This window comes from Triticum aestivum, chromosome 5A, assembly GCF_018294505.1.
Source record: "Triticum aestivum cultivar Chinese Spring chromosome 5A, IWGSC CS RefSeq v2.1, whole genome shotgun sequence".
Lineage (NCBI taxonomy): Eukaryota > Viridiplantae > Streptophyta > Magnoliopsida > Poales > Poaceae > Triticum > Triticum aestivum.
Genome location: NC_057806.1, coordinates 409,978,758 through 410,122,936, shown reverse-complemented (window position 1 = coordinate 410,122,936; position 144,179 = coordinate 409,978,758).

Here is a 144,179-nt window from a genome sequence, read left to right as displayed (position 1 = left end):
GCGGACACGTCCGGTGGCGGCGGGAGGAGGATTTTAGGGTTTCGGGACTCGAATTTGAGGGGGGTGCACATATTTATAGCTAGGAGGAGGTAGGAGTGTCCAAATGAAGTGTAGTTTTCGCCCACACGATTGTGATCTGACGACGGAGGACATGGGGGTGGTTTGGATGGGTTATTGGGCTGTTTTGGAGGGGTGTTGGGCTGCAACACACCAGAGGCCTTCGTGATTACCCGGTTAACCGTTGGAGTATCAAACAGACTCCAAATGGGACGAAATTTGACAGGTGGTCTACCGATGGTGTACCAAGGCCACTTGGCAAATCTCGGTCCATTACGAGAATGTGTAACACCCGCTCATGAAAAGAGACAAAAGGGGTACGCCGGTGCATGTAGGAGTGTCGGATTGCAAAATGGACAATGGGGAAAATGCTTGGATGCATGAGACGAACATGTATGCAAATGCGGTGCACATGATGACATGATAAGAAATGCATGACATGAAAAAATGCAAAACAAAGACAAAAAACCCCACCACGAAGGAAAACTCATAACTTAGAGCCGAAAATGGCAAGAGTCGGAGTTACAAATATGGAAAGTTATATCGGGGTGTTACAGCCGGCCCCTCATAGGATGCGCCCCATGGGGGGAATCCTACTCCTACTAGGAGTAGGTTCCCCCTTTCCTAGTCCAACTAGGAGGGGAAGGAAAGAGGAGGAGGGGAGAAGGAAAGAGGGGGCCGGCCCCCAAAGCCCAAAACCAATTCAGTTTGGGCCTAGGGGAGGCGCACCCCACACTTTGTTGCTGCCCTCTCTTTCCACTAAGGCCCATGAAGGCCCATTGACCCCTCCGGAGAATTCTGGTAACTTTCTGGTACTCCAAAAAATACCTGAATCACTCGGAACCTTGTGATCGGTATGTTACTTGCCCGAGACTCGATCGTTGGTATCATCATACCTAGTTCAATCTCGTTACGGGCAAGTCTCTATACTCGTTCCATAATGCACCATCCTACAACTAACTCATTAGTCACATTGCTTGCAAGGCTTATAGTGATGTGCATTACCGAGAGGGCCCAGAGATACCTCTTTGATACTCGGAGTGATAAATCCTAATCTCGATCTATGGCAACCCAACAAACACCTTCGGAGACACCTGTAGAGCATCTTTATAATCACCCAGTTACGTTGTGACGTTTGATAGCACACAAGGTGTTAGTCCAGTATTTGGGAGTTGCATAATCTCATAGTCATGGGAACATGTATAAGTTATGGAGAAAGCAATAACAACAAACTAAACGATTATCGTGCTAAGCTAACGGGTGGGTCAAGTCATTCACATCATTCTCTAATGATGTGATCCCATTAATCAAATGACAACTCATGTCTATGGTTAGGAAACATAACCATCATTGATTCAACGAGCTAGTCAAGTAGAGGCATACTAGTGACACTCTGTTTGTCTATGTATTCACACATGTACTAAGTTTCCGGTTAATACAATTCTAGCATGAATAATAAAGATTTATCATGATATAAGGAAATATAAATAACAACTTTATTATTGCCTCTAGGGCATATTTCCTTCATTATCAAGCATCTTGATCTATCTTTATAGATATTGATGCCCAATATGTAAGTAGCTTCACCGAGGTCTTTCTTTGAAAAACTCATTCCAAACACTCCTTTATACTTTCCAGAAAATTCTACGTCATTTCTGATCAACAATATGTCATTCACATATACCTATCCGAAAGGTTGTAGTGCTCCCACTCACTTTCTTGTAAATATAGGCTTCACCGCAAGTTTGTATAAAACTATATGCTTTGATCAACTCATCAAAGCGTATATTCCAACTCTGAGATGCTTGCACCAGTCCATAGATGGATCGCTGGAGCTTGCACACTTTGTTAGCACCTTTAGGATTGAGAAAACCTTCTAGTTGCATCATATACAACTCTTCTTTAATAAATCCATTAAGGAAAGCGGTTTTGACATCCATTTGCCAAATTGCATAATCATATAATGGGGCAATTGCTAACATGATTCGGATAGACTTAATCATCACTACAGGAGAGACAGTCTCATCATAGTCAACTCCTTGAACTTGTCAAAAACCTTTCTCAACAAGTCGAGCTTTATAGACAGTAACATTACCGTTGGCGTCAGTCTTCTTCTTGAAGATCCATATATTCTCTATGGCTTGCCGATCATCAAGCAAGTCAACCAAAGTCCACACTTTGTTCTCATACATGGATCCCATCTCAGATTTCATGGCCTCAAGCCATTTCGCGGAATCTGGGCTCATCATCGCTTCCTCATAGTTCGTAGGTTCATCATGGTCTAGTAATATGACTTCCAGAATAGGATTACCGTACCACTCTGGTGCGGAACGTACTGTAGTTGACCTATGAGGTTCGGTAGTAACTTGATCTGAAGTTTCATGATCGTCACCATTAACTTCCTAACTAATTGGTGTAGGCATCACTGGAACTAATTTCTGTGATGATCTACTGTCCAATTCAGGAGAAGGTACGATTACCTCATCAAGTTCTACTTTCCTCCCACTCACTTCTTTTGAGAGAAACTCCTTCTCTAGAAAGGATCCATTCTTAGCAACGAATATCTTGCCTTCAGATCTGTGATAGAAGGTGTACCCAACAGTTTCCTTTGGATATCCTATGAAGACGCATTTCTCCGATATGGATTGGAGCTTATCAGGTGGAAGCTTTTTCACATAAGCATCGCAGCCCCAAACTTTAAGAAACGACAGCTTAGGTTTCTTGCCAAACCACAGTTCATATGGAGTCGTCTCAACGGGTTTAGATGGTCCCTATTTAATGTGAATGCAGCCATCTCTAAAGCATAGCCCCAAAACGATAGTGGTAGATTGATAAGATACATCATAGATTGCACCATATCTAATAAAGTACGGTTACGATGTTTGGACACACCATTACGCTGTGGTGTTCCAGGTGACGTGAGTTGCGAAACTATTCCACATTGTTTCAAATGAAGACCAAACTCATAACTCAAATATTCGCCTCCGCGATCAGATTGTAGAAACTTCACTTTCTTGTTACGATGATTTTCCACTTCACTCGGAAATTCTTTGAACTTTAAAAATGTTTCAGACTTATGTTTCATTAACTAGATATACCCATATCTGCTCAAATCATCTGTGAAGGTCAGAAAATAACGATACCCGCCACGAGCCTCAACACTCATCGGACCGCATACATCAGTATGTATTATTTCCAATACTCATCGGACCGCATACTTGGAAATCAAGAAGGAGCATCAAGTGTTGATGGTCAACAAGACCACCAGTTTCAAGAAAAAGGGTAAAGGGAAGAAGAAAGGGAACTTCAAGAAGAACAGCAAACAAGTTGCTGCTCAAGAGAAGAAACCCAAGTCTGGACCTAAGCCTGAGACTGAGTGCTTCTACTGCAAAGGGACTGGTCACTGGAAGTGGAACTGCCCCAAGTAATTGGAGGATAAGAAGGATGGCAAGGTGAACAAAGGTATATGTGATATACATGTTATTGATGTGTACCTTACTAGAGCTTGCAGTAGCACCTGGGTATTTGATACTGGTTTTGTTGCTAATATTTGCAACTCGAAACAGGGACTACGGATTAAGCGAAGACTGGCTAAGGACGAGGTGACGATGCGCGTGGGAAATGGTTCCAAAGTTGATGTGATCGCCGTCGGCACGCTACCTCTACATCTACCTTCGAGATTAGTTTTAGACCTGAATAATTGTAATTTGGTGCCAGCGTTAAGCATGAGCATTATATCTGGATCTTGTTTGATGTGAGACGGTTATTCATTTAAATCTGAGAATAATGGTTGTTCTATTTATATGAGTAATATCTTTTATGGTCATGCACCCTTGAAGAGCGTTCTATTTGTGTTGAATCTCAATAGTAGTGATACACATATTCATAATGTTGAAGCCAAAAGATGCAGAGTTGATAATGATAGTGCAACTTATTTGTGGCACTGCCGTTTGGGTCATATTGGTGTAAAGCGCATGAAGAAACTCCATACTGATGGACTTCTGGAATCACTTGATTATGAATCACTTGGTACTTGCAAACCATGCCTCATGGGCAAGATGACTGAAACGCCGTTCTCCAGAACAATGGAGCGAGCAACAGATTTGTTGGAAATCATACATACTGATGTATGTGGTCCGATGAATGTTGAGGATCGCGGCGGGTATCGTTATTTTCTCACCTTCACAAATGATTTCAGCAGATATGGGTATATCTACTTAATGAAACATAAGTCTGAAACATTTGAAAAGTTCAAAGAATTTCAGAGTGAAGTGGAAAATCATCGTAACAAGAAAATAAAGTTTCTACGACCTGATCGTGGAGGAGAATATTTGAGTTACGAGTTTGGTTTACATTTGAAACAATGTGGAATAGTTTCGCAACTCACGCCACCCGGAACACCACAGCGTAATGGTGTGTCCGAACGTCGTAATCGTAATTTACTGGATATGGTGCGATCTATGATGTCTCTTACTGATTTACCGCTATCGTTTTGGGGTTATGCTTTAGAGACAGCTGCATTCATGTTAAATAGGGCACCATCGAAATCCGTTGAGACAACGCCTTATGAACTGTGGTTTGGCAAGAAACCAAAGTTGTTGTTTCTCAAAGTTTGGGCATGTGATGCTTATGTGAAAAAGCTTCAACCTGTTAAGCTCGAACCCAAATCGGACAAATGTGTCTTCATAGGATATCCAAAGGAAACTATTGGGTACACCTTCTATCACAGATCCGAAGGCAAGACATTCATTGCGAAGAATGGATCCTTTCTATAGAAGGAGGTTCTCTTAAAAGAAGTGTGTGGGAGGAAATTAGAACTTGATGAGGTAACTGTACTTGCTCCCTTATTGGAGAGTAGTTCATCATAGAAACCGGTTCCTATGACACCTACACCAATTAGTGAGGAAGATAATGATGATGATCATGAAACTTCAGATCAAGTTACTACTGAACCTCGTAGGTCAACCAGAGTAAGATCTGCACCAGAGTGGTATGGTAATCCTGTTCTAGAGGTCATGTTACTTGACCGTGACGAACCTACGAACTATGAGGAAGCGATGATGAGCCCAGATTCCGCAAAATGGCTTGAAGCCATGAAATCTGAGGTGGGATCCATGTATGATAACAAAGTGTGGACTTTGGTTGACTTGCCCGATGATCAGCAAGCCATCGAGAATAGATGGATCTTCAAGAAGAAGACTAACACTGATGGTAATGTTACTGTCTACAAAGCTCGACTTGTTGCAAAAGGTTTTCGACAAGTTCAAGGAGTTGATTACAATGAGACCTTCTCAACCGTAGCGATGCTTAAGTCCGTCCAAATCATGTTAGCAATTGCCGCATTTTATGATTATGAAATTTGGCAAATGGATGTAAAGACTGCATTCCTGAATGGATTTCTGGAAGAAGAGTTGTATATGATGCAAACTGAAGGTTTTATCGATCCAAAGGGTACTAACAAAGTGTGCAAGCTCCAACGATCCATTTATGGAGTGGTTCAAGCCTCTCGGAGTTGGAATAAACATTTTGATAGTGTGTTAAAAGCATATGGTTTTATACAGAATTTTGCAGAAGCTTGTATTTACAAGAAAGTGAGTGGGAGCTCTGTAGCATTTCTAATATTATATGTGGATGGCATATTATTGATTGGAAATGATATAGAATTTCTGGATAGCATCAAAGGATATTTGAATAAGAGGTTTTCAATGAAAGACCTCGGTGAAGCTGCTTATATATTGGGCATCAAGATCTATAGAGATAGATCAAGACGCTTAATTGGACTTTCACAAAGCACATACCTTGATAAAGTTTTGAAGAAGTTCAAAATGGATCAAGCTAAGAAAGGGTTTTTGCCTGTGTTACAAGGTGTGAAATTGAGTAAGACTCAATGCACGACCACTTCAGAAGATAGAGAGAAAATGAAAAGTGTTCCCTATGCTTCAGCCATAGGCTCTATCATGTATGCAATGTTGTGTACCAGACCTGATGTGTGCCTTGCTATTAGTTTAGCAGGGAGGTACCAAAGTATTCCAGGAGTGGATCACTGGACAGCGGTCAAGAACATCCTGAAATACCTGAAAAGGACTAAGGATATGTTTCTCATTTATGGAGGTGACAAAGAGCTCGTCGTAAATGGTTACGTCGATGCAAGCTTTGACACTGATCCGGATGATTCTAAATCGCAAACCAGATATGTGTTTATATTGAACGGTGGAGCTGTCAGTTGGAGCAGTTCTAAACAAAGCGTCGTGGCGGGATCTACGTGTGAAGCGGAGTACATAGCTGCTTCGGAAGCAGCAAATGAAGGAGTCTGGATGAAGGACTTCATATCCGATCTAGGTGTCATACCTAGTGCATCGGGTCCAATGAAAATCTTTTGTGACAATACTGGTGCAATTCCCTTGGCAAAGGAATCCAGATTTCACAAGAGAACCAAGCACATCAAGAGACGCTTCAATTCCATCCGGGATCAAGTCCAGGTGGGAGACATAGAGTATGCAAGATACATACGGATCTGAATGTTGCAGACCCGCTGACTAAGCCTCTTCCACGAGCAAAACATGATCAGCACCAAGACTCCATGGGTGTTAGAATCATTACTGTGTAATCTAGATTATTGACTCTAGTGCAAGTGGGAGACTGAAGGAAATATGCGCTAGAGGTAATAATAATGTTATTATTTATTTCCTTATTTCATGATAAATGTTTATTATTCATGCTAGAATTGTATTAACCGAAAACATAATACATGTGTGAATACATAGAGAAACATAGTCTCACTAGTATGCATCTACTTGACTAGCTCATTGATCAAAGATGGTTAAGTTTCCAAGCCATAGACATGAGTTGTTATTTGATCAACGGGATCACATTATTAGGAGAATGATGTGATTGACTTGACCCATTTCGTTAGCTTAGCACTTGATCATTTATGTTTACTGCTATTGCTTTCTTCCTGACTTATATATGTTCAAATGACTATGAGATTATGCAACTCCCAAATACCAGAGGAACACTTTGTGTGCTACCAAACGTCCGATGTCTTCGATGGTGCTCGTGGAGTTGGCATAGATCAAGAATAGGATTTGTCACTCCAATTGTCGGAGAGGTATCTCTGGGCCCTCTCGGTAATGCACATCACTATAAGCCTTGCTAGCAATGCGACTAATGAGTTAGTTGTGGGATGTTGAGTTAAGTAAAGAGACTTGCCGGTAACGAGGTTGAGCTAGGTATTGGGATACCGACGATCAAATCTCGGGCAAGTAACATACCGATGACAAAGGGAACAACATATATTGTTATACAGTTTGACCGATAAAGATCTTCGTAGAATATGTAGGAACCAATATGAGCATCCAGGTTCCGCTATTGGTTATTGACCGGAGACATGTCTCGGTCATGTCTACATAGTTCTTGAACCCGTAGGGTCTGCACGCTTAAAGTTCTATGACGATCGGTATTACGAGTTTATATGTTTTGATGTACCGAAGGTAGTTCGTAGTCCCGGATATGATCACAGACATGACGAGGAGTCTCGAAATGGTTGAGACATAAAGATTGACATATTGGAAGCCTATATTTGGACACCAGAAGAGTTTCGGGTGAAATCGGGATTTTATCGGAGTGCCGGAGGGGTTACCCCCCCCCCCCCCCCCGGGGGGGGGGGTTAATGGGCCTTATTGGGCCCTAGTGGAGAGAGAGGGGACGGCCAGGGAAGGCCTTGTGCCCCCTCCCCCTCTGGTCTGAATTGGACTAGGAGAGGGGGGGCTCCCCCCTTTCCTTCTCCTTCTCCCCCTTCCTTTCCCCCTCCTAGTAGGAGTAGGAAAGAGGGGGATCCTACTCCTACTAGGAGGAGGATTCCTCCTCCTGGCACGCCCTCCCCCTTGCTCCTTTATATACGGGGGCAGGGGGCACCTCTAGACACACAAGTTGATCATTGATCTCTCGCAGCCGTGTGCGGTGCCCCCCTCCACCATAATCCACCTCAGTCATACTGTAGCGGTGCTTAGGCGAAGCCCTGCAACGGTAGCTTCATCAACATCGTCACTACGCTGTCGTGCTGACGAAACTCTTCCCCGAGCTCTACTGGATCGTGAGTTTGCGGGACGTCACCGAGCTAAGCGTGTGCTGAACGCGGAGGTGCCGTACGTTCGGTACTGAGGATCGGTTGATCGTGAAGACGTACGACTACATCAACCGTGTTGTCATAACGCTTCCGCTTAACGGTCTATGAGGGTACGTGCATGACACTCTCCCCTCTCGTTGCTATGCATCACCATGATCTTGCGTGTGTGTAGGAATTTTTTTAAAATTACTATGTTCCCCAAGACTTGTTAACCATCAACACTTGATGCTCCTTGTTGATTTCTACCTACGCAGCCTTTAGCATTGTGAAGACCTCGGGAATTGTCTTTTCCATCCCTTGCATGTTATAGTTCATCACAAAGCCTTCATAGCTTGGTGGCAGTGATTGAAGAACTCTGCCAATGACACTATCATCAGGAAGATTAACTCCCAGCTGAATCAAATGGTTTTGGTACCCAGACATTCTTAGTATGTGTTCACTGGCAGAACTGTTCTCCTCCATCTTGTAGCTATAGAACTTGTTGGAGACTTCATATCTCTCAACTCAAGCATTTGCTTGAAATATTAACTTCAACTTGTGGAACATCTCGTATGCTCCGTGACGTTCAAAACGTCTTTGAAGTCCCGATTCTAAGGTGTAAATCATGGCACACTGAACTATAGAGTAGTCACCAGCTTCAGTCTGCCAGACGTTCATAACGTTCGGAGTTGCTCCTGCAGCGGTTCTTGCACCTAACGGCGCTTCCAGGACGTAATTCTTCTGTGCAGCAATGAGGATAATCCTCAAGTTACGAACCTAGTCCATGTAGTTGCTACCATCATCTTTCAACTTAGCTTTCTCTAGGAATGCATTAAAATTCAAGGGAACGGTAACACGGGCCATTGATCTACAACAACATAGATATGCAAAAATTATCAGGACTAAGTTCATGATAAATTTAAGTTGAATTAATCATATTACTAAAGAACTCCCACTTTGATAGACATCCCTCTAGTCATCTAAATGATCATGTGATCCATATCAACTAAACCATGTCCGATCATCATGTGAGATGGAGTAGTTTTCAATGGTGAACATCTCTATGTTCATCATATCTACTATATGATTCACGTTCGACCTTTCGGTCTTAGTGTTCCGAGGCCATATCTGCATATGCTAAGCTCGTCAAGTTTAACCCGAGTATTCTACATATGAAAAACTGGCTTGCACCCATTGTATGTGAACGTAGAGCTTATCACACTCGATCATCACATGGTGTCTCGCCATGACGAACTGTCGCAATGGTGCATACTCACGGAGAACACTTGTACCTTGAAATTTAGTGAGGGATCATCTTATAATGCTACTGCCATACTAAGCAAAATAAGATGCATAAAAGATAAACATCACATGCAATCAAAATCTGTGACATGATATGGCCATCATCATCTTGTGCCTTTGATCTCCATCTCCAAAGCACTGTCATGATCTCCATCATCACCGGCTTTGACACCTTGATCTCCATCATAGCGTCGTTGTCGTCTCACCAACTATTGCTTATACAACTATCGCTACCGCATAGTGATAAAGTAAAGCAATTACATGACAATTGCATTTCATAAAATAAAGCAACAACCATAAGGCTCCCTCCAGTTGTCGATAACTTTTACAAAACATGATCATCTCATCAAATAACTTATATCACATCATGTCTTGACCATATCACATCACAATATGCCCTGCAAAAACAAGTTAGACGTCCTCTACTTTGTTGTTGCATGTTTTACGTGGCTGCTACGGGCTTCTAGCAAGAACCGTTCTTACCTATGCATCAAAACGACAATGATTTTTCGTCAAATGTGTTGTTTTAACCTTCAACAAGGACCGGCCGTAGTCAAATTCGATTCAACTAAAGTTGGAGAAACAGACACCCACCAGCCACCTTTATGTAAAACAAGTTGCATGTATGTCGGTGGAACCGGTCTCATGAACGTGGGCATGTAAGGTAGGTCTGGGCCGCTTCATCCAACAATACCGCTGAATCAAAATAAGACGTTGGTGGTAAGCAGTATGACTATTATCGCCCACAACTCTTTATGTTCTACTCGTGCATATCATCTATGCATAGACCTGGCTTGGATGTCACTGTTGGGGAACGTAGCATGTAATTTTAAAAAAATCCTACGATCACGCAAGATCTATCTAGGAGATGCATAGCAATGAGCGGGGGAAAGTGTGTCCACATACCCTCATAGACCGAAAGCGGAAGCGTTAGGTTAACGCGGTTGATCACTACAAAAAAAGAGACACATTCGTGACATTTTGGGCCGAACGAAATTTTTTTCTGTCATACATATGACACTTCTATGATGATAATTGTGACAAAACCCGGTATCATCATAGATGTGGTGGGCTCCTACTTCTATGACAAAAAATCATGACAGAAAATGGGCTTTTCGTCCTGGGTGGGCAAGAGAGTCAGCTGCATGACATTCTTTGGGCCGTCAATGACGGAAAAAACCGTGGTAGAAGCGAGGGCGAGGAAAATTTCAGGGAGTTCCCGGTTACGGTGGGAGGTCGGGGGCCGAGCGATGCGCGTTTCTCTCGTACACATATGCGCGTGTGTGCGAGGTGTTGGCTCTAACTGAACCCGGGCGAGGCATTGGGCTCTAACTGCACCCGAGCGATTACACTGCAGGCTACGCGTTACTGAACCCGAGCGATCGATCGATGGCTGTTAACTGAACTCGATCAAGCGATTCCTTCGCTACTCCTGCTAACTGAAGCTGATCGATGCTGCCTCTGGGATGAACAATAAGCGTTGCGGGGGGTGGGGTGGGGTTGGATGAACAGTGAGCGGTGGCGTTGCCTCTGGATGAACAGGACCCCATGGTGTGGTGGAGGGCTGGATGAACAGTAGACGGTGGAGGGGTGCCCGTGGAGGGGTGGTTGAACAGGACCCCGTGGTGTTGAGGGTGGATGAACAGTAGACGGTGCAGGGGTGGTTGAACAGTAGCCGGTGGAGTAGCGCGCGGTGGAGGCTGGATGAACAGGAGCCCGTGGAGGCTGGAGGAGGTCGACGGTAGCCCGTGGAGGCTGGAAGAGGTCGACGGTGGAGACGAACAGTATCCCGTGGAGTCCCGTTTTGCGGTATGCCACACCCCTCCCGATGAACAGGACCCCCGTTTCGACCATAGGAGGTCCGTTTCGTCCGTTTTGCGGTACGCCACACCCCTCCCGATCAACAGGACCCCCGTTTCGACAGTAGAAGGTCTGTTTCCTCCATTTTGCGGTACGCCACACCCTCCCGATCAACATGACCCCCGTTTCGACTATAGGAGGTCCGTTTCCTCCGTTCTGCGGTACGCTAGGCCTCGTTTCCATCGCCTGTTCCATCCAAGCCCTCCTGATGAACACGACCACACATTCCGTTTTGACCCAGCCGGTTGGCACCCACGTGTTCCGTTGCCTCCCGATAAACATGACGCATTTCGTTGCCTCCCCATGAACACGACGCATTCCGTTGCCTCCCCATGAACACGACAACGACGTTGTTTCTCCGTTCTGACCCAGCCATGTACATGAGCCCTCGCCGTACGTATGCGCGAGTAGGTGTTCGAGACCCCGTCCGTATGTATACATACGTGGCCATATTTTCTTTCTTGCACCCTGGCCATTGTACCTACGTGTACATGCTACGTGCGCGCCTCTACTACGACACATGCGCGCCTCTACATCCACCAGTATATATGTACGTACACGTCCGCGACCAGAATGACAATGCTACATACGCTTCGACCAGGTGGGTCCCGACTGTCAGGCACTTCCTTGCGTGCGAAGATGTAGCTGGTGGGTCCCAGCAGTCAGGGGGGCAAATCGGTTTTTTTTGCCCGGACGCACTTTCTTGCGTGCGAAGATGTGGTTGGTGGGTCCCAGCAGTCAGGGGGAAACGTTTTTTTCGCTAAATACAGTGGTCCATCTGGTGGGTCCCCGCTGTCAGGTGGAGGAATCATTATTTTGCGCGTAATAAGGAGGCACTTCCTTGCTGCGGCAGTGGACCCAGCTGTCAGCCTCTCCACGTACAGTCCACGTCCGATGGAAGTCGTTCGTTGACCACGTTGACCACGCCGCGCCGAGAGCACCACGGCAGTGGACGACGGCGAGGACTAGGAAGGGGACGAATTAGAGCCGGGGAAGACGCAGCAGTGGATGCCCACGCGAAGAGGAGTACGAGGGTTCACTGCTTCGGCTGTGGTGTGAGGCTGCTGTCACCGCAGAATAAAAGGGGGTGTGGGTGAGTAGAGGGATGGCCTGGCCAGCGGTGGGAGTAGTAGCGGGCGGTGAGGCCTCCACGGCATCACAGCCGGCCATGGGAGGCAGGAGCACGCGGCACGACCGGCGCTGGTTTGGGCGGCTGGAGCAAGAAGACCAGAGGTTAAAGAAGCACTATGATCGTTGGATGAACATCGTACGGTAACAGGAGCTAGAATTGTTCATATTGACTAAGTTGACAAAGCCCTCCATCCCCGTCAACTTGGTAGGCCCACAAGTCAGCCTCCCACTATGCTGGGTTCTAGCTGGCAGGGGGAATATTCATTTTTTGTTCGTAATAAGGAGGCACTTCCTTGCGTGTAAAGATAGTTGGTGGGTCCGACATGTCAGCAGGGGGCACATTATTTTCACGAAATACAGAGGCCCTTCCGGTGGGTCCTAGATGTCAGGTGGAGGAATCATTATTTTGCGCGTAATAGGGAGGCATTTCCTTGTGTGCGGCCGTGGACCCAGCTGTCAGCCTCTCCACGCACAGTCTACTTCCTATGGTGTCGTTTGTTGACCATGTTGACCACGCCGTGCCGAGCGCATCCAAGGTGGTGGATGACGGCGAGGCCTCGGACAGCAACGAGCCGGAGATGGGAAGACGCGGGAGTATAGTCGCAGACGGAGAGGTGTACGAGGGTTAACTGGTTCTAGTGCGGTGTGGTTCGGCAGTCAGTGGAGAAGAAAAGGAGGTGTGGAGGGGTGGAGGGATGGCCTGGCCAACGGTCGAGTAGTGCTTCATAGCGAAGCGTGCTAAGTAGAGCTGCTAGCAGCAGGAGGCGGGAGGTGGTCCCGGCGGCGCTGGAGGAAGAAGACGAGAGATTGAAGATGGATGCCGGTCGTTGGATGTAAATCCAATGGCTAACATGTCAGAATCATTTGTTGACTAAATTGACAACGACTTGTGTTGGCTTCGACCTATTGGCCCACATTTCAGCCTCCAAAAATGTGGCACGTATTCAACCCATTTTTTCAGAATTTACAGTCTTTTTTTTGTGCGGTAGAATTTATAGTCAATTTGATCTCTTCTTTTTGAATTACAGCCATTAGCTGGGCTGGGTGAACAACTAATGTAGCATCCATGCGGCCCATTTATTCTATTTCCTAAAAAATTATAGGCCATTTGCGCTTTCTCGAAATACACGATTTTGCTGGGCTGATTCTATTTATAACGTTGGGTTGGGCCAGCAATGTTATCAAAAAATAAAAAGGGGCTGAGCATTTTGTTATAAATATATTTAAATAATAAGTGATATTATTACATTCATCCTTAAATCTTACCAAGCTTTTGTACACAATCACTAGGATTTTCGTGCCAAAACAATCCAGGATTTTATTTGTTAAGAAATTACTTTTATAAGTTAATAAGATGTGGGATATTGTTTTCTTACATTTGTAAGTATCTGTTAAATATATGATGACAATAAAAATAATATATAATAACATATAAAATAATTTAAATATATATAATATAGTTAGAAGGGAAACATAAGTTGGACATGGCGTTCCTATTCTTATATAGAAAAATAGAACAGACCTCTGCGTTTTCTTCAAAAAAATACATAAATTAGGCTGCCAAAAATAAAACCTCGGATGGGAGGTCCATAGGCCGGTCGATACATGACGGCCCTAAGAAAATACAAACAGGCATATGGACCTCCCATCCGAGGTCGTGGGTTGCGCATGTTAAAAATGAAAGCCTGGACGGGGCAGCCCAAAACCACGTCCAACACTTAGCAAAACTTCGTCCCTCGTTTTCTCTGTGTTTCGCACACTCGACATTGTGTGGGCATTTTGACTATGCATCATATGAAGATGTGCTATGCATGAATGTTGATCAGCATGATCTTAACTGGCTAGTAGTTCCATTTTCGACCATGAATAAAACTTCCAACATGATGTTAACCCTATTTGAAAAAGCCGTGCTAATATAAATGCTCTGCCTCTGAAAGTTGCAGTTTCTTATTTGAAACGGAACTTGCAGTTTCTTATCTGAAACTAAAACTTGTAGTTTCTTCTCTAAGAATCACATTGTCTGCACTTTTATACTCCTATGAAACTACATTTTTTAATTGCTAAAAATAGATCTCTAGAATTCATAAAATACTTCATATGCTCAATACTGCAAATCTGAAATTCAAAAGACATTCATATCTGAAAATACTCTCAAAATACACAACACAAAACACAATTCACAACCTGCAAATACTGACAACCCTAATCTCCTCCTGACAATTCACAACCTGCCCAACTATTGGGCTAGGGGTGGGGGGGGCAGCCCCCTCCTATTCCTCGGCGGCAGACAGCTGCCCCGTGAGATGATGTGAACGGCGAGGGAGACGATGGCGGGGAAGCGTCGTCGTGCCAACTATTTTTCTCCTCTTGTAGTTGGGTTCGGTCGACGAAGACTCCACCGGCTCGCTCTGGCAGGACACCCTCACAAACGGCACCCTGTAGATGCTCGATCCTTCAATCTCTGGTGGATGCTCCATCTAGGATCGATACTCCCACCACCGCTCCCTCACGATCGGATTCGGTGAATCTGTTTGCTCCATGGCCCAGAGGAGCAGCTCTATGTACTCCGGCGCGACTCCCTACGGGAGTATCACTGCCTTTTCGCTCTGTTGCAGATATTTTGCCATGGATGTGTAGCGACCTGACCCAAAATGGATCGAAGTCTCTGTGCTTAAGTGCCATCCCTGGATCGGTATGCTGACACACACAGTACTCGAGGAATTATAACAGGGTTCAGTCACACATTTTATTACATCGAGATCCTCAAAAGAGTATTTATTACAATAATATGGCCAAAGGCCATCTCAATAAAAATAAATGTGGAAGCATTGAAGGTAAATGAGTCCATCCAACTCCACGGCAAACTGAGTGTAGAACAATGACCTATCGCACCTTTAATCTTCGTCGGAAAAGTCTGCAACATGAGACGTTGCAACCGTGTAGGTCAGCACATGGAATATGCTGGCAATTTCACACTGTAGAATAATAATGCAAAAAACTATCTCTATATGCAAATTTAGCTGGTGGAGGCTCTAAGTTTAATTTTTGTATAAAGCAAATTTTACCCTACAACAAAGGAATAATTTTTTTATTACTACTAAGTTAAAATGCCATTACTAAGAAGGTTCCTCCAACTCAATCCCAAAATTCCCAAGTTATTAGTAACCCAATAATTTCATTTAATAGAGTGATGAGATCAACCAATACTTCACTTCTAGATACTCAAGATGTTCGTAACCGGGGACATGGCTAATCATGATTAGTTTGTACACTCTGTAGAGGTTTGCGCACTTTTCCCCACAAGACTCGACCACCTCCATGATCGGAAGACCGAGATAGCCTTTCTAAAGTATTTCCTCCAAACCCTAGGTAGACCATTACACCTACTTTCCCCTACATCAGCTAGTCTACCACGGAAAGAGGTCACACAACTTACTCAACTATGCCAGAGCCCATAATGGCTTGTGGCTGCACATGGAAGTTTCTAGGCATGAAATATCTTATGATTCCTTTGAGCGTGGGTGGCGGACCTAGGATAATCACACGGGTACTCCGGGATTCCCCTTGGGCAAGCACTGGTTTCTCTCGGTTCCCCAAACAATCCACCCAGATGTGTGTTAAAGTTGCCACCTTAGGTTATCCCAAATTTATTAACTCTCGCAACTTGCATGGATCACACATACCAATCCCCGTCTATGAGCATGGCTAAGCAATATATGATATAACGAGTATTCCCGAGGTGATCAAAGGTCATAGGTTCCTACCACATGAACTACATAGCATAACCACATGTTCCCAATCCTACTCATGCAATCTTTGAGGGTGAAACTAATGCATAGTAAAAATTGGGTATTGAAAAATATGATCAAAGTCTGAACTTGCCTTGCTGACGAATGTTGAACTCTAAAGATTCGTAGTAGCAAGCCTCGCACTCCGGATGATCTAGCGTAAGCAAGCAATAACATACATAAGCATACAAGCAAAGATCCAAAAACAAAACAAATGAAAGACTTCGGAAAAACTCCCAAAACAACCAAAAAAAAGTTTCTGTACATAACATAATTTTACAGTAGCAAAAATATGTGTGTTTGGGTCTAACAGAAAGTACACGTTACGAGCTTCGATTTGCAAAAAGAATCACCTAAAACGGAGTTACGAAACTCGAGTTACGGCCTAACGAAGTTTGAATTCAGATCTGTTTGAATTCAAATTTTAAAATTTTCGAAAATATTTTTCGTTTGATTCTCTGGATATATGGGATTTCTATGAACTAGTAGGAAAAAGAATCAACAAAAACGGATCTATAGATTAAAAGATATGAATCTATGAAGATTGGGCATTTTTCTAAAAATCAATTACGGGATTCAATATAAGCTGCCACGTGGCGTGCTGTGATTGGCTGCGCATGTTTGCTGCCAGCGGACGGCCGATCCATAGATAAACTGATCGTGGTGGCTAAAAAAACAGTAGCCGGTTTGTTCTAAGCCGTAGAAAACCAATCTAACCGATCTAATTTAGAAAAACCAAAACGTTTTTTTTCTAACTGAAGCGAACGGATGCTCATTCAACTTACAGAGATGAACCAGAGGTTTGGGGGAGGCTCTCGCATGGTGATGGCGGTGGCTACGGTGATCGTGGGCGGCGGCGGAGGTGTCTACGAGATGCAGCGGAGAGTGGCTCGTCCGGTGGTGGAGTTTGTGATGATCAGAGGAGATGAACGGCGACGGAACGAAGCGGCAAAACTCGGTGCTTCGGGTGCTCTGGTGAAGACAACATGGTCGAGGGTGGCCTCTGTAGAAGTAAAGGGATCACAAGACCTTGTCAAAAAGATTGTGGAGATCGAGAGAAGTCGGAACCCAAAAGGATAAGGCTCGGGACGGCTCAACGGCGTCGGAAACATGCGATGAACTGCAGCTTCTGAGGCGAGATTGGAACGTCGAGTGCGTCGTCTGGAGGTAGTTTTGGCGAGATATTTTTGACTGAATCGGTCGAGGAGAGTCGTGACTATTTATAGGACATCTCCCTTGGTCGTGAGGTTGGCTGGAGTTAGGATTTCCAAGAATTTGAAACGAAAAGGCGTCGGGAGTAATGTACGCGTACATTTCTGTTGTCCGTTCGTGGGAGGAAGAAGAAGAGGTGGGGTGCCCAAGCGCTAGAGAAAAAAACAAGAGAGGAAGGAAGAGAGAACGAGCGATGGAAACGTGCGTGGGGAGCTCGGGCGCACGTGAGGTGAGCGAGAGGTGGAGCGATCGACCTTTTTTTTAACTGCTGCTAGCGCTAGCCTGGCTGGGCTGACTGTGGCCTCGCTACTGGGCTGGGTCAGTTGGCCTGGCCTGGCGGCTCTTTTTTTTAAACGTTTTTTATAGAAGCAATGAAAAACTAAAAATACAAATAAAAGTTAGCCTAAAAATCTTAGAAAATTCACATGGTTATATGGTCTTATATATGACCTAGTGAACTTTTATCTGTCCTAAAATGCAAGTTTAAAAAAATAAACATTTTTGCTAAACTAATAAAATAAAGTGCAAATAAAACCCAACAAATAAATTTTGATTCCAAATTCAATTTTCAATATTTCTTTTCTATTTTTGAAGAAGTCCTTTTATCTTCTCTCTTTATTTATTTTTGAAATAATGAATATGAATTTTGGTAAGACCAAATTTGATCCAAACTCCTAACTTCGATTTTTTTTCAAAATTGGCTTTTAGGGAAACTTCCAACTCTCTCTTTTGGTCCTTGAGTTGCTCAAAGTTCCTTGGATCAAAAATCAAATAGAACAAATGGGGCAAAAATGCATAAATCATGGATGCATATGAATGATCTATTGTAAACATCGAAATTGAAAATTAGGATGTTACAAACCTACCCCCCTTAAGATGAATCTCGCCCTCGAGATTCGGGTTGGCTAGCAAAAAGGTGTGGGTGGTCCTGTCGGAGGTCTTCTTCTCGTTCCCAGGTGGCTTTTTCCTCAGTATGATGACTCCACTGAACCTTGCAAAACTTGATGACCTTGCTGCGGGTAACCCTGCTTGCAGTCTCAAGAATCTTGATGGGCTTCTCCTCATATGTCAGATCACTATTCTACTGTATGGCATCCAGTGGCACTGTATCTCTCAAAGGAATATCGGCCATCTCCGCATGGCACTTCTTCAACTGGGAAATGTGAAACACATCATGAACTCCTGACAAGGCTTCTGGTAATTCCAACTTGTAGGCAACTTGACCCATGCGTTCTAAAACTCTGTACGGCCCCACAAACTGTGGTGCTAACTTTCCTTTGACTCCAAATCGTTTAACTCCTCGAAGTGGCGACACACACAGGTATGCTCTATCTCCGACTTCATAGGTTACCTCCTTGCGTTTAGTATCGGCATAACTCTTCTGTCTGGATTGGGCTACCTTGAGTCCGTCGCGGATCAGCTTAACTTTCTCCTCTGAATCTCTAATTAAATTTGGTCCGAATAATTTACGGTCTCCAACTTCATCCCACATCAATGGTGTCCTGCACCTCCTTCCGTACAAAGCTTCAAAAGGGGCCATTTTCGAACTAGCTTGATAGCTGTTGTTATATGAGAATTTTGCGTAAGGCAAATTATCATCCCAACTAGATCCATAATCTAGCGCACAAGCTCTCAACATGTCCTCCAGAATCTGATTGACTCTCTCGGTCTACCCATTTGTCTGAGGATGAAAAGTTGTACTGAACACCAGCCTAGTACCCAAAGTTTCATGTAACTGATGCCAAAACTTTGAGGTAAATTGTGTTCCTCTATATGATACGATGGTCCTCGGAACTCCATGCAGACATACGATCCTGGTCATGTATATCTTGGCTAACCTAGCACTTGTATATGTGGTTTTCACAGGGATGAAGTGATCTACCTTAGTCAAGCGATTAACCACTACCCAAATAGAATCATAGCCTGATCGGGTCCTGGGTAATCCTGTAATGAAGTCCATGCCAAGCTTGTCCCACTTCCAATCTGGTATCGGCAAAGGCTGAAGTAATCCTGCTAGTTTCTGGTGCTCTGCCTTAACCCTCTAACATACGTCAGATACTGCGACATACTTGGCAATATCCTTCTTCATACCTGTCCACCAGAAACTTTCCTTCAAGTCCAAATACATCTTGGTGTTGCCCGGATGTATTGCATAAGGCGAATCATGAGCCTCCTGAAGAATCAATTTCCTGATCTCTGGGTCATTTGGCATGTAAATACGCTGTTCAAACCATAAGGTTCCATGTTCATCCTCACGAAATCCTTCTGCCTTTCCTTGGTTTATCCTTCCCTTTATCTCCGCAATACCTTTGTCTAACTTCTGGGCTTCTCGGATCTTTCCCAACAAAGTGGATTGAATTTCCATTGCGGCAACAAAACCTCGTGGTACTATCTCCAATCGAAGATCTTTGAGATCATCAATTAACTCCTGAGGTAATCCTCCTGTTGTGAGGGTATTAACATAGCTCTTGTGGCTCAATGCATCTGCCACAACATTGGCCTTTCCTGGGTGATAGTGCAATTTCATGTCATAATCCTTTATGAGCTCCAACCATCTTCTCTGCCTGAGGTTCAACTCCTTCTGCGTGAAGATGTCTTTCAAACTCTTATGATCCGTGTAAACATCACAATGATTTCCGATAAGAAAATGTCTCCAGGTCTTGAGTGCGTGCACTACGGCTGCTAACTCCAAATCATGTGTGGCATAATTCTTCTCATGAGGTCGAAGCTGACGTGAGGCATATGAAACAACTCTTCTTTCTTGCATAAGAACACCTCCAAGTCCCTGACGAGAAGCGTCGGAATATACTTGGAAATCCTTGTGTATATTCGGAAGAATTAGCACTGGGGTTGTGACCAAACGTTTCTTTAACTCCTGGAAACTGGCCTCACATTCGTCGGTCCAAACAAACTTAGTGTCTTTCTTTAATAACTCTGTCATGGGCTTCGCGATCTTGGAGAAATTCTTAGTAAACCTCTGATAATATCCTTCGAGTCCAAGAAAACTACGAATCTCTCCGACTGAGGTGGCTGCCTTCCATTCGGTGACGGCTTCAACCTTGGAGGGGTCTACTGCTATTCCTTCTCCTGATATAACATGTCCAAGAAATCCGACTTCCTTCAACCAGAATTCGCATTTGCTAAACTTTGTGTATAATTGATGTTCCCTAAGATTCTCAAGAACCAAGCGCAAATGTTCCTTGTGTTCTTCTTCATTCTTCGAGTAAATCAATATGTCATCAATGAATACCACAACAAACTTATCCAAGAACTCCATGAATACCTTATTCATCATACTCATAAAATAGGAAGGGGCATTTGTCAAACCAAAAGACATGACCGTGTACTCATAAAGCCCATATCTCGTGGTAAAGGCTGTCTTGGGTATATCCTGTTCTCGAATCTTCAGCTGATGATATCCTGATCGAAGATCGATCTTAGAGAAAACTTTTGCTCCTTGTAGCTGGTCAAACAAATCATTGATCATTGGCAGAGGGTACTTGTTCTTGATCGTCACCTCGTTCAGCGCATGATAATCTACAACCATTCTCAAGGATCCATGCTTCTTCTCAACTAGAAGCACTGGGGCTCCCCAAGGTGATGAACTCGGTCGAATATAACCTTTCTCCAATAATTCCTTAATCTGCTTCTTAATTTCCTCCAGATCATTTGCAGGCATCCGGTACGGTCTCTTGGATATCGGTCCTGTGTCTGGCAATAGCTCAATCAAAAACTCAATGTCTCGATCCGGTGGCATGCCGGGCAATTCCTCTGGGAAAACATTAGGATAATCCTTCACAACGGGTACTTCCTCCTGAACAACTCCCGAAAGAGAATTCACTTGAGTCCTCCTTGGCGTATGCCTCGACACATACTTGATCCGTTTCCCCTCTGGGGTGGTGAGAAGAATCGACTTACGGGCACAATCAATATTCCCTTCATACTTGGATAGCCAGTCCATGCCTAGAATTACGTCCAATCCTTGTGATTCTAGGATGATGAGGTCTGTGGGGAAAACGTGTCTGCCTATGGTCGATGGCAACTGAAAACATCCCCGACTAGCCATAGACTCTACTCCTGGGGGACTCACTAACATTGGTGTTTTAAGGGCTAAGGTCGGCAACTTAAACTTATCCACAAATCCCCTTGATATGAATGAATGTGATGCACCAGTGTCAAAAAAACAAGGGTTGTAAATGAATTAACCAAGAACTTACCAATAACGATGTCAGGCTGGTCATAAACTTCCTCCACATTGACATGGTTCACCTGACCTCTGGTGAAGGGATTGGGCTTCTTACCTCCAGAGCTTCCATTTCCGTTCCCGTTCTTGGCCTCCGGGCAATCGGTGGCATAGTGTCCAGTTTTCCCGCACTTGAAACAGGTAATGTGGCTCAGATCCTTCTTTGTCGGTGTAGCAGGGTTGGACTGATGCTGATTGTTGTTTCCTCCATTCCCATTGCCATTCCTATGGCCATTATGGTTATGTCCATTTCGTCCATGTTTATGGTGAGTGTGTCCACTATACTTGCCAGATCCTGGTCCATTATTCCCCGAGTACGGGGTATAGGGGGGCTTCTGCTGAACACCAGAGTTGTACTTTCTCTGTCTGTACTTCCTCTTGCTATTATCCTCCTGCTGCTGCTTGCCTTCCAGAATGAGAGTCTTGTCGACCAACTCTTGATAATTGTTAAAGGTAGCCACAGTCAACTGAAGTCCCAGATCATCGTTTAGCCCCTCCAGAAATTTCTCCTGCTTAGCGGCATCATCAGCCACGTCTCCGGGAGCATACCTGGATAACTTGCTGAATTCCTTCACATAATCACCAATAGAACGATTTCCCTGGCGTAAGTTGCGGAACTCACGCTTCTTCAAACTCATAGCTCCGGCTGAAACATGTGTGGTATGGAACTCCTGCTGGAACTGATCCCAAGTCACATTGGCTATGGGGAATGTAGTGGTGTAATTCTCCCACCATGATGCTGCTGGTCCATCCAGTTGATGTGCGGCAAAGCGCACCTTCTCACCTTCAGTGCATCCTGCGGTGGCCAGCTCCCTTCCGATCTTGCGAAGCCAGTCATCTGCAACGATCGGCTTTGTGCTACTAGAGAACAATGGTGGTTTCAACCTCAAGAAATGGGTAAGGTTGTCGACCGAGGGTGGTGGCGGTGGATTGTTGTTGTTCTGGTTCTGATTCTGGTTGAGTAGCTGCATGAGGGCATTCTGGTTCTGGATCAACTGGGTAAGTTCTGGTGGGAATTCTGGGTCACATCTTGGAGGCATCTGTTATGTTTAGAGTGGATGAGAAATTAGAATAGAATAAGGGCCTAATGAGACAAATCACTACCCATATGCTTATGATAGCAAGAAAATTTCAAATCAAGAAATTCACACAGATCACACCACACAAGCAAAAACCTACAGGTAAGGTCATATCCACAAGAGATATGATCTCTTCATACTACCGCAACCATTCGTTGGACTCAACTTGGTAGTGGTGGTCTGAACTAAATCTCCTCAAATCAATGTCAACTCTAGCTTCTTCTTCTTCGTCAATGATGCCTTCATAGGTCATGGTCTCATCGGGCTGAGCAACTTGGTGATGGGGTTCAACAAATATTTTATTGAAGTGGAGAAGAGATAGAAATGAATAGAGAAGAGTATAGATCAACGGATATTTAAGGAAGTCGTAAAATAAAGTTGTCTTCCTATGTCTTTCCATTTCCTAGTGGTCGCGTCCTACAGTCAGCGTGTGCTCTGATACCATCTTGTAGCGACCCGACCCAAAATGGATCGAAGTCTCTGTGCTTAAGTGCCATCCCTGGATTGGTATGCTGACACACACAGTACTCGAGGAATCCTATATATTTAAGAAGTTCACCCCCACTACTTGATTTATCTCAACATGCAACATAGACACGTCAGCATCCATCCACATCTAGCAACATCACACCTCATGCAGTCCCCACTCAGGCCCACCTCCTCAGGTTTGACCTAATATTTTCATCTTTTTTGGTTGGACTTGCGGAGTTTGCATGGACTGGGCTGGACGTTGGCAGCCCGTATCCATCAGGGTTCCCGCATCTTATCGCTTTCCTTCTGCAGTGCCTCCTCTGTGTCATTTCTTCTACACGGCTGCTCCTCTTCCTCTTCCTCTTCACCTTCTCTAATGTCTATTAATGGAGAGGATGCATCGAAACTTTAATTTGGCTCCTCCTCTCCCTAGTGTGCGTGATATACCATGTCTTCTCACCTTAATACCCTTCCCAACCTCCCACCCCAGCCCTTGCACACCCACCGCTTCGCTTACCCGTGCCACCAGATCCGTCCTCTTCTTCTCCTTTGCTATAGAATTCCGCGTCCTTCTCTCCCACGTGCTACCATCTCCATCCACTAAGTCGACCACCACACCCTGCAGCCAGCAGTAGCAGCAAACCGGCGGAAGCCTTGGCCTGGTCGGGAGGAGGAAAGCTATTGTGTAAAGGTTTTCTGAGACAACTTCACCATGATATGCCGACAAGAAGATATACTGCCAGTCAAGAGTATATCAAGGTACACCCAAGATCCAAAAATGATAACTTCCAAGTTGCAGATTTCCTATTTACTGTTTTGATTTTCTCTAGCAGATTGTGACAATCATGTTACTATATCCCTCTAAAGAAGATGATCAATGCTACTATCCACTGAAGGTAACTCCTGTACCTCTCCTGTACCTCCATTTCGTTAGCAGGATTGCATTAGTTTTGCAGAGATTGTATTGTTTGTGCATTGCTAAAGAAGACATCTAGAGAAACTACCTTGCACAGATCTTCTTTGATGGTATGACTTCCATAATCTTCTTTTTCATTCAACACATATTCTATTTGGAAATATAGTTGTATGCTGAATGTATATATCTCCGTAAAATTGAACTAGCTTCCATGTCTATGCATCTCCTTCTGTATTGTTCAACAATTATAGTCGGACATTGTTTTAGTTTTGCCCATGATTGATACTATGTGATGGTTGAATATGATAGAGAATGGTGGCTGGGTCAGCCATATATATATGGGTGTCGTTGTTTCCGAGGTCGAGAGGTCAGATCAAAGTCTACGTAATTCAATATGCTTCCTTTGGCTATTTAATCCATTGGTGTATGTTTTTCCAGTCTGTATAGATAGTTATGGTTCTGGTGAGACAAATTCAAGCTTAAGTTGCTGAACCAAATCAGTTTGGTGTGTAATCCATCTTGATATCATGTAATGTAACTAAACTTAGGAAAATGTGTTGCCCTAAAATGAATTTTTATTATCGAAAACATTTTACCAACATAAGCATGAAATTATCTACTCCCAAGGACATAAGTTATGTCGCCATTATGGGAACATACCATATGATTCATGTGCCTACGTTGATATGTTGGAAGATGTCACATCATTTTCTAAACTCTACTCCATAGTTGTACATCTATATTTTTTAGTTATCTACATTCTTTTCTTATCTTCTTCCTTGGCAAGCATAGTAATCTATATTTGTGTACTTGGATGAGACAAAAAGTTATGACCTTCTCCTAGCATGCCGAGATGCATTTTGGTCGTCTTGATATGTTCCAAGAGGTACCATGTCTTGATCAAATTATATATTTGATATGCTATCTATTTACGGTTACTTTGAAAGGCATATAAACAAATGATGTCATCTTCCTATCCATGTCATCATACTCACATGATAATAAGATTCTTCATTTGGTTGAGTTTTTTTGTCATAACCTTTGCTGATTCGAGTAATTTATTCCATGGTGTGATTCTCAGGTGGTTCTCAGTACAATGCATGAGTGTGCAGGTTAGTTGGTCAGCGAAGTGAAGGATCCAGAACGACCATTGGTCTATTCTTCCTCGGTTTAAAGATCAGAACAAGGACGGCTCCTTACTAAGCAATTACATTATCTGCTTTGCATTTTGTGTTTTCTAATGTACATTTTTAGAAGGAAAAGGGATAGTATTTCTATTTTTCTAGCCAGTCGTGCATTGTTCAATTCACTCTAATCAAATTGTTTTACTTTAGCCAAGTGACCACATGGTTAACAAGTATATCAAATTATTTATAATCCATTTGTCTAATCTATCAAATTTTCCTTACTACAATTCTCACATCAACGCGTGGGGTATCATCTAGTTATAACAGAGTTCAATCACACATTTTATTACATTGGGATCCTCAAAAGAGTATTTATTACAATAATATGTCCAAAGGCCATCTCAATAAAAATAACTACGGAAGCATTGAAGGTAAATGAGTCCATCCAACTCCACGGCAAACTGAGTGTAGAACAACGACCTATCGCACCTTTAATCTTTGTCAGAAAAGTCTGCAACATGAGACGTTGCAACCATGTAGGTCACCACATGAAATAGGCTAGCAATTTCACACTTTAGAATAATAATGGAATAAAAACTATCTCTATATGCAAATTTAGCTGGTGGAGGCTCTAAGTTTAATTTTTGCATAAAGCAAATTTTACCCTACAACAAAGGAATAATTTTTTATTACTACTAAGTTAAAATGCCATTACTAAGAAGGTTCCTCCAACTCAATCCCAAAATTCCCAAGTTATTAGTAACCCAATAATTTCATTAAATAGAGTGATGAGATCAACCAATAATTCACTTGTAGACACTCAAGATGTCCGTAACCGGGGACACGGCTAATCATGATTAGTTTGTACACTCTGCAGAGGTTTGCGCACTTTTCCCCACAAGACTCGACCACCTCCATGATCGGAAGATCGAGACATAGCCTTTCTGAAGTATTTCCTTCAAACCCTGGGTAGACCGGTACACCTACTTTCCCCTACATCAGCTAGTCTACCACGGAAAGAGGTCACACAACTTACTCAACTATGCCAGAGCCCATAATGGCTTGTGGCTGCACATGGAAGTTTCTAGGCATGAAATATCTTATGATTCCTTTGAGCCTAGGTGGCGGACCTAGGGTAATCACACGGGTACTCCGGGATTCCCCTTGGGCAAGCACTGGCTTCTCCAGGTGCCCCAAACAATCCACCCAGATGTGTATTAAAGTTGCCACCTTAGGTTATCCCAAATTTATTAACTCTCGCAACTTGCATGGATCACACATACCAATCCCCGTCTACGAGCATGGCTAAGCAATATATGATATAACGAATATTCCCGGGGTGATCAAAGGTCATAGGTTCCTACCACATGAACTACATAGCATAACCATATGTTCCCAATCCTACTCATGCAATCTTTGAGGGTGAAACTAATGCATAGTAAAAACTGGGTATTGAAAAATATGATCAAAGTGTGAACTTGCCTTGCTAACGAATGTTGAACTCTAAAGATTCGTAGTAGCAAGCCTTGCACTCCGGATGATCGAGCGTAACCAAGCAATAACATACATAAGCATACAAGCAAAGATCCAAAAAGAAAACAAATGAAATACTTCGAAAAAACTCCAAAAACAACCAAAAAAAAGTTTCTGTACATAACATAATTTTTACAGTACCAAAAATATGTATGTTTGGGTCTAACAGAAAGTACACGTTACGAGCTTCGATTTGCAAAAATAATCACCTAAAACGGAGTTACGAAACTCGAGTTACGGCCTAACGAAGTTTGAATTCAAATTTTAAAATTTTCAAAAATGTTTTTCGTTTGGTTCTCTGGATAGATGAGATTTCCATGAACTATTGGGAAAAAGAATCAACTAAAACGGATCTATAGATTAAAAGATATGAATTTCTGAAGATTGGGCATTTTTCTAAAAATCAATTACAGGATTCCATATGAGCTACCACGTGGCGTGCTGTGATTGGCTGCGCATGTTTGCTGCCAGCGGACGGCCGATCCATAGATAAACTGATCGTGGTGGCTAAAAAAATACTAGCCGGTTTGATCTAAGCCGCAGAAAACCGATCTAACCGATCTAATTTAGAAAAACTGAAACGTTTTTTTTTTCTACCTAAGCGAACGGATGCTCGTTCAACTTACAGAGAAGAACCAGAGGTTTGGGGGAGGCTCTCGCGTGGTGATGGAGGTGGATCCGGTGATCGTGGGCGGCGGCAGAGGTGTCTATGAGATGCAGCGAAGAGTGGCTCGTCCGGTGGTGGAGTCTGTGATGATCAGAGGGGATAAACGGCGACGGAACGAAGCGGAAAAACTCGGTGCTCCGGGTGCTCCGGGTGCTCTGGGTGCTCTCGAGGGTGGCCTCTGTATAAGTAAAGGGATCACAAGACCTTGTCAAAAAGATTGTGGAGATCGAGAGAAGTCGGAACCCAAAAGGATAAGGCTCAGGACGGCTCACCAGCGTCGGAAACATGCGATGAACTGCAGCTTCTGAGGCGAGATTGGAACATCGAGTGTGTCGTCTAGAGGTAGTTTTGGTGAGAGATTTTCGACTGAATCGGTCGAGGAGAGTCGTAGTTATTTATAGGACATCTTCCTTGGTCGTGAGGTTGTCTGGAGTTAGGATTTCCAAGAATTTGAAACGAAGAGGCGTCGGGAGTAATGTACGCATATGTTTCTGTTGTCCGTTCATGGGAGGAAGAAGAAGAGGTGGGGTGCCCAAGCGCCAGAGAAAAAAAACAAGAGAGGAAGGAAGAGTGAACGAGCGATGGAAACGTGCGTGGGGAGCTTGGGCGCACGTGAGGTGAGCAAGAGGTGGAGCGATCGACCTTTTTTTAACTGCTGCTAGCGCTAGCCTGGCTGGGCTGGTTGTGGCCTCGCTGCTGGGCTGGGTCAGTTGGCCTAGCCTGGCGGCTCTTTTTTTTAAACGTTTTTTTACAGAAGCAATGAAAAACTAAAAATACAAATAAAAGTTAGCATAAAAATCTCAGAAAATTCACATAGTTATATGGTCTTATATATGACCTAGTGAACTTTTATCTGTCCTAAAATGCAAGTTTTAAAAAATAAACATTTTTGCTAAACTAATAAAATAAAGTGCAAATAAAACCCAACAAATAAATTTTGATTCCAAATTCAATTTCCAATATTTCTTTTCTGTTTTTGAAGAAGTCCTTTTATCTTCTCTCTTTATTTATTTTTGAAATAGTGGAAATGAATTTTGGTGAAACCAAATTTGATCCAAACTCCCAACTTCGATTTTTTTTTCAAGATTGGCTTTTAGGGAAACTTCCAACTCTCTCTTTTGGTCCTTGAGTTGCTCAAACTTCCTTGGATCAAAAATCAAATAAAACAAATGGGGCAAAAATGCATAAATCATGGATGCATATGAATGATCTATTGTAAACATCCAAATTGAAAATTGGGATGTTACTGGATGTCGTCGTCGCCGCTAGTTGGTCCTTGTTGTCAAACCAAGACTGTATCTCCAACATCCTACCTAGCTTCACAGGGTCGCCGTCTGCGATCCTCACGTATCGGTTGTACTCCTCCATCGATCAACTTCTCCACAACACCTTCACTCGCCGGCATTGGTTTTTGAATGGAAGAGGAGAGGAGCAGCGCTGGTTTTGGATTAGAACGGGAGAGGAGCGACGCTGGTTTTGGACTGGAACATGGGAGGAGGGGAGGTGGTTTTGAAATGGAAGAGGAGAGGAGCGACGCTGCATTTAGATTGGAACAGGAGAGGAGCGGCGGTGGTTTAAGAGGAGAAGAGCGGAAGAGCGGCGCAGGTCTTGGAAGTATTTTTTGTTGTTTTGCGTATTTTGGGTCAAAGTTTGACCACGTACTGTATTTGACAAGCAAAATGTGAATGCATGTCACCAAAAATTGTGTCGTTTGGTTCGTATCTGAATGTACTTTCAAATTATATTATTTTTGCAACGTATAACATATATTTTATATGCGAAAATCATGGTCAATTATGACCCAGAATAAAAAAGGGAGACTAGTTAATGTGGGGTCGCTTTCTTAATTGTAAAGGTAAATATATTTTGATTTTGATCCAGTCACAGCGTGCCGGCCCTCTCGTCCAATCCTAAATCGCTGCCGCACGCTCCTCTCCCTCTTCTCCATTGCAAAACCACCTCCTCTCCTCTACATCATCTCTATTCCAAAACCACCGTCTCGCCTCTCCCTCTTCTGATCTTCTCCATTGCAAAACCACCTCGCGCTCTGCATATATGCTGGTTCCATACGTACATTTGTGCAGTTCCAGCAAAATGCAGCTGAATAACCCTGTTTGCACAGATAATGAAAAGGCGTGATTACATTATAGTGGCACTAGTTGATGAAACAGACAAAATAAATAGAAGAAAATATTGTGATAGTATCATAGTATGCCATGCTGTGAGGGCGAGATTGGCCCTGCGACGCCTCATACGGTACGCCTCATACTGGACATCGTCCCAAGTCTCCCAAATACACCTTCTGCCAGTGATGAACATCAGTGTACAGCGGTAGTACAAGGAGGCGCCTTGAGACATTCAAATCTCTATTTTTGTACATATCAACTAAAATTAAGCACCCCAGTTTGTAGAAACGCTTAAACATTAACAATGGGACTAGTTGATGAAACATACATTAACAAAGAGAATCACTTTCTTTATCTACACTGGAAATGAAATGATAGAGATGACACTCCCTCTATTTTAACTGTATTATTACTTCATTTTATCAGTGACACTAGGGTCGAGCAGGTGGCAAACGAGGTGTACCATACGTCGCAAGGATGGAGACCGGGGCTGCTTAGACTGGGATGCTGAAGCTAGCTCTTTCAGTCACCAACATGGATGATTCAATTCATGGGACCTTTTGGTGCAGTTCACCTAAAATGAAGCAATGTCCTGTGAGCTAGCAGCTTCTTCTTCAATTTTTTTTAAGAAAAGGGCTCTAGCCCCGGTTCCATTTCCATTCGAAAACGAAACCCACGGAGCTTCTTCTTCATTAGTTGCAATAAAATTGAGCAACATCAAGGTTGGTTGTGAAGCTCCTGGAATGCTCAACTATAATTTGGATATCCTTTGTGTAGTTCAACTAAGATCGAGCGTGAAATGTATATCTCTGTTTGCACAAAAAAGGTGGAAAGGAGGGTGACTAACAAGTGATGAAACATGCATCAAATGAAAAGAAGCATGTTCCTTATCTGAATGGCAATCCTACAAGGACAGCAGCAATTTCTAAAGCACTGGCATTGCTAGATATTAGTGTGGGCATTATGATTAACTATGACAACCATTAAATACAACATTACTTTGGGCACGGGAGAGTAGGCGGACCAGGACAGTTGCATTTCTAACGAAAAGAACCAACTTATCTTAATGGGAAATTTTAGCAGGACATGTAAAGAAGTGCCATTGATTCATATTACTGGAGGCATTACATTGAAAACAACATTGGTTTAACGTGTCCTTACTTTTAACAGTGCGACTGCTACATTTTACCAGTGGCATTACATAAGAGTGGCTCGGGGCAACAAACATCAGAACAGGATATCTGGGTTGGTCCCATTTTTGTTCGGTATAGCCACCTTATACTGTGTGAGGCTAGCAAATCTAGTGCTGGACTTACTCTGTTGACTTGTCCCCCAGTCCCCACTTTCTTTCCTTTTTCAACCAATAGATTGGGTTTATATTGAGTTTGTACTGCGTTTCCCTTTATTTCCCTATTAGACCTAGAGACCAGTTGGATAGCCAGTCTCTGCTACTTTTCGCCCCCATTATTTCCTCTTTCGACCAAGTCCTAGATTCAGGTAACAAATCCTCCCCCACCCCCACCCCCTTTCTTCCTTGTTTGAACCAAGTAGTACTAGATTCGAGTGTATGAACTAGTTTTACCTCTTAAACGTAAAAGAATTAGGTGGTTTTCGAACAACCAATCGATCCTATCTATGAGGGGGCCTGAGACATAGTAAAAGATACAAATGCAGCGACGTCGGGAGCTCAGGAATTAGAGCAAGGCCGGTTTCGAAGGAAATTATACTTGATGGTCGCCGGGATGTCTCTAGGTGGGCGGCGGGAGGTCGGATCTGCCCACACTACGGCAGCGAGGAAGAAGGGGTCGAAGGCCCTCCCTCGCCAGCGGTGCTTGGGAGAGAACGGCAAAGCAGGCTGATTGGGACGCGCCCGGCAGTGGATAAGAGCCGTCGCCGAGGACGACTGCGTGAATGTTGCACCTTCTCACCTTCCCTGGCGGAGAGGATCCGGCTGGATCTGTGACCAGCGGTGAGCAGAGAGAGAGAGAGTGTGTGTGGCCACCGCTATCGTGTTTAGATCTGGAGAGACCGAGACAGTGTGAAGAGAGCAACACTAGCAAGCAAGCATGGAGGCTCTTGCCTATATGACGCGCGTTCCATTCGGAGAGCAGCGTGCCAGACCGACCGACCATCTGGGGTGCGATGCGAACGCGACGGGCGTGCTGTATACTCCGTACATGTGTACCGCCATTTTCTAGACGCTTTGCTCCATGGCGCAGGCGCAATCCATGGATACAAAATTAGTATACTGTATACTATTTAAAAGTCGAGGGCGGGGCTTTTCCTGCACGGTAGGTGGCGGGGCAGTTCCACCTAGTCGGTTCGACAGAGACGCGAGAAGACAAGGGAGTAGGCTGCTGCACACGTAGGGCTGTGTGATTTGACAACGAGTTACTGCTGGACAGGTGGGGGCCGTGATTTGACTTGCCATTATCATTTTACCTGCGGCGCTACGACCGGCATGAGTCTCCCGATTCCTGACCACCTCCATTACGAAGAAAGAGATAGAGAGGAGTACAAAAATACACTTATAGCCAACCTTATAGCCAACCTTGTTGTAGTATGAGTGACTAAGTGATAACTATGTATGACATGCCAACATCAGATAGCCTAATGCACCATGTTAAATCTCCAAGGGCGCGACCGCGCGAGCGACACGGCGGTCGTGGTAGGTGCGACCATGATACGGGCTACTGGCAGCCCTTGGATCTAAGATCAAACGGTCACATGCTAAGTTGCTGAAAATTTGCAGAATAACCCTCTAGGATAGGATATTCACCCATAGGTCTAGAATCACGACATGCAACCGTTCGATCTCAGATCCAAGGGCTCTCGGAAGCCCGTATCATGGGAGAACGGAAAGCCACTACCCTACCGTTCGCACGCTGGCAGTTCGCTCCTACTCGTCCTCGCATGTCCTTCAATACTACGGCGGTTCGCTCCTAGTCGTCCCGTCCATTCACATTACGGCAGTTCCACTAATCCTAACCCTCCTCCCAAATCCATGGCATCCCAAATCTCCACGATCGACGGTGAATACAAGGTTAGAACCATCACCGACGATGAGTTCGACGTCATCTACACCCGTTCTTCCGCGACGGTGAAAGGATGCCTTTCTCACTTTAGATGCATGTTCAAAAACTCAGATGATGAGTGGGTCGCTGGGCTAGATGTTGAGTACACCACAGTCTTGGGACCAGAGAAGGATCTAAAGGACGAAGAGAGGAAGAAGCCCGCCGTGATCCAGGTTTGCGTACATAAGGTTTGCTTGGTCTAGCACATATGCCATGCCGATGTTGAGTGTCAGGATTTTAAGAACTTCCTCAAGGACAAAACAGTGAAATTCGTTACGGTAGACTTCAAGAACGACAGGGATGTCCTGCGTCGGATAGGTCTTGTTGTAAGCAACCCCTTCGACCTCCAGAAGAATCGGCTGGTGTCCTCTCGTCAGCCTTCAATGCTGACCCTGGCAGGAGCCATGGTTCATCCTTCGTACGGTAAACTGGAGAAACGTCCATACACATTTCATTGTCATGCATGGCTGCAGAATGTACTAGATATAGACCACATCCACTACGCTGCAATGGATGGCTACCTTTGCTTCAATATCTACAAGGGTTGGATGAAGAGCAACAGCCAAGTGTGTGGTTCAAGCAAAGAATTATCGACCAAGAGGAAGAGGGACAAGGACGAAGTCGAGGACATGGACGAGGACTCTGAGTAGGTGGCAGTGTAGTTGCTCATGGTGGTTCTAATGCAGTGTCTACCGGAATAGTTGCAAAGTTTAATTTCAGGTGTGCTTAATTTAATTTGAGGGGTGTGTTGTGCTGAGCCCCCAGCAGAACTATGTTATGTTTCTTGTCGTTACTTTAACTCTTCAGTACATACATACTAGTATTTCTTACATTTCATCTTTTAGTTGGTATAGTACTACCACTCGTTTGTTCACATTATATATGTCCAATATATATGGCCAACATCATATAGCCAGTAGTTTAGTTGTCAAAGAATTTTAGGTGCTTAGTTTTGTCAAAGAATTCCAGGATGCTTAGAGGGTGCTTGGATCCAAGGGACTTATTTTAGTGTGACTAAAAATAGTCTCTTTAAGAGGCTAAAGTTCCAAGCACCACTGACTAAAGAGGGGCTAAAACTAGTCTTGAGACTAAAAAAATTTAGTCAGGGGTACCCCTACTAAAATGTGGATTAGTCCTCTCTCTACTCATTTAACTCCTCTCCTTTAACACAGGCGAATTCTGGATTGGAGGGTTTGGAGGATAATAAATGCTCATTAACTTGATTTTAGCCTTTTTAGTATTTGGACACAAGCATGGGTGAGGCTAGCATGTTTTAGTCCCACTACTTTTAGTCATGGGACTAAAACGTATCCAAGCACCCTCTTAGTTTTATTTGAGGGGTGGGTTGTGCTGGACACCATTATTGTGACTAGCCTTTTTAATAGTACTATATGCATAATTTGGCGACGAGCGCTCTCTATATGTACCACTTTTTTTTTAATTTCAAGTTTTACTCCATGGCGCAATCCATCGATACTACTGCTTACAAAAGTATCCATTTTCTAAAAGGCTAGAGGGCGGGGCAGTCTAGCTTGGTCGGTTTCACGAGAGGCGAGGGCCTTTGTGATTTGACGGCTCATTACTGCTGGAAGGCGGGGCCTTGTGATTTGATTGCTCGTATAAATGCGCCGACGACCTAATCGAGGAGGAGCAAAGAACCGTGTGGTATACTCAAGTTTTCCACTGGAGTAGTACTGCGACGGAGGAGCACGAAACACGGCAGCCCAGTGCCATATGGCGATAAAAAATGATCTAATTTGGTAGTTATCTCATCGTTAGCATTGTTCTATTCATTCCCTAAAAAAACCATTGTTCTATTCATGCCTCCCAGAGAATGTGACACGTGCGGCGAAACACCCGAAGCAAAAGATGAAACACAGGAACAAAAGAAGAAGGAAGATTATCACCCCAAATGATCTAATTCGCCGTGGAGTCGTAACTGCTTCTTCATCGCCTCCACAACCTCCATCTCCTTGCGCGTCTCCTCCGCCATCTTCTTCATTCTGTCCATGACGCGGGATTTCTCGACGCGGGCCTTCATCATCTGTTCCACGGCCGCATTATGTACCTTGACAGCAGCCGGGTGCTCGATGCGGAGCTTCACCAACTCCTCCTTCTGTTCCATGACGAGGGCCTGCAGCATCTTCATCGAGGAACTACTATTCTCATGCTTCTTCTTCCAGCCAGCGTTCTTCTCCTTCAAAAGGTCGATCTCGTGGTAGAGCTTCGCCTTGTCCTCCTGAAGTCGCAGGATTTTGCTGGTCGCCTTCTTCTCCGAGGCAATGCTCTTCTTCAGCAGCATCACCAAGCCGGCGGTCAACTCCCCCTGCTGATTGAGCTCAGCGGGCATGTCGTCGAGGCTCTCCTTCAGCAACTCCATCAAGTCTTGGATGAACACCTTCTGCTTATTGAGGTGCTTATTGAGCTGATCGGGCATGCCGTCAAGGGATAACGACTCTAGCTCCGCCGGCTCGGCATGTTCGCCTCCACGGCTAGGGCGCTCCTGGGAGCCATCGCCTGCCCGTGAGAGATCTTTCGAGGTCTCTGTGTGGCGGCGAGCCCTCTTTTTTTCCGCAGCCTTGGTTGTCGCTCCCTTGTAACGAGTAGTTCTCGGCCTAGAGCTCTGCTCACCAGCCATGGCAACGACGGACGAAGAAGAAGCACTTATGAGGAGGAAAGGTGGAGTAATTTTTGGTTAGGTAGTTCCCCTTTTTATAACCTAAGTACTAGCACTAGTACTAATACCTGCATAGTGGGAACACGTTCAGGTTTGGTACGTACTAGTAGGTGTGAGCAGGCTTTCGAATGTGATGGGAACAAGGTAAAGATTAATTGATGGTTTTGGTTTTGAGGCCTGAAACGGCTCCCGATGAGTTTAGCGGAACATAAATTTCAAGTACTACACTGCTCAAATGCGTAAATATTATGTTACTGTCAAAAATTGGCACAAAATACGAAGTAGACCAATGGAAGTACTACTAGCAACCCACGATTTAACTACTCGCATGCGCGCAGTGGAGTAATAATGTCTTTCTTCCTCCCTCACGTCCACTCAATTTGCATGCGCTGTATTAATTGACCATCAATAAAGTGAACAACTTTACACGCGTCAAATTATCACATGGGGTGGATCTTGGTACAAAATTGCGTCCGCTCGTGTACCCGCATGTGCGTGCGAGGGAATGAATGCGTGCGTGGCGTGCGTGCACATCTTCGCTTCGTGCATGTACCGCCAGTATGGCTCAGGGAGGACGAGTACATTCTTCTGGAACCAGCAGCATGTCACTGTGATCAATCCATGCAAGGAGGTCGCGACAACGCCTCCACATGTGCCACGTGGCTTCATGAACTGTAAGAGAGACACTGTGTAGCATGCCATTGGTATTCTAATTTACGTGTTTTGCACATAGTCGAAGTACTAGTAAGGTACACGTGCATTGCATGCATTAGATTTTGCAACCAAATAATGCATAAATACCACACTATATCATGTAAGCTCTGAGTCATATATGCCTGATGTAGCCCTTCGTTTAATTCTTATAGTTCATCTCATTCAAAATCAATTAGTTTTTATAAAAAAGCTAAGAACGCGGGAATAGGAAAAACATGGGATTATAGTGGAATGTCGTCTTGAATCCTACAGGATTGTACGAGTGTTTGATTGTGCATATCGCAGAATTCTTTCAAAGAGGTTTGAGTGGATGGGATGTTTCCTATGAAATCTAGTGCAAATGAATCATATGGAAAAATTCCTATGGTTTGCAATCCTACGAATCAAACAACCAAGATAGGAAAAATTCCTAATGATTAGAATCCTCCAAAATTCCTTTGAGAATCCTTTGAATCAAAGAAGCCCTTAACCTATTTTATGATTCATGGAATTGTGTGTTGTAAAGCATAAAGTAAAAAAAATGGCAATTCAACTAGAAAAAAAGTTTGGGCAGTTATGATACGGAAGATTCTAGAACAAAAGAGAACCACTGTTGTTTTGAGGTTTGTGCATTATGCTTAAGTTCAACCATGGAGTCTGCTAGATTGTACATGTGGCAAAATCCGGTGGGGACTAGAAGATGGTGCGAGGGGCCGAGTGGAGGGAGACTATGAAGGAATGCACAAGTGCGAGATCGATATTTAGAGAGAGGGGGTGAACACGTGCGCTGTTGCGGGCAGTGGCGGAGCCATGAAAAATAAATGAGCTAGGGGGCCAAGCATTGCTAATCCTTTATGAGGAGGGTCAATTCATGAACTTAAACCATTTTTAGCAGCAATTGTCTAATGATCACATTCATATTAGCCTCGATATATAGTGATGTTAGGGGGGGAGGGGGCAGGGCCCTTACTGCCCCCTGTCTTCGCCATTGTGCACGCGTCTAAGAGATGAAGTGGAAGGCATGGATGATGAGAGGGGGACGTTGGATATATAATTAATGTGGGTGTATTAGCTATATATGTTAATCCTATATAGAGAGGTACAGATTGATCGGTGTGGACGTGGGAAAGAGGGTGAGACCTCAGTGGATATATCGATTGATCGGTTTGTGTGGAAAACTATGAGAGACCTAGCTATATACACACATACATAGAGGAACATCGATCGTTGCGCATGCACGCGTGAGAGATAAAGAATGCCCGATATGGAGAGGGGGATGTGTGTGGGTGTGTGCCTTCATGGGAGACCGACCTGAAGAAAAAGATTGCATGTGTGCGATGGATAATGCTGACTAGTAGTGTGTGTGCATGCATGCACAAGAGAAAGTTAGTGGTACAATTATAAAGAGAAGACTACTGTGTGGGTGTAAAAGAATAGGTGAGGTCATAATCAATGTAAAGTTCAATTCAAATATTTGAATAAGATATGCTGATGTTTGAAACCCATGCATGCATGAATATAACGGAGATCTGCGCGGTGTGGTTTGGAAACGAGCATGTTGTAATGTATACACATTGAACAAGGTCAGACTGATTTTAATTTGAGATACCAATGGCAGACATCATTTGGCCACGTCGCATCCGTGCATGGACACACTATTCTAATTGGAGATGATGGTCGGCTTTCGCATCACATATCTATATCTATACCCCTATATATATTTTATTTTATTTTTTTATTATTGTGTGCGGGTAACTTTAACTTTGAAGATGGTCGTTGGATGAGGCAAATTCGATTGTCCAAAGATGGCAAATTTGAGCACTACTGGCCGTTAGATATCATCTAGATTTCACTAGATTTCGCCACATGTATAATCTAGAAGACTCCATGGTTGAACTTAAGCATAATGCACAAACATCAAAACACAAGCACTTCTTATTTTTTCTAGAATCTTCCGTATCAGAATTGCCCAAATGTTTTTCTACATAATTTTCCATTATTTGTTTTTACTTTATGTCTTACGACGCACAATTCCATGAATCTTAAAATAGATTAGCTTTCTTATAAAAACTAGATGATTTTGAATGAAATGAACTATAAGAATTAAACGAAAATCTACATCATGCATATATGACTCAAAGCTTGCATACTATAATGTGGTATTTATTCATAATTTGATTGCCAAATCTCATGCGTGCAACGCATGTGTACCTTACTCTAGTCTAAATGGTGTTTGTGTGTGTGTTGTGCGTGTTGAGGTGCAAATTGTCTTTTTTTGGGGTACACGTTAAGCTTGTTCTTCCGAAATTTCAAGCCGCACCTTGTTATGCCGAAAATTCAAGCTAGCGTCTCTGTCTATCGTGCTGCGAAACTCCTGCCTCTTCAACTCGCGCCTTGTTAGCCCGAAATATTTAAGATATATCTTTGTCTCGTTGTGCTCTGACAACTCCCTCCATCTCAACCCGCGCCTTGCTATTCCGAAATTACAACGCGCGCGAAAACTCCCACCTCCTGTGAAATCCCGACACGTGAAATGCCCGTGGTACTCCTGAACCGAAAGAACCGCCTCAAATCGGTGGGGGTACTTTCGTAACTTACCCCACATTTCGGACAAGCGCGTCTCTAAGCCATGGTTCCCCACTGCTATCCCATCCGCCCACCCATTCGTACACCGAGGCCGTGAAAACCCGCAATGAAACCCCACACCCTACTCCTTCCGCCACCCAGCCGGAGCCTCTTCCCCGACAACGTCGTCCACAGCAACACCTCGACGTCCCTCATCCACCGTACCGGATGAGGATCCGTCATTGATCTCATCATCCCGCAGGTTCAGCCACCCCACCCCGACGTTCCCCTCGTCTTTCGCGCCACCTCCATTCCCACACTGTCGTCTTCACCTGCACCACTAGAAGAGCATCATCATCACTGTTTCCTCAGATGAAGTTGCAGCCTAATTGGCGCCACCAAAGAGGTTGTACACTAATCGCCGCATTTTCTTCTTGATTCGATCTCATGGTGCTGCCGGCGCTCGGTCCCGAGCCGACACGGTGCGGCTCCGTCCACGGCGGCATCGCCGACCACTTCCTCCACGGCGTCGCTCCCTCGGCGGCGACGTCCACATCAGTAGGAGCTGGTGCTGCTTTAGCTCTCGCTCGCGCTGCTGCTCTGCTCTTGCTCTTAGTCCCCTGCCTAGTCTGCTCTTGCTATTGCTCTTGCTCGCGTTGCTGCTCTTGCTCTTGCTCTTTCTTGCGATGCTGCTCCGATTTAGCTACACTTCAGTTGACTGAATCAACTTTTGGGTCAGTCGATTTTCAGGGGGTGGGGGGGCTCGCCGGGGTGAAGGAAGAACCAGCCGCAGCAGGGAGGGGGGCTCGCCGGAGAGGTACCCCGCTATCTATCTTAGGGTTCAGGATGGGGGCGGTGGTCGCTGGCGGTGGCGGGGCGATTGCGGGGCGGTGGCGTGGGGATCGCCGGAGAAAAAGCTCGGCACGGGGGGGGGACCTAGAGGGATGGCCGGGGCGGCGGCGGACCGGCGGTGGGGAGTGTTTTCGGGGCGGGCGGGGTGGCGCACCGCCGGCCACGGGCAGCGGGGGCTGCAGTTTGGCCAGTGGTGGCTGGCCGCTCAGGGGGGTGGAGGTTGAAGATGAACCGCAGGCCCTTGATTTCGTATCCAACGGCTGCAAAATCGACTGAACAGAGATGAAAAAGTCAGTCGACCGACGTGTAGCCTCACCTTGCTAGTGCGTTCAGTTTCGACAGTTAAGTTCAGTTTCGACAGTTAAATTCAGTTTCGACAGTTAAGTTCAGAGATGAGCGGCTGATGTATATTACATCTAGCACTTTGTGGTTATGTATTTTACGTCATGTATTGGAGATGCTATTAGAATTCCACTCAGGTTAACGTTGTTTGTTGTCTCTCTTGTCCTGCTTCAGCCTCGGCGTCGTACAACTCACCGGAGCTGCTCCAACGATGAAACCCTCCATCACAGCGGAGCAGTACCTGGGGCTCCATCTCCAGGCGCCTAAGATCTTCTTTCCCTCCTCCGACAACGAAGTTAGCCGGAGCATCCTCACCGGACAACCCAATCATGCTGAGATCGACATGGCTTCGCCAAAGAGGTTGTACACTTGTTGCATCTCTTTTTTACTCTACATGTTATATATGTTGTCCACTGAGCACTCGTAGTAACGAGAAATACGATTATTTTATCCTACTATATGACAAGCAGTGAGGTACCAGGCAACTTAGCTATTCGTGATGGACTCTCTTGAACGCCATCATTATTTATCTCTGCGCGTTTGAGCTGTGCATTTGTCGATGGGCCAGGGAGTTGAGCTAGTATGGCAGTGGCCTGGTTCCAAAGTAATAGAAGTAGCACAAAACCATTTTTTAGTGTAGGATTTTCTTTGCTCAAGCCTGCCTACTAGAATCGCCAGTGCTTGAAAGGAAAAGTGAATGAAAAACATCGGAATTGGAAAGTTTCCTATGGTACTACTTTTCATGAATTTGGTGCAAAGGAATGGAGCAAAGGAAAATTGTAGGATTTGTTCCTTTAGTGTCTCCTTGAAAGAAAAACCGTAGGAATTCTAATTTCCACTTCTCCTCCTTTTCATATTCCTATTCATCAAGCACAAGACTAAGAGATAGTAGCATAATAGCATTATAACCGTACATTTTCTTGTGGTTTGACTTAATCTCACCATGCTTTTTTGCATCCTGTGATCTTCCAATTGTTGTGAATCAAACACCCAGATTGGCAGAAATCATGTGTTTTTAAATTCTCTGTTTTGCACGTGCATTCCTATCATATTCCTGTCTATTTCCTATCCCTGCATTGTTAGAATCCTCAAATTCAAACAAGCCCTTACTCAATTACTTCTGTTACAGATATGTGTCAAAGAAAACCTTGTGTGGTCTGTCCTGCTCCTGCGGCGCTGTGTTCCACCCCAGCTCAGCTGCTCCAACGACGGAAGGGTTCACCACAGCAGGGATCCACTCTCCAGACTGTCTTTCACCGCCTCAGATCTTCTTCCCCGCCGCCGGCAGCCACGGCAACTGCATTACCATCATCAACTGAGCAGATGACCTTGAGGACTACACGGGTCCGCAAGAGAGGTCGCACTCTTCCGTGTCTTCTTACGTTATGCGTCGCTTAATATGATAAAATGCTACATTATCATCGTGTTCACCTATTAGACTCTGAGTCAGGTCCAAACTAATGCTGAAACTTGAGTTTTTAAATGGTCATGGGGTACATATTGGGGCAGCAATCAGTACTATCTGTCTACTATCTGGTTAATCTCCGGTGTCTTCTATGAGTTTCATGTTGGGTGAAAACAAACATTAAAGGAGCCATTATCTGTATTTTTTAACTAAAACTATTATCTGCCTACTATCATTGGTTTTGGGTCTATCCACAATTTGCTACCATCACTCTGGATTTGTGCATGCACTCCTTACATAATCTCACTATGTTTTATTCCTATGCATGCCAGTTATTGTACACAATGGAACTGATCATGTAGAGCAAAAGATACGAGCCTTGTGTGGCAATAAAATTTCATGTAGATGTCGTTCCATGGTGGGTGCAAAGGCAACCCCCCCCCCTCCACCCATTTTGGATCGTAATCAAGAGGAAGAGAACTATTCTGAGGGGGATTCAGAAGGAGAAGACCACTCCTATTTACCCCATGAGGTCTTCGCTCTAACTTGGCATGCTGATGTTGGTAATATCATGCATATGGTGCCTTGCATTGCTTACTGTATACATTAAAGATGTCATCTACTTAGTTTAGACATGCTTTGTGTCAATGCCATCTGTTTAGTTTCTTTATTGTATATGTGAATCATGCAATGCCATCTTGTCTAGCCAGGCATCATATATGTGAATTTTGCAATGCCACCCTGGTTAGCCAGTCAACTTATATGTGAATTATATCATGCCATCATTTTTTTATTACGTGTTAAATTTGTCAACAATTTTAGTACATTCAATTACTCTTCCTATGCATCAGCCATTCGGCACGGTCATGGAAAAATCTGGAGTGGAAACAAGGTCTTCAGAGCAGACAATGCTATCTGATGAAGCGCATGTCTTGCTGGTTACCGATAGCTCCTCAGAGGAGGATTCAGAGACAGATGACCAGTCATATCCCCCCCCCCCCCGAGGTGCATGCCCTAACTTGGCAGGGTTATGTTGCTCATATCGTGCATATGGTATCTTGCATTGCTATGTCATTTGCTTAGTTTAGACATGCTTCATGTGAATGCCACCTGTTTAGTGTCTAATTACCATATATGTGAATTATGCAATGCCATCTTGTTGCAAGACATTATATATGTGAATTATGCAATGTTATCTTGTTGCAAGGCATTATGTATGTGAATTATGCAATGCCATGCTGTTTAGGCAAGCGTCATATATGTGAATTATATCATGCCGTCCTTTTTTTATATTTCTCATTGCTTTTGTCGACAATGTTTGTATATTCAACTGCTCTTCCTGTGCATCAGCCATTTGAATTGGTGATGGAGAAATCTGGAGTGAAAACAAGGTCTTCATAGCAGACAATGCTACCCGCTGAAGCAGATATCTTGCTGGTTACAGATAGCTCTTCAGAGGAGGATTCAGAGGCAGATGACCAGTCTTATTATCCCCCTGAGGTGTATGCTCAAACTTGGCAGGGTTATATTACTCATATGCATATGTTGTATTGCAATGCTTAGTTTTTACATCATATACACAATATTGAATTCCATCTCCTTAGTTGACACATCATATATGTGATTGCCCTCTGCTCACTTCTTAAGTATATAAATCATATATTTGAATTATGCCATGCCATTATGTTTACATAGACAGCATGTGTCTGAATTATGGCATGCCAACCCATTTTCTAAAGACATAATATAGTTATATCATCTCATCTTGTTTACATAGTCATCATATTTTAAATTATGTCATTCTATCCGTGAATTATATCATGCCATCATGTTTCCATCGACGGCATGTTTGTGATTTATGGCATGCCAGCCACTTTAATAGACACATTGTATAGTTATATCATGTCATCCTGTTTACATAGTCATCATATTTTGAAGTATGTCATTCTATCATGTTTAGTTACCCATCATACATGTGAAATTGTGTCATGTTATCCTGTTTAATTAGCCATCATACATGTGAAATTATGTCCTGCTATTCTGTTTGCTTAGACAACATAAATGTGAATTATTTCATGCCCTGTTTTCTTCCCTACTATCCATTTCACATGTCTATCTTACAATGTCTGTACATTCAATTACTTTTCTTGTTTATCAGCCATTTCAATTGGAGGGAGTGATGGCAGTATCTGTGGGAGTAAAAACACGGTCTTCAAAAAAGATCATGCTACTTGTCGATGCAGATAGAACCACGGTTGTACTTGCCCAAGAACCAGCCCCACCACACATGACCCACACTCATGCAGATTGTACCCCTACCCAGTTGGACAGAGAACCAGCTACACCCCTTCTAACCCCAACCCTAGCAGATAGACACCCAGTTCCCGTTGACACAGCACCGTCTCCACCACAGAGCACACAAACACGAGCAGTTAGTAAGGAAACTGCAGTGCCCAAATCACGAGGACCACCACTCTGAACCTGAAGTCAATGCTTAAAGAAGAAGAAGAATTGTTCTCAGGTCAGGTTCCGTAGTTATGGTTCATACTACTTTGCTCTTGCATCACTGTATTTACTGATACCAACTAATTTCAAATTTGAAGGATGCAATTGAAACTCCAATGGCGCAACAGGTATGTTTTAAACCTGTTTCTTCAACGTGTTTGGCTGTTTGCTATTGTAACTTGCTCTATGTTGATTTCAGTTTCAATTGAATAAACAATTATGTTCTTATGCCATGCACATTACAAGTGTTGTTATTGCTGTGTAGTTTCCCACACTTATATTCTGTCTATGCTGCTTTGTCTTAAATAGATATGATTCGAACTGTATCTATCTTGATTTGGCAACATAAACTAGAATGATATAGACCACACAGTGACCATACTACATAGATATATGTTTGTTTCATGTTGTTATGCTGTCCACCTTACTACTGAACTGGTTTACCAAAATGAGTTTCATATTCTACATTGTAAACCTGAGATGTGTTTGTTTGTTTCTCTTTTAGAACGCGGATAAAATATTGGAGAAGAGTACCCTGTTATGCAATGGTAAAGGAAGTAATGCAGATAAGGTTCAAGATAGTGAAACATCCATGTTGGTCTCCAAGAAAGCTGATAAAAACTATATTGAAGACACTGAGACAACCCCAAAGTCCTGTCTTGATGTAGTGTTCTTGTTACTGGCTACCACTACTGGCACCAGCTCTTCGAACTCCTTGCCTGAATCAGTTCGGCTTCTTGAGTCTCAACTTCAAGCTGAAAGACATCGATCAGATGTTATGCGACAGTAAGCCGAAGAACTGAGGAAGTCCCTGCATAATTCAGATGCATACTTTCTGGTGCAACAGCAAGCGCTGCAGGACTTAAGCACCAAACAAGAGAAAGTTAATAAGCTTGCTAAGCATCTTGCCAGCATTATGGGTACCCAGGATATTGTTTCTATTTTGAAGTGGTTTCAGTTCTGGACTTGTTTTGCTGCGGCGTTTATATGCTGTTGTGTTCCCTATATTTGCACTGGTGCCAAACTTTGATGTCGAGTGGATGTAATATGTGTAATAGCCATGATAGCCTAGTGTAAGTTGCTTGCTTATTTATTTCCTTGTTGTCTTGTTTATTTATTTGCTTGTAGTCAGTGCAATTCTTTTTCTGCGGTTTGCTAGTGGCTGCAATAACCTATTTTTTTTAAACTAGGACACAATAACCATGGGCTAATATACTATAGTGACACTGGGCCTCCTACGGGCCATAGAAATAGTGGGCCTTCTACGGGCCATATAAACAGTGGGCCTTCTATGGGCCGTAGAAACAGTGGGCCTTCTATGGGCCGTAGAAACAATGGGCCTTCTACGGGCCGTATCATCAATGGGCCTTATACGGGCCATATGATCGATTGGCCAAACATGGGCCAAACGGAACACATTCTGGCCGTAAACGGGCTAGAGTTGAAATCGTCCGTTCATGGGCCGACCATAATAGGCCATCGTTAATAGGCCGTATTTGATGACGCTATGAAAACGTCCCAACGTATTAATGAACCACAAACGGGCCAACTGTAACCACGGGCTGAATTTGGCCCACAAGCAGAAAATGACAGTAACGGGCCGTAAGTAAACGAATGCTGAAAAATAGCCCAAGAATAAATGGGCTTTGAGAAGGCCGGAAGATAACATGGGCTGGAAATGGCCCAACGGAATAACGGGCCGTTAATGGGTATAAAGTGATACATTGTTCTTTACGGGCCAGTTTCACCACGGGCCATTAATGGGTGTAAAGTGATACACTGTTCATTACGGGCCAGTTTCACCACGGGCCGTTAATAGGCCAAGAGTTACATAGGGACTCATATGGGCCGAAAGACGTCATGGGCCATACATGGGCCAGAAGTGAAAACAGGCTGGAATCATATTGGATGGACCATATGACGCTACTGGGCCTAATTCAAATAGGGCGTAATGGGCCTTGGGTTAGCGGGCTGTAAATGGGCTATATGCGAACAGGCTGTTAACAGGCTTTGCATGGGCCGGCCCGCCACCTTTTGACCAAGTCAAACGGGCCGGCCTTTTTACAGGAATGGGCCTCTGTTGGGCCGTGCCACGTGTCGACGTATCATAGGCGCCTTCTGTCCAATGAGTGGATGACATCTGTCCTAGCGATGATCCGACACGTGTTTCCTCCAGCCAATGATGATTTTACACGTGGAAAATTCCCATTGGTCGAGGCTGTTAACGAGTTATCGGATTCAAAACCTGACCCGGTAGCTTAATGGCGTTCCGTTATGGTGGATGCCACGTGTCGGTCACCCTTGACGAAAACACTTCTGTGACGCGCGATTTATCGTCATGGAAGTGGACAGTTGCGTGATGATAATTTTGGTAATGTCATGGAACACTTCTACGACAACACATGTATGACTATCTTGATTCTATCATAAAATCGTCATGGATGTACATGCATGACAAAAAACACGACCAACTATGACAAACATGTATCATCACGGAAGTGTATTTTTTTTGTAGTGGATCTAGTCGAACGTCTTCATGATCCAACCGATCTAGTACCTAACGTATGGCACCTCCGAGTTCGGCACACGGTTAGCTTGATGACGTCCCTCGAGCTCTTGATCCAGCAGAGGATCAAGCGAGATTTTCGTCAGGATGACGGCGTGGTGACGGTGATGGTGATGTGATCCGCGCAGGATTTGCCTAACCACTACGACGCTATGACCAGAGGAGTAAACTGTGGAGGGGGTACTGCACACGGCTAAGAGAACAATTGATGTGCTATGGTGTGCCCCCTGCCCTCGTATATAAAGGCGGTCAGGAGGAGGCCGGCCACCAAGGGGGTGCGCCATGAGGGGGAGTCCTACTAGGACTCCACTCATTGTAGGACTCGCCCGCCCCTTTTTCCTTTCTCATCGGAGGGGAAAAGGAAGGAGAGGGAGAGGGAGAGGGAAAGGGGGACCGTGCCCCATCCTCCTTGTCCTATTCGGACTCCCTTGGAGGGGGCGCGCGCCACCCCTTGCAGGCTCCCTCTCTCTCCGCTAAGGCCCATGTAGGCCCAATACTTCCCCGGGGGGTTCCTGTAACCCCTCGGTACTCCGAAATATACCCGAACCTTTCCGAAACCATTCCGGTGTCCGAATATCATCGTCCAATGTATCAATCTTTACCTCTCGACCATTTCGAGACTCCTCGTCATGTCCGTGATCTCATCCGGAACTCCGAACAAACTTCGGTCACCAAAACACATAACTCACAATAAAAATTGTCATCGAACGTTAAGCGTGCGGACCCTACGGGTTCGAGAACTATTAAGACATGACCGAGACACATATCCGGTCAATAACCAATAGCGGAACTTGGACGCTCATATTGGTTCCTACATATTCTGCGAAGATCTTTATCGGTAAAATCGCAACAACAACAACATACGTTATTCCCTTTGTCATCGGTATGTTACTTGTCCGAGATTCGATCGTCGGTATCCTCATACCTAGTTCAGTCTCGTTACCAGCAAGTCTCTTTACTTGTTCCGTAATGCATAATGCTGCAACTAACTCATTAGTCAGATTGATTGCAAGTCTTATAGTGATGTGCATTACCGAGAGGGCCTAGAGATACCTCTCCGATACTCAGAGTGACAAATCCTATTCTTGATCTATGCCAACCCAACAAACACCTTCAGAGACACCTGTAGAGCATCTTTATAATCACCCAGTTACGTTGTGATGTTTGATAGCACACAAGTTGTTCCTCTGGTATTCGGGAGTTGCATAATCTCATTGTTAGAGGAATATGTATAAGTCATGAAGAAAGCAATAACAATAAAACTTAACGATCATTATGCTAAGCTAATGGTTGTGTCTTGTCCGTCACATCATTCTCCTAATGATGTGACCCCATTCATCAAATGACAACACATGTCTATGGACAGGAAACTTAACCATCTTTGATTAATGAGCTAGTCAAGTAGAGGCATACTAGGGACACTTTGTTTTGTCTATGTATCACTCATGTATCCAGTTTCCGGTTAATCCAGTTCCAGCATGAATAATAAACATTTATCATGATATAAGGAAATATAAATAACAACTTTATTATTGCCTATAGGGCATATTTCCTTCATTATATTTATGAACTGGAGCTAGTGTCGTATCGCCCTAGGTTATGACTGTTATATGATGAATATCATCCAAGGAATTCACCAATCCAATGTCTACGAATTTCTCCCATATTGTTCTTGCTATGTTACTACTATTATTGTTACTATTGAACCTACTACGAAATCATTGCTATCACTGTCACCGTTACTATTGTTGTTGCTACTACTATCAAAACTATCATACTACTTTGCTACTGATCACTTTGCTGCAGATAATTAATCTCCAGGTGTGATTGAATTGACAACTCAGCTGCTAATACTTGCAAATATTCTTTGGCTCCCCTTATGTCGAATCAATAAATTCGGGTTGAATACTCTACCCTCGAAAACTGTTGCGATCCCCTATACTTGTGGGTTGTCAAGACCTTTTTATGGCGCCGTTGCCATGGAGCATAGCTATATTTGTTCAGTCACTTGGGATTATTATCAAATTATCATTATGAAGAATCTGAAGGATGCTAAGACTAAGATTTTTCCCTCTAAAACTAGGGGATGTAAGGAACTGCCATCTAGCTCTGCACTTGATTCACCTTCTGTTATAAGTAGACTTGCAACACCACCACATGCTATTAAGCCTGATATGTCGCAAGTTATTGATGATGGTACTTCTGCTATGAATGATATTCATGATGATGCTAGTACCTATCTTGATGATAATGTGCCACTAGGTGAATTTCTTGATGAACAACTTGCTAGAACTAAGGCTTTTGAGATTGTTGAAACTGATGAAGAGCTTGAAACTGAAAATCTTAGAACACCTATTATACCTAGTTCTCCTAGATATGAATTTCCAAAGGTACCAAAAGGTTATGTTATGGACGAGGAGACAACTAGAGACTTTCTTGCTTGCAATGATAGGGATGATCTTAAGAAATTATTATGCGAACTAAAAAGAAAAATCTTTGAATGCTAGAATGAAAGGTGATCCTAAGTTTGCTACTTCACCTATCTGTGTTGATGATAAGGATTATGAATTCTATGTCAACCCAGAGTTAATTACTTTGGTTGAATCTGATCCTTTCCATGGTCATGAAACTGAAATTATTGTGGAAAATCTGACTAAGTTGAATGACATAGCCACGCTTTTGCTCATGATGAGAAGATTCACTATTATTATATTCTAAAATTTTCCGTTCTCACTAAAGAGTGATGCTAATACTTGGTATAAAACTCTTCCTCCTAGTTGTGAGCGTAGTCCCTAGGATATGATTTATTACTTCTCTGAAAAATATTTTTCTGCTCATAAGAAACAAGCTGCCTTACAGGAAATATTTAACTTTGCACAAATTGAAGAAGAGAGTTTCCCACAAGCTTGGGGGAGGCTTCTCTAGTTGCTTAATGCTTTGCCTGATCATCCTCTTAAGAAAAACGAAATACTTGATATCTTCTATAATGGACTAACGGATGCTTCTAGGGATTTCCTAGATCGTTGTGCTGGTTGTGTTTTCAGGGAACATACTATTGAACAAGCTGGAGAACTATTGAATAACATATTGAAAAATTAGGATGATTGAACTCTTCCCGAAACCACTGCTTAAACCTACTCCAAAGAAGAGGGGTATCTTATATCTCAGTCCCAAAGATATGCAAGAGGCAAAGAAATCTATGAAAGAAAAAGGTATTAAAGTTGAGGATGTCAAAAATTTACCTCCTATTGAAGAAATACACGGGCTTGATACACCACCACCACCTAAGGTGGTAGAGGTAAATTCCTTAAATAAATTCAATGACAATGACAATCCTTATAATATGCATCCTAGTCAATGCCTTTATGAGTTTGACAACTACATTAGAAAGCAAGATCACTTCAATGCAAATGTTATGAAACAATTGAAATACAATTCTGACATGATTGCTCGCTTGAGTGACTTGTTATTTAGAATTACCAATGATGTTAGAGGTGTAGGTAAACATGCCTCTATGGTTCAAACTCAACTAGAACAAGTTGCTAAATCTCAAAGAGAATTGCTTGATGAAGTGAACAATAATATAAATGACTTTGCTGTTAGATTAGCAACCAGAGGAGGTAAAATGAGTCAGGAACCACTTTATCCTGAGGGACACCCATAGAGAATTGAACAAGACTCACAAAGAATTAACACTAATGCAACTAGTCCTTTTAAAAAGAAAAGGAAGAAGAAGAAAATAGGACTTTGAATGCCTCTAGTGAATCTGAAGTAGAAAATCCTCCTGATGCTACTAATGATGTTTCTATTTTTGATGCTGAAACTCAATCTGGTAATGAAAACTCACCTTCTGATAATGAAAAAGTTAATGATGAGGTTCATGAAGATACTCAAACAAATAATAAAGAACCGCACAATGATGTTGAAATAGAACCAGTTCTTAATCTTGATAACCAACAACCCAAGAATAAAAGATATGATAAAAGTGACTTCGTTGCTAGAAAACATGGTAAGGAAAGAGAACCATGGGTTCAAAACCCTATGCCCTTTCCACCTAAGTCGACTAAGAAGAAAGATGATGAAGAATTTGAACGCTTTGCTGAAATTCTTAGGCCAGTCTTTTTGTGTGCCCACTTGACTGATATCTTAAAAATGCCTCCTTATGCAAAGTACATGAAAGACATCATCACCAACAAGAGAAAAATACTGGAAGCTGAAATATCCACCATTCTTGCTAATTATACCTTTAAGGACGGAGTACCTAAAAAATCTGGAGATCCAGGAATACCAACTACACCTTGCTCCATCAAAAGAAACTATGTGAAAACTGCTTTATGTGATTTAGGAGCTAGTGTTAGTGTCATGCCTTTCTCTTTATATATAAGACTTGATTTGAATAAACTCACACCTACTGAAATATTATTGCAAATGGCTGATAAATCAACTGCCATACCATCAGTATTTGTGAGGATGTGCCCGTTGTTGTTGCAAACGTTACTATCTTTACTGACTTTGTTATACTTGAGATGCCCGAGGACGCCAACATGTCGATTATCCTTGGTAGACCCTTTTTGAATACTGCAGGGGTTGTTATTGATTGCAATACAAGTAAGGTCACTTTTCATATCTATGACGCCACGAGTCCGATGCACTAGGTGTCTTCCAGTTATTAGTTGGTGTTGCCTTGTTATTCACTTGCGTGCTGCATCTTGCATGTCATCATCCACATTGCATCTGCATGTTTTAAAAACTTGCTTTTGTCTGGGTCTCCCAGTTCTCTCCCTTGTCCATTCTAAGCCCAGACACACTTGCACGCGCCCGCAACACGTCTGAAATATTATTTTATAAGTGGCTGGACAATGTTCTCAGAATGGGATAAAAGTTGGCGTGCAATGTTATTTTGTTGTCAGTAGGCCACCTGCCAAGTTTCATTGCATTTGGAGATCATTTGATAGCCCAATCGTTAAACTATAGCGGCTTTATAGTCCGTCAAACGTCGGACGTTTTCGGTCTCCAGAAATAGTCGTCGGGCTGCATTCCCCCTCTTTCCTCTTAGCCCAAGCCCTTCTTCACAGTCCACCTAGGCCCAGCCTACCCCCTCTTTGTGTAGAGCATAGACCCCTCTCGCGCGTCCGAAACTGTCCCGAACCCGACTCGGGCAGTCGTCACCGTTGGGCCCGGATCATCCCCAAACATCTCCAAAATATCACCGTTTTCTTATTTGGACTACCTAGCTATTTATTTGCGACCATCCGATTAAGATCGGAGGGACCAGGTGCACCTAACCAAAAATTCACCTGCTATATATTCATCCTACCTAACTGAGAGAGTCCTAGATTAGGGGGTCTCCGGACAGCCGGACTATATCCTGTGTCCGGACTGTTGGACTATGAAGATGCAAGATTGAAGACTTCGTCCCGTGTCCGGATGGGACTCTACTTGGCGTGGAAGGCAAGCTAGGCAATACGGATATGGATATCTCCTCCTTTGTAACCGACCTTGTGTAATCCTAGCCCCCTTCGGTGTCTATATAAACCGGAGGGTCTTAGTCCGTAGGACAACATAAAATCATACCATGGGCTAGCTTCTAGGGTTTAGCCTCTCTGATCTCGTGGTAGATCAACTCTTGTACTACTCATATTATCAAGAATAATCAAGCAGGACGTAGGGTTTTACCTCCATCAAGAGGGCCCGAACCTGGGTAAAACATCGTGTCCCCAGCCTCCTGTTACCATCCGCCTTAGATGCATAGTTCGGGACCCCCTACCCGAGATCCGCCGGTTTTGACACCGACATTGGTGCTTTCATTGAGAGTTCCTCTGTGTCATCGCCATTAGGCTTGATGGCCCCTTCAATCATCGGTAGCGATGCCGTCCAGGGTGAGACTTTTCTCCCCGGACATATTTTTGTATTCGGCGGCTTCGCACTGCGGGCCAACTCGCTTGGCCATCTGGAGCAGATCGAAAGTTACGCCCCTGGCCATCAAGTCAGGTTTGGAAGCTTAAACTACACGGTCGATATCCGCGGAGACTTGATCTTCGACGGATTCGAGCCCTGGCCGAGTGCGCTACACGGTCTTGATGAGCATGATTTAGCTCTACGGTCAGACAGTGTTCAGGAGATCGCACCAGCGACTGCTCCGACCTTCAATTCGGAGCCAATCGCGCCATCCATGGACGGGTGGATAGACCCTGCCATGCAGGCCGTATTATCAGCGGTGATCGAGCCGAGGATTGACCTTACCCTTCACAGGAGCCGTGACGCCGAACTACTAGATCCTTCTCCTGCCACGGACTCCGAACCGCCTGCGCCCGTGCCTATCGAATCCGACTGGGCACCGATCATGGAGTTTACCTCCGTGGATATCTTTCAGCACTCGCCCTTCAGCGACATACTGAACTCATTAAGGTCTCTCTCCTTGCCAGGAGAGTCCTGGCCGAACTATGTCCGGCAGGATTGGGACGCGGATGACGAAGAAATTCGTCGCCCACCCACCACCCATTTAGTAGCCACTGTCGATGACTTAACCGACATGCTCAACTTCGACTCCGAAGACATCGACGGTATGGACAACGATGTAGGAGGCGAAGAGGAACCACTGCCCATAGGGCACTGGACAGCCACCTCATCATATGATATATGCATGGTGGACACACCCAAAGAAGGCAATGGCGACGAGACAGCGGAGGATGACCCCTCCAAGAAGCAACCCAAGCGCCGACATCAGCGACGCCGCTCTAAGTCTCGCCAAAGCAAAAGCGATGATCCCGGCACAGGAGATAATAGCACTCCGGATAGTGCCGAAGACAACAACAATCCCCTCCAACAAGATTTAGAGCAGGAGGATGGAGAAGCCAGCCCTCCAGAGAGAGCGGTAGATGGAGAGGCGGAGGATGATAATTACATGCCTCCCTCCAAAGACGAGGCAAGCCTCAGCGATGACGAATTCGTCGTGCCTGAGGATCCCGTCGAACAAGAGCGCTTCAAGCGCCGGCTTATAGCCACAGCAAACAGCCTTAAGAAAAAGCAGCAGCAGCTTCAAGCTGTATAAGATTTGCTAGCTAACAGATGGACTAAAGTCCTTACGGCCGAGGAATATAAACTCGAACGCCCCTCAAAGAGTTACCCAAAATGCAGGTTGCTACCCCGATTGGAGGAGGAAGCACCAAAACCTACATCTCCAGCGTATGACGCGGCTGATCGGCCACCTCGTGGCCACGACAGAGAGGCATTCCAGCCAAAAGCGCAGGCCGCACCCCGACGCCATTCAAATAAAAATATCAAGACATGGGGAAATACGCCAGACCTGCGAGACGTATTGGAGGACAAAGCAAAACATGCGAGATCGATCTAAGTATCAAGGGCGCGCGCCACTATACGAGACGATAACCGTCACGCCAGATACAGTAAAAGTAAGTCCGGCCGGGCCGAACACAGCAGGCAAGACTCATTTGAGCTGCGTCGTGATATAGCCCAGTATAGAGGCGCCGCACACCCCCTATGCTTCACAGACGAAGTAATGGATCATCAAATTCCAGAGGGTTTCAAACCCATAAATATAGAATCATACGACGACACAACAATCCTGCGGTATGGATCGAGGATTTCCTCCTGCACATCCACATGGCCTGCGGTGACGATCTACACGCCATCAAATACCTCCCACTCAAACTCAAAGGACCAGCTCGGCATTGGCTCAACAGCCTGCCAGCAGAATCCATGGGTTGTTGGGAAGATCTGGAAGCCGCATTCCTCGACAACTTCCAGGGCACTTATGTGCGACCACCAGATGCCGATGACTTGAGTCACATAATTCAGCAGCCAGAGGAATCGGCCAGGCAATTCTGGACACGATTCCTAACAAAGAAAAATCAAATTGTCGATTGTCTGGATGCAGAGGCCCTAGCAGCTTTTAAGCACAACATCCGCGACGAGTGGCTCGCCCGGCACCTTGGCCAGGAAAAGCCAAAATCTATGGCAGCCCTCACGACACTCATGACCCGCTTTTGTGCGGGAGAGGACAGCTGGCTGGCTCGCAGCAATAACATTTCAAAGAACCATGGTACTTCGGATACCAAGGACGGCAATGGCAGGTCACGTTGCAACAAACATAAGCGCCGCATTAACAACGACAATATCGAGGATACGGCAGTCAATGCCGGATTCAAAGGCTCTAAACCCGGTCAGCGGAAAAAGCCATTCAAAAGAAGCACTCCAGGTCCATCCAGTTTGGACCGTATACTCGATCGCTTGTGTCAAATACACGGCACCCCCGACAAGCCAGCCAATCGCACCAACAGGGATTGCTGGGTGTTCAAACAAGCCGGCAAGTTAAATGCCGAAAACAAAGATAAGGGGTCACATAGCGATGACGAGGAGGAGCCCCGGCAGCCGAACACCGGAGGACAGAAGAGGTTCCCCCCACAAGTGCGGACGGTGAACATGATATACACAACCCACATCCCCAAGAGGGAGCAGAAGCGTGCACTAAGGGACGTATACGCACTGGAGCCAGTCGCCCAAAGTTCAACCCATGGTCCTCATGTCCGATCACCTTCGATCGCAGGGACCACCCCACTAGTATCCGTTATGGCAGATTCGCCGCACTGGTCCTAGACCCAATCATTCACGGATTTCACCTCACACGAGTCCTTATGGATGGTGGCAGCAGCCTGAACCTGCTTTATCAGGACACAATGCACAAAATGGGTATAGACCCCTCAAGGATCAAACCCACAAAAACGACCTTTAAAGGCGTCATACCAGGTGTAGAGGTGTAACATCCCAAATTTTCAATTTGGAATGTAATACACTAGATCATCATTGCATATCATATTTATTGCATCTTGGTTGATCCTAGAAATTTTTCGCAACTCAAGGACCCTCGGAGAGAGTTGGGGATTTCGTTATTTTCATATTGGAGTTGTCCCAAATTTTGAAAATAGGATCATTTGATTTTATTTATTTTATCTTCAATAATTTCTATTATAAAAATATGAGAGAGGGAATAAAATGACTTTCCCAAAATAAAGAAATATTGAGGATTTAATAAAAAAATCAAATAAGATTTTATTTGGTTTTATTTCCTATTTTATTTGAATTTAGGAAAAATGCGCGTTTTTCAAAATTGCATTTAGGCCCCAAATAAATGTTCATCCTGTGCGGCTTGATTTTAGAAGTCGGGTAAAATTTTATTTCGGGATTTTTGAAGTCCGTTTAGTATTTCTTTTATTTGTTTTTCTGCGTGGAACTAATTTAAAAAAAGTCCAAACCGACTCCGGGCCGTACCCGAGCGGACTCCGCCCGTGGCAGCCTTTAAATAGCGCCGCCCGAGCCCCGCCACAGCCCACCAGCCCACCCGCGCCCTAACCCTAACCCTAGCCGTTGCCCCGCCGCCCGCGCGGCCCGCCGGAGCCGCCGCCGCCGCCTCGCCCGCTCGCCGGAGCCACCTCGCTGGCCAAGGTAGCCGCCGTCGCCGGCGGTTTTCTTTAGAAAACCGCCCGTTTTTTTAAAAGCCGTGGTTTTTTTTAGATTTTGTTTTTTTAGATTGGTTTTTTTCGGTTTAGGCTAATTAGCGAGCGTTCGCTCGTTCGTTCGTTTTTACGAACGTGTTCGTCGTTTAGATCCAGTTAACGAACGTTCGTTCGTTAAACTGTTCGTCGTTTTTCTTTTTCTCGGATTAAATCCGTGATTTTTCTGATCGCGATTTCTGATCCGATTTTCATTTTAGTATAACATTTCGCTCGTTTATCGGAATCAGGCGATTCAAGCGCCTGGAGTTTCGTCTCGAAACCCTCTTTCCGTTTAACCAACTTAAACAAGTTTTTGTTTTTGTAGAAATTGCCCTAGATCCAGAATAGTAATCGAAGCCTACTTCTTTTGCCATTTGTCTTTCATTGCTTCGTTCGATTTGATTCTTTTTGCCAACCGGAGTTCTTAAGTTGAACTTTCTGGTTAGATCTCTTATTTGAGTTTTACCTGTGCATTAATTGAGTACTTATTGTATGCTTGTTTGTTTGCGATAGAGTACCCGGAGTGCGCCGCTTGTTACTTTGAATCACTAGGTTTCCTGGATCATCAGCAAGGCAAGTAACACTTTGATCATACCTTCTACTACCCAGTTTTATTGCATTAGATCAATCTCTACACATTGCATGATTAGGATCTAATTAAATTGTGGGTTTGGGAAGTAGTTGAGGTAGTACCTATTACCTGTTTATTTTCAAACCTTTGGGAGTTACTTCTAGGTTGCTTATTATTGCTATGCTATGCTAGTAGACGTGGATTGGGTGCGTGATATCCATGACAGATGTGAGATTTTCTTTTAAATCAATGGTTTATCTAGGGTGGCAACTTAAATACACATCTGGGTGGATTGAGGTACCTGGGTATTCCAGGATTGCCTGTTTTCTTTTGGACCGCCACCCAGGCTCAAAGGGATCATGAGATTATTCATGCTAGAAACTTCCGTGTGCAGCCACAAGCTATTATGGGCTCTAGCATAGTTGACTAAGTCGTGCAAACTCTTACAGTGGTAGACTAGCAGATGTAGGGGATGTAGGTGGTACGGTCTACCCGATCGTAAGGTGCTAGCGCTTCTGAAAGACTATGTCTCGGTCATCCGTTTCTCAAACACCCTGTAGTGCGAGAAATCAAACGGAGGCGATCGAGTCTTGTGGGGAAAAGTGGGCAAACCTCTGCAGAGTGTATAAACTAATCATGGTTAGCCGTGTCCCCGGTTATGGACATCTTGAGCATCTAGTACCTAGATTATCATGTGAATCTCAACATGTTACTCTAAAATTAATTTTGTTGGGTTTGTTTAATGATGTTTAATTGGGATTGAGAATGTTGTCAACCATTCTCAATGTTTAACAACCACCATGATAGTTAAATAAATTTATTCCTTTGCAGTAGGGAAAAATTGGCTTTTCGCAAAACTGTAACCATAGAGCTTTCCACCAGCCAAATATGCATGTAGTATAGCTGTTTCATTCCATTACTCTCTATGTGTTACATTGCCAGCATATTCCATGTGCTGGCCTGTTTTCGGGCTGCAATGTTAATGTTGTAGACTTTTCAGATGATGATTAAGGAGTTTTAGGTCGTGGTTCTATACTCAGTGATGCCGTTGGAGTTGATGGACTCACTTATCTTCTAAGCCTTCTGCTGTTATCGTTATTAGATGGCCTTAAGCCATATTTATTGTAATATGTTCTCTATTGAGACACTCGATGTAATAAGTGTGTGATTGCTACTCTGTTATAAATCCTTCAAGTACTGTGTGGTGTTAGCATTACTGGTCCAGGGATGACACCGGAGCACAGAGATTGGACCTTTTGAGGTCTGGTCGCTACAAGATGGTATCAAAGCACACGCTGACTGTAGGACACGACCACTAAGCTAAAGACCTAGATGACTACTCACTCTCTTCTCTTCTGACCTCTCATCTTTTCTACTCTTTAGGATGGCGGATGCAATGAACAAGTTCACGCAACCGGACGATGATACACCCTTTGGACGTCACTTGAAGGAAGTCACTAGATACCTGGACATAGGAGTACCAAGCTTCACCGGAACCTACAACGCCACTTTACCTGAAGAAGAGCGCTGGATGATTCAAGTTCAAGTTCCAGGAAGGACGTTCATGCCAGTCACTGAGCCCATAGAGTTTTCTTTTAATGCACCAACTTGGAGTCTAGGAAAGAGCATGGCAGCTCACATCGCCATGGGATGCATTGGAGAAGTCTACCGCAATGATCTCAAGGATACTATCTACCAGATTTGTGGGCGCCGAGATGAGCACTGGGAGATGATCAGCACCAGAAAGGATAGATCAATTGCAGATTTTATCCAGGAGTTAAACCAGCACATTTGACGTTAGGAGAACCAGATGTGCGCCGACATGATAAACTTGAAGAAGGCAAGGATAAGAATCAAGGAACTGGAGGAAGCACTCAAGGCTACACAGGAAGATTATGAAGAAGAAATTGAAGTATTAGTGGATAAGAATGCCAACCTAACAATGAAGATCGGGATATTTATGGGAGGCCCTACACCAGTAGATGAAGACGAAGAACCCAAGAAGATTCGCCCGGAAGACTACATCATCATCGACGACACCGACTCGGATCCAGATGATAGTGATGATGACTATGTTGATGAAGCCGGAGCAGATATCATGGGGTCTGCAACCAAAGAATATTTCTAGTAGACCACCTCATCAGTAGTAGTAGTCCACAATGTAAATATAGTAGTCCGAGCACTTTCGCGATAGTTAGATCGATTGTATGCCCTTGTTTGATTGAATGAAGTGAATTGTTTGCTTTTGCCTCATGTGCATATGGGTAGTGTTTTCTCTTTAGACCCCCTCTATTCTTAAATCTCATCTTTTCTAAACCCTCATATGGCTCCAAGACGTGACCCCGGATTTACCTTTCCACCGGAGCTCACTCAGTTGATCCAGTAGAAGAACACATTGATGCAGTTGCTGGTCCAGAATCAGAATCAGGGGAACAACAACAACAACCCACCACCACCACCTGTTGATCACTTAGCCCGTTTTCTTAGGCTGAATCCGCCGGTGTTTTCCAGTAGCACCGAGCCGATAGTAGCAGATGATTGGCTCCGCAAGACAGCTAGAGAGTTGACCACAGCAAGATGCACGGATGCGGAGAAGGTGAAGTTTGCCGCACACCAGCTTGAAGGACCCGCAGCATCATGGTGGGAGAATTTCACAGCCACTTTCCCTATCGATACTGTCGCATGGGACCAGTTTCAGCAGGCTTTTCGAACTGCCCATGTTTCAGCAGGAGCTATGGCCTTGAAGAAGCGAGAGTTTCGCAACTTGCGTGAAGGAGGACGGACAGTTGGCCAGTATGTGGAGGACTTTAGTAAATTAGCACGTTATGCCCCAGATGACGTTGCTACGGATGCAGCTAAGCACGAGAAGTTTCTGGAAGGACTGAATGATGAGTTGAGCATGCAGTTGATGGTAGCAACCTTCAACAACTACTAGGAGTTGGTAGATCGTGCTCTTATGATTGAAGGGAAGCAGCAGCAAATTGAAAATCGCAAGAGGAAGTATGCACAAGGAAAGTACAATTCAGGAGCTCAGCAGAAGCCACGATTTACCCCTAGACCAGGAGGACATTTTCAGCATACCCATGGAGGAGGTAGCTCGCACAATCACAATGGCCCCAGGAATGGTAATGGTAACGGCTAGAACCGCAGCAACCCATCAACCCCAGCCAAGAAAGACCTGAGCCAAGTCACTTGCTTTAAGTGCCAGAAGACCGGACATTATGCCAATGAATGTCCTGAATCACAAAATGGAAATGGCAATGGAAGCTCTGGGAAGAAGCCGAACCCTTTCAACAGGGGACAGGTGAACCATGTTAGTGTGGAGGAGGTTGAAGAACAGCCGGATGCAGTAATCGGTAAGTTTTTGGTTAAGTCATTTACTGCACTCGTTCTTTTTGATACTGGTGCATCACATTCATACATATCCAAGGGATTTGTGGATAAGTATAAACTGCCAACCCAAGCCATTAGGTCACCCATGTTAGTAACCTCGCCTAGAGCAGAATATATGGCTAGTCTATGGTGTGATGGGTTACCATTAAGGATTGGTAACTATGTTTTTCCCTCGGACCTAATAGTATTGGAATCCCAAGGATTGGATGTGATATTAGGCATGGATTGGTTATCAAAGTATGAAGGGAATATTGAATGTGCTAGTAAGTTAATTTTGCTTACCACCCCAGAAGGGAGAAGGATCAAGTATGTATCCCGACATGTGCCAAAGAGGACTCAAGTAAATTGCTTAACAGGAGTTGTGCAGGAGGAAGTACCAGTAGTAAAGGATTTCCCCGAAGTATTTCCAGAAGAGTTGCCAGGCATGCCACCGGATAGAGATATTGAGTTTTTGATTGAGCTATTGCCAGGCACAGGGCCAATATCAAAGAGACCATATAGGATGCCTGCAAAGGATTTGGTGGAAATTAAGAAGCAAATTAAGGAGTTACTAGATAAAGGATATACCCGCCCAAGTTCTTCACCTTGGGGATCGCCAGTACTTCTAGTGGAGAAGAAGGATGGATCGTTAAGGATGGTTGTCGATTATCGAGGATTGAATGAAGTAACCATCAAGAACAAGTACCCACTACCGATGATCAATGACATGTTTGATCGATTGCAAGGAGCTAAGGTATTTTCCAAGATCGATCTGCGGTCAGGATACCACCAGTTGAAGATTCGGGAACAGGATATACCCAAGACGGCTTTTACCACCAGGTACGGGCTATACGAGTATACCGTTATGTCATTTGGTCTGACTAACGCACCTGCATATTTTATGAACATGATGAACAAGGTGTTTATGGAGTTCTTGGATAAGTTCATCGTAGTGTTCATTGATGATATCCTGGTTTACTCAAAGAATGAAGAGGAGCATAAGGAACATTTGTGTTTGGTTCTTGGAAAGCTCAGAGAACACCAATTATATGCCAAGTTTAGCAAATGTGAGTTTTGGTTGAAGGAAGTTGGATTTCTCGGACACGTTATATCCGGAGAAGGTATAGCAGTAGATCCCACTAAAGTTGATACCGTGACCAAGTGGGAAGCACCAACCACCGTGGGAGAGATCCGAAGTTTTCTTGGACTCGCAGGATACTACCGGAGGTTTATTGAGAATTTCTCAAAGATTGCGAAGCCTATGACGAAGTTGTTGAAGAAGGATACCAAGTTCATATGGATGGAGGAATGTGAGGCTAGTTTTCAGGAGTTGAAGAAACGTTTGGTTACTTCACCAGTGTTGATTTTGCCAGACCAGACCAAGGATTATGAGGTATATTGCGACGCTTCACGTCGAGGACTTGGAGCAGTGCTTATGCAGGAAGGGAGAGTTGTTTCATATGCCTCACGACAGCTTAAGCCTCATGAGTTGAATTATGCTACGCATGATTTGGAGTTAGCAGCCGTAGTGCATGCACTGAAGACTTGGAGACATTTTCTGATTGGAAACCATTGCGAGGTTTATACGGATCATAAGAGTTTGAAGTATATTTTCACACAGAAGGAGTTGAATCTCAGACAAAGGAGATGGTTGGAGCTCATCAAGGATTATGATATGAAATTGCATTATCACCCCAGAAAAGCTAATGTAGTAGCTGACGCATTAAGCCGTAAGAGTCATGTCAACACCCTAATGACGGGAGAATTACCAAGGGAGTTAGCCGAAAATCTTCGAGAGTTATGTTTAGAAATAGTCCCAAGAGGCTATGTAGCAGCATTGGAGATTCAGTCTACATTGATGGATAAAATCAGAGAAGCCCAAAGGACTGACAAGGAGATTGCTTCTATTAAGGAGAAAATTAGCAAAGGAAAAGCTAAGGGATTTCGTGAGGATGAGCACGATACCTTATGGTTGAAGACCGCGTCTATGTACCAAATGATCCGGAGATTAGAAAGCTAATTCTGCAAGAGGCCCATGATTCACCATATTCGATTCACCCAGGAAATACCAATATGTATTTGGATTTGAAGGACATTTTCTGGTGGACCAGAATGAAGAAGGATATTGCGGAGTACGTAGCAGTTTGTGATGTATGTCAGAGAGTGAAGGTAGAGCATCAGAAGCCAGCAGGATTGCTACAACCATTGCCGATACCCGAATGGAAGTGGGATAAGATAGGCATGGATTTTATTACAGGATTTCCCAGAACATGTTCAGGCTACGACTCGATATGGGTTGTAGTCGATCGTTTGACAAAGGTAGCTCATTTCATTCCAGTGAAGACTACCTATACCAGTGCAAAGTTGGCAAAGATATACATGACCAGGATCGTATGTCTGCATGGAGTTCCGATGAGCATTGTATCAGATAGAGGAACCCAGTTTACTTCAAAGTTCTGGAATCAGTTGCATGAGACTTTGGGAACCAGACTAGAGTTTAGCACAGCTTTCCACCCGCAGACAGATGGACAGACTGAGAGAGTCAACCAGATCTTGGAGGATATGCTAAGAGCTTGTGCGCTAGATTATAGATCTAGTTGGGATGAGAATTTGCCATATGCAGAGTTCTCTTACAACAACAGCTACCAATCCAGTTTGAAGATGGCCCCTTTCGAAGCCTTGTACGGAAGGAGGTGCAGGACCCCATTGTCCTGGGATGAAGTTGGAGATCGCCAGTTGTTTGGACCGGATCTGATAAAGGAATCTGAACAGAAAGTGAAATTAATTCGCGACAGACTAAAGGTAGATCAATTCAGGCAGAAGAGTTATGCACACTCTAAATGCAAGGAGATAGGTTACGAAGTCGGAGACCGAGTTTATCTTCGAGTATCACCACTTCGAGGATTTAAGTGCTTTGGAGTTAAGGGAAAACTAGCGCCACATTTTGTAGGCCCATACAAAGTGTTGGAACGTATGGGAGAAGTAGCCTACAAGTTGGAATTACCCGAAGGACTGTCAGGAGTTCATGACGTGTTCCATGTATCCCAGTTGAAGAAGTGCCACGCAGAGATGGCTGACATACCGCTGAGGGATACGGTACCACTGGAAGCAATTCAGTTGGACAGTGATTTGACCTATGAGGAGAAACCAGTTAAGATTCTAGAGTATGCCAGTCGAGTCACCCGCAGCAAGGTTATCAAGTTTTGCAAAGTTCAGTGGAGCCACCACACGGAAGAGGAAGCCACTTGGGAACTAGAGGAAGATTTGCTGAAGGACCACCCTCACCTATTTTCTAGCCAACCCGAATCTCGAGGGCGAGATTCATCTTAAGGGGGTAGGTTTGTAACATCCCAAATTTTCAATTTGGAATGTTATACACTAGATCATCATTGCATATCATATTTATTGCATCTTGGTTGATCCTAGAAATTTTTCACAACTCAAGGACCCTCGGAGAGAGTTGGGGATTTCGTTATTTTCATATTTGAGTTGTCTCAAATTTTGAAAATAGGATCATTTGATTTTATTTATTTTATCTTCAATAATTTCTATTATAAAAATATGAGAGAGGGAATAAAATGACTTTCCCAAAATAAAGAAATATTGAGGATTTAATAAAAAATCAAATAAAATTTTATTTGGTTTTATTTGCTATTTTATTTGAATTTAGGAAAAATGCATGTTTTTCAAAATTGCATTTAGGCCCCAAATAAATGTTCATCCTGTGCGGCTTGATTTTAGAAGCCGGGGAAAATTTTATTTCGGGATTTTTGGAGTCCGTTTAGTATTTCTTTTATTTGTTTTTCTGCACGGAATTAATTTAAAAAAGTCCGAACCGACTCCGGGCCGTACCCGAGCGGGACTCCGCCCAAGGCAGCCTTTAAATAGCGCCGCCCAAGCCCCGCCGCAGCCCACCAGCCCACCCGCGCCCTAACCCTAACCCTAGTCGCTGCCCCGCCGCCCGAGGTAGCCGCCGTCGCCGGCGTTTTTCTTTAGTTTAGAAAACCGCCCGGTTTTTTTTAAAAGCCGCGGTTTTTTTTAGATTTTGTTTTTTTAGATCGGTTTTTTTTCGTTTTAGGCTAAATAGCGAGCGTTCGCTCGTTCGTTCGTTTTTACGAAGGTGTTCGTCGTTTAGATCCAGTTAACGAACGTTCGTTCATTAAACTGTTCGCCGTTTTTCTTTTTCTTGGTTTAAATCTGCGATTTTTCTGATCGCAATTTCTGATCCGATTTTGTTTTAGTATAACTTTTCGCTCGTTTATCGAAATCAGACGATTCAAGCGCCTGGAGTTTCATCTCGAAACCCTCTTTCCGTTTAACCAACTTAAACAAGTTTTTGTTTTTGTAGAAATTGCCCTAGATCCAGAATAGTAATCGAAGCCTACTTCTTTTGCCATTTGTCTTTCATTGCTTCGTTCGATTTGATTCTTTTTGCCAACCGGAGTTCTTAAGTTGAACTTTCTGGTTAGATCTCTTATTTGAGTTTTACCTGTGCATTAATTGAGTACTTATTGTATGCTTGTTTGTTTGCGATAGAGTACCCGGAGTGCGCCGCTTGTTACTTTGAATCACTAGGTTTCCTGGATCATCAGCAAGGCAAGTAACACTTTGATCATACCTTCTACTACCCAGTTTTATTGCATTAGATCAATCTCTACACATTGCATGATTAGGATCTAATTAAATTGTGGGTTTGGGAAGTAGTTGAGATAGTACCTATTACCTGTTTATTTTCAAACCTTTGGGAGTTACTTCTACGTTGCTTATTATTGCTATGCTATGCTAGTAGACGTGGATTGGGTGAGTGATATCCATGACAGATGTGAGATTTTCTTTTAAATCAATGGTTTATCTAGGGTGGCAACTTAAATACACATCTGGGTGGATTGAGGTAGCTGGGTATTCCAGGATTGCCTGTTTTCTTTTGGACCGCCACCCAGGCTCAAAGGGATCATGAGATTATTCATGCTAGAAACTTCTGTGTGCAGCCACAAGCTATTATGGGCTCTAGCATAGTTGACTAAGTCATGCGAACTCTTACAGTGGTAGACTAGCAGATGTAGGGGATGTAGGTGGTACGGTCTACCCGATCGTAAGGTGCTAGCGCTTCTGAAAGACTATGTCTCGGTCATCCGTTTCTCAAACACCCTGTAGTGCGAGAAATCAAACGGAGGCGATCAAGTCTTGTGGGGAAAAGTGCGCAAACCTCTGCAGAGTGTATAAACTAATCATGGTTAGCCGTGTCCCCGGTTATGGACATCTTGAGTATCTAGTACCTGGATTATCATGTGAATCTCAACATGTTACTCTAAAATTAATTTTGTTGGGTTTGTTTAATGATGTTTAATTGGGATTGAGAATGCTGTCAACCATTCTCAATGTTTAACAACCACCATGATAGTTAAATAAATTTATTCCTTTGCAGTAGGGAAAAATTGGCTTTTCGCAAAACTGTAACCATAGAGCTTTCCACCAGCCAAATATGCATATAGTATAGCTGTTTCATTCCATTACTCTTTATGTGTTACATTGCCAGAATATTCCATGTGCTGACCCGTTTTCAGGCTGCAACGTTAATGTTGCAGACTTTTCAGACAACGATTAAGGAGTTTTAGGTCGTGGTTCTATACTCAGTGATGCTGTTGGAGTTGATGGACTCACTTATCTTCTAAGCCTTCCACTGTTATCGTTATTAGATGGCCTTAAGCCATATTTATTGTAATAAGTTCTCTATTGAGACACTCGATGTAATAAGTGTGTGATTGCTACTCTGTTATAAATCCTTCAAGTATTGTGTGGTGTCAGCATTACTGATCCAGGGATGACACCGGAGCACAGAGATTGGACCGTTTGAGGTCTGGTCGCTACAAGAGGCCCATTGCACAGGCTCAGTCACATTGGAAGTGTTCTTTGGATCCCCGGATAACTTCCGAAGTGAGGAGTTAATCTTTGATATAGTCCCGTTCCATAGTGGCTATCATGCGCTGCTCGGGCGAACCGCATTTGCCAGGTTCAATGCGGTACCACACTATGCATATCTCAAGCTCAAGATGCCAGGACCTCGGGGGGTCATCACAGTCAATGGTAACACAGAGCGCTCTCTCCGCACGGAAGAGCACATTGAGGCCCTCGTAGCAGAAGTGCAAAGCAGCCTCTTAAGGCAATCCACCAGTTCGGCGATTCAAAACCCGGACACCTTCAAGCGCGCCCGGAGTAATCGGCAACAAGACCGCTTGGCACGTTTCGAGCTCGCATAGCAATGCGGCCCCCACCCCAGTCCCAGCCAAACGGCTAAATCTGAGCCCCGCATACATAATTACGCATTGAAAATACCATGGGCACAGGTGGGGAGGGGGGCATGACTACGGCACGCCCCAAGACGCGGCTCAACCGCACTAGGGGCTTCGCGCCTTATTATTGTTTCTCTCTTTCAGGACTTTACTCTCTGGAAACACCGTCCGGCAGTAGGTTTGACGGACACATGATGCAGCAACCAAGGAGGCAGAAAGCTACGTCGCACCACGGAACTCATAGGTGGATTACGATAACGAGTGAAGTACTTGATTTAATACCATTCCTCAGCTTGCCCTTGGAGGGGACATGTCAAATAGTCCTACCTTTCGCTTATCGCACTACTTGTATCATTCTGCTTTAACGCACCCTTTTTGAATAAACAATGCATAGCACTAAGACTATTATTGCATTCTTCCTTTATATATATATATATATATATATGTTCATTCATGACATCCAGCACCCGTACACCCTGGTACGGCCAATACGCTAGGGGCTTAAGCATACCCCATAATACAGCGTGAGAAGTCCGAACACTTTCGACAGTGCGGCACCCCGAACTTATAGCATTATATGCATCAGTTCCGAATCATGTCTTGGGTCAATAGTTGGGTTTGCCCGGCTCCCATGTTTTGGTACCTTACGTTCCGCTATATCGGCTAAGGTAGCACTAGGAGAACTACTGCGATTGTGCCCCGGTTCTACTAGGCTAAGCACCTCAGTAGAGAAAGCTAAAACTGACTGTCATGATAAGGCGAGAGACTGGTCGCTGTTCGAGAGGTTTCGAGTCCCTAAAGACTTATGCCGCTTAGAGCGAGGAGTCGGCTCTGTCCGGCTTAAGGCGTGTATAGAGCCCCGAATTCGGCCTTTCGAATTCTAGGGGCTTCGCCGAAATTTAAAATTATAGAATTCTATGGCTAAGTGAGAGTGATAACGCATTATAGTCCGATTGCCTTGTTCGTTGTGCTGAGCACCTCCCTCGAAGGACCCAAAAATGGGAACAAGAGTGCTCAGGTTTATCCCGAACACCCCAGCACTCGTGGCATGGGGGCAAAAGCCGGCGACTAGCCATCTCTCAAATTTGATAACCAACCGAACAGAAGGTAATATTTTAAATTAAAACAAGCGTTGGATAGTGCATATGAACAAGTTTTCCTCATACAGGATCACACAAGCAAGTTCATTCAAATATTACATCTTTTGCACACTCGTCCGCTACAAGACGGGCACCCTTTAGGACACCCTCATAGTACATCTCGGGGTGGCGATGCTCCTTGCCCTGCGGCGGCCCCTCCTTCACCAGCTTCACGGTGTCCATCTTGGCCCAGTGCACCTTCGCACGGGCGAAAGCCCGGCGAGCACCTTCGATGCAGATGGACCGCTTGGTGACTTCCAGCCGTGGGAAGGCATCCACAAGCCGCCTCACCAGGCCGAAGTAGCTGTTGGGAAGGGCGTCGCCAGGCAACATTCGGACTATAAAGCCCTTCATGGCCTGTTCGGCCGCCTTGTGTAGCTCGACCAGTTGCTTTAGCTGGTCGCTCATAGGCACCGGGTGTTCGGTCCCAGTATACTGGGCCCAGAACAACTTCTCCGTCGAGCTTCCCTCCTCGGCCCAGTAAAATTTCGCGGCATCCAACATGCTGCAGGGAAAATCTGCAAATGCTCCTGGAGAGCTCCGAACTCGGGTAAGTAACAAGTAATTTACTTTCACATGCCTGCTCTGCATATAGAATGCCTTACCCGCCGCTATCTTCCTCATCACATCAATCTCCTAGAGGGCCTTTTGGGCTTCAGCCTTGGCACTCTTTGCACTCTCAAGGGCTGCGGCAAGCTCGGACTCTCGCATCGTCAAGTCAAGCTCCAATGCCTCGTGCTTCGTCATGAGAGCATGGAGCTCTTGCTGCACCTCCCCCACCCGTGCCTCTAGTTTTTCCCACTCGGTGTGCTCCTGGGCCGCTTTGTTTTCGGCCTCGGATAGCGCTTGCTTCAAGGTCGCCACTTCGGTCGTGGCCCCTGGCAAATTTAAGATGATCCTATCATTTTGCAATCGCATCTTTTTGTATATATACATATCTATAGAGAAGGTATTACTTACCTTTGTTCTCCTCGAGCTGCCTCTCGGCAAGGCCGAGCTCTTTCTCGGACCCTTCGAGGTCCTGCTTCAGTACGGTGACCTCCGTAGTCAGTGCGGCAGAGGTCAGCAGCGAAGCCTGCATACGCATATAGACATACTTATATTAGACTCCTGCAAATATTATTTGATCCTCTATTCGGATTTTCTTTGTGAACACCAAACAGAGCATCAGGGGCTACTGTCTATGCGGGAGTATTTTCCTATATTTTAAATACTTACCTCAAAGCCTGTTAAAAGGCTGGCACAGGCTTCAGTCAGTCCGCTCTTGGCGGACTGAACCTTCTTGATCACCACACTCATAATAGTGCGGTGCTCTTCGTCGATGGAAGCGCCGCGAAGCACTCCCAGCAGGTTGTCCGGTGCCTCTGGATGGACAGAGGTCACCGGCACAGGCGTCTTACCCCTTTTGGAAGGAGGCCGCCTGCCCGAGTCCAGAACCACTGGAGGATCCGGCGCGGTGTTCGGCTGAGGGCCGAACTCGGAACCCTCGGGAGCCTCACTCCCTTTGCTCCTGGAGTCCGGAAGGTCGCCTTGAGGCGCCTCCGGGATTGTCTTCCCTCGACCTGGTGCCTCTTGAGACAATACCTCAGAATTGTCCGTAGGGCAAGGGGAGGAGACGGTCGGAAGTGGATCGCTATCCATATCCAACGAGTCCAAGGAGCCGTCCGACGAGGATACGTCGATACGGGCTCGGGGCGGTCTACATAATCATATTCAGCGTTAGGGGAAGCAGTGCGACAAAGGTATACTATGAGTTACTCTGGTATCCGAATACTTACGACTTCGCTAGGGGCTTGGCCCTGAGCAGCCACTTGTCTTCACCTTCGGCGGTGGTGGTGGAGCCGTCCGAAAGGAGAGTCCTTCCCTTCTTGGACCCTTCGCCCCCCCCCCCCCGGTTGGGGCAGCCTTCCTTTTCTTGTCTTCCCCGGCTGGAGGGGGAGCATCTTCTTCTTCCTCCTCGTCGTCGTGGGAGGAGTGCGTCGTGCAGTCATCGGACGATGAGTTCGATACCACCTGGCGCCGGGAACTCTTACGGGTTCCCTTGGCCTTCTTCTTGGTCTTCTCCGGCACCTGGTAAGGAGCCAGAGTCAGCATCTCCATCAGGAGAGCGTCCGCATTATCTTCGGGCAGAGGGGTCGGACAGTTAATCTGCCCCGACGTCTCCACCCAGTCCTGTCAAAGGCAAGGAGCTCAGACCACGCACATGGTTAAGCTATGGGAAATAAATATCCTACCAGATGTATAGAACTCATCGAATGCGCAAGACGCTTCATGCTTAGCCCGTGATCCTCGGTAAGAGAAGGAGGGACCTCGGTACCCTTGAACAGCACCCTCCAGACATCCTTGTGTGTCGTGTCGAAGAGCTCTCTTAGAGTCTGGTGCCGGGCCGGGTCGAACTCCCATAAGTTAAAATCCCGTTGTTGACACGGGAGGATCCGGCGGAAGAGCATGACCTGGACTATGTTGACAAGCTTGAGCTTCTTGCTTGTCATATTCCGGATACACTTCTGGAGTCCGTCCAGCTCCACCGATGAACCCCAGGACAGACCCTTCTCTTTCCAGGAAGTGAGCCGCGCAGGGAATCTGGATCGAAATTCGGGGGCCGCCACCCAGTTGGCGTCGCGCGGCTCGGTGATGTAGAACCACGCCGATTGCCACCCCTTTATGGTCTCCACGAAGGAGCCATCGAGCCATATAACATTGGGCATCTTGCCCACCATGGCTCCGTCGCATTCCTCTTGTTGGCCGCCCACCACCTTCGGCTTGATATTGAAGGTCTTCAGCCACAAACCGAAGTGGGGCCGGATGCAGAGAAAGGCCTCACACACGACGATGAACGCCAAAATGTTGAGGATGAAGTTCGGGGCCAGATCATGGAATTCCAGCCCGTAGTAGAACATAAGACCGCGGACGAATGGATGGAGGGGAAACCCCAGTCCACGGAGGAAGCGATGGAGGAAAACTACCCTCTCGTGGGGTTCTGGGGTAGGGACGATCTGCCCCGCAGCTGGCAGTCGATGCGCGATATCTGTGGCTAAGTATCCGGATCTGCGCAGCTTTTTGATGTGTCCCTCCGTAACGGAGGAAGGCATCCACTTGCCTCCCGCTCCGGACATGTCTGGAGAAGGTTGAGGAGAAGGATGTGGACTTGGGCGTTGGAGCTCGAGTGCGCGAGAATGGATGAGCAAGGAGGAAGAAGGCGTGGGTAGAAAAAGGTAAAACCTTATCCCTTTATAAGGGCGGACGAAACTATGTGCCCCCACTAGCCTGGTAAAACTCTCTTATCCCCCAAGCGCCATAATTGATGGCGCGGTTGGGTTACCCATGCCTGTATTGATGAGAATGCCGCAATAAGGGGGGCATGATCTCTGCTTTGACAAGACGTGTCAAGAAACTGCATCGCGTTATGTGCGGGGCTGGTTTAAGAAAAATGGTTCGAATAATCACCGGGCCATGGCATGATGTCATGTTGCCAAAATGTGTCAGCAGATTAGATTTGTGGAAATATTATTCTCTCTACGGTGGTATGTAGAACTTATTTTGCTGGGTCGGACACTATCCTTGTATTCAAATTCTTCCGTGGTATATTCGGAGGAGGAACCCGCCTTGCAATGCCGAAGACAACACTGCGCACCGGACTCATCGTCATTGAAGCCTGGTTCAGGGGCTACTGAGGGAGTCCTGGATTAGGGGGTCTCCGGACAGCCGGACTATATCCTGTGGCCGGACTGTTGGACTATGAAGATGCAAGATTGAAGACTTCGTCCCGTGTCCGGATGGGACTCTACTTGGCGTGGAAGGCAAGCTAGGAAATACGGATATGGATATCTCCTCCTTTGTAACCGACCTTGTGTAATCCTAGCCCCCTCCGGTGTCTATATAAACCGGAGGGTCTTAGTCCATAGGACAACATACAATCATACCATAGGCTAGATTCTAGGGTTTAGCCTCTATGATCTCGTGGTAGATCAACTCTTGTGCTACTCATATTATCAAGAATAATCAAGCAGGACATAGGGTTTTACCTCCATCAAGAGGGCCCGAACCTGGGTAAAACATCGTGTCCCCTGCCTCCTGTTACCATCCGCCTTAGACGCATAGTTCGGGACCCCCTACCCGAGATCCGTCGGTTTTGACACCGACACTAACCCTAGAACCTAGCCGTCCCATCCATCCATTCCCGCAGCCATCGCCGCCACTCTCTCGCTTCTCCTCGGGATCTCCTCCCGAGCCAATCTCCACGACCACTTTCCTTGTTTTCCGTCGACGCCCAATCCTCAGACTCCACTGCCCGACACCCGAGGCCCAGTCTCCTCTCACTCTCGTGCGCGAGCACGCGCCCGAGGAGCTCGAGCAGGGGAGTCCCGATCCTACAGCACCAGGCACCCCCTGCATCCTCCCGTGCTTCCCCGCGCCACCGAAGCCTCCAGGATCTTGTCGCCCAGCCAGCTCCCGCCATGGAGGGCCCGGTGCAAAAGCCCACGCCGCCCCCTGCATAGACCGCGTCACCGCCCTCGACGCCTCTTGCTCGGATCCAGCCGTCCACAAAGCCAAGTGCCGCCGACGACCTCCATCTCCCTGCATCGCACTTAGTCCCGCGCCACCTCCCTGTTTCGCTCCTGCATGAGCAGGACGACAGGCGCCTGATCGATCTGGATGCCCCGGTTGACTGCGAGCATGACTGGGCCACCACCATCTCGTGGCTGCAAGGCCCAGCGCCCTCCTCTGCTTTGCCATTGCCGTGGGCCGCCAGATCCGCCGGCTTGTTCCACTGACCGGGCCAGGCCCAGTGTGAGCACACCCCAGCGCCCTCCTCTTGTTTTTTTGTCCATCTGTTGAGCCAGCCTGTTGATTCGGCCCGTGTCGTTTTTTTCCTGTTCCAACGAATTTAGACTTTGTTCCAGAGACAACAGTTTTGAAGAAGAACCCTTCTAGTTCATGCATTTAATTACTCCACAACCGTGCATCAGAAGTAAACAAACTTAATGTGTAAAGTGCTTAGAATTTTGTGTAATTTAATAATTTCCAACTTTCATGCATGTTTAAAATTTTTAAACTGTTGTTTGCATTAATTTGCTTAAATGTCATGTTAAAATAGTTTAATTCATAACTTAATAACCGTAGCTCCAAATTTAATAAACTTTATATGTAAATGGGGTAGAAAAATGCCTAGTTTAACATGGTGCACTCATCTTGCATGTTTAACAACTCTAAAATATAATTTAGGGCAGAACAGTACCAAATATAATATATGCTCATGAGGATTTTTCCGGACTTGTTGCTTGTTGTTCCAGCCTCATTTAAACTTGCCTAGATAGGTAGTTTTATTTTGCTTTACCCCTTGCCATGTTTGAGAACATTTAATATTGATGGGTACCTAAACGAGAGAGAACTAAATAAGTCATGTGGTGTTTCGTCAATATGCAACGGAGTTGCATATTGAGCTCCACTTAATTTGTAGTATTGTTTGTCCACTTTGCCATGCCATGCCTCATTAAACCGGACATGCATCATATTTGGTTGTGCATCATGTCATGATTATGTGATGGTTGTTTACCATGTTGTTTGCTTCTTTCCGGTGTTGCTTCTTCGGGTTAGTTTTGGTAACGTCGCGCTTGTGAGGATCCGTTCGACTACGTCCGTTTGTCTTCTTCATGGACTCGTTCTTCTTCCTTGCGGGATCTCAGGCAAGATGACCATACCCTTGAAATCACTTCTATCTTTGCTTGCTAGTTGTTTGCTCTATTGCCATGCCGCGCTACCTACCACTTGCTATATCATGCTGCCCATATTGCCATGTCCAGCCTCTAACCCACCTTCCTAGCAAACCATTGTTTGGCTATGTTACCGCTTTGCTCAGCCCCTCTTATAGCGTTGCTAGTTGCAGGTGAAGTTGAAGTTTGTTCCATGCTGGAACAAGGATATGTTGGGATATCACAATAGCTCTTATTTAATTAATGCATCTATATACTTGGTAAAGGGTGGAAGGCTCGGCCTTATGCCTGGTGTTTTGTTGCACTCTTGCCGCCCTAGTTTCCGTCATACCGGTGTTATGTTCCTTGATTTTGCGTTCCTAACGTGGTTGGGTGTTATGGGAACCCCTTGATAGATCACTTTGAATAAAACTCCTCCAGCAAGGCCCAACCTTGGTTTTACATTTTCCTAACAACCTATTACCTTTCCCTTGGGTCGGCCAACCCGAGGGTCATCTTTATTTTAAACCCCCCCGGGACAGTGCTTCTCTAAGTGTTGGTCCGAACCGAGTAGACTGCGGGGCCACCTCGGGGAAACTTGAGGTTTGGTTTTACTCGTAGGATGTATCATCCGGTGTTGCTCTGAGAACGAGATATGTGCAACTCCTATCGAGATTGTCGGCACATCGGGCGGTTTTGCTGGTCTTGTTTTACCATTGTCGAAATGTCTTGTAACCGGGATTCCGAGACTGGTCGGGTCTTCCCGGGAGAAGGAGTACCCTTCATTGACCGAGAGAGCTTGTGATGGGCTAAGTTGGGACACCCCTGCAGGGTTTGAACTTTCGAAAGTCGTGCCCATGGTTATGTGGCAGATGGGAATTTGTTAATATCCGGTTGTAGAGAACTTGACACTTAACTTAATTAAAATGCATCAACCGCGTGTGTAGCCCTGATGGTCTCTTTTTGGTAGAGTCTGGGAAGTGAACACGGTTCTTGTGTTATGCTTGAACGTAAGTAGTTTCAGGATCACTTCTTGATCACTTCTAGTTCACAACCGTTGCTTTGCTTCTCTTCTCGCTCTTATTTGCGTATGTTAGCCACCATATATGCTTAGTGCTTGCTGCAGCTCCACCTCACTACCCTTTCCTACCATAAGCTTAAATAGTCTTGATCTTGTGGGTGTGAGATTGCTGAGTCCTCATGGCTCACAGATACTTCCAAACAGTTGTAGGTGCTGATGATACCAGTGCAGATGACGCAACTGAGCTCAAGTGGGAGCTCGATGAAGATCTTGATCGTTATTTTGTGTCTTTTCCGTTTGATCAGTAGTGGAGCCTAGTTGGGATGATCGGGGATCTATGCATTTGGGGTTGTCTTCTTTTATTTTGGTTCCGTAGTCGGACCTTGATTGTACTCTGGATGATGTATGGTTAACTTGTATTTGTGTGAAGTGGCGATTGTAAGCCAACTCTTTATCCCTTTCTTATTCAATACATGGGATTGTGTGAAGATTACCCCTCTTGCGACAAACCTACCATGCGGCTATGCCTCTAAGTCGTGCCCCGGCACGTGGGAGATATAGCCGCATTGTGGGTGTTACAATATCAATGGTAATGAGCACACGGTGCACTTTCCGAAGAAACAATACCAAGTGAATGGTGTTAATGTTATTGAAAAATCTCCGACAATCACTATTGGGAGTCTTCAACTATCTCTACCTACTGCCAAAAAGAAATATGAAATGCTTATTGTTGGGGACATTCATATCCCCGTTGAGGTAACTTAGTGTTTTATGAAAGTTCTTCGGTTTCATGCTAACCGGAAGTGGGTGTTAATAAGACTTGATCAACCTTAATAACGAATCATTTTTGAAAGGTATGAGGTTGATGAATTTAGTAAGCACTACCTTCTGTCCCTACCTTTTGTTTTCTGTTTTTATTAGTTAAATAAAATAAAATGCCATGTTTTGTCTGTTTTCTGAATTTCGCGTGAAATAAAAAATGACCCAAAAATAAAAGTTCTCATAATGCTTTGAAAATTTAATACGATTTTTCTGAATATTTCTGAATTTTTTATGCAAATAACACCAGAGGGGGTGCACCAGGTGGGCACAACCTACCTGGGCGCACCAGCATCCCCAGGCGCCTTGGTGGGTTGTGGTACCCACGTGGGCCCCCTCACTTATCTCTTCATCCCACATCACCACCTACCTCCAGAAAAAAAATCACCATTGCTCTCTCTCTCTCTCTCTCTCATGTTCTTGCTCTCAAACCCGTGGATTTTGATCTCTTTGCTCGAAGCTCCATTTCTGAAACTGTTTCAGGGGATTGTTCCCTGGTAATTTAACTCCTCCATTGGTACAATTAGTTTTTGCTTTAGTGGTTTATAGTTTGAATAATTAGTTACTCTTGGTGCTGCTGTAGATGAGCTTGCATGCTGAACTCTTAGAGTTCTAGGTAGTTTAAATGCTTGATATGGCCTCTATGCTTCCCTATGAGTAGTTGCTATCATTCTTGTTAAGTTTTGTCAAGAAAATTTTGTGGACTAAAAATTTCTAAATTTTGTTTATAGGAAAAAGATGAGTATCTTTAGGAAGTTTGCTTGACACTTCCGGGGAGTCCATGTGTGAGGGGTGGAATGAATCCTCTCGCGGCTGTAAGAATAAGCCTCCTGCTGCACTAATGCTGTCTGAAGAATCTCTCTAGCCCTCCGTGTTTCAACCACAGCTGGAGATTCACCTTCGATTGGGAGAGCCGCCAATCGCGACGCCGCAGCAATCATGTTATCCAAAGGGTTAGAATAATGACCCAGTGGCGTTCTCACATGTTGCGGTCGGATATTATTTTGACGAGGCGGGTCCGTCGTGCGTGGTTGAGTTGGTGCTCCAGTCCCAGGTGCAGCTACCGCCTGGTTTACCCCTGGTGGGTTACTGGTCCCTGCACCAGGTGTGTTGAAGAGGTTCCTCGCGTCGTAAACCGGGGGAAGACGACTTCGGTGCCTTATCCTCAAGACGTCATTTGAAGCATTCTGATCCAACGAGAGCTGGAAGGAATCAGCCTAGATCTGGTGTGCCTGAGCATCCAGAGCGGCTCGCTCCGCAGTCATCCTTGCATCCTCAGCTACCAAATCTTCCTTGGCCTGAGCTATCTCATCCCGCAGCTTTGCAACTTCCGCGTTATGCTGAGTTTGATTTGACGGGTTAACCTCTACTGTCAACAATGTTGTCAAGGCGTCCAATAAGCCGGACAGGACCTGAGCCGGCGGGCGCACAGGGCCTCCTGGCCCGGCCGCCATCACCGTTGCTGACCCAGAAACCATTTCCGCTGACGTCGAAGAGTTCTGTACTGCTTGTGTGCCGGCCATGAAGATCGCGACTCGGTTCGGTGGCTCATAGGGATCCGAATATTGTCATCATCGGAACAGCCCCCAAGCCCACCGTCTTGCAGCTGATACAATGAAGTAGTCTCGCCTGTGGACGACTCACCATCAGAACAGATGGCCGTCTCACCAGCAGACATGGATCCTTCCTCAAATTCTTCCCCATGGATGAATCCAACGAAGGCACGCTTCATGGCGAGTTGAACCCGGGCGGGTCGTGCATATTGAGCCGTCTCGTTGATGTCGGCGCAGGTGTCCGGTTCAGGGCCCGGTTAGCCGATCTTGCCAATGAAGACGTGGACTCCGCCAAAGGGGACCCGGTATCCGTACTCAATTGAGCCGGCCTCGGGACCCCAACCTGCATCATCGATGTAGAGCTTGCCGTGGCAACTCTTGGTCATCCGGCCCACAGCTTATCCCTCGATCCCTTTGAAGTTGCCATTTAAGAACTCGAAACCACCGTGCGCTGGCCCCACGGTGGGTGCAAACTGTCATAGAATTGTCACGGTAGATGTCCTAGTGTGAGGACTTAGTCATGGAGCCATCGCACTAGGTTACCTTAGAGGGGTTAAACGAGACAAAGGACACAGGAGTTTATACTGGTTCGGCCCCTTGCGGTGAAGGTAAAGGCCTACTCCAGTTGAGGTGGTATTGCTTATGCCTCGATTACCACGGAGCGAATATGCTTGACCTAGCTTTCGATCTGTTGTCTCTTGCCCTAAACCGCCGTAGGGTCGTCCCTTTATATACTAACGCCCCGCGACTTACAGAGTCCCGGCCGGTTCATAACAAGGTGTCCGTCTCGGTGACCAAATACACATGCCTTACAATACAAGTCATACATATATGGTGGTTTATACCTACGGGCCTTAAGCCACCTTTGGGCCTTGGGCTCTTAGCAATCATTTTCATGAATCACCATCATCGATACCTTCATGGGCTTCATGATAATGAACTGCCGTTGGTATAACCCGGCCCCTCATGGCGGGTCATACCTAATAGTTATATCCCCAACATTAGGCCCCAGGTTGATTTGAACTTGTTCATGTCAATCTTCAACACTTAGGAGAAAATCCCTCTTCACCTGTTCTCACAAGATGTCATAACCCGCCATGACGTCATCTCCTGGAATTACAGAAAAACGCCATGACGTCATATGTCATTAATTTCGCACAATTCCCAACATATCTTTAATAGATCCTTATCATTTAATGAACCACCCCGAAAATCGAGGCATCGAAATGGCTGGATAATCATCTTTTGGCCTCCTCGTTTCTCGCGCCTACCTACTGACCCTTTCCTTATAAATAGGCCCCGACAGCCTATCCATTCTCCCCCTTCTTTCTTCTCGCCTTCCTCCTCTCTCCGCGACGCATCTGCCCACCTGAAAACTGCCGCTGCCGAGCTCGTCGCCTTCCTCGACACTGGCTGCTGCATCGACCTGAACGTGGCCAGAGAAAATGCAGAGCCTCCCCATTGCTTAGTAGATCCAATAAGTGCCTCTCTCTCTTCTCCGTTGTAGATCTCCATTAGGGTTTCTCGAAGTTCATTAGAGTTCCTCATCGTTCTTCATCACACTTCTATTTAATCTTTGCTTTGATCCAAAACTAGCCTTTGAAATATGCAGAACATGTTTCTATCCTTTGCCTTAATCACTGAACATGACCTTTAGCCACAGAAATCTCATCAATGTGTTAGTTCCTCCACTGCTGCAATATTTAGGTTTTAATTTATTTTCCTTTTACGCACAGCGCTAGATCCAAATACCCTACTCCAGTCTGTAAAACCTATTTATTCAACACTTAGTAGATTTCACACTTTGATAGATACCAATCTGATCATGGCGGCTTACATCACCGGTTCTCACTAGGCCCCATTTAAGCCGCCACTCTGAATATACTACCATGTCTTACTTCCGGCTTAATAAATCAATTTAAAACAACAAAACTTTTCTTTCTTGCAGGCATCTTCCTTCATAATGCCGCCAAAGACAGTCACTTCATGTAACTGGGTTCCTTCCATTGTCACTGAGAACATGCTCAAAGACTTTGTCAAAATTGGCTATTTACCAGTAAAAAATGTCATGCATTGGCGCGTCCCCAACCCATATGAAGAACGACCTCAAGCAAAGGTTGATGAGGTCATTGTTTTCACTGACCACATGAACCGAGGCTTCTCACCGCCCGGCTCTAAAAAATTTCGAGATGTTCTGCACTTCTTTCAACTCCATCCTCAAGGCATCAGACCCAATTCTGTGTCAAACATCTGCAACTTTCAAGTCTTCTACGAAGTATACCTTCAAGAGGAGCTCAGTGTTGAACTTTTCAGAGAATATTTTTATTTGAACCGCCAAAATGAGTTCACGAATGGACCTAGTTTGGAACTTGGCACAGTCTCAATTCAACGAAGAAGAGGTGCTATCTTCCCCTATGCTTGCTTGCTGAGTCATCCCAAGGATTGGAACCAGACATGGTTTTACTGCAAATATACCTCTCCGGCTGACGAGAATCCATTGTCGGGTTATCTTGTCAAGCGCCTGGACACAAAGCATCATCTTCCTGAAAAGCTTACCACTGTCGAACGTGCAAAGCTTGCTCCCACCATTGCAAAGGTTAAAGCTCTGCTGGGAAATGGGTTATTTGGCATTGATTTGGTTCGTTGTTGGGTTTCTTGGTGAATCATATCCTTGAGTTGCCGGCCCGGCTTAATGTGTACTTACACTGGTGGTATAAAGGATCTACTGCGCCACAGCTCTGTGCGCTTAACTGACGAGGCAATCGACGAAATGACCAAGTCCCTTCTGAATGAAGATCCGAAAGATTGCAACAAAGTGAGTCTGAACCCTTTCTGCAAACCTAACCCGCCACCAGATGTGAGTCTCCAAACTCACTTACTTTTACCTCATTATTCAAAAACTTTATTAACTCAACTTTTGATGACCTTCACAGGCTGAATCTGATTTTTGGAAAAAAGAAATACGACCATGTAGCTGCCAAGAAGGGCAGGGCTGCCAAGAAAGCCACCAAGAAAACCACTAAGAAAAATAAGAAGAAATCAAGCACCTCCGGCATGTTTGAACTGGATGACAGCTCTGAGTCGGAGGTAGCCCTTGACTCCCTTGGATCCTTTTTCAATTACCTTATTGACACTGATTATTCTCAGGATGACACGGGGGCCACCCAAGCAGCTGAAGAAGAGGTAACTATTATTTCATCCGACTTAGAGCCTTTGCCAAGACAGAAAATTCGACGGGTAACCCGGAAAGTAAGCTTTTCGCACCCCTTAGCTAATTCGGATCCTCACATTCTTTTGAAGCAACAGCAACATGAGAACCAGCGACAAACTCGGACTAGCGGTGGTGAAGAGTTATCGTCCGGCTTACCAAATACTCCAGCTCCACGAAAACGGCAAAACGAGGTATTTCCAAACTTACTCTTTTACCCACTGGCAGGTCTCATTCATCAGCCACTTAACCCTTCCGATTCAAACTATCATGAGGTTTCTCGCTCTTCCTCCGGTGACTCATCTCAAACCCAGCTGCCAGATTTCAAGACTGCCCCTAGGTAACATCTCTTTTATTCTGTATCTCCTTATGATCTTATACTTGTACTGATCCCTCATGAACCGTGTAGTGGAAAAGCCAAGCCTAACAAGAAGGCAAAGGTGACCAAGTCGGTTGAAGATCCTAAAGTCCATGAACCGGAGCAGCAAGTCCCAGCATCAGACATTTCTAAAAGACAACCAGAAGAACCTGCCCATGAAGCCCCACCAGAGATTCCTGACCTTTCCGGTGGCCATTCAGTACTCAATCCTTTGAATACTGAATCATCAAGCCCACTTAAACCGTCCGAGACACATGCTGGTGATGTTATGATCACTGGCACCAGCTTTACAGAACCAAGAAATCCGACTGTGTTGGCCAAACACTCCGCTAAACAGTTAAAAACAAAAAGTGAGATTTGATGTTGCCCACTATTCTCAATTGAGCAGTAGTGAAGTACTCTCTGGCTACCTCAACCAAGTGCACACCAGCCGCGATCTTGAAATCGATATGGTGAAGCAGATGCATCAAAAATATGAGGTATGAATTCTGACTTAAGTACATTATGCATATCCCGTCAGCCCCTAAGTCTATTGTGTATAATAGAATTGAGTATGTTGTAGACTTTAAAATAGCAATGAATATAAAAGCATCTTTGATAACAAAGTCGTCTTTCACTTAAACCGGATTTTAATGATCAACATTGCATCTGTAGCCCCCAAGGGCCGGTTTAATCAGCATGAATGAACCAATACTTATCATTGTTTAAAGATCAAAACTTACTCATGTAGCCTCCATGAACCGGTTGTGTTTGTCTGCAGCACTGCCGGGTCATCATAAAGTAGTAATGAAATATGAGCAAATATGCATTAGCCCCCATAAGCTAAGTAATGTTGCTTGCAAAGTGCTTGGGACTTAGTCATATAAGCCGTTGTAGTAAGAACTCTTCAGTAGGCATTAGCCCCCAAGTGCCAAGTGTTGTTTCTTGCAAAATGCTTGGGACTTATATTCCTGTAACCCGACTATAATTGTAACTCTGTTTGTACAGGACGCCACTGCTGAACTTCAATCACAATTAGCTGATGCAAAGACCCGGCTGGAGAATCAAGAATCTGAGACTCAGAAAGCGGATTCAAAATTCCAATTTAGTGTGGATGAAATAGGAAAACTGAAAACCAGTTTTGAGGCTGAAAGAAATGCGTCGGCTGAGGAAAAATCTGCTTTGACTCGGCGGGCTGAAAAGCTGAAGCGGCTCTTCAAGAGGTGACCACTGAGCTTATTGGTTTAAAGCATCATGTATCCCAGATGGTTTTTGCTATCTTTGGTGAGTCGCCTTACCAGCATTCAACTTGAATCTCTTCGTTTGATATTATAAACCTCCACTGATTATTCCACAATTGTTATATAGGTCTAAGGAGCAGCAATCTTAGTCAAGATACGCTGGTGAAGCTGAAAGCCGTATATACACTTGTTGAACAGCTGTATACTGGAGCTCAGCGCACGCTAGCCACAATTTCACCAACAAATTAAGGTCCCAATCTGCTGAGCGACGTCTTGAAAAAATTGTCAATTCTGCCTGCAAGGATTCAAGAGATCAAATGGTCATGTGCGCCAGTGCCGTGACAGCCTTGAGCCGTGCTAAGGCATGGGTACCAGAGCTAGACCCGGATGAGGTGGATATTGGGTATCCAAGTTTGAAGGAAGATGGTACTGCTTTTGATCAGAAGGACTTCGCTGCCTGCATGAAGGAAGTACGTCATGTGGCGACTCTAATTGCTGATGAGACAAATCTATCCAAGTACCAACCAACTTATGATGCAGAAAATCAAAAGAAACCCACGTCGGCTTATAAAGTGATGGATCTGATTCCTCCAATTCGTAAGCATGCTTTCGCCCCTGAAGTTGACCTGTCGAATCTTACAATGCCTTATGTGGCATTGATTGGTCATCACCAAACTTCCAAACGGCGGAGGAGGACGAAGAACCGGAGAAGGATGAACCAGAAGCTTCAAGTCGCCAAGACCAAGAAGATTGATCCGCTAGGCGGTTCAAATATTTGAACTTTTGGAAAACACTTGATCTTTTTGGCTCACTGAGTCATGTAATAGGCTAGTAAAACTTTGATCTGTCATGCCATCGTTCACGTCTTTGCTTTGTGCCATACTGTTTGATCCGCCATTTGAAGAGCGTATCACTTTATGCTTATCGTAACATAAATTTTTGCAGATGAGATTTTATCATTACCCTGCACACAAGTAAATCACAATTTTCCTGGCAGTTTACCGCAGGCGGGTCATAATACCCCATATAAAACCATTGGTGATGAAAAGAATTTATAACCAGGGCCTATACAATCATGATAAAAGAATATCATACCTGTAATTTAAAACGGCCGACTTACCATACCATTGCAGTAAGGGTGATAACCCAAAATTTAGAAGACAATACTTCCAAGTACTTAATATCATCATATGCTGTCGGTTCACCATATACCTATGTTTGAGCTATGCTATGCAACGGACTCTCTTTGGTATTTGTAACCCGGTCATTAATCCTCAAAGTTATGCTCATATGAAGTTATAATCCTAGCTTGAGAGCCAAAATCCCAAGGTAATCAGAGCTGTGCTCTTATGAAGTTATCATATTGGCTTGGAAGCCGAATTACCAAGGCAATCAGAGTTGTGCTCTTATGAAATTATCATATTGGCTTGATAGCCGAATTACCAAGGCAATCAGAGATGTGCTCTTATGAAATTATCCTGTTGGCTTGATAGCCGAATTACCTAGGTAATCAGAGTTGTGCTCTTATGAAATTATCATATTGGCTTGATAGCCGAATTGCCAAGGTAATCAGAGCTGTGCTCTTATGAAATTATCATGTTGGCTTGATAGCCAAATTACCAAGGTAACTAGAGCTATGCTCTTATGAAATCATCACATTGGCTTGATAGCCGGATCACGAGGGTAGTAATGCTATGTTCTCTTTGGCGAATACACCTATGTTTGAACAGGAAGCCCCCAAGTGACATATTCGGTCAAGAGGGTAGTAAAGCTATGTTCTCTTTGGTGAATACACCTATGTTCGAACAGGAAGCCCCCAAGTGACCTTTCTATAATGAAAAAGACTTTATTATTCTCAGAAATGAAAAAACATCAGAGGCCCTGCTTTATCCGGGATGTCGGCTTTATTATAATCCTCATAATATATACATTGTCAAAATATGTACATTGTAAGAGACGGTGGCTCAAGTATAGTAAAGCCGAAGATGAGCAATATTCCATGGCCGGTGGGTCTCCTCCTCCGACTTACGTGAATCCTTGTGTTCTCGAATGTTGATAAGGTAGTACAATCCATTGTTTAGATTTTTACTGACCACAAAGGGTCCTTCCCAAGGTGGGGACAACTTGTGCATATCAGTTTGGTCCTCGATAAGCTGGAGCACCAGGTCGCCTTTGATACGTACATTTTGCATCATGATTTTATATCGATATTTATTGCATTATGGGTTGTTATTACACATTATGTCACAATACTTATGCCTATTCCCTCTTATTTTACAAGGTTTCCATAAAGAGGGAGAATGCCGGCAGCTGGGATTCTGGGCTGGAAAAGGAGCAATTATTAGAGACCTATTCTGCACAACTCCAAAAGTCCTAAAACTTCACGGAAGTCAATTTCAGAATATATAATAAATATTGAGCGCAAGAAGTTCACCAGGGGGCCTCGACAAAGGTAAGGAGTCAGGTATGACACCTCAGTTTGATTGTGTTAAATCTTTTATGGATACCGATGTTTTCCGTAAATTTAGCACTAAATATGGACTTAACTCTAAGATAGTAGCTTCTTTCTGTGAATCTTTTGCTACTTATGTTGATCTCCCCAAGGAGAAGTGGTTTAAATATCATCCTCCCATAGAAGTAAAAGTAGCTGCACCTATTAAAGTTGAAGAAAAGATTGTCACTTATAATGATCATGTTGTTCCTACTTCTTATGTTGAGAAACCACCTTTCCTTGTTAGGATATAGGATCATGCTAAAGCTTCAACTCTGGTTCATAAAAGCAATATTAAAACAAATACACCTCCTGAGCAAGTTAAAGTTGAACCTAATATTGCTATTGTTAAAGATCTCTTGTCTGATAATATTGATGGGCATGTTATTTATTTCTGTGATGAAACTGCTAGAATTGCTAAACCTTGTGCTGAAGATAAACCTAGACCTGTGGTAGGCATGCCTGTTATTTCTGTTAAAATAGGAGATCATTGTTATCATGGCTTATGTGATATGGGTGCCAGTGCTAGTGCAATACCTATTGGCCTATATTGAGAAATTATGCATGATATTGCACCTGTTGAGTTGGAAGATATTGATGTCACAATTAAAGTTGCCAATAGAGATACTATTTCACTAATGGGAATTGTTAGAGATGTTGAAGTCTTATGTGGGAAAACTAAATATCCTGCTGATTTTCTTGTTCTTGGTTCCCCACAAGATAGCTTTTGTCCCATCATATTTGGTAGACCCTTCTTAAACACTGTTAATGCCAAGATAGATTGCAAAAAGGACGTTGTTACTATTGGTTTAGATGATATGTCTCATGAATTTAATTTCTCTAAATTTAGTAGACAACACCGTGAAGAAGAATTACCTAGTAAGGATGAAATTATTGGTCTTGCTTCTATTGTCGTACCTCCTAGTGATCCTTTAGAACAATATTTGCTAGACCATGAAAATGATATGTTTATGAATGAAAGAAGGGAAATAGATTAAGTATTCTTTAAACAGGAACCTATTCTGAAAAACAATTTACCTGTTGAAATCCTAGGGGATCCTCCTCCACCCAAGGGTGATCCCGTGTTTGAGCTTAAACCGTTGCCTGATACTCTTAAATATGCCTATCTTGATGAGAAAAGGATATATCCTGTTATTATTAGTGCTAACCTTTTAGAGCATGAGGAAGAGAGATTATTGAAAACTCTGAAGAAGCACCGTGATGCTATTGGGTATACTATTGATGATCTTAAGGGCATTAGTCCCACTCTATGTCAACATAAAATAAATTTGGAAGAAGATGCTAAACCAGTTCGTGATCATCAACGATGGCTGAATCCTAAAATGAAATAAGTGGTAAGAAAGGAAATACTAAAGCTCCTTGAGGCAGGTATAATTTATCCAGTTGCTGATAGTCAATGGGTAAGTCCTGTCCATTGTGTCCCTAAGAAGGGAGGTATTACTGTCGTTCCTAGTGATAAAGATGAATTGATTCCTCAAAGAATTATTACAGGTTATAGGATGGTAATTGATTTCCGCAAATTAAATAAGGCCACTAAAAATGATCATTACCCCTTACCTTTTATTGATCAAATGCTAGAAAGATTATCCAAACATACACATTTTTGCTTTCTAGATGGTTATTCTGGTTTCTCTCAAATACCTGTGTCAGCCAAGGATCAATCAAAGACTACTTTTACTTGTCCTTTTGGTACTTTTGCTTATAGACGTATGCCTTTTGGTTTATGTAATGCACCTGCTACCTTCCAAAGATGCATGATGGCTATATTCTCTGACTTTTGTGAAAAGATTTGTGAGGTTTTCATGGATGATTTCTCCGTCTATGGATCTTCTTTTGATGATTGCTTGAGCAACCTTGATCGAGTTTTGCAGAGATGTGAAGAAACTAATCTTGTCTTCAATTGGGAAAAGTGCCACTTTATGGTTAATGAAGGTATTGTCTTGGGGCATAAAGTTTCTGAAAGAGGTATTTAGGTTGATAAGGCCAAGGTTGATGCTATTGAAAAGATGCCATGTCCCAAGGACATCAAAGGTATAAGAAGTTTCCTTGGTCACGCCGGATTTTATAGGAGGTTCATTAAGGACTTATCAAAAATTTCTCGGCCTCTGACTAATTTATTACAAAAAGATATACCATTTGTCTTTGATGATGACTGTGTAGAAGCATTTGATATACTTAAGAAAGCATTGATATCTGCACCTATTGTTCAGCCACCTGATTGGAATTTACCTTTTGAAATTATGTGTGACGCTAGTGATTATGCTGTAGGTGTTGTTCTAGGACAAAGAGTTGATAAGAAATTAAACGTTATTCAATATGCTAGTAAAACACTAGACAATGCTCAAAGAAATTATGCTACTACTGAAAAAGAATTCTTAGAAGTTGTATTTTCTTGTGATAAGTTCAGACCTTGTATTGTTGATTCTAAAGTAACTATTCACACTGATCATGCTGCTATTAAATATATTATGGAAAAGAAAGATGCTAAACCTAGACTTATTAGATGGGTTCTCTTGCTACAAGAATTTGACTTACATATTGTTGATACAAAGGGAGTTGAGAACCCCGTTGCAGACAACTTGTCTAGGTTAGAAAATGTGCTTGATGACCCACTACCTATTGATGATAGCTTTCCTGATGAGCAATTAAATGTCATAAATTCTTCTCATACTGCTCCATGGTATGCTGATTATGCTAATTACATTGTTGCCAAATTCATACCATCTAGTTTCACATACCAGCAAAAGAAAAAATTCTTCTATGATTTGAGGCATTACTTTTGGGATGACCCACACCTTTATAAAGGAGTAGATGGTATTATTAGACATTGTGTACCTGAGCATGAACAGGAACAGATCCTACGCAAGTGTCACTCTCAAGCTTATGGAGGACACCATGCTGGAGATAGAACTGCACATAAGGTATTGCAAGCTGGTTTTTATTGGCCTACTCCCTTCAAAGATGCCAGTAAGTTTGTCTTATCTTGTGATGAATGTCAAAGAATTGGTAATATTAGTAGACGTCAAGAAATGCCTATGAACTATTCACTCGTTATTGAACCATTTGATGTTTGGGGCTTTGATTATATGGGACCATTTCCTTCCTCTAATGGAAATACACATATTTTAGTTGCTGTTGATTACGTTACTAAGTGGGTAGAAGCTATTCCAACTAGTAGTGCTGATCATAACACCTCTATTAAGATGCTTAAAGAAGTTATTTTTCCAAGACTTGGAGTCCCTAGATATTTAATGACTGATGGTGGTTCACATTTTATTCATGGTGCTTTCCGTAAAATGCTTGCTAAATATGATGTTAATCATAGAATTGCATCTCCTTGTCACCCTCAGTCTAGTGGTCAAGTAGAATTGAGTAATAGAGAACTCAAATTAATTTTACAAAAGACTATTAATAGATCTAGAAAGAATTGGTCCAAGAAAGTTGATAATGCATTATGGGCCTATAGAACTGCATATAAAAATCCTATGGGTATGTCTCCGTATAAAATGGTTTATGGAAAAGCATGTCACTTACCTCTCGAACTAGAACACAAGGCATATTGGGCTACTAAAGAGCTCAATTATGATTTTTAAACTTGCCGCTGAGAAGAGGTTATTTGATATTAGCTCACTCGATGAATGGAAAACCCAAGCCTACGAAAATGCCAAATTGTTTAAAGAAAAAGTTAAAAGATGGCTTGATAAAAGGATACAAAAGCGTGAGTTCAATGTAGGTGATTATGTATTGCTATACAACTCTCGTTTTTAAGATTTTTTGCAGGAAAACTTCTCTCTAAATGGGAAGATCCTTACGTTATGGAGGAGGTCTATCATTCTGGTGCCATAAAAATCAACAACTTCGAAGGCACAAATCCGAAGGTGGTGAACGGTCAAAGAATCAAACATTATATTTCAGGTAATCCCATAAACATTGAAACCAATGTTATTGAAATCGCAACCCCGGAGGAATACATAAGGGATAATTTCCGGAACGTTTCAGACTCCGAAAAGGAATAGGTATGTGGTACGGTAAGTAAACCGACTCCAAAACAGTTTTTAAGGCAATATTTCTCCGTTTTGGAATATTTAGAAAAATAGAAAAATAAGTAGCAGTCCGGGAAGGACACGAGGCCTCCACGAGGGTGGAGGGCGCGCCCTACCCCCCTGGGCGCGCCCCCTACCTTGTGGGCACCTCGTGCGCTTTCCGGACTCCGTTTTCTTACACGACACGTATTTTGGTCGGTAAAAAATCATTATATAATCTCCCGAAGGTTTTGACTCCCGTATCACGCAAAAATCTCCTGTTTTTGTTTCAAGCTATTTTCTGCCAGGGTTGTCAAGGCCAGGCACTATGTCATCTCCCTCCTCCTCCAACCATGAGGGCAACGATGCTTGGCTAATGAAGATAGAGCTGAAGAGAGAAGAACCCATGGAGATCAACAAGGATGAAGGAGCATATCATCACACCCAAAGGCATTATCCGCAAGTTAGAAGACCTCCTACACTCGATGTGCGACTATCCATCATCACCATCAACTTCTTCACCAACAAAGGAGACATAATCGCATGGGTATGGGCACTCCCCTTGGCAACTGCCAAGCTTGGGGGAGTGCCCCGGTATCGTATCACCATCACTTTTATCTTTACCATTCTTCTTAGTTCGATCCTTTTGGTAATATCTTGATCTAGTAGAATAAAAGTTCTTAGTATGATCTAGTTGTGAGTTTTGCTTTATGATGCTTCTATGTAATCGAGTCCATGAGCTATATAATAAATATTAGTGTTGAGTCAAGGGCCTAATTATTTTGCCATGATCCTAAGTGAATAAAAGAAAAGAGAAAGAAATAAAAAGAAACAGAGAGATCATAAGGATCTTATGGAGAGTAATGAGCTCACATAGAAAAAGTATGATGAATAAAAGTTGTTGAGAGTTGACAAACATAGTTTTGGTCATCATTGCAATTAATAGGAAGTAATAAAGAAAGAGAGGTCTTCACATATAGATATACTATCTTGGACATCTTTTATGATTGTGAGCACTCATTAAAATATGACATGCTAAAGAGTTGACGTTGGACAAGGAAGACAACGTAATGGGTTATGTTTTCTTACATCTGAGATAAATTATATTGTCATGGATCATCCAACATGGTTGAGCTTGCCTTTCCCTCTCATGCTAGCCAAATTCATCGCACCAAGTAGAGATAATACTTGTGCTTCCAAATACCCTTAAACCAGTTTTGCCATGAGAGTCCACCATACCTACCTATGGATTGAGTAAGATCCTCCAAGTAAGTTGTCATCGGTGCAAAGCAATAAAAAATGCTCTTTAAATATGTATGACTTATTAGTGTGGGAGAAAATAAACTGTATACGGTCATGTGATATGGAAGAAATAAAAGCGACAGACTACATAATAAAGGTCCATATCACAAGTGGCAATATAAAGTGACGTTCTTTCGCATTAAGATTTTGTGCATCCAACCATAAAAGCGCATGACAACCTCTGCTTCCCTCTGCGGAGGGCCTATATTTTACTTTTATCTCCTACCTTGCATAAGAGTCATGGTGATCTTCACCCTTCCTTTTTACATTTTATCCTTTGGCAAGCACAGTATGTTGGAAAGATCCTGGTATATATGGCTAATTGGATGTGAGTTTTCATGAACTATTATTGTTGGCATTACCCTTGAGGTAAAACGTTGGGAGGCAAAACTGTAAGCCCCTATCTTTCTCTGTGTCCGATTAAAACTCCATACCCATAAGTATTGCGTGAGTGTCAGCAATTGTGAAAGACTATATGATAGTTGAGTATGCGGACTTGCTGACAAGCTCTTATATATTGACTCTTTCCTATGTTATGATAAATTGCAATTGCTCCAATGACCGAGATTATAGTTTGTTAGTTTTCAATGAAGTTTACGATTCATACTTGGAGTTGTGATTGAAATTATTACTCTAGCATAAGAAATCATATGACAAGAATTATATAAGTTGCTGTTCTAAGAATGATCATGATGCCCTCATGTCCGTATTTTATTTTTATCGACACCTCTATCTCTAAACATGTGGACATATTTTTCAATTTCGGCTTCCGCTTGAGGACAAGCGAGGTCTAAGCTTGGGGGAGTTGATATGTCCATTTTCCATCATGCTTTTATACCGATATTTATTGCATTATGGGTTGTTATTGCACATTATGTCACAATACTTATGCATATTCTCTCTTATTTTACAAGGTTTCCATAAAGAGGGAGAATGCCGGCAGGTGGGATTCTGGGCTGGAAAAGGAGCAATTATTAGAGACCTATTCTGCATAGCTCCAAAAGTCCTGAAACTTCACGGAAGCCAATTTCAGAATATATAATAAATATTGAGCGCAGAAAGTTCACCAGGGGGACACACCCTACCCACGAGGGTGGGGGCACGCCCCCTACCTCGTGGGCCCCCTGGTGGCCCTCTGATGACCATCTTTTGCTATATGAGGTCTTTCGATGAGGAAAAAATCATAAGCCATCTTCTCGGATGAAACTCCACCGCCACGAGGCGGAACCTTGGCGGAACCAATCTAGGGCTCTAGCGGAAATGTTCTGCCGGGGAAACTTCCCTCTGGGAGAGGGAAATCATCACCATCGTCATCACCAACGCTCCTCTCATCGGGAGAGGGCAATCTCCATCAACATCTTCACCAGCACCATCTCCTCTCAAAACCCTAGTTCATCTCTTGTATCCAATTCTTGTCTCCAAGTCCGGGATTGGTACCTGTGGGTTGCTAGTAGTGTTAATTATGTTGGGGAACGTAGTAATTACAAAAATTTCCTACGCACACGCAAGATCATGGTGATGCATAGCAACGAGAGGGGAGAGTGTTGTCTATGTACCCTAGTAGACCGTTCGCGGAAGCGTTATATCAACGCAGTTGATGTAGTCGTACGTCTTCACGATCCGACCGATCCAAGTACCGAAAGCACGGCACCTCCGAGTTCTGCACACGTTCAGCTCGGTGACGTCCTCGCCTTCTCGATCCAGCAAGAGGGGCGAAGTAGTAGATGAGTTCCGGCAGCATGACGGCGTGGTGACGGTGTTGGTGAAGAACAATCTCCGCAGGGCTTCGCCTAAGCACTATGAACACTAGGACGGAGGATAAACTAGAGGGGACGGGGTTGCTGCACATGGCTTGGTGTTTCTTGATGTGTCTTGGGTGCTAGCCCTATCCCTCTATTTATATGTTGAGCCTTGGGGTCAAAACTTGGAGTAAAAGCCTCCATAAAGTCGGTTTCACCCGAAAGGCAAGAGTCCTTCTCGGACTCCAGGGCCAGACGCCAGGGTTCCGCAAAACTTCCCTTTGCGCTTTCCAAAAACCTTGTGGCCTTTCCCCTTTGGCCCAAATAAAGTGTTCTCGTACCCAAACATTTCGGGAAACATCCGGAACCCCTTCCGGTGAATTCTGGAACCCTTCCGGTGACCAAACACTATTATCCCATATATCAAACTTTATCTCCGGACCATTCCGGAGTTCCTCGTCATGTCCGTGATCTCATCCCGGACTCCGAACAACATTCGGTCACCAACATACATAACTCATATAGTACTATATCGTTAATGAACGTTCAGCGTGCGGACCCTACGGGTTCGAGAACTATGTAGACATGACCGAGACAACTCTCTGGTCAATAACCAATAGCGGGACCTGGATGCCCATATTGGCTCCTACATATTCTACGAAGATCTTTATCGGTCAGACCGCATAACAACATACGTTGTTCCCTTTGTCATCGGTGTGTTACTTTCCCGAGATTCGATCGTTGGTATCTCAATACCTAGCTCAATCTCGTTACCGGCAAGTCTCTTTACTCGTTCCGTAATACATCATCCCGCAACTAACTCATTAGTTTCAATGCTTGCAAGGCTTATAGTGATGTGCATTACCGAGTGGGCCTAGAGATACCTCTCCGACAATCGGAGTGACAAATCCTAATCTCGAAATACGCCAACCCAACAAGTACCTTTGGAGAGACCTGTAGAGCACCTTTATAATCACCCAGTTACGTTGTGACGTTTGGTGGCACACAAAGTGTTCCTCCGGTAAACGGGAGTTGCATAATCTCATAGTCATAGGAACATGTATAAGTCATGAAGAAAGCAATAGCAACAAACTAAACGATCAAGTGCTAAGCTAACGGAATGGGTCAAGTCAATCACATCATTCTCCTAATGTTGTGATCCCGTTAATCAAATGACAACTCATGTCTATGGTTAGGAAACTTAACCATCTTTGATCAATGAGCTAGTTAAGTAGAGGCATAATAGTGACACTCTGTTTGTCTATGTATTCACACATGTATTGTGTTTCCGGTTAATACAATTCTAGCATGAATAATAAACATTTATCATGAAATAAGGGAATAAATAATAACTTTATTATTTCCTCTAGGGCATATTTCCTTCAGTCTCCCACTTGCACTAGAGTCAATAATCTAGATTACAAAGTAATGATTCTAACACCCATGGAGCCTTGGTGCTGATCATGTTGTGCTCGTGGAAGAGGCTTAGTCAATGGGTCTGCAACATTCAGATCCGTATGTATCTTGCAAATTTCTATGTCTCCCACCTGGACTAAATCCCGGATGGAATTGAAGCGTCTCTTGATGTGCTTGGTTCTCTTGTGAAATCTGGATTCCTTCGCCAAGGCAATTGCACCAGTATTGTCACAAAAGATTTTCATTAGACCCGATGCACTAGGTATGACACCTAGATTGGATATGAACTCCTTCATCCAGACTCCTTCATTTTCTACTTCCGAAGCAGCTATGTACTCCGCTTCACACATAGATCCTGCCACGATGCTTTGTTTAGAACTGCACCAACTAATAGCTCCACTGTTTAATATAAACATGTATCCGGTTTGCGATTTAGAATCGTCGGGATCAGTGTCAAAGCTTGCGTTAACGTAACCATTTACGATGAGCTCTCTGTCACCTCCATAAACGAGAAACATATCCTTAGTCCTTTTCAGGTATTTCAGGATGTTCTTGACCGCTGTCCAGTGATCCACTCCTGGATTACTTTGGTACCTCCCTGCTAGACTTATAGCAAGGCACACATCAGGTCTAGTACACAGCATTGCATACATGATAGAGCCTATGGTTGAAGCATAGGGAACATCTTTCATCTTCTCTCTATCTTTTGAAGTGGTCGGGCATTGAGTCTTACTCAACTTCACACCTTATAACACAGGCAAGAACCCTTTCTTTGCTTGATCCATTTTGAACTTTTTCAAAACTTTGTCAAGGTATGTGCTTTGTGAAAGTCCAATTAAGCGTCTTGATCTATCTCTATAGATCTTGATGCCCAATATGTAAGCAGCTTCACCGAGGTCTTTCATAGAAAAACTGTTATTCAAGTATCCCTTTATGCTATCCAGAAATTCTATATCATTTCCAATCAACAATATGTCATCCACATATAATATCAGAAATGCTACAGAGCTCCCACTCACTTTCTTGTAAATACAGGCTTCTCCAAAAGTCTGTATAAAACCAAATGATTTGATCATACTATCAAAGCGTTTATTCCAACTACGAGAGGCTTGCACCAGTCCATAAATGGATCGCTGGAGCTTGCACACTTTGTTAGCTCCCTTTGGATCGACAAAACCTTCTGGTTGCATCATATACAACTCTTCTTCCAGAAATCCATTCAGGAATGCAGTTTTGACATCCATTTGCCAAATTTCATAATCATAAAATGCGGCAATTGCTACCATGATTCGGATAGACTTAAGCATCGCTACGGGTGAGAAGGTCTCATCGTAGTCAATCCCTTGAACTTGTCGAAAAACTTTTGCAACAAGTCGAGCTTTATAGACAGTAACATTACCGTCAGCGTGAGTCTTCTTCTTAAAGATCCATTTATTCTCAATTGCTTGCCGATCAATGGGCAAGTCAACCAAAGTCCACACTTTGTTCTCATACATGGATCCCATATCAGATTTGATGGCCTCAAGCCATTTTGCAGAATCTGGGCTCACCATCGCTTCTTCATAGTTCGTAGGTTCGTCATGGTCTAGCAACATAACTTCCAGAACAGGATTACTGTACCACTCTGGTGCGGATCTTACTTTGGTTAACCTACGAGGTTCAGTAACAACTTGATCTAAAGTTTCATGATCATCATCATTAACTTCCTCACTAATTGGTGTAGGTGTCGTAGAAACCATTTTCTGTGATGAACTACTTTCCAATAAGGGAGCAGGTACAGTTACCTCATCAAGTTCTACTTTCCTCCCACTCACTTCTTTCGAGAGAAACTCCTTCTCTAGAAAAACTCCGAATTTAGCAACAAAAGTCTTGCCTTCGGATCTGTGATAGAAGGTGTACCCAATAGTCTCCTTTGGGTATCCTATGAAGACACATTTCTCCGATTTGGGTTCGAGCTTATCAGGTTGAAGCTATTTCACATAAGCATCGTAGCCCCAAACTTTCAGAAATGACAATTTTGGTTTCTTACCAAACCATAGTTCATAAGGCATTGTCTCAACGGATTTCGATGGTGCCCTATTTAAGGTGAATGCGGCCGTCTCTAAAGCATGTCCCCAAAACGATAGCGGTAAATCAGTAAGAGACATCATAGATCGCACCATATCTAGTAAAGTTTGATTACGATGTTCGGACACACTATTACGTTGTGGTGTTCCGGGTGGCGTGAGTTGCGAAAATATTCCGCATTGTTTCAAATGAAGACCAAACTCATAACTCAAATATTCTCCTCCACGATTAGATCATAGATACTTTATTTTCTTGTTATGATGATTTTCAACTTCACTCTGAAATTCTTTGAACTTTTCAAATGTTTCAGACTTATGTTTCATTAAGTAGATATACCCATATCTTCTTAAATCATCTGTGAAGGTGAGAAAATAACGATATCCGCCACGAGCCTCAACATTCATTGGACCACATACATCTGTATGTATGATCTCCAACAAATCTGTTGCTCTCTCCATAGTTTCGGAGAACGGCGTTTTAGTCATCTTGCCCATGAGGCACGGTTCGCAAGTACCAAGTGATTCATAATCAAGTGGTTCCAAAAGTCCATCAGTATGGAGTTTCTTCATGCGCTTTACTCTAATATGACCTAAACGGCAGTGCCACAAATAAGTTGCACTATCGTTATCAACTCTGCATCTTTTGGCTTCAATATTATGAATATGTGTATCATCACTATCGAGATTTAGAAAAAAATAGACCACTCTTCAAGGGTGCATGACCATAAAAGATATTGCTCATATAAATAGAACAACCATTATTCTCTGATTTAAATGAATAACCGTCTCGCATCAAACAAGATCCAGATATAATGTTCATGCTCAATGCTGGCACCAAACAACAATTATTTAGGTCTAATACTAATCCCGAAGGTAGATGTAGAGGTAGCGTGCCGACTGCGATCACATCGACTTTGGAACCATTTCCCACGCGCATCATCACCTCGTCCTTAGCCAATCTTCGCTTAATCTGTAGCTCCTGTTTCGAGTTGCAAATGTTAGCAAGAGAACCAGTATCAAATACCCAGGTGCTACTACGAGCATTAGTAAGGTACACATCAATAACATGTATATCACATATACCTTTGTTCACTTTGCCATCCTTCTTATCCGCCAAATACTTGGGGCAGTTCTGCTTCCAGTGACCAGTCTGCTTGCAGTAGAAGCACTCAGTCTTAGGCTTAGGTCCAGACTTGGGTTTCTTCTCCTGAGCAGCAACTTGTTTGTTGTTCTTCTTGAAGTTCCCCTTCTTCTTCCCTTTGCCTTTTTTCTTGAAACTGGTGGTCTTATTGACCATCAACACTTGATGCTCCTTCTTGATTTCTACCTCTGCGGCCTTTAGCATCGCAAAGAGCTCGGGAATAGTCTTATTCATCCCTTGCATATTATAGTTCATCACGAAGCTTTTGTAGCTTGGTGGCAGTGATTGAAGAACTCTGTCAATGACACTATCAACAGGAAGATTAACTCCCAGTTGAGTCAAGTGATTATGATACCCAGACATTTTGAGTATATGTTCACTGACAAAACTATTCTCCTCCATCTTGCAGCTATAGAACTTATTGGAGACTTCATATCTCTCAATCCGGACATTTGCTTGAAAAATTAACTTCAACTCCTGGAACATCTCATATGCTCCATGACGTTCAAAACGTCGTTGAAGACTCGGTTCTAAGCTGTAAAGCATGGCACACTGAACTATCGAGTAGTCATCAGCTTTGCTCTACCAGGCGTTCATAACATATGGTGTTGCTCCTGCAGCAGGCTTGGCACTTAGCGGTGCTTCCAGGACGTAATTCTTTTGTGCAGCAATGAGGATAATCCTCAAGTTACGGACCCAGTCCGTGTAATTGCTACCATCGTCTTTCAACTTTGCTTTCTCAAGGAACGCATTAAAATTCAACGGAACAACAGCACGGGCCATCTATCTACAATCAACATAGACAAGCAAGATACTATCAGGTACTAAGTTCATGATAAATTTAAGTTCAATTTACTCATATTATTTAAGAACTCCCACTTAGATAGACATCCCTCTAATCCTCTAGGTGATCACGTGATCCATATCAACTAAACCATGTCCGATCATCACGTGAGATGGAGTAGTATCAACGGTGAACATCACTATGTTGATCATATCTACTATATGATTCACGCTCGACCTTTCGGTCTCCGTGTTCCAAGGCCATATCTGTTATATGCTAGGCTCGTCAAGTTTAACCTGAGTCTTCCGCGTGTGCAACTGTTTTGCACCCGTTGTATTTGAACGTAGAGCCTATCACACCCGATCATCATGTGGTGTCTTAGCATGAAGAACTTTCGCAACGGTGCATACTCAGGGAGAACACTTATACTTTGATAATTTAGTGAGGGATCATCTTATAATGCTACCGTCAATCAAAGCAAGATAAGATGCATAAAAGATAAAGATCACATGCAATCAATATAAGTGATATGATATGGCCATCATCATCTTGTGCTTGTGATCTCCATCTCCGAAGCACCTTCATGATCACCATCGTCACCGGCGCGACACCTTGATCTCCATCGTAGTATCGTTGTCGTCTCACCAATCTTATGCTTCCATGACTATCGCTACCGCTTAGTGATAAAGTAAAGCATTACAGGGTGATTGCATTGCATACAATAAAGCGACAACCATATGGCTCCTGCCAGTTGCCGATAACTCAGTTACAAAACATGATCATCTCATACAATAAAATTTAGCATCATGTCTTGACCATATCACATCACAACATGCCCTGCAAAAACAACTTAGACGTCCTCTACTTTGTTGTTGCAAATTTTACGTAGCTGCTATGGGCTTAGCAAGAACCGTTCTTACCTACGCATCAAAACCACAACGATAGTCTGTCAAGTTGGTGTTGTTTTAACCCTCACAAGGACCGGGCGTAGCCACACTCGGTTTAACTAAAGTTGGAGAAACTGACACCCGCCAGCCACCTGTGTGCAAAGCACGTCGGTAGAACTAGTCTCACGTAAGCATACGTGTAATGTTGGTCCGGGCCGCTTCATCCAACAATACCGCCGAACCAAAGTATGACATGCTGGTAAGCAGTATGACTTATATCGCCCACAACTCACTTGTGTTCTACTCGTGCATATGACATCTACGCATAAAACCTGGCTCTGATACCACTGTTGGGGAACGTAGTAATTTCAAAAATTTCCTACGCACACGCAAGATCATGGTGATGCATAGCAATGAGAGGGGAGAGTGTTGTCTACGTACCCTCGTAGACCGTTTGCGGAAGCATTATATCAACGCGGTTGATGTAGTCGTACGTCTTCACGATACGACTGATCCAAGTACCGAAAGCACGGCACCTCCGAGTTCTGCACACGTTCGGCTCGGTAACGTCCTCGCCTTCTCGATCCAGCAAGAGGGGCGAAGTAGTAGATGAGTTCCGGCAGCACGACGGCGTGGTGACGGTGTTGGTGAAGAACAATCTCCGCAGGGCTTCGCCTAAGCACTACGAACACTAGGATGGAGGATAAACTAGAGGGTATGGGGTTGCTGGCACACGGCTCGGTGTTTCTTGATGTGTCTTGGGTGCTAGCCCTACCCCTCTATTTATATGTTGAGCCTTGGGGTCGAAACTTGGAGTAAAAGCCTCCATAAAGTCGGTTTCACCCGAAAGGCAAGAGTCCTTCTCGGACTCCATGGCCAGACGCCAGGGTTCCCGGCGTCTGGACCCAGACACCAGGGACCCTGGCGTCTGGCCCCGGGACTCCGCAAAACTTCCTTTTGCACTTTCCAAAAACCTTGTGGGCTTTCCCCTTTGGCCCAAATAAAGTGTTCTCATACCCAAACATTTCGGGAAACATCCGAAACCCCTTCCGGTGAATTCTGGAACCCTTCCGACGACCAAACACTATTATCCCATATATCAAACTTTATCTCCGGACCATTCCGGAGTTCCTCGTCATGTTCGTGATCTCATCCCGGACTCCGAACAACATTCGGTCACCAACATACATAACTCATATAGTACTATGTCATCAACGCACATTCAGCGTGCGGACCCTAATGGTTCGAGAACTATGTAGACATGACGGAGACAACTCTCTGGTCAATAACCAATAGCGGGACCTGGATGCCCATATTGGCTCCTACATATTCTACGAAGATCTTTATCGGTCAGACCGCATAACAACATACGTTGTTCCCTTTGTCATCGGTGTGTTACTTTCCCGAGATTCGATCGTTGGTATCTCAATACCTAGCTCAATCTCGTTACCGGCAAGTCTCTTTACTCGTTCCGTAATACATCATCCCGCAACTAACTCATTAGTTTCAATGCTTGCAAGGCTTATAGTGATGTGCATTACCGAGTGGGCCTAGAGATACCTCTCCGACAATTGGAGTGACAAATCCTAATCTCGAAATACGCCAACCCAACAAGTACCATTGGAGACACCTGTAGAGCACCTTTATAATCACCCAGATACGTTGTGACGTTTGGTGGCACACAAAGTGTTCCTCCAGTAAACGAGAGTTGCATAATCTCATAGTCATAGGAACATGTATAAGTCATCAAGAAAGCAATAGCAACAAACTAAACGATCAAGTGCTAAGCTAACGGAATGGGTCAAGTCAATCACATCATTCTCCTAATGATGTGATCCCGTTAACCAAATGACAACTCATGTCTATGGTTAGGAAACTTAACCATCTTTGATCAATGAGCTAGTCATGTAGAGGCATACTAGTGACACTCTGTTTGTCTATGTATTCACACATGTATTATGTTTTCGGTTAATACAATTCTAGCATGTATAATAAACATTTATCATGAAATAAGGAAATAAATAATAACTTTATTATTGCCTCTAGGGCATATTTCCTTCAAATTACTCCTTGTAGTTGATGCTAGTTGGTTTATTTGGTGGAAGATCATATGTTCAGATCCTATATGCATATTAATACCCCTCTGATTATGAACATGAATATGCTTTGTGAGTAGTTACGTTTGTTCTTGAGGACATGGGAGAAGTCTTGCTATTAGTAGTCATGTGAATTTGGTCTTCGTTCGATATTTTGATGAGATGTATGTTGTCTCTCCTCTAGTGGGGTTATGTGAACGTCGACTACATAACTGTCGGTGTCAAAACCGGTGGATCTCGGGTAGGGGGTCCTGAACTGTGCATCTAGGCCGGATGGTAACAGGAGGCAGGGAACACTTTGTTTTACCCAGGTTCGGGCCCTCTCGATGGAGGTAATACCCTACTCCTGCTTGATTAATATTGATGATATGGGTAGTACAAGAGTAGATCTACCACGAGATCAAGGAGGCTAAACCCTAGAAGCTAGCCTATGGTATGATTGGTGTATATATTGTATATATCGTCTTTCTATCGACTAGCCTGACCTCGGTTTATATAATGCACCGGAGGCCTAGGATAACAGGAGTCCTAGCCGAATACGCCGGTGGGGAGAAGTCCTTGTCTTGATCGCCAAGTCTTGTGGAATCTTCCTTGTATGCGGTAGCCATCCGAACTGGCCCATGAGTATACGGCCACGGGGGTCCTCGGCCCAATCTAATAGATCGGGAGACGACGTGGTGAGTACCCCCTAGTCCAGGACACCGTCAGTAGCCCCCTGAACCGGTCTTCAAGTTAGGGACGCTCCTCGATTCTTCCGAACTGTTCTTCATCTTTGGTTGCCGGCCTTGAAAACTGGTTCAACAAATCTTCTTTATCTTCGATCTTGAGGATCACCGAAATGCATTCGATGAGTTTACACGTCGGGTATCCGAGGAGCCCCTTTAAGTTTCCGGCCTTTATCAATGCCTTGTTATTTTTATGCCACTCCTCGGGTTTGAAGTTGTTCCCGAGAGGCAGTCTCCTCTTGCGTCCGAGCTCCAACGCCGGACTGCATTCGAGGTATCTTTTGCAGCCGAGCACCAACGTCGGACCGCTTCCCAGCTCTAATGCCGGAATGTATCCGAGATCCAATGCCGGACTATGTATCCAAGCTCCAACGCCGAAATATATCCGAGCTCCAACGCCGGACTGTGTCCAGGCTCCAATGCCGGACTATATCCGAGGTGTCATATCACCTTGGTTCAAAAAGTTGAAGGAGTTTAGCCGAGCTTAATGCCGGAAATGCCCTCTATGGAGCCAGCCACTAGTGCCCGGGATTTATGCCGGAAATGCCCTCTATGGAGCCAGCCACTAGCGCCCGAGCTTTATGCCGGACTGCTTCCGAGGTGGTGCACCACCCCGACTATGGGCTGATTTTTTGTCAATATTTTTTATTGGTGCAATTTATTCTCTGCCGAGACATATAGCCAGTAGCCCTCAAGGTGTGTATCGGTCTAAAACCTGAGATGCACATGAAGGATGACATAAGACTGTTGATCCCAGTAGCCGCTGAGACTCAGGTTGATTTGCAAAATCGGCCTGAGGATCAAGTCCTAGCTCGGCAGAATACTTCGGGACATAAAAGCAGCGTGCTCAGTCCTCAAGACTCAGGTTGGGTGCGGCCGACCAACCTGAGGATCAAAATCTCCTCGGAAACTATATTGCACATAAAATTTTCTGCATTGGACAAGCAATGCAGTAGCCCCCGAGAAACTGGTCGGGTGGCAACACCAGATCAGGGGATCGATGTGCCCCTTTAATATTTGTAAATAATAAGCCCGAAGCCCAGTAGCCCCCGAGCCTTAATGAGGGCACGGGTGGCCGAATTAAGGATCAATATCCATAGTGAAATCACAAATTATGTGTAATGACTCTATGTGTCCAAGTACTTTACGTCATTAATGCTCGGATCCGCATTGTACAAAACTTTGTTGACCGACCATCGGCTTCCACCTCCTTGGCCAGTAGCCGAGGAGTGTTTGTCTTATAAAGCCTTTATGAGGGCAAAGATTTACAACAAACAAGGCAATCTGGCCATACGGTTTTATAAACAAAGGTACGCAGAGAGTTATATTACTGTTTAACAGAGGAAATGTCTTCCAAAGAAAATAGTCCCGCTATCGGTTCCTTTCTTTGGGTTGTCATGCTAAGCATGATCATGAAACCTCAGCTCGAATGTAAGAGCAAAATATCGAGGATTTAGTTTGGGAGGCCAGTTAATAGCCCCCGGTAGTATTCGGCGACAGTTGAGGTCAAGTCGTAAACACTCTGGCCAATGTTATGAATGGCCCGTCATAGTCATCGGATCGCTGACCAGTTTACGCTTATTGTGACAGTCAGTTTTTGGCTTTCTCCACTAAGGTGCTTAACCATGTGAGCTGGAAGCACAATCGCAGTGGTTCCCCCTTTGCATGCCTAGCCGAACAAAACAGAACATAGGAAGCAAGTGCAGGAGCCGGGCAACCCAACTATTGACCGAAGACACAATTCGAAACCGATGCATATATAGCAATATCTGAGAATGTTTTTGCCGAATCCCTAAAGGTGTCCGGCGTTGCACTGCGATACTAATGCTGGAAAAGCACAAATAGTTTAAAAGTGCCAAAAAGCTTGGAAAACCAAGAAACGTCAGTAAAAACATGACGTACGAACAAGATCAAGTGTTCGGTGCCAATCCGAAAATTGGTCTTAGAAAAAAAAGAGTGCTTTTGTCGTGCTTTAACATTACACATCCGATCTCAAGACTTCAAGCGGGTCAGCCTACGGCTGGCTATTGACCACACACTCACGTCGAAAAAGGAGCGATAGAAAAAGACTGTGCAACGACCAAGAAGAAAACACATTTACTATAAAATAGCTCATATAAATTTAAGAGCCCCCAAGTGACTTGGGTAGAAGAATGATTGCATGTATCGAAGTATTTATATCATATCTATGTTCAACCGAACTTTAAACGCGTCTTAACCGACCGTCGGCTTCTCCCTCTTCGGTTAAGGACCGAAAAGTTTATGTACTCCATCGGTCGAGAATATCGACGGTGTTTCCAATAACCAGGCAATCAGGACATAAGGCTGTAACAGACAAAGTGCGCTCAGGGAACTTATGCTATATTACTGCGAAGAGTAAGAAGCATCTTCGAAGAAAAATAGTACCCCCACCGATACCTTTCTTTGGTGCTCATTGTTATTATGAGACTTGTGAAATAGATTTTTTGTACTCATGAGTTCCGTTGTGTGCCGACCATCATTGAATAACTATAAGAGCGCTAGCTTTCGGCTTCACCCAGTCTGAGGTCCGGTTCGGGTGACCCGATCGTGACAATCGCAGAGGTGCTCCCTTTACTCCCTAGCCGAACAATCGGGAACGTAGGGGTAAACACAGGAGCGAGGCAACCCAGCTTGCAAATCGCTTAAGTCAATGTGGTGCATATTATGGCGTAATACACGAACAAGGAACGAAGCCGTACAAGTATAATCATATGCAACAGGAAAAGCTTCATAAAGGAAGCCCCCAAGTAAATGGGGTATTTGACTTTATGCGTCACAAACAAAGTTTGGACAAGGAAATTTTTTAGAAGCAACTTTTTTCCAAAAAAGTATAATGCTTGGTCGAACCGAACGCAAGTTAGAAATTAAAGCTTTGAGCATGAAAGCGACTTAGCTGGTTAATGTGTTCGGTATTGATGACGCGGTCCGAGCTTGATGCGGGGCAAGGTTCCATCCCTCAAGCCGGTCCCGAGGTGGCGGAGCGGAGAGCTTGACACGCCGAAGTGGTGACATAGCACGATCAATGTAGACCGGCAGAGTAACGCCGAAGTCCCCGGATCATTTTCCTGTGCACAAAAAATAATGCAAACTGGAGATAATAGTAATAATAATAATTAAAAAATCATTGCATAATCAATAATTTATGCAAAGTGAGTAATAGAAGAAATATGGCCTGGCGCCGAAGTCAATGTCGATGCAGGGCGTCGGCGTGATGTAGTAAAGGCGTGGCAAAGCCTGAATTCACAGGTCGGTCCGAGCTCCGGATGTGGCGTTCACCGGACTATGTACGGAAACTGATCGAACCACCACGCGACCATCGTTAATGCGGTCACCATTTGATAGACCTGTGTACATATCATGGACAAACCAGAGTAATAATTCCTTGGGAAAAAATGAACCCAAACAAGCAAAAAATATTGAGGTTAATAGCACCTGGTTTATTTGTTGTAGCCATCCGAAGGAAGGTGATTCCCAAAATTGGGACTCGCTCCGCACACCCATTGTCTGATGGGCGATAAAACGATGGCATGGCAATGCTGGTAAAGGTTGACTCGCCGAGGCAAAGCCCTCGGCCCAGCTAACGTGACAGAGTTGGTCGGCTAGTGACGCTGAAGTGTCCGGAGTAGGTTGATGAAGAGATGGCGAAGCCCCCGGTCCAGCCGAGATATTGAAGTAGGTCGGCGTGATGGACACCAGCTTGAAGAAGCAATAGTGCGGCCCTGTCGATGCAGGTCATGACGTGGTCGATGCTGGCTTGATGAAGCAACCGTGCGGCGATGACGGTATGCCCGCTCTGTGTAATCCGTGGGGCAGTGATGTCGATGATGATTTATCCTTCGCGATGCCGGACTCTTGTCCGGCTTGCCGAGATGATGATCCGAAGAAGTTGAGCTCGGCTAAAGTGACGACGTGTCTAGCGCAGGTCGGCAGCCGTGGAGTAATATTGCTGGACTGGTTTGACACCAGCCTGATGTTGAAGATCATGTTCAAAAGATCTTAAAGTTAGTGGGATGTGTTCGGGAACAAAACACAATACCCCATACAAAACTTCCTTCAAAAGGGATGTCCGAAATCCTGTTCATAAAAAAGATGAACTCGGGTCGGATTCGTTTTCGCGCAGAAAACAGATCCAAAAAGTGATGCACTAATCGGAATGTTCCCGGAGTTTGGACGGTCGGATCGAGCCGAAATTTTGAGAGGTGGTAGATATAGAAATTCCGCAGCCGATCAACGGTTGGATCTTCCAAAGGACGTCCGAGCTAGAAGCTGGACACCATGCCCTAAACTCATCCAAATTCCCGTCCAGATTTGACAGGGCTCCGGTATATCATGGATTGCCAGAGATTCCTCCGTCGGAACTCGACGAAATTTTCCAGGGTTTTTGTAGACTCAATTCCGCACAATTCCACCAAAGCGATCGTCAAAGCGATACTCGAGGAGATGGTGGTGGCAGATACGAGTTCGCTGTCCAGAAAAACAGCACGGTCGCTTGAGGGCAATGTTCACGTTGAGCCCCCGAGCTCCATAGACGATTCCTCCGTGATCTTGATAGAGATCGGAGTTGATGTTTGATGAAGGCCCTCGTCCGGACATGGTGATCCGAACACGGGGCGCAATTCTTGGTCGAACCAAGGTGACCAGTCGAGCTGGTGACGAAGATGCCGAAGTCGCAGTTGATCTGCAGGCGAGCCATCGATCCTTTTGTCGATCACACAGCGGAAATCTCAATGAAAGCACCAATGTTGGTGTCAAAACCGGCGGATCTTGGGTAGGGGGTCCTGAACTGTGTGTCTAGGCCGGATGGTAACAGGAGGCAGGGAACACTTTGTTTTACCCAGGTTCGGGCCCTCTCGATGGAGGTAATACCCTACTCTTGCTTGATTAGTATTGATGATATGGGTAGTACAAGAGTAGATCTACCACGAGATCAAGGAGGCTAAACCCTAGAAGCTAGCCTATGGTATGATTGTTGTATATATTGTATATATCGTCTCTCTATCGACTAGCATGGCCTTGGTTTATATAATGCACCGGAGGCCTAGGATAACAAGAGTCCTAGCCGAATACGCCGGTGGGGAGAAGTCCTTGTCTTGATCGCCAGGTCTTGTGGAATCTTCCTTGTATGCGGTAGCCGTTCGAACTGGCCCATGAGTATACGGCCACGAGGGTCCTCAGCCCAATCTAATAGATCGGGAGACGACGTGGTGAGTACCCCCTAGTCCAGGACACCGTCAATAACACTTCACCATTATTTGGACCTAGAGGAAGGCATTGGGAAGTAATAAGTAGATGATGGGTTGCTAGAGTGACAGAAGCTTAAACCCTAGTTTATGCGTTGCTCCGTAAGGGGCTGATTTGGATCCATATGTTTCATGCTATGGTTAGGTTTACCTTAATACTTTTGTTGTAGTTGCGGATGCTTGCAATAGAGGTTAATCATAAGTGGGATGCTTGTCTAAGTAAGGACAGTACCCAAGCACCGGTCCACCCACATATTAGATTATCAAAGTACCGAACGTGAATCATATGAGCGTGACGAAAACTAGCTTGACGATATTCCCATGTGTCCTCGGGAGCGCTTTTCTCTATATAAGAGTTTTTCCAGGCTTGTCCTTTGCTACAAAAAGGATTGGGACACCTTGCTGCACTTTATTTACTTTTGTTACTTGTTGCTCGTTACAAATTATCCTATCACAAAACTATCTATTACCACTTATTTCAGTACTTGAAGAGAATACCTTGCTGGAAACCGCTTATCATTTCCTTCTGCTCCTCGTTGTGTTCGACACTCTTACTTATCGAAAGGACTATGATAGATCCCCTATACTTGTGGGTCATCAGCCTTCTTGAAAAGTTCTGGTTTTAACCCGGCGGCTGTGATAACGACGCAAATCTTGCTGATAAATCGTTGATCGAGCTGCCGCGAGATCACGCTCCTCATCTAATAGGTCAAGTCCATCTTGACGTGTCTTTTCATTATCAGCTTCAACGTAAGCCGCCACTCGAGGCGAATCATGACGGATGTAACTAGGGAGAACCGCCTCTGCTCCGTAGACCATGAAGAAAAGGCATATAACCAGTAGATATGTTGGGGGTGGTATTAATGCTCCATAACACGGAAGGTAACTCCTACACCCAACAACCCGGCGTCCTCTATAAGGGAACCATAAGCCGAGGCTTGATGCCTTTCAGAATCTCTTGATTAGCTCTCTCGGCTTGACCATTAGACTGGGGGTGAGCCACTGATGATACATCAAGCCGGATGTGCTCACGTTGACAAAATTCCTCCATGGCACCCTTGGATAGATTAGTGCCATTATCAGTTATAATATTGTGGGGAAAACCAAAACGGGAAATCACCTATTTCATGAATTGAACCACCATCGCCGCGTCACATTTACTGACCGGCTCTGCTTCAACCCACTTTGTAAACTTATCAACCGCCACTAGGAGATTCGTCTTTTTGTCTTTGGACCTTTTGAAAGGTCCAACAACCATATCCAGCCCCCAAACTACAAACGGTCAAGTAATTGGAATCATCCTCAACTCTTGAGCCAACACATGGGCGCATCGTGCAAACTTCTAACAACCATCACATCTACTGACTAGATCCTCCGCATCAGCGCGCGCCATCAGCCAATAGAACCCATGATGAAAAGCTTTGGCTACGAGAGATTTAGACCCGGCATGATGACCACAATCCCCTTCATGAATCTCTCGCAGAATCTCACAGCCTTCTTCAGGAGAAACACAACGTTGAAACGCCCCTGTGACACTACGATGATGCAATTCTCCATTGACAATAGTCATTGACTTAGACCGTTGGGTTATCTGTCTGGCCAAAGTTTCGTCCTCAGGTAACTCGCCCCGAGTCATATAAGCCAAATATGGAACTGTCCAATCAGGAATCACATGAAGAGCTGCCACCAGTTGTGCTTCCGGGTCAGGAATAGCCAGATCTTCCTCTGTAGGCAATTTAACAGAAGGGTTATGCAGAATATCCAGGAAAGTGTTAGGTGGCACCGGCTTACGCTGAGACCCTAACCGTCTTAAAGCATCAGCCGCCTCATTTTTCCTGCGATCAACATGTTCAACTTGATAACCCTTAAAGTGACCCGCAATAGCATCAACCTCTCGATGGTAAGCCGCCATGAGTGGATCTTTAGAATCCCAAGTGCATGAAACTTGCTGAGCCACGAGATCTGAGTCACCGAAACACCGCACCCCGCTTAAACTCATCTCCTTAGCCATCCGAAGACCATGGAGCAAGGCCTCATACTCAGCTGCATTGTTAGTACAAGGGAACATCAGCTGGAGAACATAAGAAAATTTATCACCTCGTGGGGAAGTTAATACAACTCTAGCCACTGATACGTCTCCTCTATAATTTTTTATTGTTCCATGCTATATTATATTCTGTTTTTGGACATTATTGGGCTTTATTATACACTTTTATATTATTTTTGGGACTAACCTATTAACCGGAGGCCTAGCCCAGAATTGTTGTTTTTGCCTATTTCAGAGTTTCACAGAAAAAAAAATCAAACGGAGTCCAAACGAAATGAAACCTTCGGGAACGTGATTTTTGGAATGAACGAGATCCAGAGGACTTGGACCCTACGTCAAGACATCAACCAGGAGGCCACGAGGTAGGGGAGTGCGCCTACCCCCCTGGGCGCGCCCTCCACCCTCGTGGGCCCCCTGTTGCTCCACCGACGTACTCCTTCCTCCTATATATACCTACGTACCCCCAAAATACCAGATACGGAGCGAAAACCCTAATTCCATCATTGTAACTTTCTGTATCCACGAGATCCCATCTTGGGGCCTTTTCCGGAGCTCCGCCGGAGGGGGCATCGATCACGGAGGGCTTCTACATAAACACCATAGCCCCTCCGATGAAGTATGACTAATTTACCTCATACCTTCGGGTCCATAGTTATTAGCTAGATGGCTTCTTCTCTCTTTTTTGATCTCAATACAAAGTTCTCCCCCTCTCTTGTGGAGATCTATTTGATGTAATCTTGTTTTGCGGTGTGTTTGTTGAGACCGATGAATTGTGGGTTTATGATCAAGTTTATCTATGAACAATATTTGAATCTTCTCTGAATTCTTTTATGTATGATTGGTTATCTTTGCAAGTCTCTTCGAATTATCAGTTTGGTTTGGCCTACTAGATTGATCTTTCTTGCAATGGGAGAAGTTCTTAGCTTTGGGTTCAATCTTGCGGTGTCCTTTCCCAGTGACAGTAGGGGCAGCAAGGCACGTATTGTATTGTTGCCATCAAGGATAACAAGATGGGGTTTATATCATATTGCATGAGTTTATCCCTCTACATCATGTCATCTTGCTTAAAGCGTTACTCTGTTCTTATGAACTTAATACTCTAGATGCATGCTGGATAGTGGTCGATGTGTGGAGTAATAGTAGTAGATGCAGGCAGGAGTCGGTCTACTTGTCTCGGATGTGATGCCTATATACATGATCATACCTAGATATTCTCATAACTATGCTCAATTATGTCAATTGCTCAACAGTAATTTGTTTACCCACCGTGAATACTTATGCTCTTGAGAGAAGCCACTAGTGAAACCTATGCCCCCGGGTCTATTTTCCATCATATTAATCTTCCAACACTTAGTTATTTTTATTTCCTTTTATTTTACTTTGCATCTTTATCATAAAAATACCAAAAATATTATCTTATCATATCTATCAGATCTTACTCTCGTAAGTGACCGTGTAGGGATTGACAACCCCTTATCGCATTGGTTGCGAGGATTTATTTGTTTGTGTAGGTGCGAGGGACTCGTGCGAGGCCTCCTACTGGATTGATACCTTGGTTCTCAAAAACTGAGGGAAATACTTACGCTACTTTGCTGCATCACCCTTTCCTCTTCAAGGGAAAACCAACGCAGTGCTCAAGAGGTAGCAAGAAGGATTTCTGGCCCCGTTGCCGGGGAGGTCCATGCAAAAGTCAACACACCAAGCACCCATCACAAACCCTTATCTCCCGCATTAAATTATTTGCCATTTGCCTCTCATTTTCCTCTCCCCCACTTCACCCTTGCTGTTTTATTCGCCCTCTCTCTCTCTCCATCCTCCCTCTCTTTCTCTATTTGCCTCTTTTTGCCCATCTCTTGTTTGCTCGTGTGTTGGATTGCTTGCTTGTCACGATGGCTCAAGATAATACTAAATTGTGACTTTACCAATACCAACAACAATGATTTCCTTAGCACTCTAATTGCTCCGCTTACCGATACTGAATCTTGTGAAATCAATGCTGCTTTGTTGAATCTTGTCATGAAAGATCAACTCGTCGGCCTTCCTAGTGAAGATACCGCTACCCATCTGAATAGCTTCGTTGATTTGTGTGATATGCAAAATAAGAAATATGTGGATAATGATATTGTTAAATTGAATCTATTTCCTTTTTCGCTTAGAGATCATGCTAAAGCTTGGTTTTCGTCTTTGCCTAAAAATAGTATTGATTCTTGGAATAAGTGCAAAGATGCTTTTATCTCTAAGTATTTTCCTCCCGCTAAGATTATCTCTCTTAGAAACGATATTATGAATTTTATGCAACTTGATCATGAACATGTTGCACAAGCTTGGGAGAGGATGAAATTAATGATACGTAATTGCCCTAAGCATGGTTTGAATTTGTGGATGATTATACAAAAAAAATATGCCGAATTGAATTTTGCTTCTAGAAATCTTTTAGATCGGCCGCGAGAGGCACTTTTATGGAAATAACTTTAGGAGAAGCTACTAAACTCCTAGATAATATTATGGTTAATCATTCTCAATGGCACACTGAAAGATCGACTAGTAAAAAAGTGCATGCGATAGAAGAAATTAATGTTTTGAGTGGAAAGATGGATGAACTTATGAAATTATTTGCTAATAAAAGTGTTTCTTCTGATTCTAATGATATGCCTTTGTCTACCTTGATTGATAATAATAATGAATCTATGGATGTGAATTTTATTGGTAGGAATAATTTTGCTAACAACGCGTATAGAGGAAACTTTAATCCTAGGCCGTATCCTAGTAATTCCTCTAATAATTATGGTAATTCCTACAACAATTCTTATGGAAATTATAATAAGATGCCCTCTGGTTTTGAATCTAATATTAAATAATTTATTACTTCGCAAAAGAATTTCAATGCTTTGATTGAAGAAAAATTGCTTAAGATTGATGAGTTGGCTAGGAACATTGATAGAATTTCTCTTGATGTTGATTCTTTGAAACTTAGATCTATTCCACCTAAGCATGATATCAATGAGTCTCTCAAAGCCATGAGAATTTCCATTGATGAGTGCAAAGAAAGAACCGCCAGGATGCGTGCTAAGAAAGATTGCTTTATAAAAGCATGTTCTTTCGAGTTTCCATGGTAATAAAGATGAAGATCTAAAAGTTATTGTTGTGTTCCCTATTAAATCTTTGTTTTGCAATATGAATCTTGATAATGATGGGACTGAATATGATCCACCTTTACATAGAAGGTGTTCCAAAAAATCGGAGTCTTTAGATCTTGATGCTAAAATTGTTAAAAGTGGGATTGAAGAGATCAAAACTTTAAATATTAATGAACCCACTATTTTGTATTTCAAGGAATTTAATTATGATAATTGCTCTTTGATAGATTGTATTTCCTTGTTGCAATCCGTGCTAAATTCTCCTCATGCTTATAGTAAAAATAAAGCTTTTACTAAACATATCGTTGATGCTTTGATGCAATCTTATGAAGAAAAACTTGAGTTGGAAGTTTCTATCCCTAGAAAACTTTATGACGAGTGGGAACCTACTATTATAATTAAAATTAAAGATGATGAATGCTATGCTTTGTGTGATTTGGGTGCTAGTGTTTCCACGATTCCAAAGACTTTGTGTGATTTGCTAGGTTTCCGTGATTTTGATGATTGCTCTTTAAACTTGCACCTTGCGGATTCCACTATTAAGAAACCTATGGAAAGAATTAATGATGTTCTTATTGTTGCAATAGGAATTATGTGCCCGTAGATTTTATTGTTCTTAACATAGATTGCAATCCTTCATGTCCTATTATTCTTGGTAGACCTTTCCTTAGAACGATCGGTGCAATTATTGATATGAAGGAAGGAAATATTAGATTCCAATTTTTGTTAAGGAAAGGCATTGAACACTTCACTATAAAGATAATTAAATTACCTTATGAATCTATTATGAGAGCCACTTATGGATTGCCTACCAAAGATGGCAATACCTAGATCTATCCTTACTTTTATGCCTAGCTAGGGGCGTTAAACGATAGCGCTTGTTGGGAGGCAACCCAATTTTATTTTTATTCCTTGCTTTTTAATCCTGTTTAGTAATAAATAATTTATCTAGCCTCTGTTTTGGTTGTGTTTTTTGTGTTTAATTAGTGTTTGTGCCAAGTAGAACCGTTGGGAAGACTTGGGGGAAGTCTTTTTAATCTTGCTGTAAAAAACAGAAACTTTAGCGCTCACGAGAATTGCTGCCATTTTTATTTGGAAAGTGCCTTTTAGTTAATTATTTTTGAAGATGATTAATAGATAAATTCATCACGTCCAGAAATTTATTTTAGAATCTTTGGGGTTCCAGATCTTGCGTTAGCTACAGATTACTACAGACTGTTCTGTTTTTGACAGATTCTGTTTTTCGTGTGTTGTTTGCTTATTTTAATGAATCTATGGCTAGTAAAATAGTTTATAAACCATAGAGAAGTTGGAATACAGTAGGTTTAACACCAACATAAATAAAGAATGATTTCATTACAGTACCTTGAATTGGTGTTTTGTTTTCTTTCGCTAACGGAGCTCACGAGATTTTCTACTTTAATTTTTGTGTTGTGAAGTTTTCAAGTTTTTGGTGAAAGATTTGATGGATTATGGAACAAGGAGTGGCAAGAGCCTAAGCTTGGGGATGCCCATGGCACCCCAAGATAATCTAAGGACACCTAAAAGCCAAAGCTTGGGGATGCCCCGGAAGGCATCCCCTCTTTTGTCTACTTCCATCGGTAACTTTACTTGGAGCTATATTTTTATTCACCACATGATATGTGTTTTGCTTGGAGCGTCTTGTATGATTTGAGTCTTTGATTTTTAGTTTAACACAATCATCCTTGCTGTACACACCTTTTGAGAGAGACACACATGATTCGGAAATTATTAGAATACTCTATATGCTTCACTTATATCTTTTGAGTTATATAGTTTTTGCTCTAGTACTTCACTTATATCTTGTAGAGCACGGTGGTGGTTTTGTTTTATAGAAACTATTGTTCTCTCATGCTTCACTTAGATTATTTTGAGAGTATTAAATAGCATGGTAATTTACTTAAATAATCCTAATATGCTAGGTATTCAAGACTAGTAAAAACTTTCTTATGAGTGTGTTGAATACTAAGAGAAGTTTGATGCTTGATGATTGTTTTGAGACATGGAGGTAGTGATATCAAAGTTGTGCTAGTTGAGTAGTTGTGAATTTGAAAAATACTTGTGTTGAAGTTTGCAAGTCCCGTAGCATGCACGTATGGTAAACATTATGTAACAAATTTGAAACATGAGGTGTTCTTTGATTGTCCTCCTTATGAGTGGCGGTCGGGGACGAGCGATGGTCTTTTCCTACCAATCTATCCCCCTAGGATCATGCGCGTAGTGCTTGGTTTTTGATGACTTGTAGATTTTTGCAATAACTATGTGAGTTCTTTATTACTAATGTTGAGTCCATGGATTATACGCACTCTCACCTTTCCATCATTGCTAGCATCTTCGGTACCGTGCATTGCCCTTTCTCACATTGAGAGTTGGTGCAAACTTCGCCGGTGCATCTAAACCCCGTGATATGATATGCTCTTTCACACATAAACCTCCTTATATCTTCCTCAAAACAGCCACGATACCTACCTATTATGGCATTCCCATAGCCATTCCGAGATATATTGCCATGCAACTTTCCACCGTTCCGTTTATCATGACACGTTCATCATCGTCATATTGCTTCGCATGATCATGTAGTTGACATAGTATTTGTGGCAAAGCCACCATTCATAATTGAGGGAGTCCTGGATTAGGGGGTGTTCGGATAGCCGAACTATACCTTCAGCCGGACTCCTGGACTATGAAGATACAAGATTGAAGACTTCGTCCCGTGTTCGGAAGGGACTTTCCTTGGCGTGGAAGGCAAGCTTGGCGATACGGATATTCGGATCTCCTACCATTGTAACCGACTCTATGTAACCCTAACCCTATCCGGTGTCTATATAAACCGGAGGGTTTTAGTCCGTAGGACAACATACACATCAACAATCATACCATAGGCTAGCTTCTAGGGTTTAGCCTCCTCGATCTCATGGTAGATCTACTCTTGTACTACCCATATCATCAATATTAATCAAGCAGGACATAGGGTTTTACCTCCATCGAGAGGGCCCGAACCTGGGTAAAACTTCGTGCCCCTTGCCTCCTGTTACCATCCAGCCTAGACGCACAGTTCGGGACCCCCTACCCGAGATCCGCCGGTTTTGACACCGACATTGGTGCTTTCATTGAGAGTTCCTCTATGTCGTCGCCGTCAGGCTCGATGGCTCCTATGATCATCGATAGCGATGCAGTCCAGGGTGAGACCTTCCTCCCCGGACAGATCTTCGTCTTTGGTGGCTTCGCACTGCGGGCCAATTCACTTGGCCACCTGGAGCAGATCGAAAGCTACGCTCCTGGCCATCGGGTCAGATTTGGAAGTTTAAACTACACGGCTGACATCCGCGGGGACTTGATCCTCGACGGATTCGAGCCACTGACGAGCGCGCCACACTGTCTCGACGAGCATGATCTAGCCCTGCCGCCGAACAGTGCCCTGGAGGCCGCACCCGCATCGGCTCCGATCCTTAATTCGGAGCCAACTACGCCAATCGAGGATGGGCGGTTGGACGCCGCCTCGGGGGCTACGATCCCAACGGCGATTGAGCCGAGCACCAGCCCCGCACTCCGCGATACTCGTGACTCCAAGGAGCCGGACTCCGAACCCTCCGCGCCCCGGCCAATCGAATCCGATTGGGCGCTGATCATGGAGTTTACTGCCGCGGACATTTTTCAGCACTCGCCTTTTGGCGATATGCTGAAGTCACTGAAGTCTCTCTCTTTATCAGGAGAGCCCTGGCCGGACTACGGCCAGCAAGGTTGGGATTCAGACAATGAAGAAATTCAAAGCCCACCCACCACCCACTTTGTAGCCACTGTCGACGACTTAACCGACATGCTCGACTTCGACTCCGAAGACATCGACGGTATGGACGCTGATGAAGAAGATGATGAAGAACCAGCGCCTACTAGGCCCTGGAAAGCCACTTCGTCATATGGCATATGCATGGTGGACACCCCAAAAGAGGGAGATGGGGATGGAACAGCGGAGGATGACCCCTCCAAGAAACAGCCTAAGCGCCGACGTCAGCGGCGCCACTCAAAATCCCGCCAAAACAAACACGGTGATTCCAGCACGGGAGATAATAATACTCTAGAAAGCGTCGAAGAAAACCCCCTCCAGCAAGATTTAGCACAGGAGGATGGAGAAACCAGCCCTCATGAGAGAGCGGCAGATAGAGAGGTCGAGGACGATAATTATATGCCTCCCTTCGAAGACGAGGCAAGCCTCGACGACGACGAATTCGTCGTGCCAGAGGATCCCGTCGAGCAAGAGCGTTTTCAATGCAGGCTTATGGCCACGGCAAGAAGCCTCAAGAAAAAACAGCAACAGCTTAGAGCTGATCAAGATTTGCTAGTCGACAGATGGACTGAAGTCCTTGCGGCCGAAGAGCATAAACTCGAACGCCCCTCCAAAAGCTACCCAAAGCGCAGGTTGCTACCCCAATTAGAGGAGGAAGCACTTGATGCGGCCGACCGGCCACCTCGTGGCCACGACAGAGAGGCCTCTCGGCCCTCCACTCAAGCCGCACCCCGTACCAAGGCACGGGACTATGCGCCGGACTTACGAGACATGTCAGAGGACAAGGCTAGACAAACAAGATCGAACTACGGATCGCGTGGGCGCCCCATGGCTCGAGACGGCATCTGTCACGCCGGCCACAAATTCGGCAGGGCCGAACACAGTTGACAAAGCTCATTGGAGCTACGTCATGATATAGCCCAGTACAGAGGCGCCGCACACCCACTCTGCTTCACAGATGAAATAATGGATCATCAAATCCCCGAGGGTTTCAAACCCGTAAACATCGAATCATATGATGGCACAACACCTGCGGTATGGATTGAGGATTATCTCCTTCATATCCACATGGCCCGCGGCGATGATTTCCACGCCATCAAATACCTCCCACTCAAGCTTAAAGGACCAGCTCGGCATTGGCTTAACAGCTTGCCAACAGGATCAATCAGTTGTTGGGAGGACCTAAAAGCCGCATTCCTCGACAATTTCCAGGGCACTTATGTGCGACCCCCAGACGCCGATGACCTAAGTCACGTAATTCAGCAGCCAAATGAATCGGCCAGGCAATTCTGGACACGGTTCCTAACAAAGAAAAATCAAATAGTTGACTGTCCGGACGCCGAGGCCCTAGCAGCCTTCAAGCACAATATCCGTGACGAGTGGCTGGCCCGGCACCTTGGACAGGAAAAGCCGAAATCTATGGCAGCACTCACGACACTCATGACCCGCTTTTGCGCGGGAGAAGACAGCTGGCTTGCTCGTAGCAATAATATAACCAAGAACCCTGGTAATTCGGACACCAGGGACAGTAGTGGCAGGTCGCGTCGCAACAAAAAGAAGTGCCGCATTAACGGCGACAATGCAGATGATACGACAGTTAATGCCGGATTCAGAGGCTCTAAATCCGGTCAGCGGAAAAAGCCATTCAAAAGGAATCCTAGGGGCCCGTCCAGTTTGGACCGAATACTCGACCGCTTATGCCAGATACATGGCACCCCTGAAAAGCCGGCCAATCACACCAACAGGGATTGTTGGGTGTTCAAGCTGGCAGGCAAGCTAAACGCTGAAAACGAAGACAAGGGGCTGCATAGCGATGACGACGAGGAGCCCCGGCCGCCGAACAACAAGGGACGGAAGGGTTTTCCCCCACAAGTGCGGACGGTGAACATGATATACGCAACCCACATCCCCAAGAGGGAGCGGAAGCGCGCGTTAAGGGACGTATACGCGATAGAGCCAGTCGCCCCAAAGTTCAACCCATGGTCCTCCTGCCCGATCACCTTTGATCGAAGGGACCACCCCACTAGCACCCGTCACAGAGGCTTCGCCGCATTGGTTCTAGACCCAATTATTGACGGATTTCATCTCACTAGAGTCCTTATGGACGGCGGCAGCAGCCTGAACCTGCTTTACCAGGATACAGTGCGGAAAATGGGCATAGATCCCTCGAGGATTAAGCCCACCAAAACAACCTTTAAAGGCGTAATACTAGGTGTAGAGGCCAAATGTACAGGCTCAGTCACACTTGAAGTGGTCTTTGGATCTTCGGATAATTTCCGAAGCGAGGAGTTAATCTTCGACATAGTCCCGTTTCCCAGTGGTTATCACGCACTGCTCGGGCGAACCGCATTCGCTAAGTTCAATGCGGTACCGCATTACGCATACCTTAAGCTCAAGATGCCAGACCCTCGAGGAGTAATTACGGTCAATGGAAACACCGAACGCTCCCTCCGAACGGAGGAGCACACGGCGGCCCTTGCAGCGGAAGTACAAAGCAGCCTCTCCAGGCATTTCTCTAGTCCGGCCACTAAACGACCGGACACCGTCAAGCGCGCCCGGAGTAACCTACAACAAGACCGCCTGGCATGATCCGAGCAGGCGTAGCAATGCGGCCCTAACCCCAACCCTCGCAAAAAGGCGACGTCAGTACTTCGCGTACATAACTATGCTCTAGAGATACCATGGGCACAGGGGGAGGGGCACCATCACGGCACGCCCAAAACACGGCTTAAACCGCACCAGGGGCTGCCAATTTTTTACTTTTCTCTTACTTCCAGGACTCTACTCTTCGGAAGGCCTGTTCGGTAGTTCAATTGCCGCACAAACAATGCAAGGACCAGGGAAGCAGACAAGCCATGCCGCATTACGGAAATCCCAGGTGGACTCTATCACGAGCAGTATACCTGTTTCGCATACTATTCCGCAGCTTGCCCCTGGAGCACACATGTTAAATAGTCCAACTTTTCGTTTATCGCATTACTTGTATCATTCTGCTTTGATCGCAGCTATTTTAATAAACAATGCATAGCTTTTGTCTATTTTTTGCATCACCTTTTTTTATATATGTTCCTTAACGACATGTTGCACCCGTACACTTTGGTACGGCCAAAATACGCCAGGGGCTTCAGTACCCCTCAACATGGTGTGAGAAGTCCGAACACTTTAACAAGTATGGCACCCCGAACTTATAGCATTATATGCATCGGCTCCGAATCATGTCTTGGGTCAATAGTTGGGTTTGCCCGGCTCCTATGTTTTGGTGCCTTATGTTACACTATACCGGCTAAGGTAGCACTAGGAGAACCGCTGCGATTGTGCCCCGGTTGAGCTGGGTTGAGCACCTCAGTGGAGAAAGCTAAAACTGACCGTCATGATGAGGCGAGAGCTGGTCGCTGTTCGAGAGGTCTCTTCGAGTCCTTAAAGACTTATGCCGCTTAGGGCGAGGAGCTGGTTCTGTCCTGCCAAGGCGTGGATAGCGCCCTGAACTCGGTCTTCTGGATACCAGGGGCTTCGCCGAAATTTAAAATTATAGAATTCTATGGCTAAGTGAGAGTGTTCACGCATTATAGTCTGATTGCCTTGTTCGTTGGGCTGAGCGCCTCCCTCGAAGGACCCAAACATGGGAAAAAGAGCGCCCAGGTTTATCCCCAAACACCCCAACACTAGCGGTAAGGGGGAAGAAGCCGACGACTCGCCATCTCTCAGTATTAATAAACAGCCGCACAGAAGGCAATATTTTAAATTCAAGCAGCATTGCTTAGTGCATATGAACAAGTTTTCAGCGCACAGGATAACACGAGCGGGTTTTACTCAAAAAATACATCCTTGGTACATTCATCCGCAACAAGGCGGGCACCCTTCAGAACATCCTTATAATAATTCTCGGGCTTGTGATGCTCTTTCCCCGGCGGTGGCCCGTCCTTCACAAGCTTCTCCGCATCCAGCTTGCCCCGGTGCACCTTAGCACGAGCAAGGGCCCTACGGGCACCTTCATTGCAGACGGAGCGCTTGATGTCTTCAAGCCTCGGACAGGCCTCCACCAGCCGCCGCACCAGCCCGAAATAGCTCCCAGGAAGAGCCTCTCCAGGCCACAACCGAACTAGGAGGCCCTTCATGGCCTGTTCGGCCGCCTTGTGGAGCTCGACCAGTTGCTTCAGCTGGTCGCTCAGGGGCATGGGGTGTCCAGCCTCAGCATACCGAGACCAGAACGACTTCTCCGTCAAGATGCCCTCCTTGGCTCGATAGAATGCGGCAGCATCGGATACACTCCGGGGAAGATCTGCGAACGCTCCTGGAGAACTCCGGATTCGGGTAAGTAATAGGTAACTCACGTTTATGTGTTTGCTTTGCATAAAGAATGCCTTACCCGCCGCTATCTTCTTCACCTCATCCAACTCCTGGAGGGTCTTCTGGGATTCGGCCTTGGCAGATTTGGCATTTTCAATAGCCACCGCAAGCTCGGACGCTTGCGTCTTCGAGTCACGCTCCAAACTCTCATGTTTTTCCATGAGAGCCTGGAGCTCTTGCCGCACCTTGCCAACCTCAGCCTCATACTTCTCCCGCTCGGTGCGCTCCGAGGCCGAATTCTTCTCGGCCTCGTCCAGCGCTTGCTTAAGGGTCGCCACCTCAGACGTGGCCCCTACAATAGCCACGATAATCCTGTCATTTTTTGCAATTGCACCTTTTTTATATATATATTTTTAACAAGGTATTTCTTACCTTCATTGTCCTCGAGCTGCTTCTTGGCACGCTCGAGCTCTTGCTTGGACCTTTCGAGGTCTTGCTTTAGCGTGTCCACTTCCGCAGTCAGTGCGGCGGACGCAAGTAGGGTAGCCTGCACATGCATATTGACTCATTTTTGTTAGACTCCTGCGAATTTTCTTTGATCCTCTATTCGGCTTTTCTTCCCGAACGCCAAACAGAGCATCAGGGGCTACTGTCTACGCGGTAATATTATTTACACATTCTTACTTACCTCAAAGCCTGTTAAAAGGCTTGTACAAGCTTCAGTCAGTCCGCTCTTGCCGGACTGAACCTTCTGGATCACCGCACTCATAATAGTGCGGTGCCCCTCATCGATGGAGGCGCCTTGGAGCGCCTCCAACATATTGTCCGGCGCCTCCAGTTGGACGAAGGTCACCGGCACGGCGGGCTTGCTCCTCTTGGAAGGAGGTCCCCCGCCGGACTCTGGAACCTTTGAAGATTCCGAAGCGGTGTCCGGCCTAGGGCCGGACTTGGAGCCTTGGGGGGTTTCATCCCCTTTACTCCTGGAGTCCGGGAGGTCGCCTTGCGGTGCCTCCGGGACCACCTCCTCCCTGCTTGGAACCTGTTGGGACAACACCTCGGTGTCGTCCATAGGGCGGGGGGAGGAAGCCGTCGGAAGCGAGTTCACGTCCGACGAGTCCAGTGAGCCGCTCGACGACGCGTCAAGCCGGTCTTTGGGTGGGCTGCATAAACACATTCGACATAAGGGAAAGCTGTGCAATAAACGAATACTATGAATTACTTTGGTATCCAGATACTTACGATTTCGCTAGGGGCTTGGCCCTGGGCGCCCACTCCTCTCTGCCGTCGTCGGCGTCGGTGGAGTAGTCCGGAGAAAGGGTTTTCCCCTTCTTGGACCCTTCGGCCTCCCCAGTTGGGGTGGCCTTCCTTTTCTTCCCTTCCCCCGCTGGAGGGGGAGGGGTCTCTTCTTCCTCCTCGTCGTCTTCATGGGAGGAGTGCGCCTCGGATTCGTCGGATGGTGAATCCGATACCTCCGGGCGTCGGGCACTCTTCCGAGTCCCCATGGCCTTCTTCTTGGCCCTCTTCTCCGGCACCATATAGGGTGTCGGAACCAGCAGCTTCGCCAGGTGAGCGTCCGCTGGGCCTTCGGGCAAAGGAGCCGGACAGTTGATCTGTCCGGACGTCACCTGCCAATCCTGTCAGAGGAAAGGGAGCTTAGATCCCGCATAGAATCAAACTATGGAAAACTGATACCCTATAAAAGGAAAAAAAATAGCTTACCGCAAGCACGTGACGCTGCACGCTGAATCCGCGATCCTCGGTAGCGGATGCGGGAGCCTCGGCGCCCTTGAAAAGCATCCTCCAGGCATCTTCGTACGTCGTGTCAAAGAGCCTATTTAGAGTTTGATGCTGCACTGGGTCGAACTCCCACAGATTGAAGGCCTGTCGTTGACACGGGAGGATCAGGCGGATGAGCATAACGTGGACTACGTTGACAAGCTTGAGCTTCTTGTTCACCAGGGTTTGGATGCATGTTTGGAGTCTGGTCAGCTCTCCTTTTTTACCCCAAGACAGGCCTGTCTCCTTCCAGGAGGTGAGCCGCGTAGGGGGGCCGGATCGAAACTCAGGGGGTGCGACCCATTCGGCGTTGCGCGGCTCGGTGACGTAAAACCACCATGATTGCCACCCCTTTAGGGTCTCCACAAAGGAGCCCTCGAGCCACAGGACGTTGGCCATCTTGCCGACAATGGCACCGCCGCACTCTGCCTGGCTGCCGCGCACCACCTTTGGCTTGACGTTGAAAGTCTTAAGCCATAGGCCGAAATGGGGGTAGATGCGGAGGAATGCCTCGCACACGACGATGAACGCCGAGATGTTGAGGAAGAAGTTCGGGGCCCGATCGTGGAAATCCAGGCCGTAGTAGAACATGAGCCCCCGGAAAAATGGATGCAGAGGGAAGCCCAGTCCGCAGAGGAAATGGGGGAGGAATACCACCCTCTCATGGGGCCTAGGAGTGGGGATGAGCTGCCCCTTTTCGGGAAGCCGGTGCGCGATGTCGCTAGCCAGATATCCGGCCTTCCTCAGCTTTTTGATGTGCCCCTCCGTGATGGAGGAGACCATCCACTTGCCTCCTGCTCCGGACATGACTGGGGAAGGTTGAGGTGGTAGTGCGGACTTGGGCGCTGGAGCTCGGGTGTGCAAGAATGGATAGGCAAAGGAGGAAGAAGGCATGGGTAAAAAGGTGGATCCTTATCCCCTTATATGGGTGGACGCGGCTATGTGTCCCCACCAGCCTGATAAAACTCGCTTATCTCCAAGCGCCGTAATCAATGGCGCGGTTGGGTTACCCACGCCGTATTAATGAGAATCCCGGAATAAGGGGACATGATCTCTGCTTTGACAAGACGTGCCAAGGAAACCGCCTCGCATAACGCGCTAAGATGGGACAGTAAAACGGTTCGAATACAAGCTTGGCCGTGGTGTGATGTCACACTGCGGAGTACATAGCAGATTAGATTTGTGTAAATATTATTCTCTCTATGGCAATATGTGGAAACTTATTTTGCAGAGCCGGACACTATCTTTGTGTTCAAAATCTTCTATGAAGTACTTGGAGGAGGAACCCGCCTTGCAATGCCAAAGACAATTTGCGCGCTGGACTCGTCGTCATTGAAGCCTGGTTCAGGGGCTACTGAGGGAGTCCTGGATTAGGGGGTGTTCGGATAGCCGAACTATACCTTCAGACGGACTCCTGGACTATGAAGATACAAGATTGAAGACTTCGTCCCGTGTCCGGAAGGGACTTTCCTTGGTGTGGAAGGCAAGCTTGGTGATACGGATATTCAGATCTCCTACCATTGTAACCGACTCTATGTAACCCTAACCCTATCCGGTGTCTATATAAACCGGAGGGTTTTAGTCCGTAGGACAATATACACATCAACAATCATACCATAGGCTAGCTTTTAGGGTTTAGCCTCCTCGATCTCGTGGTAGATCTACTCTTGTACTACCCATATCATCAATATTAATCAAGCAGGACGTAGGGTTTTACCTCCATCGAGAGGGCCCGAACCTGGGTAAAACTTCGTGCCCCTTGCCTCCTGTTACCATCCAGCCTAGACGCACAATTCGGGACCCCCTACCCGAGATCCACCGGTTTTGACACCGACAATAATCCTTTCATACATGTCACTCTTGGTTCATTGCATATCCCGGTACACCGTCGGAGGCATTCATATAGAGTCATACTTTGTTCTAGTATCGAGTTGTAATCATTGAGTTGTAAATAAATAGAAGTGTGATGATCATCATTTTCTAGAGCATTGTCCCAAGTGAGGAAAAAAAGAAGGAGAAAGGCCATAAAAAGAGTAGGCCCAAAAAATGAGAGAAAATAGAGAAGGGATAATGTTACTATCCTTTTTACCACACTTGTGCTTCAAAGTAGCACCATAATCTTCATGGTAGAGAGTCTTTTGTTTTGTCACTTTAATATACTAGTGGGAACTTTTCATTATAGAACTTGGCATGTATATTCCAACAATGGGCTTCCTCAAATGCCCTAGGTCTTCGTGAGCAAGCAAGTTGGATGCAAACCCACTTAGTTTCTTTAGTTGAGCTTGCATATATTTATAGCTCTAGTGCATCCGTTGCATGGCAATCCCTACTCCTTGCATTAACATCAATTGATGGGCATATCCATAGCTCATTGATTGGACTCATTGATGTGAGACTTTCTCCCCTTTTTGTCTTCTCCACATAACCCCCATCATTATATTCTATTCCACCCATAGTGCTATATCCATGGCTCACGCTCATGTATTGCGTGAAGGTTTAAAAAGTTTGAGATTACTAAAGTATGAAACAATTGCTTGGCTTGTCATCGGGGTTGTGCATGATGAGAGCATTCTTGTGTGACAAAAATGGAGCATGACTAAACTATACGATTTTGTAGGGATGAACTTTCTTTGGCCATGTTATTTTGAGAGGACATAATTGCTTAGTTAGTATGCTTGAAGTATTATTATTTTTATGTCAATATTGAACATTTATCTTGAATCTTTCAGATCTGAATATTCATACCACAATTATGAAGAATTACATTGAAATTATGCCAAGTAGCATTCCACATCAAAAATTCTGTTTTTATCATTTACCTACTCGAGGACGAGCAGGAATTAAGCTTGGGGATGCTTGATACGTCTCCAACGTATCTATAATTTTTTATTGTTCCATGCTATATTATATTCTGTTTTGGACATTATTGGGCATTATTATACACTTCTATATTATTTTTGGGACTAACCTATTAACTGGAGGCCCAGCCCAGAATTGTTGTTTTTTTGCCTATTTCAGAGTTTCGCAGAAAAATAATATCAAACGGAGTACAAACGGAATGAAACCTTTGGGAACGTGATTTTCAGAACGAACGTGATCCAGAGGACTTGGACCCTACGTCAAGACATCAACCAGGAGGCCACGAGATAGGGGGCGCGCCTACCCCCCCTACGCGCCCCCTCCACCCTCGTGGGCCCCCTGTTGCTCCACCGACGTACTCCTTCCTCCTATATATACCTACATAGCCCCAAACTACCAGATACGGAGCCAAAAACCTAATTCCACCGTCGTAACTTTCTGTATCCACGCGATCCCATCTTGGGGCCTTTTCCAGAGCTCCGCCGGAGGGGGCATCGATCACGGAGGGCTTCTACATCAACACCATAGCCCCTCCGATGAAGTGTGAGTAGTTTACCTCAGACCTTTGGGTCCATAGTTATTAGCTAGATGGCTTCTTCTCTATTTTTGGATCTCAATACAAAGTTCTCCCCCTCTCTTGTGGAGATCTATTCGATGTAATCTTCTTTTGCAGTGTGTTTGTTGAGACCGATGAATTATGGGTTTATGATCAAGTTTATCTATGAACAATATTTGAATCTTATCTGAATTCTTTTATGTATGATTGGTTATCTTTGCAAGTCTCTTCGAATTATCAGTTTGGTTTGGCCTACTAGATTCATCTTTCTTGCAATGGGAGAAGTGCTTAGCTTTGGATTCAATCTTGCGGTGTCCTTTTCCAGTGACAGTAGGGGCAGCAAGGCACGTATTGTATTGTTGCCATCGAGGATAACAAGATGGGGTTTATATCACATTGCATGAGTTTATCCCTCTACATCATGTCATCTTCTTTAAAGTGTGACTCTGTTCTTATGAACTTAATACTCTAGATGCATGCTGGATAGCGGTCGATGTGTGGAGTAATAGTAGTAGATGCAGGTAGGAGTCGGTCTACTTGTCTCGGACGTGATGCCTATATACATGATCATACCTAGATATTCTCATAACTATGCTCAGTTATGTCAATTGCTCAACAGTAATTTGTTTACCCACCATGAATACTTATGCTCTTGAGAGAAGCCACTAGTGAAACCTATGGCCCCCAGGTCTATTTTCCATCATATTAATCTTCCAACACTTAGTTATTTTTATTGCCTTTTATTTTACTTTGCATCTTTATCATAAAAATACCAAAAATATTATCTTATCATATCTATCAGATCTTACTCTCGTAAGTGGCCGTGTAGGGATTGACAACCCCTTATCGCGTTGGTTGCGAGGATTTATTTGTTTTTGTAGGTGCGAGGGACTCGTGCGTGGCCTCCTACTGGATTGATACCTTGGTTCTCAAAAACTGAGGGAAATACTTACGCTACTTTGCTGCATCACCCTTTCCTCTTCAAGGGAAAACCAACGCAGTGCTCAAGAGGTAGCAGCCCCCGAGCCTTCCAACTGCCTGGATCCATCAAAGTGAATAGTCCAATACGTGTTATCCGGCTTCTCCTCAGGCATCTGTAACTCTGTCCAATCATTGATAAAATCCACAAGTGCTTGAGACTTGATGGCTGTATGAGGCACATACTTTAAACCATGAGGCCCAAGCTCAATGGCCCACTTGGCTACCTGACCTATGGCTTCTCTGTTTTGAATGATATCCCCTAAAGGGGCAGAACTAACCACAGTGATAGGATGACCCAAAAAATACTGCTTAAGCTTCCGGCTAGCCATAAAAACCCCATACACCAGCTTCTGCCAATGTGGATACCTCTGTTTGGAATCAATAAGGACTTCACTGATGTAGTAAACCGTCTGTTGAACCGGAAATTCTTTGTCTGTTTCCTTCCTTTCCACCACAATGGCAACATTGATAGCTCGGCTATTGGCAGCCACATATAACATCAAGGGCTCCTTGTCAATGGGAGCAGCAAGAACTGGCAGCTCAGCCAATTGTTTCTTCAAGGCCTCGAATGCCTGATCAGCAGCATCACTCCAGACAAAGTGATATGTCTTCTTCATCATCTGGTACAGAGGAATAGCCTTCTCACCCAACCGGCTTAAGGCCGCAATACTACCCGCCACGCGCTGAACATCATTAATACACACCGTCTTAGCCAAAGAGGTGATTGCTTTTATCTTCTCTGGGTTAGCCTCAATACCCCGTTCTGAAACTAGAAAACCCAATAGTTTGCCAGCTGGCACACCAAAAACACACTTGGCCGGGTTAAGCATCATCTTATAAACCCGGAGGTTGTCAAAGGTCTCCTTCAAATCATCAATCAAGGTTTCCTTCTTTCTGGATTTCACCACAATGTCATCCACATAGGCATGCACATTAGGCCTGATTTGATCATGAAGGCAATTTTGCACACACTGTTGGTAAGTCGCATGGGCGCTCTTGAGCCCAAAAGGCATAGACACATAGCAGAAGGCACCGAACAGAGTGATGAAAGCCGTCGTCTCCTGGTCCTTAACTACCATCTTGATTTGATGATAACCAGAATAAGCATCCAAAAATCTCAAACGCTCACAACCCACCATAGCATCAATAATCTGATTAATACGAGGGAGAGCAAAAGGATCAGCCAGACAAGCCTTGTTTAAGTCCATGTAATCCACACACATACACCATGTGTTGTTCTTCTTAAGCACTAGCACCGGGTTAGCCAACCACTCAGGGTGAAAAACTTCAACAATAAAACCAGCCGCCAAGAGACGGGCAACTTCTTCACCAATGGCTTTACGCCTCTCTTCATTAAAATGACAAAGAAACTGCTTGACCGGCTTAAACTTCGGATCAATATTAAGAGTGTGCTCAGAGAGTTCCCTCGGTACACCTGGCATGTCAGAAGGTTTCCATGCAAAGATGTCCCGGTTCTCACAGATTAACTCGATCAGTGCGCTTTCCTATTTCGGATCCAGATTAGCACTGATGATGAACTGCTTGGATGAATTGCCAGGAAGGAAATCAACTGGCTTGGTGTCATCCGCCGATTTAAACTTCAAGTCCGGATCGTCCTCCGTAGTTGGCTTCTTCATAGATGTCATATCGGCCGGGTCAACATTATCTTTGTAAAACTTTAATTCCTCTGTTGCACAGACAGACTCAGCATAAGCCGCATCACCTTCTTCACACTCCAAAGCTATCTTCCGACTTCCATGCACTGTGATAGTCCCCTTGTGACTCAGTATTTTGAGCCGCAGATAAACATAACAAGGCCGTGCCATGAACTTGGCATAAGTCGGCCGCCCAAACATAGCATGATAGGGGCTCTTGATCTTAACCACTTCAAAGGTCAACGTCTCAGACCTGGAATCGTAATCATCTCCAAAAGTGACCTGCAGTGCTATCTTACGAACTGGGTATGCCGACTTACCAGGCACCATGTCGTGAAAGACGGTTTTCGACGGTTTAAGATTTTTATCAGTCAATCCCATGCGACGGAAAGTTTCATAATAAAGGATATTGATGTTGTTGCCTCCGTCCAATAGTACCTTAGTGAATTTATATCCTCCAACCTGAGGTGCCACCACCAAAGCTAAGTGACACGGATTATCAACTCGGGGCGGGTGATCCTCCCAACTCCACACAATAGGTTGCTCAGACCAGCGCAAGTAACGGGGAACTGCCGGCTCAACGGCGTCCACAACCCTTTTATGGAGCTTCTGATCCCACTTGCATGAACTTGTGGTGAAGATGTGGTACTTCCCACTATTCAACTATTTCGGGTTACTCTGATACCCAAATTGTTGCTGATGATTCCCCTCACTAGACTGTTGATGAAAACCTCCCTGGTTGCCTTGATTTCCTTGATTGCCTTGGAAACCGGAATGAGGACCGCCGCCATCGTGACCCGGACCATAAGAGTCGGAACCTGAGCCGCCGCCTGGCCCATGATTATTCTGGAACAAGTCGGGATTTTTGAACGCCTTCATAATGTGGCAGTCCTTCCAAAGGTGCGTGGATGGCATGTCCCGCGTACCATGCTTTGGGCAAGGCTGATTCATCATCTATTCCAGATTTATACCTGACCCTCCTCCCCGAGAAGGTGGCTTTCCTTGACGGCGCTGACCGTTGTTCTGCGTGTTGGTATTAGCCACCAAATCTAAATTATTATCAGCCTTGCATTTACCTTGCCCTCCTGACTCACCGGGTTATGATGCTGGCCCTTAGTGTTGCCGCTCTTCTTTCCCTTTCCCAGATTTTCATCATCAGACTCAGGGTCCTTGGTACTATCAGAGTTGGCATATTTAATTAGAGTTGCCATCAGCTGCCCCATATCATTGCAGTGGCACTTGAGCCGCCCTAACTTCTGTTTAAGAGGCAGAAAACGGCAATTCTTCTCTAACATGAGGACCGCTGAGCCGGCATTGATGTTATCCGATGAATGTAGGATGGCTTTGACCCGGCGCACCCAATGGGTCGTTGATTCGCCTTCCTCTTGGGCACAGGCATCTAAATCCACAATTGACATGGGTTGTTTGCATGTATCTTTAAAATTCTGGATGAACCGGGCTTTTAACTCTGCCCACGATGCGATGGAGCTGGCAGGCAGCCCCTTTAGCCAAGTACTAGTCATTCCATCCAGCATCATGGTGAAGTACTTGGAACATGCATCGTTGCTAACCTCCAACAGCTCCATAGCCATCTCGTAACTCTCAATCCACGCCTTAGGTGGTAAGTCGGCTGTGTAGTTGGGCACTTTATGAGGCCCTTTGAAATCCTTGGGTAGACGCTCATTACGCAGAGCCGACACCGAGCATGGTACACCCGTGCTTCTAGAGGTCACACCTGCCTCCACCGAAGTTGTCGGATAAACCGAAGATGGTTCATGAGTCACGTACTAAGCCGCCAGCTCAGCTTCCCGGCGTACCCTATCCTGATCCATCAGGGCCTGAGTGTTATGGGGCGGGTCCTGTCCACGGGGCGGGTTACGACGCTGCTCACTGCTTGACACTGCCGGGGAGTCCATGTGTCTGTTATAACTTCGGCTTGGGAGAGGGGTTCAATGAATCCTCTCACGGCTGTAAGAATAAGCCTCCTGCTACACTAATGCTGTCTGAAGAAGCTCTCTAGCCCTCCATGTTTCAACCGCAGCTGGAGATTCACCTTCGATTGGGAGAGCCGCCAATCGCGATGCCGCAACAATCATGTTATCCAAAGGGTTAGAATAATGACCCGGTGGCGTTGGCACATGTTGTGGCGGGATATTATTCTGACGAGGCGGGTCCGTCGTGCGTGGTTGAGTCGGTGCTCCAGTCCCAGGTGCAGCTACCGCCCGGTTTACCCCTGGCGGGTCACTGGTCCTTGCACCAGGTGTGTTGAAGAGGTTCCTCACCTCATAAACCGGGGGCAGACGACTTCGGTGCCTTCTCCTCAAGGCGTCGTTCGAAGCGTTCTGATCCAACGAGAGCCGGAAGGAATCATCCTAGATCCCTTGTGCCTGAGCATCTAGAGCGGCTCGCTCTGCGGTCATCCTTGCATCCTCAGCTGCCAAATCTTCCTTGGCCTGAGCTATCTCATCCCGCAGCATTGCAACTTTCGCGTTATGCTGAGTTTGATTTGCTGGGTTAACCTCTCTTGTCAACAATGTTGTCAAGGCGTCCAATAAGCCGGACAGGACCTGAGCCGGTGGGTGCACAGGGCCTCCTGCCCCGGCCGCCGTCACCATTGCTGACCGGGAAACCATTACCGCTGTCGTCGAAGAGTTCTATATTGCTTGCGTACTGGCCATGAAGATCGCGACCCGGTTCGGTGGCTCATAGGGGTCTGGAATACTGTCGGCATCGGAATAGCCCCCAAGCCTGCCATCTTGCAGCTGATACAATGAAGTAGTCTCGCCTGTGGACGACTCACCATCAGAACAGATGGCCGTCTCACCAGCAGACATGGATCCTTCCTCAAATTCTTCCCCATGGATGAATCCAATGAAGGTACGCTTACGGAGGGTTGAACCCGGGCGGGTCGGGCACGCTGAGCCGTCTCGATGATGTCGGCGCAGGTGTCCGGTTCAGGGCCCGGTTCGCCGATCTTGCCGATGAAGACGTGGATTCCACCAAAGGGGACCCGGTACCCGTACTCAATTGAGCCAGCCTCGGGGCCCCAGCCTGCATCATCGATGTAGAGCTTGCCGCGGTGACTCTTGGTAATCCGGCCCATAGCGTATCCCTCAATCCCTTCAAAGTTGCCCTTTAAGAACTCGAAACCACCATGTGCTAGCCCCACGGTGGGCGCCAACTGTCGTTGAATTGCCACGACAGATGTCCTAGTGTGAGGACTTAATCATGGAGCCATCACACTAGGTTAGCTTAGAGGGGTTAAACGGGACAAAGGACACATGAGTTTATACTGGTTCGGCCCCTTGTGGTGAAGGTAAAGGCCTACTCCAGTTGAGGTGGTATTGCTTATGTCTCAATTACCAGGGAGCGAATACGCTTGACCTAGCTTCCGATCTATTGTCTCTTGCCCTAAACCACCGCAGGGTCGTCCCTTTATATACTCAGGTTAATGCCCCGCGGCTTACAGAGTCCCGGCCGGTTCATAACAACGTGTCCGGCTCGGTGACCAAATACACATGCCTTACAATACAAGTCATACATATATGACGGTTTATACCTACAGGCCTTAAGCCGCCTTTGGGCCTTGGGCTCTTAGTAATCATCTTCATGAATCACCATCATCGATACCTTCATGGGCTTTGTGATAATGAACCTCCATTGGTATAACCCGGCCCCTTGTGGAGGGTCATACCTAATAGTTATATCCCCAACAGCTTCCAAGAAGAACTCCAAGGGAGTTATTGGGGAGTCATCTGACAGTGATCTCCACACCTGGAGAATGGCAGAGGTACGGCTGTGTGAATGGCCTCATAACCCATTCATGGAGGGAGCCGGAATCCGTCAAGAGTTTGAACAATATGCTGCTAATGCCGGCCTCACCGATTTCATCGCAGCTGAATGTGAACAGTGTCATCTCCTCACAAATTCCTTTGTGCAAAGTTTTCATTTCATAAGTAGGAATCCTCCTCCGGAGGTACAGTTTAATTTATATGCTGAAACCCGTCAGATACCACTTACTGAATTTTGTGACATATGCTTGATCCCTTCTGATGGGGATTTAGTAGATCCTAGGCCCGCAAAGTTTGATGGTTTTTACCACACTCTAACAGTGGGGGATGAGAGAGGGGTGTCAGTGTCACCGCCACTAACTTACATTTTCCTATCGTGCATTATTTTGCTCTATTCATTATGAAGTGTTTGCTTGCTAGAGAGAAGGTAGGTGCACTCAGTGCCCCGGACTTTGATGTCTTACACCGTGCACTTTACGGCGACAACACTTATAACTTGGGAGCTATTGTGGCACGTCACCTCCACATTAACAAATCCAAGGGTAAAATACATGGTGGAATTTATGCTACTTGCTTGGCGAGTCTCTTTAACATTCAGATACACCAACATGATTATCCTTTGCCCAAGGTTTACCTAGATCGCCAGGCTATGGCACATCACCACTTTATTGATAGTGAGAACACCACTATGGATGTTCCTTATAACTTGGTCTTTAGTGAGATTACCCGTGATGTTATTCCATTGCCTGCACCTGGTTTGTTTGATCCCATTGTCAGGGGCGGATATAGGATCATGCCTGAGGACATTGTCGCCTACCGGAACAACCTGGCTGCAGCAGAGGAGGAGCCTCAGGAGTGGGACCCTCATGTGCCCACTCCCCAGCACTTCAACTTGGGACCTGATGGCTTCTCCGAGTGGTGATTACCAAGTTAGGCCAAAAGCCTAAGCTTGGGGGAGTACGTATTTCCACCAACATTACATTCATGTTCACACATTTCATTCCAATTGTCGGTGTTCACACTTTTTCATTGTATTATCCATGCTAGATTTATTTTCTCACCTTCTTCTTATGTGTTTGAAAAACTTTGAGAAAATCCAAAAAATATTTCCTGATTATTTTCGATTTTTCTTCCTAGTTTAATTAGTTGTAGTGTTAAAAAGAAAACCCAAAAAGATTTCCTTGTTCTTCTTTTGCTTGTTGGGAGCTCTCCCATGTAAATAGTTTTTCTTGTTTTTGTTTTTCTTTCTTTAATTTGCTTTCTTCCAGAAAACCCAAAAACTCCAAAAATATTTTAGTGTATTCCTCTGAATTTCTTTTCTTTTCATTGTTTTGTATCGAGGAGAAGACCATGATGAAAATGTTGAGTGGTTCTCACATGCATTATTGTTGATCTAACATAGAGCCCATATTACATTGTCTTCTCCTTTTGCATAAAATGTTTGCAGATTCCAGCTTAGACCACGGCACTCTTGCACTATTATTATTTTCATATCGTTCGGTCGTGCAAGTGAAAGGCAATAATGACGATATTTGATGAACTGGCTGTGGCAGAGAGAAACATGTATGAACTCAACTTGTTCTATTTTTGTAAATATGTTTAACCTAGTATCCATGATTCAGCCTATTATGATCAAACATGTTTGCAATGACAATTAGAGATTATAGTTTCTCATGCCATGCTTAAGTATCTAGGAGTAGATAATGATTTATCTTGGATGTCAACATTGCGTTAAAATGATTGTGATGTAGTATGATGATATGGTATCCTCCTCTGAATGTTCGAGTGGCTTGACTTGGCACATGTTCATGCATGTAGTTGAATCAAAACCAACGCAACCTCTATGGTATTTATGTTCATGGTGTTCATATCCTACTCATGCTAGTATCCAATGTTACTTATGCATAATGCATGTTCATGACTGTTTTCGCTCTCTAGCTGGCCGCTTCTCAACCTAATTGCTAGCCTTCACCTGTACTAAGCGGGAATTCTGCTTGTGCATCAAAAATCCTGAACCCTCAGTTATCCCAGATGAGTCCACCATACCTACCTATATGTGGTATTACCCTACTGTCCTAAGTAAATTTGCATGTGCCACCTCTAAAAACTTCAAATAAATATCCTTTTTGCGTGCCTGGATTGTTCATAGAGCGACAGGAGGTAGTCAGTATCTTCCATGCTAAGTGGGTTATTCTCATGATGAGTGTTCATTCATTCGTCCTTGCACAAGAGGGGCAGTAATAGGGATTCCCAGTCCTGAATTCAAATTGCAAATAATTAAACAAAACTCCCCCAGGTCTGTTGTTGGTATGGACGGTACCCGTTGTTTCGGACAAGCCATGGAGTGTGATTGTTGGTGGAGGGGGAGTAAACCTTTACTTTTATCGCTTGGGAACCGCCACTAATGTGTTTAGCATGGAAGATACTGATAACTAATGGATGCGAAGTAAATAAGAAGGGTGAATTTCTCAAAATTTCATTTACCTCTGTTTTAAAAACTTGAGCTCCGGCACCTCTGCAAATCACTGCTTCCCTCTGTGAAGGGACTATCTATTTACTTTTGTTGTGTCATCACCTTCTCAAATAAGCGCCAGAACCTGAGAGCACTATTGTCATCCTCATGCATTGTATGTAGCTAATGTTGGGTGCATCATGACTGGATCTTCTCTACCATGAATTATAATGTTTAGTCGCTGCTTGAACTTTGGAGGTGCTCTGCATTTATGTTTTGCGGTCTCAGAAAGGGCTAGCGAGATACCACTATTGTCATATTATATCATGGTTGTTTTAGATATCTTATCATTGCTCTCAAGTTCGTTGTGCCATTGATATGAGTTAACATAATTTTTAAGAGTTATTGTCGACATGGTTAGTTATAATCTTTGCTGAAAACATGGGTGCTACTTAAGCTTATTTATGCAAACAAGAGCAAAAGAGTTCGCAAAAGTTTTTATTTTTCACTTTCAATTTATCAACTGAATTGCTCGAGGACAAGCAAAGTTTTAAACTTGGGGGGTTCTACTTTTCCTAACGCTTTTCCTCTTGTTTTGGACTCTAATTTGCATGATTTGAATGAAACTAACCCGGACTGACGCTGTTTTCAGCAGAACTACCATGATGTTGTTTTTGTGTAGAAATAAAAGTTCTCGGATTGGAACAAAAGTTTGCGGGGAATTTTTATACAAATAAAGATAATTTCTGGAGCCAAGAACTACCGGAGGGGGGCACCTGGGTGGGCACAACCCACCAGGGCGCGCCCAGGTGGGTTGTCCCCACCTAGTGGCCCCATAGACCTCAACCCTGAAGCTATAAAATCACATTTTCAGAGAAAAAACTAGGAGAAAGAATTATCGCATTTCATGAGACGGAGCCGCTGCCACCTCCTGTTCTTCATCGAGAGGCCGGATCTGGAGTTCGTTTGGGGTTCCAGAGAGGGGGATCTTCGATCTTCGTCATCACCAACCCTTCTCCATCTCCTATTCCATGATGCTCCCCATCGGGAGTGAGTAATTCCTTCGTAGGCTTGCTGGTTTGTGAGGAGTTGGATGAGATTCATCATGTAATCGAGTTAGTTTTGATAGGGCTTGAACCCTAGTATCCATTATGTTCCGATATTGATGTTGTTATGACTTTGCCATGCTTAATGCTTGTCACTTTGGGCCCGGGTGCCATGATTTCAGATCTGAAACGTTTATGTTATCACCATTATATCTATGTTCTAGATCCGATCTTGCAAGTCATAGTCACCTACTACGTGTTATGATCCGGCAACCCCGGAGTGACAGAAGTCGAGACACTTCCCGGTGATGATCGTAGTTTGAGCAGTTCATGTATTCACTATGTGTTAATGCTTTGTTTCGGTTCTCTATTAAAAGGAGGCCTTAATATCCCTTAGTTTCCAATAGGACCCCACTGCCACGGGAGGGTAGGACAGAAGATATCATGCAAGTTCTTTCCATAAGCACGTATGACTATTTACGGAATACATGCCTACATTATATTTATGAACTAGAGCTAGTGTCGTATTGCCCTAGATTATGGCTGTTATATGATGAATATCATCCAACGAATTCACTGATCCAATGCCTATGAATTTCTCTCATATTGTTCTTGCTAAGCTAGTACTGTTATTGTTACTATTGAAGCTGCTACAAAATCATTGCTATCACTGTTACCATTACTATTGTTGTTGCTACTACTATCAAAACTATACTACTTTGCTACTGATCACTTTGTTGCCGATAATTAATCTCTAGGTGTAGTTGAATTGACAACTCAACTGCTAATACTTGCAAATATTATTTCGCTCCCCTTGTGTCGAATCAATAAATTTGGGTTGAATATCGTACCCTCGAAAACTGTTGCGATCCCCTATACTTGTGGGTTATCAAGACCTTTTTCTGGCACTATTGCCGGGGAGCATAGCTATATTTGTTGAGTCACTTGGGGTTATTATCAAATTATCATTATGAAGAATCAGAAGGATGCTAAGACTAAGAATTTACCCTCTAAAACAAAGGGAGATAAGGAACCACCATCTAGCTCTGCACTTGATTAACCTTCTGTTATAAGTGGACTTGCAACACCACCACATGCTATTAATCCTGATATGTCGCAAGTTACTGATGATGCTACTTCTGCTATGAATGATATTCATGATGATGCTAGTACCTTGCTTGATGATAATGTGCCACTAGGTAAATTTCTTGATGAACAACTTGCTAGAACTAAGGCTTTTGAGATTGTTGAAACTGGTGAAGAGCTTGAAACTGGAAATCTTGAAACACCTATTAGACCTAGTTCTTCTAGATATGAATTGCCAAAGGTACCGGAAGGTTATGTTATGGATGAGGAGACAACTAGAGACTTCCTTGCTTGCAATGATAGGGATGGTCTTAAGAAATTAATATGCAAACTGAAAGAAAAATCTTTGAATGCTAGAATGAAATGTGATCCTAAGTTTGATACTTCACCTATCTTTATTGATGATAAGGATTATGAATTCTCCGTCGACCCAGAGTTAATTACTTTGGTTGAATCTGATCCTTTCCATGGTTATGAAAGTGAAAGTGTTGTGGCACATCTTACTAAGTGGAATGACATAGCCACCCTTTATTCTCATGATGAGAAGATTCACTATTATTATATTCTCAAATTATTTTCCTTCTCACCAAAGGGTGATGCTAAGACTTGGCATAACACTCTTGCTCCTGGTTGTGTGTGTACCAACGAGAGGGAAGAGTATCGTCCATGTACCCTCATAGACCGTAAGAGGAAGCGTTATGAGAACGCGGTTGATGTAGTCGAACGTCTTCACGATCTGACCGATCCAAGTACTGAACGCACGGCACCTCCAAATTCAGCACACGTTCAGTTAGATGGCGTTCCTCGAACTCCGATCCAGCAGAGCTTCACGGGAGAGTTTCGTCAGCACGACGGTGTGATGACGGTGATGATGTTGCTACCGACGCAGGGCTTCGCCTAAGCACCGCTACAATATGATCGAGGTGGAATATGGTGGAGGGGGCACCGCACACGGCTAAGGGATCAATAATCAACTTGTGTGTTCTAGGGTGCCCCATGCCCCCATATATAAAGGAGAAAGGGGGAGGCCGGCCGGCCCTCCTAGGGCGCGCCAGGAGGAGGAGTCCTCCTCCTAGTAGGAGTAGGACTCCCCTTTCCTACTCCTACTAGGAGGAGAAAAGGAAGGGGAAGGGGAGAAGGAAGGAGAGGGAGGAAAGGAGGAAAGGGGGGACGGCCCCCTAGTCCAATTCGGTTTGGGCTAGGGGGGCCACGCGCCCTGCCTCCTCTCTTCCACCACTTGGCCCATGAGGCCCAATACTTCTTCCCCGTATTCCCGTAACTCCCCGGTACTCCGAAAAATACCTGAATCACTGGGAACCTTTCTGATGTCCGAATATAGTCGTCCAATATATCGATCTTTACGTCTCGACCATTTGGAGACTCCTCGTCATGTCCCCGATCTCATCCGGGACTCTGAACTACCTTCGGTACATCAAAACACATAAACTCATATTACCGATCGTCACCGAACGTTAAGCGTGCAGACCCTACGGGTTCGAGAACTATGTAGACATGAATGAGACATGTCTCCGGTCAATAACCAATAGTGGAACATGAATGCTCATATTGGCTCCTACATATTCTACGAAGATCTTTATCGGTCAAACCACATAACAACATACGTTGTTCCCTTTGTCATCGGTATGTTACTTTCCCGAGATTCGATCGTCGGTATCTCAATACCTAGCTCAATCTCGTTACCAGCAAGTCACTTTACTCATTCTGTAATACATCATCCCGCAACTAACTCATTAGTTGCATTGCTTGCAAGGCTTATAGTGATGTGCATTATCGAGAGGGCCCAGAGATACCTCTCCGACAATCGGAGTGACAAATCCTAATCTCGATCTATGCCAACTCAACAAGTACCATCGGAGACACCTGTAGAGCACCTTTATAATCACCTAGTTATGTTGTGACATTTGGTAGCACACAAAGTGTTCCTCCGGTAATCGGGAGTTGCATAATCTCATAGTCATAGGAACATGTATAAGTCATGAAGAAAGCAATAACAGTAAACTAAAATGATCATCGTGCTAAGCTAACAGATGGGTCAAGTCAATCACATCATTCTCTAATGATGTGATCCCGTTCATCAAATGATAACTCTTGTCCATGGCTAGGAAACTTAACCATCTTTGATTAACGAGCTAGTCAAGTAGAGGCATACTATTGACACTCTGTTTGTCTATGTATTCACACATGTACTAAGTTTCCGGTTAATACAATTTTAGCATGAATAATAAACATTTATCATGATATAAGGAAATATAAATAACAACTTTATTATTGCCTCTAGGGCATATTTCCTTCAGTCTCCCACTTGCACTAGAGTCAATAATCTAGTTCATATCTTTATGTGATTAGTTCACATCTCCATGTGACTAATACCCAAAGGGTTTACTTGAGTCAATAATCTAGTTCACATTGCTATGTGATTAATACCCAAAGAGTGATCATGTTTTGCTTGTGAGAGAAGTTTAGTCTATGGGTCTGCAACATTCAGATCCTATGTATTTCGCAAATTTCTATGTCTACAATGCTCTGCACGGAGCTACTCTAGCTAATTGATCCCACTTTCAATATGTATCCAGATCGAGACTTAGAGTCATCTAGATCGATGTAAAAAGCTTGCATCGATGTAACTCTTTATGACGAACTCTTTTATCACCTCCATAACCGAGAAATATTTCCTTAGTCCTCTAAGGATAATTTTGACCGTTGTCCAGTGATCTACTCCTAGATCACTATTGTACTCCCTTGCCATAAAATGCTAAGGTATACAATAGGACTGGTAAATAGCATAGAATACTTTATAGAACCTATGACTTTTCATTCTATTTCTATTTTCTGACGTGGTCGGGTTTTGAGTCTTTTACTCAACTTCACACCTTGCAACACAGGCAAGAACTCCTTCTTTGACTGTTCCATTTTGAACTACTTCAAAATCTTGTCAAGGTATGTACTCATTGAAAAAACTTATCAAGTGTCTTGATCTATCTCTATAGATCTAGATTCTCAATGTGTAAGCAGCTTCATCGAGGTCTTTCTTTGAAAAACTCTTTTCAAACACTCCTTTATGCTTTCCAGAAAATTCTACATTATTTTTGATCAACAATATGTCATTCACATATACTTATCAGAAATGTTGTAGTGCTCCCACTCACTTTCTTGTAAATACAGGCTTCATCACAAGTCTGTATAAAACCATATGCTTTGATCACTTTATCAAAGCATATATTCCAACTACGAGATGCTTGCACGAGTCCATAGATGGATTGCTGGATCTTGCTCACTTTGTTAGCACGTTTAGGATCGACAAAACCTTCTGGTTGCATCATATACAACTCTTCTTTAAGAAATCCATTAAGGATTATAGTTTTGACATCCATTTGCCAGATTTCATAAAATGCGACAACTCCTAACATGATTTGGACAGACTTTTAAGCATCGATACGAGTGAGAAAATCTCATTGTAGTCAACAACTTGAACTTGTCGAAAACATTTTGCGACAATTCGAGCTTTGTAGATAGTAACCCTACTACCAGCGTCCGTCTTCCTCTTGAAGATCCATTTATTCTTAATGACTCACCGATCATCGGGCAAGTCAATGAAAGTCCATACTTTGTTCTCATCATCGCTTCCTCATAGTTCATAGGTTCATGGCCTCAAGCCATTTCGTGGAATCTGGGCTCATCATCGCTTCCTCATAGTTCGTAGGTTCGTCATGGTCTAGTAACATGACTTCCAGAAAGGATTATCGTACCACTCTGGTGCGGACCATACTCTGGTTGTCCTATGAGGTTCGGTAGTAACTTGATCTGAAGTTTCATGATCATCATCATTAGCTTCCTCACTAATTGGTGCAGAGATCACTAGAACTGATTTCTGTGATGAACTACTTTCCAATTCGGGAGAAGGTACAATTACCTCATCAAGTTCTACATTCCTCCCACTCACTTCTTTCGAGAGAAACTCCTTGTCTAGAAAGGATCCACTTTTAGCAACAAAGATCTTGCCTTTGGATCTATGATAGAAGGTGTACCCAACACTTTCCTTTGGGTATTCTATCAAGACACATTTCTCCGATTTGGGTTCGATCTTATCAGGTTGAAACTTTTTCATATAAGCATCGTAGCCCCAAACTTTAAGAAACGACAGCTTAGGTTTCTAGCCAAACCACAGTTCATATGGTTTCGTCTCCACAGATTTAGATGGTGCCCTATTTAACGTGAATGCAGTTGTCTCTAATGCATAACCCCAACATGATAGTGATAAATCGGTAAGAGACATCATAGATCGCACCATATCTAATTAAGTATGGTTATGACATTCGGACACACCATTACACTGTGGTGTTCCAGGTGGCACGAATTTTTGAAACTATTCCACATTGTTTTAATTGAAGACCAAACTCGTAACTCAAATATTCGTCTCTGCGATCAGATCGTAGAAACTTTATTTTCTTGTCACGATGATTTTCCACTTCACTCTAAAATTCTTTGAACTTTTCAAATGTTTCATACTTATATTTCATCAAGTAGATATACCCATATCTTCTCAAATCATCTGTGAAGGTCAGAAAATAACGATACCCGCCATGAGCCTCAACACTCATCGGACCGCATACATCAGTATGTATTATTTCCAATAAGTCAGTTTCTCGCTCCATTGTTCCGGAGAACGGAGTCTTAGTCATCTTTCCCATGAGGCATGGTTCGCAAGCATCAAGTGATTCCAAAAGTCCATCCGCATGGAGTTTCTTCATGTGCTTTACACTAATATGACCTAAACGGCAGTGCCACAAATAAGTTGGACTATCATTATTAACTTTGCATCTTTTGGCTTCAATATTATGAATATGTGTATCACTACGATCGAGATCCAACAAACTATTTTCATTGGGTGTATGGCCATCGAAGGTTTTATTCATGTAAACAGAACAACAATTATTCTCTGACTTTAAATGAATAACTGTATTGCAATAAACAAGATCAAATCATATTTATGCTCAACGCAAACACCAAATAACATTTATTTAGGTTTCAACACTAATCCCAAAAGTATAGGGAGTATGCGATGATGATCATATAAATCTTAGAATCACTTCCAACACACATCGTCACTTCACCCCTAACTAGTCTTTGTTCATTCTGTAACTCCCATTTCGAGTTACTAATCTTAGCAACTGAACTAGTATCAAATATCGAGGGGTTGCTATAAACACTAGTAAAGTACACATCAATAACATGTATATCAAATATACCTTTGTTCACTTTGCCATCCTTCTTATCCGCCAAATACTTGGGGCAGTTCTGCTTCTAGTGACCAGTCCCTTTGCAATAGAAGCACTTAGTCTTAGGCTTAGGTCCATACTTGGGCTTCTTCACTTGAGCAACAACTTGCTTGTCGTTCTTCTTGAAGTTACCCTTCTTCCCTTTGCCCTTTTCTTGAAACTAGTGTTCTTGTCAACCATCAACACTTGATGCTTTTCTTGATTTCTACCTTCGTTGATTTCAGCATCACGAAGAGCTTGGGAATCATTTCCGTTATCCCTTGCATATTATAGTTCATCACGAAGTTCTAGTAACTTGGTGATAGTGACTAGAGAACTCTGTCAATCACTATCTTATCTGGAAGATTAACTCCCACTTGATTCAAGTGATTGTAGTACTCAGACATTCTGAGCACATGCTCACTAGATGAGCTATTCTCCTCCATCTTGTAGGCAAAGTACTTGTCAGAGGTCTCATACCTCTCGACTCGAGCATGAGTCTGAAATACCAATTTCAGCTCTTAGAACATCTTATATGCTCCGTGGCGTTCAAAACGTTTTTGACGTCCCGGTTTTAAGCCGTAAAGCATGGTGCACTAAACTATCAAGTAGTCATCATACCGAGCTTTGTCAAACATTCATAACGTCTGAATCTGCTCATGCAATAGGTCCGTCACCTAGCGGTGCATCAAGGACATAATACTTCTGTGCAACAATGAGGATAATCCTCAAATCACGGATCCAATCCACATCATTGCTACTAACATCTTTCAACTTAGTTTTCTCTAGGAACATATCAAAATTAAAATAGGGAGCTAAACGCGAGCCATTGATCTACAACATAGATATGCTAATACTACCAGGACTAAGTTCATGATAAATTAAAGTTCAATTAGTCATATTAGTTAAGAACTCCCACTTAGATAGACATCCCTCTAATCATCTAAGTGATCACGTGATCCATATCAACTAAACCATGTCCGATCATCACGTGAGATGGAGTAGTTTTCAATGGTGAACATCACTATGTTGATCATATCTACTATATGATTCACGCTCGACCTTTCAGTCTCAGTGTTCCGAGGCCATATCTGCATATGCTAGGCTCGTCAAGTTTAACCCGAGTATTTCTGCGTGTGCAAAACTGGCTTGCACCTGTATATGAACATAGAGCTTATCACACCCAATCATCACGTGGTGTCTCGGCACGACGAACTTTGGCAACGGTGCATACTCAGGGAGAACACTTGTACCTTGAAATTTAGTGAGAGATCATCTTATAATGCTACCGTCAATCAAAGCAGAATAACATGCATAAAGGATAAACATCACATGCAATCAAAAATATGTGACATGGTATGGCCATCATCATCTTGTGCCTTTGATCTCCATCTCCAAAGTACCGTCATGATCTCTATTGTTACCGGCATGACACCATGATCTCCATCATCTTAATCTCTATCAATGTGTCGTCACATGGTCGTCTCACCAACTATTTCTCTTGCAACTATTGCTATTGCATAGCGATAAAGTAAAGTAATTATTTGACACTTGCATCTTATGCAATAAAGAGATAACCATTAGGCTTTTGCCAGTTTCCGATAACTTCAACAAAACATGATCATCTTATACAACAACTTATATCTCATCACGTCTTGACCATATCACATCACAACATGCCCTGCAAAAACAAGTTAGACATCCTATACTTTGTTGTTGCAAGTTTTACGTGGCTGCTACGGGCTGAGCAAGAACCGTTCTTACCCACGCATCAAAAACCACAATGCGATATAGTGATTGCTTTTTGATCTTCAGAAAGAACCATGTTCATTGAATCTGATTCAACTAAAGCTGGAGAAACAGACACCCACTAGCCACATGTGGGTGAAGCACGTCGGTAGAACCAGTCTCGCGTAAGCGTACGTGTAATGTCGGTCTGGGCCGCTTCATCCAACAATGCCGCTGAATCAAGAATCAACTAGTGATGACAAGCAATATGTATATACCCACGCCCACAACTCCTTTTGTGTTCTATCCGTGCATATAACATCTACGCATAAACCTGACTCGGATGCCACTGTTGGGGAACGTAGTAATTTCAAAAAAATTCCTATGCACACGCAAGATCATGGTGATGCATAGCAACGATAGGGAAGAGTATCGTCCACGTACCCTCGTAGACCGAAAGCGGAAGCGTTATGAGAACGTGATTGATGTAGTCGAACGTCTTCACGATCCGACCGATCCAAGTACCAAACGCACAACACCTCCGAGTTCAGCACACGTTCAGCTCGATGACGTCCCACGAACTCCGATCCAGCAGAGCTTCACGGGAGAGTTCCGTCAGCACGACGGCGTGATGACGGTGATGATGTTGCTACCGACGCAGGGCTTCGCCTAAGCACCACTAAGATATGATCGAGGTGGAATATGGTGGAGGGGGCACCACACACGGCTAAGGGATCAATAATCAACTTGTGTGTTATAGGGTGCCCCCTGCCCCCGTATATAAAGGAGCAAGGGGGAGGCCGGCCGGCACTCCTAGGGCGCGCTAGGACTCCCCTTTCCTACTCCTACTAGGAGGAGGAAAGGAAGGGGGAAGGGGAGAAGGAAGGAGAGGGAGGAAAGGAGGAAAGGGGGGTCGGCCCCCTACTCCAATTCGGTTTGGGCTAGGAGGGGCGCGCGCCCTGCCTCCTCTCTTCCACCACTTGGCCCATGAGGCCCAATACTTCTTCCCCGTATTACCGTAACTCCCCGGTACTCCGAAAAATACCCGAATCACTCGGAACCTTTCTGATGTACGAATATAGTCGTCCAATATATCGATCTTTATGTCTCGACCATTTCAAGACTCCTCGTCATGTCCCCGATCTCATCCGGGACTCTGAACTACCTTCGGTACATCAAAACACATAAACTCATATTACCGATTGTCACCGAACGTTAAGCGTGCGGACCCTACGGGTTCGAGAACTATGTAGACATGACCGAGACATGTCTCTAGTCAATAACCAGTAGCGGGACCTGGATGCTCATATTGGCTCCTACATATTCTACAAAGATCTTTATCGGTCAAACCGCATAACAACATACATTGTTCCCTTTGTCATTGGTATGTTACTTGCCCGAGATTCGATCGTCGGTATCTCAATACCTAGCTCAATCTCGTTACCGGCAAGTCTCTTTACTCATTACGTAATACATCATCCCGCAACTAACTCATTAGTTGCATTGCTTGCAAGGCTTATAGTGATGTGCATTACTGAGAGGGCCCAGAGATACCTCTCCGACAATCGGAGTGCCAAATCCTAATCTCGATCTATGCCAACTCAACAAGTACCATCGGAGACACCTGTAGAGCACCTTTATAATCACCTAGTTATGTTGTGACATTTGGTAGCACACAAAGTGTTCCTCCGGTAATCGGGAGTTGCATAATCTCATAGTCATAGGAACATGTATTAGTCATGAAGAAAGCAATAACAGTAAACTAAAATGATCATCGTGCTAAGCTAACAGATGGGTCAAGTCAATCACATCATTCTCTAATGATGTGATCCCATTCATCAAATGACAACTCTGGTCCATGGCTAGGAAACTTAACCATCTTTGATTAACGAGCTAGTCAAGTAGAGGCATACTAGTGACACTCTGTTTGTCTATGTATTCACACATGTACTAAGTTTCCGGTCAATACAATTCTAGCATGAATAATAAACATTTATCATGATATAAGGAAATAAATAATAACTTTATTATTGCCTCTAGGGCATATTTCCTTCACTTCTGCGGCGCCGGCTCGACCTTGCCCGCCCTCGGACGTCTCCACCCGTCCGCCGGGATGAGCCCCTCTGTGGCAAGGTCCTCTAATCGCTTCGCCGAGATGCGCGAGGGGATCCAATCCATCGCGGCGCAGCCGGCCAGAGGGCCGGAACTCGACGACGTGATTTTCCCAGCCTTCTTCGCCTTGTCTAGCTTGGCGGTAGAGTCCTTCGCCATTCGACTCGAGCTGGCGCACACGCTGAATGCTGAGGCGGAGAGGACGGAGTGCGAAGTATGTGGGGGAGAAAGGGGATCTGGGTTTACCCTAACTCTTTGAATCTTTTATACCACGGGTAAAGATCTCACCGCGAGTCCTCAACCACAGATCTCTGGATCGACGGCACCCGCGGCGGCTGCGCGTGCAGGTTAACCGTGCATGTGGCGGATTTCTGGGGCAAAAATCGAGGCGTCGTGCCCCACTTTTCCCACTAAGCCATGACATTGCCGCTTCCGTGCGCATGCACTCGATTTCGAATCCCAAAATTTCTATAGCAAAACAACCCGTTTGATTGCTCACCGCTCCTTTCCTAAAGGACACCAGTCAGCCCGACTAACCACCCTCCGCGGTCACCATGCACTC